The sequence below is a fragment of the Echeneis naucrates genome, chromosome 6 (assembly GCF_900963305.1).
Source record: "Echeneis naucrates chromosome 6, fEcheNa1.1, whole genome shotgun sequence".
Classification (NCBI taxonomy): Eukaryota; Metazoa; Chordata; class Actinopteri; order Carangiformes; family Echeneidae; genus Echeneis; species Echeneis naucrates.
In genome coordinates, this window is record NC_042516.1 from 3,058,643 (window position 1) to 3,161,394 (window position 102,752).

At 41.0% G+C, this 102,752-nt stretch overlaps 7 protein-coding genes across 17 annotated transcripts; 3 read left to right on the forward strand and 4 right to left on the reverse strand.

Annotated features, from left to right (window-relative positions):
• Positions 1-14,102: 14,102 nt before the first annotated feature.
• LOC115044972 (aldehyde dehydrogenase, mitochondrial) lies at positions 14,103-27,478 on the forward strand. 3 transcript variants are annotated; one of them, XM_029504378.1, is made up of 14 exons: positions 14,103-14,176; positions 15,970-16,012; positions 17,260-17,364; positions 17,962-18,102; positions 18,522-18,601; positions 20,371-20,482; positions 21,320-21,448; positions 21,656-21,769; positions 23,729-23,831; positions 24,395-24,579; positions 24,994-25,158; positions 25,324-25,481; positions 26,066-26,180; positions 27,158-27,478. In XM_029504378.1, exons 1-14 carry the CDS (start codon positions 14,103-14,105, stop codon positions 27,188-27,190), a joined length of 1,557 nt encoding a protein of 518 aa, XP_029360238.1. In that variant the 3' UTR covers positions 27,191-27,478. The 3 variants fall into 3 exon arrangements, with proteins under 3 accessions (XP_029360238.1, XP_029360237.1, XP_029360239.1); XM_029504377.1 differs by lacking the exon at positions 14,103-14,176 and having other exon boundaries at positions 15,809-16,012; XM_029504379.1 differs by lacking the exons at positions 14,103-14,176; positions 17,962-18,102 and having other exon boundaries at positions 15,809-16,012.
• A 1,075-nt stretch (positions 27,479-28,553) lies between these two features.
• On the reverse strand, positions 28,554-31,576 carry LOC115045169 (calcium homeostasis modulator protein 5-like). 2 transcript variants are annotated; one of them, XM_029504716.1, is made up of 3 exons: positions 31,531-31,565; positions 30,896-31,458; positions 28,554-30,041 (listed from the first exon to the last, which is right to left on the reverse strand). In XM_029504716.1, the coding sequence occupies exons 2-3, from the start codon at positions 31,436-31,438 to the stop codon at positions 29,652-29,654; spliced, it is 933 nt and encodes a 310-aa protein (XP_029360576.1). In that variant the 5' UTR covers positions 31,439-31,458; positions 31,531-31,565; the 3' UTR covers positions 28,554-29,651. The 2 variants fall into 2 exon arrangements, with proteins under 2 accessions (XP_029360576.1, XP_029360575.1); XM_029504715.1 differs by having other exon boundaries at positions 30,896-31,576.
• Positions 31,577-32,234: 658 nt separating this feature from the next.
• On the reverse strand, positions 32,235-34,969 carry calhm6 (calcium homeostasis modulator family member 6). The gene is made up of 2 exons (XM_029505055.1): positions 34,350-34,969; positions 32,235-33,045 (listed from the first exon to the last, which is right to left on the reverse strand). Exons 1-2 carry the CDS (start codon positions 34,890-34,892, stop codon positions 32,614-32,616), a joined length of 975 nt encoding a protein of 324 aa, XP_029360915.1. The 5' UTR covers positions 34,893-34,969; the 3' UTR covers positions 32,235-32,613.
• Positions 34,970-35,926: 957 nt separating this feature from the next.
• On the forward strand, positions 35,927-44,620 carry cnot10 (CCR4-NOT transcription complex, subunit 10). Of its 2 annotated transcripts, none has more exons than XM_029503680.1 (19): positions 35,927-36,124; positions 36,905-36,996; positions 37,715-37,876; positions 37,976-38,126; positions 38,470-38,609; positions 38,728-38,811; positions 38,887-38,970; positions 39,075-39,192; positions 39,373-39,522; positions 39,932-40,134; positions 40,555-40,676; positions 41,895-42,071; positions 42,452-42,532; positions 42,616-42,729; positions 42,839-42,969; positions 43,049-43,081; positions 43,266-43,393; positions 43,553-43,628; positions 44,240-44,620. In XM_029503680.1, the coding sequence occupies exons 1-19, from the start codon at positions 36,109-36,111 to the stop codon at positions 44,377-44,379; spliced, it is 2,202 nt and encodes a 733-aa protein (XP_029359540.1). In that variant the 5' UTR covers positions 35,927-36,108; the 3' UTR covers positions 44,380-44,620. The 2 variants fall into 2 exon arrangements, with proteins under 2 accessions (XP_029359540.1, XP_029359541.1); XM_029503681.1 differs by having other exon boundaries at positions 38,473-38,609.
• On the reverse strand, positions 43,782-52,335 carry tcaim (T cell activation inhibitor, mitochondrial). 7 transcript variants are annotated; one of them, XR_003840837.1, is made up of 13 exons: positions 52,203-52,335; positions 51,644-51,733; positions 49,793-49,925; positions 49,437-49,587; positions 49,103-49,358; positions 48,830-48,952; positions 48,422-48,519; positions 48,026-48,117; positions 47,855-47,944; positions 47,464-47,606; positions 47,245-47,300; positions 45,951-46,096; positions 43,782-45,620 (listed from the first exon to the last, which is right to left on the reverse strand). XR_003840837.1 is itself a non-coding variant. In XM_029503686.1 (13 exons), the coding sequence occupies exons 2-13, from the start codon at positions 51,676-51,678 to the stop codon at positions 45,571-45,573; spliced, it is 1,449 nt and encodes a 482-aa protein (XP_029359546.1). In that variant the 5' UTR covers positions 51,679-51,733; positions 52,203-52,335; the 3' UTR covers positions 43,782-45,570. The 7 variants fall into 7 exon arrangements, 6 of the variants coding, with proteins under 6 accessions (XP_029359546.1, XP_029359543.1, XP_029359542.1 ...); XM_029503686.1 differs by having other exon boundaries at positions 47,245-47,376; XM_029503683.1 differs by lacking the exon at positions 43,782-45,620 and having other exon boundaries at positions 45,630-46,096; positions 47,245-47,358.
• Positions 52,336-56,528: 4,193 nt separating this feature from the next.
• Positions 56,529-58,472, reverse strand: LOC115044594 (glycerol-3-phosphate dehydrogenase 1-like protein). Its single transcript, XM_029503716.1, has 4 exons — positions 58,429-58,472; positions 57,348-57,510; positions 56,887-57,027; positions 56,529-56,567 (listed from the first exon to the last, which is right to left on the reverse strand). Exons 1-4 carry the CDS (start codon positions 58,470-58,472, stop codon positions 56,529-56,531), a joined length of 387 nt encoding a protein of 128 aa, XP_029359576.1.
• Positions 58,473-59,522: 1,050 nt separating this feature from the next.
• Positions 59,523-81,455, forward strand: LOC115044596 (oxysterol-binding protein-related protein 10-like). Its single transcript, XM_029503717.1, has 12 exons — positions 59,523-59,752; positions 64,233-64,411; positions 65,692-65,771; positions 68,161-68,253; positions 69,249-69,615; positions 70,056-70,183; positions 75,725-75,880; positions 76,948-77,461; positions 79,127-79,313; positions 80,065-80,247; positions 80,836-80,989; positions 81,411-81,455. Exons 1-12 carry the CDS (start codon positions 59,523-59,525, stop codon positions 81,453-81,455), a joined length of 2,316 nt encoding a protein of 771 aa, XP_029359577.1.
• Positions 81,456-102,752: the final 21,297 nt, after the last annotated feature.

Below are 102,752 nucleotides of genomic sequence, written 5' to 3' on the forward strand. Positions count from 1 at the left end.
CACATTTCAACCAAATGCCACTCAAATGATGACATTTCTTTACAAACTTCTAAATATGTGCTTTTCTCTTGTTTTCTTGCTGGAAACTGCTTGATTTACTGTTTTTTCACAGCAGTCCACACATAATTCACCATGTAGAGTGAGTTTTTCACATTTCAACAAAATGCAACTCAATTGCTGACATCTTTTGAAAAACTACTAAATAAATGCTTTTCTGTTGATTTCTTGCTGGAAACTGCTTGATTTACTGTTTTTCACAGCAGTCCACACATAATTCACCATGTAGAGTGAGTTTTTCACATTTCAACAAAATGCAACTCAATTGCTGACATCTTTTGAAAAACTACTAAAATAAATGCTTTTCTGTTGATTTCTTGCTGGAAACTGCTTGATTTACTGTTTTCACAGCAGTCCACACATAATTCACCATGTAGAGTGAGTTTTTCACATTTCAACAAAATGCAACTCAATTGCTGAAACAATGTCAACAACTACTAAATAAATGCTTTTCTGTTGATTTCTTGCTGGAAACTGCTTGATTTACTGTTTTTCACAAAGTCCAGACATAATTCACCATGTAGAGTGAGTTTTTCACATTTCAACAAAATGCCACTCAATTGGTGAAACAATGCAAAAAACTACTAAATAAATGCTTTTCTGTTGATTTCTTGCTGGAAACTGCTTGATTTACTGTTTTTCACAGCAGTCCACACATAATTCACCATGTAGAGTGAGTTTTTCACATTTCAACAAAATGCAACTCAGTTGCTGAAACAATCTAATAAACTACTAAATATGTGCTTTTCTGTTGTTTTCTTGCTGGAAACTGCTTGATTTACTGTTTTTCACAGCAGTCCAGACATAATTCACCATGTAGAGTGACTTTTTCACATTTCAACAAAATGCAACTCAAATGGTGACATTTCTTTACAAACTACTAAATATGTGCTTTTCTGTTGTTTTCTTGCTGGAAACTGCTTGATTTACAGTTTTTCACAGCAGTTCACACATAATTCACCATGTAGAGTGAGTTTTTCACATTTCAACAAAATGCAACTCAATTACTGACATATTTGACAAACTACTAAATAAATGCTTTTCTGTTGATTTCTTGCTGGAAACTGCTTGATTTACTGTTTTTCACAAGCAGTCCACACATAATTCACCATGTAGAGTGAGTTTTTCACATTTCAACAAAATGCAACTCAATTGCTGAAACAATGTCAAAAACTACTAAATAAATGCTTTTCTGTTGATTTCTTGCTGGAAACTGCTTGATTTACTGTTTTTCACAAAGGTCCAGACATAATTCACCATGTAGAGTGAGTTTTTCACATTTCAACAAAATGCAACTCAATTGCTGAAACAATGTCAAAAACTACTAAATAAATGCTTTTCTGTTGATTTCTTGCTGGAAACTGCTTGATTTACTGTTTTTCACAGCAGTCCACACATAATTCACCATGTAGAGTGAGTTTTTCACATTTCAACAAAATGCAACTCAATTGCTGAAACAATGTCAACAACTACTAATAAATGCTTTTCTGTTGATTTCTTGCTGGAAACTGCTTGATTTACTGTTTTTCACAAGCAGTCCACACATAATTCACCATGTAGAGTGAGTTTTTCACATTTCAACAAAATGCAACTCAATTGCTGACATTCTTTACAAACTACTAAATAAATGCTTTTCTGTTGATTTCTTGCTGGAAACTGCTTGATTTACTGTTTTTCACAGCAGTCCACACATAATTCACCATGTAGAGTGAGTTTTTCACATTTCAACAAAATGCAACTCAATTGCTGACATCTTTTGAAAAACTACTAAATAAATGCTTTTCTGTTGATTTCTTGCTGGAAACTGCTTGATTTACTGTTTTTCACAGCAGTCCACACATAATTCACCATGTAGAGTGAGTTTTTCACATTTCAACAAAATGCAACTCAATTGCTGAAACAATTTCAAAAACTACTAAATAAATGCTTTTCTGTTGATTTCTTGCTGGAAACTGCTTGATTTACTGTTTTTCACAGCAGGTCCACACATAATTCACCATGTAGAGTGAGTTTTTCACATTTCAACAAAATGCAACTCAATTGCTGAAACAATGTCAACAACTACTAAATAAATGCTTTTCTGTTGATTTCTTGCTGGAAACTGCTTGATTTACTGTTTTTCACAAAGGTCCAGACATAATTCACCATGTAGAGTGAGTTTTTCACATTTCAACAAAATGCCACTCAAATGGTGACATTTCTTTACAAACTACTAAATATGTGCTTTTCTGTTGTTTTCTTGCTGGAAACTGCTTGATTTACTGTTTTTCACAGCAGTCCACACATAATTCACCATGTAGAGTGAGTTTTTCACATTTCAACAAAATGCAACTCAATTGCTGACATATTTGAAAAACTACTAAATAAATGCTTTTCTGTTGATTTCTTGCTGGAAACTGCTTGATTTACTGTTTTTCACAGCAGTCCACACATAATTCACCATGTAGAGTGAGTTTTTCACATTTCAACAAAATGCAACTCAATTGCTGAAACAATGTAAAAACTACTAAATAAATGCTTTTCTGTTGATTTCTTGCTGGAAACTGCTTGATTTACTGTTTTTCACAGCAGGTCCACACATAATTCACCATGTAGAGTGAGTTTTTCACATTTCAACAAAATGCAACTCAATTGCTGAAACAATGTCAACAACTACTAAATAAATGCTTTTCTGTTGATTTCTTGCTGGAAACTGCTTGATTTACTGTTTTTCACAAAGGTCCAGACATAATTCACCATGTAGAGTGACTTTTTCACATTTCAACAAAATGCCACTCAAATGATGACATTTCTTTACAAACTACTAAATATGTGCTTTTCTGTTGTTTTCTTGCTGGAAACTGCTTGATTTACTGTTTTTCACAGCAGTCCACACATAATTCACCATGTAGAGTGAGTTTTTCACATTTCAACAAAATGCAACTCAATTGCTGACATCTTTTGAAAAACTACTAAATAAATGCTTTTCTGTTGATTTCTTGCTGGAAACTGCTTGATTTACTGTTTTTCACAGCAGTCCACACATAATTCACCATGTAGAGTGAGTTTTTCACATTTCAACAAAATGCAACTCAATTGCTGACATCTTTGAAAAACTACTAAATAAATGCTTTTCTGTTGATTTCTTGCTGGAAACTGCTTGATTTACTGTTTTTCACAGCAGGTCCACACATAATTCACCATGTAGAGTGAGTTTTTCACATTTCAACAAAATGCAACTCAATTGCTGAACAATGTCAACAACTACTAAATAAATGCTTTTCTGTTGATTTCTTGCTGGAAACTGCTTGATTTACTGTTTTTCACAGCAGTCCACACATAATTCACCATGTAGAGTGAGTTTTTCACATTTCAACAAAATGCAACTCAATTGCTGAAACAATGTCAACAACTACTAAATAAATGCTTTTCTGTTGATTTCTTGCTGGAAACTGCTTGATTTACTGTTTTTCACAAAGGTCCACACATAATTCACCATGTAGAGTGAGTTTTTCACATTTCAACAAAATGCAACTCAATTGCTGACATATTTTGACAAACTACTAAATAAATGCTTTTCTGTTGATTTCTTGCTGGAAACTGCTTGATTTACTGTTTTTCACAGCAGTCCACACATAATTCACCATGTAGAGTGAGTTTTTCACATTTCAACAAAATGCAACTCAATTGCTGAAACAATGTCAAAAACTACTAAATAAATGCTTTTCTGTTGATTTCTTGCTGGAAACTGCTTGATTTACTGTTTTTCACAGCAGTCCACACATAATTCACCATGTAGAGTGAGTTTTTCACATTTCAACAAAATGCACTCAATTGCTGAACATATTTCACAACTACGAAATAATGCTTTTCTGTTGATTTCTTGCTGGAAACTGCTTGATTTACTGTTTTTCACAGCAGTCCACACATAATTCACCATGTAGAGTGAGTTTTTCACATTTCAACAAAATGCAACTCAATTGCTGACATCTTTGAAAAACTACTAAATAAATGCTTTTCTGTTGATTTCTTGCTGGAAACTGCTTGATTTACTGTTTTTCACAGCAGTCCACACATAATTCACCATGTAGAGTGAGTTTTTCACATTTCAACAAAATGCAACTCAATTGCTGAACAATTTTGAAAAACTACTAAATAAATGCTTTTCTGTTGATTTCTTGCTGGAAACTGCTTGATTTACTGTTTTTCACAGCAGTCCACACATAATTCACCATGTAGAGTGAGTTTTTCACATTTCAACAAAATGCAACTCAATTGCTGACATATTTTGACAAACTACTAAATAAATGCTTTTCTGTTGATTTCTTGCTGGAAACTGCTTGATTTACTGTTTTTCACAGCAGGTCCACACATAATTCACCATGTAGAGTGAGTTTTTCACATTTCAACAAAATGCAACTCAATTGCTGAAACAATCTAATAAACTACTAAATAAATGCTTTTCTGTTGATTTCTTGCTGGAAACTGCTTGATTTACTATTTTTTCACAGCAGGTCCAGACATAATTCACCATGTAGAGTGAGTTTTTCACATTTCAACAAAATGCAACTCAATTGCTGAAACAATGTCAACAACTACTAAATAAATGCTTTTCTGTTGATTTCTTGCTGGAAACTGCTTGATTTACTGTTTTTCACAGCAGTCCACACATAATTCACCATGTAGAGTGAGTTTTTCACATTTCAACAAAATGCAACTCAATTGCTGAACAATTTCAAAAACTACTAAATAAATGCTTTTCTGTTGATTTCTTGCTGGAAACTGCTTGATTTACTGTTTTTCACAGCAGTCCACACATAATTCACCATGTAGAGTGAGTTTTTCACATTTCAACAAAATGCAACTCAATTGCTGAACATTTCTACAAACTACTAAATAAATGCTTTTCTGTTGATTTCTTGCTGGAAACTGCTTGATTTACTGTTTTTCACAGCAGTCCACACATAATTCACCATGTAGAGTGAGTTTTTCACATTTCAACAAAATGCAACTCAATTGCTGAAACAATGTTCACAAACTACTAAATAAATGCTTTTCTGTTGATTTCTTGCTGGAAACTGCTTGATTTACTGTTTTTCACAAAGGTCCAGACATAATTCACCATGTAGAGTGAGTTTTTCACATTTCAACAAAATGCAACTCAATTGCTGACATATTTTGACAAACTACTAAATAAATGCTTTTCTGTTGATTTCTTGCTGGAAACTGCTTGATTTACTGTTTTTCACAGCAGTCCACACATAATTCACCATGTAGAGTGAGTTTTTCACATTTCAACAAAATGCAACTCAATTGCTGACAATTTTACAAACTACTAAATAATGCTTTTCTGTTGATTTCTTGCTGGAAACTGCTTGATTTACTGTTTTTCACAGCAGTCCACACATAATTCACCATGTAGAGTGAGTTTTTCACATTTCAACAAAATGCAACTCAATTGCTGACATTCTTTACAAACTACTAAATATGCTTTTCTGTTGATTTCTTGCTGGAAACTGCTTGATTTACTGTTTTTCACAGCAGTCCACACATAATTCACCATGTAGAGTGAGTTTTTCACATTTCAACAAAATGCAACTCAATTGCTGACATCTTTTGAAAAACTACTAAATAAATGCTTTTCTGTTGATTTCTTGCTGGAAACTGCTTGATTTACTGTTTTTCACAGCAGTCCACACATAATTCACCATGTAGAGTGAGTTTTTCACATTTCAACAAAATGCAACTCAATTGCTGAAACAATTTCAAAAACTACTAAATAAATGCTTTTCTGTTGATTTCTTGCTGGAAACTGCTTGATTTACTGTTTTTCACAAAGGTCCAGACATAATTCACCATGTAGAGTGAGTTTTTCACATTTCAACAAAATGCCACTCAATTGGTGACATTTCTTTACAAACTACTAAATATGTGCTTTTCTGTTGTTTTCTTGCTGGAAACTGCTTGATTTACTGTTTTTCACAGCAGTCCACACATAATTCACCATGTAGAGTGAGTTTTTCACATTTCAACAAAATGCAACTCAATTACTGACATATTTTGACAAACTACTAAATAAATGCTTTTCTGTTGATTTCTTGCTGGAAACTGCTTGATTTACTGTTTTTCACAAAGGTCCAGACATAATTCACCATGTAGAGTGAGTTTTTCACATTTCAACAAAATGCAACTCAATTGCTGAAACAATTTCAAAAACTACTAAATAAATGCTTTTCTGTTGATTTCTTGCTGGAAACTGCTTGATTTACTGTTTTTCACAGCAGTCCACACATAATTCACCATGTAGAGTGAGTTTTTCACATTTCAACAAAATGCAACTCAATTGCTGAAACAATGTAAAAACTACTAAATAAATGCTTTTCTGTTGATTTCTTGCTGGAAACTGCTTGATTTACTGTTTTTCACAAAGGTCCAGACATAATTCACCATGTAGAGTGAGTTTTTCACATTTCAACAAAATGCAACTCAATTGCTGACATTTCTTTACAAACTACTAAATAAATGCTTTTCTGTTGATTTCTTGCTGGAAACTGCTTGATTTACTGTTTTTCACAGCAGTCCACACATAATTCACCATGTAGAGTGAGTTTTCACATTTCAACAAAATGCAACTCAATTGCTGAAACAATTTCAAAACTACTAAATAAATGCTTTTCCTGTTGATTTCTTGCTGGAAACTGCTTGATTTACTGTTTTTCACAGCAGTCCACACATAATTCACCATGTAGAGTGAGTTTTTCACATTTCAACAAAATGCAACTCAATTGCTGAACAATTCTACAAACTACTAAATAATGCTTTTCTGTTGATTTCTTGCTGGAAACTGCTTGATTTACTGTTTTTCACAGCAGTCCACACATAATTCACCATGTAGAGTGAGTTTTTCACATTTCAACAAAATGCAACTCAGTTGCTGAAACAATCTAATAAACTACTAAATATGTGCTTTTCTGTTGATTTCTTGCTGGAAACTGCTTGATTTACTGTTTTTCACAGCAGTCCACACATAATTCACCATGTAGAGTGAGTTTTTCACATTTCAACAAAATGCAACTCAATTGCTGAAACAATGTCAAAAACTACTAAATAAATGCTTTTCTGTTGATTTCTTGCTGGAAACTGCTTGATTTACTGTTTTTCACAGCAGTCCACACATAATTCACCATGTAGAGTGAGTTTTTCACATTTCAACAAAATGCCACTCAATGGCTGACATTTCTTTACAAACTACTAAATATGTGCTTTTCTGTTGATTTCTTGCTGGAAACTGCTTGATTTACTGTTTTTCACAGCAGTCCACACATAATTCACCATGTAGAGTGAGTTTTTCACATTTCAACAAAATGCAACTCAATTGCTGACATCTTTGAAAAACTACTAAATAAATGCTTTTCTGTTGATTTCTTGCTGGAAACTGCTTGATTTACTGTTTTTCACAGCAGTCCACACATAATTCACCATGTAGAGTGAGTTTTTCACATTTCAACAAAATGCAACTCAATTGCTGAAACAATGTCAACAACTACTAAATAAATGCTTTTCTGTTGATTTCTTGCTGGAAACTGCTTGATTTACTGTTTTTCACAGCAGTCCAGACATAATTCACCATGTAGAGTGAGTTTTTCACATTTCAACAAAATGCAACTCAATTGCTGAACAATTTCTACAAACTACTAAAGAATGCTTTTCTGTTGATTTCTTGCTGGAAACTGCTTGATTTACTGTTTTTCACAGCAGTCCACACATAATTCACCATGTAGAGTGAGTTTTTCACATTTCAACAAAATGCAACTCAATTGCTGAACAATTTTCAAAAACTACTAAATAAATGCTTTTCTGTTGATTTCTTGCTGGAAACTGCTTGATTTACTGTTTTTCACAGCAGTCCACACATAATTCACCATGTAGAGTGAGTTTTTCACATTTCAACAAAATGCAACTCAATTACTGACATATTTTGACAAACTACTAAATAAATGCTTTTCTGTTGATTTCTTGCTGGAAACTGCTTGATTTACTGTTTTTCACAGCAGTCCACACATAATTCACCATGTAGAGTGAGTTTTTCACATTTCAACAAAATGCAACTCAATTGCTGAAACAATGTCAAAAACTACTAAATAAATGCTTTTCTGTTGATTTCTTGCTGGAAACTGCTTGATTTACTGTTTTTCACAAAGGTCCACACATAATTCACCATGTAGAGTGAGTTTTTCACATTTCAACAAAATGCAACTCAATTGCTGAACAATGTCAAAAACTACTAAATAAATGCTTTTCTGTTGATTTCTTGCTGGAAACTGCTTGATTTACTGTTTTTCACAGCAGTCCACACATAATTCACCATGTAGAGTGAGTTTTTCACATTTCAACAAAATGCAACTCAATTGCTGACATATTTTGAAAAACTACTAAATAAATGCTTTTCTGTTGATTTCTTGCTGGAAACTGCTTGATTTACTGTTTTTCACAAAGGTCCAGACATAATTCACCATGTAGAGTGAGTTTTTCACATTTCAACAAAATGCAACTCAATTGCTGAAACAATGTCAAAAACTACTAAATAAATGCTTTTCTGTTGATTTCTTGCTGGAAACTGCTTGATTTACTGTTTTTCACAGCAGTCCACACATAATTCACCATGTAGAGTGAGTTTTTCACATTTCAACAAAATGCAACTCAATTGCTGAAACAATTTCAAAAACTACTAAATAAATGCTTTTCTGTTGATTTCTTGCTGGAAACTGCTTGATTTACTGTTTTTCACAAAGGTCCAGACATAATTCACCATGTAGAGTGAGTTTTTCACATTTCAACAAAATGCCACTCAATTGCTGACATTTCTTACAAACTACTAAATAAATGCTTTTCTGTTGATTTCTTGCTGGAAACTGCTTGATTTACTGTTTTTCACAGCAGTCCAGACATAATTCACCATGTAGAGTGAGTTTTTCACATTTCAACAAAATGCCACTCAATTGCTGACATTTCTTTACAAACTACTAAATATGTGCTTTTCTGTTGATTTCTTGCTGGAAACTGCTTGATTTACTGTTTTTCACAGCAGTCCACACATAATTCACCATGTAGAGTGAGTTTTTCACATTTCAACAAAATGCAACTCAATTGCTGAACATATTTGACAAACTACTAAATAAATGCTTTTCTGTTGATTTCTTGCTGGAAACTGCTTGATTTACTGTTTTTCACAGCAGTCCACACATAATTCACCATGTAGAGTGAGTTTTTCACATTTCAACAAAATGCAACTCAATTGCTGAAACAATGTCAAAAACTACTAAATAAATGCTTTTCTGTTGATTTCTTGCTGGAAACTGCTTGATTTACTGTTTTTCACAAAGGTCCAGACATAATTCACCATGTAGAGTGACTTTTTCACATTTCAACAAAATGCAACTCAATTGCTGAAACAATGTCAACAACTACTAAATAAATGCTTTTCTGTTGATTTCTTGCTGGAAACTGCTTGATTTACTGTTTTTCACAGCAGTCCACACATAATTCACCATGTAGAGTGACTTTTTCACATTTCAACAAAATGCAACTCAATTGCTGAAACAATTTCAAAAACTACTAAATAAATGCTTTTCTGTTGATTTCTTGCTGGAAACTGCTTGATTTACTGTTTTTCACAAAGGTCCAGACATAATTCACCATGTAGAGTGAGTTTTTTCACATTTCAACAAAATGCCACTCAATTGCTGAACATTTCTTTACAAACTACTAAATAAATGCTTTTCTGTTGATTTCTTGCTGGAAACTGCTTGATTTACTGTTTTTCACAGCAGTCCACACATAATTCACCATGTAGAGTGAGTTTTTCACATTTCAACAAAATGCAACTCAATTGCTGACATCTTTTGAAAAACTACTAAATAAATGCTTTTCTGTTGATTTCTTGCTGGAAACTGCTTGATTTACTGTTTTTCACAGCAGTCCACACATAATTCACCATGTAGAGTGAGATTTTCACATTTCAACAAAATGCAACTCAATTGCTGAAACAATTGTAAAAACTACTAAATAAATGCTTTTCTGTTGATTTCTTGCTGGAAACTGCTTGATTTACTGTTTTTCACAAAGGTCCAGACATAATTCACCATGTAGAGTGAGTTTTTCACATTTCAACAAAATGCAACTCAATTGCTGAAACAATGTCAACAACTACTAAATAAATGCTTTTCTGTTGATTTCTTGCTGGAAACTGCTTGATTTACTGTTTTTCACAGCAGTCCACACATAATTCACCATGTAGAGTGAGTTTTTCACATTTCAACAAAATGCAACTCAATTGCTGAAACAATGTCAACAACTACTAAATAAATGCTTTTCTGTTGATTTCTTGCTGGAAACTGCTTGATTTACTGTTTTTCACAAAGGTCCAGACATAATTCACCATGTAGAGTGAGTTTTTCACATTTCAACAAATGCCACTCAATTGGTGAACAATTGTACAAAACTACTAAATAATGCTTTTCTGTTGATTTCTTGCTGGAAACTGCTTGATTTACTGTTTTTCACAGCAGGTCCACACATAATTCACCATGTAGAGTGAGTTTTTCACATTTCAACAAAATGCAACTCAATTGCTGAAACAATGTCAAAAACTACTAAATAAATGCTTTTCTTTTGATTTCTTGCTGGAAACTGCTTGATTTACTGTTTTTCACAGCAGTCCACACATAATTCACCATGTAGAGTGAGTTTTTCACATTTCAACAAAATGCAACTCAATTGCTGAACATCTTTGAAAAACTACGAAATAAATGCTTTTCTGTTGATTTCTTGCTGGAAACTGCTTGATTTACTGTTTTTCACAGCAGTCCACACATAATTCACCATGTAGAGTGAGTTTTTCACATTTCAACAAAATGCAACTCAATTGCTGAAACAATGTCAAAAACTACTAAATAAATGCTTTTCTGTTGATTTCTTGCTGGAAACTGCTTGATTTACTGTTTTTCACAGCAGTCCACACATAATTCACCATGTAGAGTGAGTTTTTCACATTTCAACAAAATGCAACTCAATGGCTGACATTTCTTACAAACTACTAAATAATGTGCTTTTCTGTTGATTTCTTGCTGGAAACTGCTTGATTTACTGTTTTTCATAGCAGTCCACACATAATTCACCATGTAGAGTGAGTTTTTCACATTTCAACAAAATGCAACTCAATTGCTGACATATTTTGACAAACTACTAAATAATGTGCTTTTCTGTTGATTTCTTGCTGGAAACTGCTTGATTTACTGTTTTTCACAAAGGTCCAGACATAATTCACCATGTAGAGTGAGTTTTTCACATTCAACAAACCAACTCAAGTGACTGAAACAATGCCACAAACTACTAAATATATGCTTTTCTGTTGATTTATTCCATGAAACTGCTTAATTTACCGTTTTTCACAGCAGTCCACACACAATTCACCATGTAGAGTGAGTTTTTCATAGTTCAACAAAACGCAACTCAGTAGCTTAAACAATGTCACAAACTAATAAATATGTGCTTTTCTGTTGATTTCTTGCTGGAAACTGCTTGATTTACTGTTTTTCACAGCAGTCCACACATACTCAATCAGCAACTCAATTGCTGACATCTCTTTACACACTACTAAATAAGTGCTTTTCTGATGATTTCTTGCTGGAAACTGCTTAACTTAATATTTTTTCAGCAATGCACAGACAAATCCCCAAGTAGAGTGAGTTTTTCACATTTCAACAAAATGCAACTGAATAGCTGACATATCCTTACAAAATTACTAAATATGTGCATATCTATCGATTTCTTGCTGGAAACTGCTTAATTAATTTTTTTTCCCACAGTATTCCAGAAGCAAATCACCATGTACAGTGAGTTTTTCACATTTCAACAAAATGCAATTCATTTGCTGAAATCATTTCACAAACTACTAAATACATGCTTTCCTGTTGAGTTCTTCCTAGAAATTGATTAATTTACTGATTTTTCCCAATCGTCCACACCTAGTTCAACATGTAGACTGAGTTTCTCATATTTCAACAAAATGCAACTCAATTTCTGAAATCAACCAAAAGGAGGAAAAACCTGACTAAGATAACTAGAGAAAATCACTCATGCTACTAAGCAGAGGATCAAAAGTAAGGAAAGGAAAACGCTACTAGAACTCAAAATCACTCTTAACGAGTAAACACAAAAGCTATGAACATGAATCTACAAACGAAGGTCACTCATGCATACATAATAGGCTATGGAGAAAAGGTCTATCTCAGGTATTGGAATTACAAATCAAAATTCGCTCAACTCAAGGACCAAAAGCTAACACAAGGAATGAGGACTGTGGCATGGACGTAACGCTGGTGTGTGACATGAATCGATCACACACTGGCACAAGACAAGGGGAGGTCAGACTTTGAGCTGTGGGGGAAAATGGGAACCAGGTGGAAACAATGGTAATCAGGGAGACGCATAGGATACATGAGGAAGGGCAAGTGTTCTGAAACGAGAGGAATTTCAAAATAAAACAGGAAATGACAAGACAAAATAAGACCAAGTCGAGACAACCTCACCACGGTGTAACAGATACCATTTGAATTCCTTTTTAATATCATTATTTATGATATTCTTGCATTTTCGTTTTTGTCTGAGCAAGATGAAGTCTCCACTTTGTTTTTTAAAATATTTTATATTTAATAAAAATTATGTGCATAATGAACTGGTTTCAACATGGTGTTCCATATGACGAATGCATTCTTTACAGATTGCAGTTAGATGTTGTAGTAGATAAAGTATTCACTTCAGTGTCCTAGCATGGCTTGATGCACTGTTAATGTTAATGTGGCATACATCTTGTAAGTGAAACTGAATGTTTACCAAAATATTTTGTAAATGCTGTCCATAGATGCACAATACAGAAGTCTGTTGTATATGAGCCTTTCGTGGAAATTGAGACAGAAACTATACTACGAGCGCTCAAAGGAGTAGTCGAAATCAGAGTGGAGCTGCTCGTTAATTTGAGTGAGACAAGCACAAAAAAATAACGAAAGAATAACATTATGCAAATTCATTGATTGATTGACTTTCCTTACTGAGGAGCTGGCAAAACTAATCATTACACGTCTGTCCCAAATATATGGGCTGTCTCTTCTGTGTTTTCGCTTTTCAGACAGGCGCTACAGTTTGCTCACAATTTGCAGTCGAGCGGGACCTGGTCAGAAGCCACTTTCAGGAGACTTTTGGGGAGAGTTTGACCGCTGAACAGAGCAAATTCTCAAATCACCATGGCAACCGCAGGTCCCTTAGCTCAGCTATGTGTGTAGCTGTTGGAAATGGATCAAACGCACCCCTCTTTGGAGCCACACTGCTTTGTCATACTTTGTCACAGAAACACAGTTCAAAGTTTCAACGGGTCACAAGACTTTGAACTCTGTTTGTGACAACAGGCTTTATGACAGCTACTACACTTATTACAAAATCACAGTTTAAAGTGTCATGCTTGTCTCACCTTATTTGTGCTGCAAATTTCAATTTCCCATGTTTGTGTATTGCATGGAATGTTGTTGGCTTAGAGTGGAGGACTCAGTTAGAGTTAGACTCAGTTAGAGTGTGTCAGTGAGCTGATGATTCTCAAAAAAATAATTTATAAATCGCTCTCACAGGCACATAGTTTGAGATACACGTGTCATTTTCTCCAAAGTAGTAGAGATTCTTGTACTCTCTTGAAAAATGTGTTTAATTTAATAGTCAGACAATCCAAATTTGAACTGTGGCCCTCTAAAGGACATGCTCACCCCTTGTCTCTCCTATTTCCCCCCATGTATTTCTCTCAGGCAACAAGGAAGAGCTGGTAAAATTTTCATATGTTTTTAAATCACCTCCGTGTCCACATTTTACACCAAAATACACACATAGCTTCAGACACTTGTTGTGGCACTCAGCATCTGGGGCAATTTGTGACAAAACGGTAACTCCTATCAGAAAACTGAGCAGAGTGAGAGGCTCACCAACAGAAATTAACCTGTCATCTAATGGGCTTTCTGAGAAGGATGATGCAATCCAAGCTACAGCTGCAGTCAATAATGTCATCAGACTCATCTGATATGAGAGCAACTGATCAACTGTGACTACTGACATTTGTGTTAGACTGCAGGAAACACACAGAGACTGATATACAGATGCATACACATACATAGACACAGAGACAAATATACAGACACGCACAGAGACTGAGACAAATAAACAGACTCACTGACACACATAGACAGACGGGCACACAAAAACACAGACAAATATACAGACACATACACACTTACTTAAGAACACGGATGCAAAGACACACAAACTGACACTAATACACAACAAGACAGAACTATATAGCCCTATTCATAAGAACACACATACATACAGAAACACATATACAGACACAAAGAGGCACACACAAACCCAAATAGAGACACAAACACACAGCTGATGTATGGTATGACTATGGCCATCAGTTTGAATGATTTCTTCTCCAACTCTGACAAATCAATGATGTCATTAGACTCCTGATATGAGAGCAGCTGATCAACTGTTACACTGACATTTCTGTTAGACTGCACAACACACAGAGACAGATATCCAGATGGACTCATACACAGCACTTGTCAGTTTTTACAATAGTGTCTCAGGGTGTATATGTAAAATAAATAGACGTGTGTCTAAAGACGTCTGTCTGTGTATATTCTCATTCACACAGGTTATCGTAATATCCGGCCAACAATTGAATCGAAAGCCACTGAACTCAGGACTTCTTTGACAAAACCTCGGTCAGACTAGTCTGGCAGATTTACACGCTTCTGGAATTGCGCCAAGTTGTCGTTCCCGTCCCGGCAGCAGCTCCCCTGAGTCACTCTCGAAATTTCTGCTAAGGAATGTTTTAGTTTTAATAGTTCTTGTTACGGGGGGCCCCAGCAGGAGGCAGCGTCATAGTAATTCCTCCCTGTCTTCTTCACCTTTTGTTTTTGTTTCAGGCACACCTGATGGCAATCCCTATTAACTGACCTACTTAAAGGAGTCTAGGAGCTGTTGACACCTTACACCAAACTGTGTGTGTGCATGCACGGGGGGGGGGGGGGGTTGTGCCCCTATAAAGCTGAAGGCGCCAAGCAACGTCCCCGATCGTCACCTCTGTAAAGCAATGTAACTGGACCGGATTTACGAAACGTTCTTCTGGAGTAATTAACACTGTGCTTGTGGTTTCGATGTCGATTTGTATTCTCCAGCTTATTGCGATGTGTGAAACCTACACGTCAATATGCACAGTCAATTAATGAGTCACAGCACAAACAACTGGTTCATGAGCTTCTGGTCTGTTGACCTAAATCTCAACTTCCCACCCATTCAGCGTGCCAAGCACGTCGGTCCTCAATAACTATTTGTTCATGGCCATGCAAATAGTAACTGGAAACATGAGAAAACTGATCAAAGCAAGTTGATCAATTTGGTATTTTGATACTAATCTGACACAGAGTGATTGATAAAATTGATTCCAGCGCAGTCGTTAAAACTTTGGATTTGGGTACAAATAAGCCTGGTTGTGACCAATAAAGGCGAAAACTGACTGTAGAACTCGCTAACCATATCTGTGTATGGCACGCTTGAGACTATAATGTTTGATAACGTAGTTGCATAGCAACACCGTGGCACACCATTCACAGTCACCACGAAAGGACGACAACATAAGACGGTGGCGTAGTGGGGGTGGGCGGAGTTTGAGGTCTAGCTTCGCTTATTCCTGCAGCTCGTTCAGCCTCGGTCTGAAAAACATACGCTGTGTCTTTGTGCAAGAAGCGATATCATGATCCGGGTCGTGTTCTCTCGGACCCTGCTTGGATTTAACCGACTGTCGGTGTGTCACTACTCTTCTGCCGCCATCCCAGCACCCAACACCCAGCCTGAGGTGCACTACAAGAAGGTACAGCATTAGTTAGACATGTTCCTCTCAAGTGCGCGTCCGGACGTTGGACTTATGCCAATATTTGTGCGGACAGGCTGAGTGACGTAAACTCCAAGCTGAAGACACGGTAAAGGAACACATAGTGTAGTTCCCAGATATTAGGAGCTCCAGCTGCTGAGTCACAGAGCAGCCCGATCCACGTTTCTCTGCTAACTTGGTGGAGGAAACACTACACTCTCAGTGCAGTGGGAACCCGGATTCCTTTTGCGGAATACTCTCAGGAAGAGATCATTTGGACATGGCAGGGCGAGATTATATAATCATTAAAAATTAGTCCTTGTGATTTCAATAGGATAATGAACCAGCCACGGGGCCTTTTCTACAGGCATATGACAAATGAAAGGAGGAATGAGTGGTGAATGCAGAAGTTTCCACACAGGTGAACTGTTTGGTACAGTGGAGTTAATATCCCATCATGCCATGTGACAGCAATAAAATTCTGTGCAGACTCGGCTCATTCAGATTATGTGTCAAGAGATGTGGCATTAAATGAGGCTTGTTGTTTGAGTTTGAGGCTCAGAAATGCTCAGCTGCTGTTTCCACAGTAACAGACTGAAGTGACATCTGCATTTAGGGGACTCTCTGATTTTGAGGTGAAAAGTTGTGCACAAACAAATTTAAATCTAGCACAAAAAGGCCACTTTTGAACTTCATGCACCCTTCGTGCTCAAGTTAATTTTGTTTTCTATATAGTGCCAGATGGCAGTCATTTAAGGTTACCTTGCTAAAGAACATGTCTTTACCTTCAACAGATTAATTAACCTATTGTCATTTATTTATTTTGCTCATCTTTCTATATTTTTTTTTATTACAGTATCACAAAATTTGCAATAATAATGGCTGCATGTTTGTGTGTGTGTGTGTGTGTGTGAGCGCATATATACATGCATATACACACACACATAGTCCATTAAATGAAGTGAAGGTGACTCAGCTCTCTAACAGCACATAAACAGCAGCCCTGAATAGAAGGACAAAAAGATAAACATTGCCCTCTACCTGATGTGGCAACAGGTCAGGTTAGTTACAAAATGCTAAAATTTTAATAAATAAATTTAATATTTTTATAATGTTATGACATTATTTAATCAGTGTTACAATGGCTTATTTTATGAAAATAGCAGGAAGTGTTTCTTCAACTAGGATGTCTCTCTAAGTGTAAATTAAATAATGATCTTTTTTTTTTTAATCCATTTTCATTCCAGCTCTTTATCAACAACGAGTGGCAGGATGCAACAAGCAGGAAAACCTTTCCTGTAATCAACCCAGCAACTGGGGAAGTTATCTGTCAAGTTGCTGAAGCTGATCAGGTGAGATGGTGGAGTGGTAACATTCACTGGAACTAGGGGATAACATTATAACATTAAACTGAAATTGAGCTGGGTCCAGCAGCAGAGGGTGCATCAGACTCAGACGTCAGCTGGCAGTCTCCTTAAAGGCTTAGTTCAGGTTCACATGGAGATGGGTGAGGGGCTGATATAGCACCTCAAATTGACATTGGCTCCCAGTGCGCAGAAGCAGAAGGACAACAGGACAAAGTGGTGAAGACATTCAAAATAAAGCATATGTTTATACAGAGGTTTGCTTTTTTTGTGGCCATTTTCATGCCTTTGCACCATTGTCAGTCAGAGCCATATAACACAGTTTACAGATTAGCACATCATACAGCCCCACTTAAGATAACCTGAACTGAACCTTGGTGTTGATCTTAACCGATGTCTTACAGTGACAGTTATGTGTGCCCTTTCTTGCTTGTTGAATAAACAGACATTTAGAAATCTTCAAGAAAACCAAAATAAGAGATTGAGATAACTGGTGGATTTTGATGCAAATCAACATTACAACTTTGACACTATATATTGCTTTCTGGTGATTAACAGTTACCTGTTGTGTGTTCATGTCTACAGGTAGATGTAGACAAAGCAGTGAAAGCAGCACGCAATGCCTTCAGGCTGGGGTCACCATGGCGACGCATGGATGCCTCTCATCGTGGCCTCCTACTCAACCGGCTGGCAGATGCCATCCAGAGGGACGCTGCCTACCTTGCTGTTAGTCATCATTTAGTCAGAACAACTGATAAGCTCTTAGGTTGATTCATGTTGTTACTTTGATTGTTTATTTTGTTTCAGTTAAAACTTCTGATGTCTAATAAGAAATATTACTGTTTCAAGATCACACAGCGATGGCGCGTCCAAAGCCTTTTGAAGGACAGTTGTTTCTGTCTGAAGAATTGTACAGATTTGTCCTAATCACTTTATAAATATGTGATATATTTTTGTGTGTTACTGGAGTTATGGGAAGTCACTTTTTTCCCCAAAACTATAATCATAAGTTGTAGCTCAGTTGACTTCCTGTCATATAAATCCAACCTCTTACCTTTGAACGTAAACCAAAAATCAACTATATTACAGGGTGTAATAATAGTGGTTCTACTGGTTCTTATGAACAGTCACTGTTGTTGACACAGGAGCTGGAGACCTTGGATAATGGGAAGCCATATGCAGTTGCCTACACTGTGGATCTGCCCAACGTGGTGAAATGCCTCAGGTAATAAACACCTTTTAGATAACATTGTCATGGTATTTTAAAGGTTTATTCCATTTTTATGCCATGTCTGAAGGAAAACAGACTTCTGGAGGTTTCACTGTTCTCTAAGGATACCTGGAGCTGCAGTAGGGCCTTGCTCTCATTTCTGACTAACAATATTGAGTGGTGAACTAGAACTACACTAAATTGGTGGTTTAACTACACTCTTCAGTTACTTGCTGAAACATATACACTGATTCAACTGTTACTCAATGTTCACACAGCTACCACACCCTCATAGAAAAACTTGCATAATCTCAGCCTGGTCTACAAAAGTGTGATAATTCATAGCTATCACTGACTTGGAAGATCACACTGAAATGAGACAGACTGGTCTACAGAGATTTTTCACTTTGCATTCTTCCTGCTTCACTGAAGAGCAAGTCATCAAAACATGTCTTAGTTTTTAAAGTCCCTGGTTTTAACAGTTCACCTTTTAGCTTAGATCAGTAAGTGATTAGTTTCATTCTCTGACTCTCTGTCCATGGTGAGTATTAATGCATTTTTTTTCAGTGTCGGCATGCCATGAATCTCATTGAATATGATACATTTTTAAATGATCCACCTTGGAAGCATCCCTTGTGGTCCAAAAGACACATTTGAAGGAAGAAATAGTGATGTTGCTCAGCTTTGATACATACAATGTTCAAACCTGCATTAAGTGTGTCTTCAGTACAGCTGTTATCAGATATCCCTTCCCTGCTGGTAGAGGTATGTTGGATCAGGATTTTGTTTGAAATCCTTGATCTTTTTTTAATCAGCAGTAGAGTTGTGTGTTGGTTTGCGTGTGACCTGAATTTGTGGCCTGTATCACAAAGATGGATTAAATTGTCTGGGATTTCTTTTTGTTATCTGGCTGCACTCAGAAATCCACAATCCTGATAAGCGCTCTCAGAAAGCTGGTTCAACTCACTAATTGAACCCAGGGTTTTCAATCAGTGCGAAGGGGTGTGGTTTGCTGCATATGACCATTAGGACCATGGAGAGGACACAAAGAGCTGCATATTTCACAATGGAGGAGGAAACTATAATATTCAGAAAAGATTAACATAATAAATAAATAATTCAAGCAAAAAGTAACAGTTGCAGTTGACAGCAAAGAATGCTGGGAAAAACGCTGACTCTGTTAAATCATAAAATACCAGTATTCTAATATTAAATCCCCACTACATCAGCAAAATCCATTGTACGTTTGTGCCATATATTTATGTTTCAGATTTTTTTAAATTGCTTTGTTATTTTAGTTTCAAAGTGGACTTGGGAGCAATCATTTTACCTGGTCGACAAACCGTTTGACTCAATCACAAACTTTTCACTCTCTCTCTTCAGAGCTCCTGTTATTGGAATGGGAAGGGTATTTTGGTCAGTAGGTGGTGTAATTTACTGCTGAGCTCTTAATCCTACATTTAACCTGCTCCAAGGCAAGTTTCACCTAAGACAGAAAATAAACTAACTTCTTGAAATGAAAAACCCAGGGTTAACCCTCAAGTTAACTCACTAAGCTGAACTCCAACTTGGTCATATTGGCCTCTAATCCAGCTCCAGAAGAGTCTTTGGTGTTCCAGAATGAAGGAGCCACTGAGCACCTGATCTTCTGACTATGTCTGTGTTCACCACAGGAGGGAACCAACTACTCCCCAAGTGTGCTCCTCGTAACACAGTCATTGGGTTTGTCAGTGTTAATGAACTGTAGCTATGAACATGTTTTAAAGCACCTGTGTTGTGTTCAGGTACTACGCAGGCTGGGCTGACAAGTGGGAGGGAAAGACTATTCCCATTGACGGAGATTATTTCTGCTACACCAGACATGAGCCCGTCGGAGTGTGTGGACAGATCATACCGGTGAGGAGGGTTGGGGTGGTCTGCAGGGAAAGCCAAGATGATGTACTGGCTCATTGTTGTGTTCACACTGTAGTCTAAAGGAGTGCAAGAGAAGGGGCCATTTAAGGCCATTGCACTCTAAACCAGAGGTTTTTGAAAACCATTCATTTCAAAGATCAGACATCTGAAGCTTTTATTGGTCCCACATTTACTGACCTGATTGAGCGATCTGATCTATTTCTCACCCCAGCTTTTGGTGGAAGATCTTCAACACAACAGTAATCCTTAAAACACATGTTTCGGTCTGAACTGCTAGCTCTAATCCTAATTCAATGTAAAAAGATGAATAGCATTCATTATAACTCCTTCCTTTCTTGTTGTCTTAAAGGAGGAAGCAATCTAAAGAGATCAGACTATAAACATGTTTGTTTCCGCTGTGAAGTCGCATAGTTCAACATTGGATTCTTTGAGGACTGACTGTTGGATCCAGACTGTAGTGGTCTGTCGAGGATCTGGAACACAGCAACATATTTCAAATCACCCATCAGTTTATAATACTCATACTGAGGATATCAGTGTTTGGAGAGTTTATGGTCTGGTACAGTGACAATGTACCAAAAGAAGTAAACAGTCAGATGTCTGATAATGAATCTCCGGGACAGCACAGAGAAACAGGAAATGCTTGGGATATTGTGATACTCAGCATTCAACAGAGAACAGAGAGACAACAGAGAAATAATAATCCTCCTATCTGCTAATTTCTTTTTTTTTTTTTCTTTTTCTTTTTTTTTTCTCTCTCTCTCTCTCTCTTTTTCCACGTAACTTCCCTCCTCTCACTGTCTCTCGCTCTCCCTGCAGTGGAACTTCCCCCTGCTGATGCTGGCCTGGAAGATCAGTCCAGCTCTGGCAACTGGTAACACAATAGTGATGAAGGTTGCTGAGCAGACTCCCCTCACTGCTCTCTATGTGGCTAATCTCATTAAAGAGGTACTTCCTCATCACTTCATCAGCTGCTGTAACCTAACCAGCTAAATAAAAGATCATAATGCAACGTTAAGGAACATTAACATCATATTTATTTTATGAATGCTTTCTAAGAGTAAATGTATTAATTTCATAATTTATTCAGCAATTAATTTGAAACCTCTTAGTAGTGTTTCTTGACTCTCAATAAAGATATGGTTGTGTTTACAGGTTGGTTTCCCTGAAGGTGTTGTCAACATCCTGCCTGGCATGGGACCTACAGCTGGTGCTGCCATTGTGAAGCACATGGACGTGGACAAGGTGGCCTTCACTGGCTCCACAGAGGTAGGACAGTGACAGTGAGACATGATAAACTGTATCACACCGTCAGCTCTGATGTGTTGACATGAAGAGTTCACTCAGTGAAAGCTAATTGCTAGCTACGTTTACACGTGCCATGTTTCTTCAATCTGGTTACCATTTGGTTTAATGTTTACATGGACCCTAGAAAAATTGCTCATCTCATGTTTGAACAAATGACATTGAGGAAGCTATAGAAGAATAAGCTACTTAATTAATAATGTAATAATGCTACTTAATTAATAATGTAAACAAACACAACTTTGTGTCACCCAAAACTTTGCTCACTCAATCCAATACTGGAAATGATATCAAAGTTTTCATTTTATTAGATTAAACTCAAATGGAAAGAGCTGTGTGAAAGATATTACTCTTTTAACGCAATGTTAGGGCTTACTGAGCATTGTACATCTTTTCATTTGTGTTGTTTTCTTCAGCGTTTCATGAACACAGGCCTGTAATGTGAAGAAGCAACCATGATGTAGTCAGACGCTGGATTTCAATTTTCTGCTGCAGCTTTCTGTTGTAAAAAAATGGCTGTTTTTGTTACACGAACAATGGAAGCATGTTTCTAAACATGGTCCTGTTTGTTTTCTGAAATGACTAAAGGCATGTTGTACATATAGTGTATCCTCTAGGATTTTTTTCAGCAGTGGGTGGCAGGCTCTGCTGTGGGCTGTGGCAGCGTAAACAAATGACACTTGACTGCAGATTTAACTTTTACAACCTATTTATTGGCTGGCCAGTTGAAAATGGCTTTTTCCCTTACAAGCACTACAACTTATACATCTCGGCCATATACAATGTCAGATAAAGGCAGAATGTAAAAAGTAAAAAAAAAAAAAGAAAAGAAAGAAAGAAAACTACAATTAAATAAAGCTAGATGAGGCTAGAGACTCAGTGGCAAATTTTGCACCCAGGCTCAGAACACTGAATTTTTCTTGGCTTTTTATAGAAGAGCTCTAAGGTTCTGTTGAAGGGACATTCTGACAGAGGTGGCCCGTTGATGCTTAGCAGCATACATGCTGCAAGGCATTCCCCAATTCATCTGAAAATGCAGTCAGCAGTTAATACATCATGGCGTGTAGATATTAGCTTAATGCTATCAATTAGTTTGCCCACGTTAGCGACACTGAGTTGGTACCGGCCCCAAGTAACTTAAGCTACTGGTATGTTTTGTAACGTTAGCTGGTCATCAATATTTTGGAATGCCTATTTAACTTGTAAAATCTATGAGGAGTTATGTTAAGCTAATAAGTCTACCTTTTCTCCAGTAAGTCACTGCCCTATTTTCCAGAACGACACTCCTCTGATTCTCTGACCTGGTGCCTGGGTGCCTGACATGACGTCACTTTCAAGGCCTTGCTCTTGCGAGTAATTAACATTGTATTAACTCCAAAAGGAGTGGTCCGCCACTCCTATATGAATGTGGAGGAAATGCTGTACATATACAGGGGTTTAACTTCCTTCTGAAATTCAATTCAGCACTGTCAGCACTGTTATAGCTTTCCAGACAGGAAACAATGCACTCAGTTACACACATCCACCAAGCAATGCACTAGTAACCAACTTAACCTCAGCTCTTGAACATGAAAAGTGGGCGGTACCGTGTCAGTCAGTGGGAATGTTGACCCTAACCCTAACCCTAACCCTAGCCATCAGGACTATATATCTTAATATGGAAATCAACATCTCTTAAGAAGTGATTACTAATTAGCAAAGACAACAGAAAAGAGATAATAGATGACTAGAAAAACATCCTGTCATTCAAAGATAGTGTAAATAACATCCAGACTAATTGCAGTCTTCCCTGACACTTCGTTACAGCATAATGTTTCTATAGCTGTTAAGATCAGACTGGATCCTGTAACTTATTTTGCTACCTTATTTTGTGATTATGTAAACATGCCAACACTTCAGTTTGTCTCTGTCTTTGTCTGCCAGGTGGGTCACCTCATCCAACAGGCATCTGGCGCCAGCAACCTGAAGAGGGTCACTCTGGAACTGGGGGGGAAGAGCCCAAACATTATCTTGTCTGATGCCGACAGTATGTCCTTCTGTGTTTGTGTGCTTTTGTTGTTAGACGCATTGTTGGATTATCATCAAGGCAAAGCAGCCCCCTGCTGAAATGGCCCGAAAACTGCTGGCTCCCAGTGCAGCTATTTCTATAGCTGAGTATTAATACAGGGTTTATAAAGTTTATAAAGCGGCCCTTAGTCATCATGAAAATGTATATTGTGTGTGTGTGTGGCGCGGCGCGTACTCTTTTCCACCTGCCTGATTGTTTTGGCAAGGCGCTATTCTCATTATCTTTGGCTGTTTGTGTTGTCTGTCAAAACATGGATGGAATGAGTTCTATTGACTATCTATCTTGTATTTCTATTGAGGAAAAGTTATTTTTGCAATAATTATCGTGATCGTTTTATCGCCTACACCTAACTGTTAATGGTTGACATTGGGCTGCGTTACCTGTGAACGCACCTCAGTCACCAATGTCCTGACTCCAGTTCATCTGGAGATAGGATCAGTCACAGCCTTGCATCACTGACTGAGTGAGTGAGTGTTTAGTGTTGATCAAAACAATAACTGTCTCTGTCCTCCCTCTTTCAGTGGAAGATGCAGTGGAACAATCGCACTTCGCTCTGTTTTTCAACCAGGGTCAGTGCTGCTGTGCCGGCTCTCGGACCTACGTCCAAGCTGACATCTATGATGAGTTTTTGGAGCGCAGTGTGGAGCGAGCCAAGAGACGTGTGGTGGGAAACCCCTTTGACTTAAAGACTGAGCAGGGTCCTCAGGTAAAACACACATGCACTGTCACACACTATCAATACAGTCAATATATATTCCATACTCCATACATACTATCCCATACTAACCCTGTCCTCTGTCTCTTCACTTCCTTCTAATACTGTTTATATCACAGCCTGGAGTCACAGGATCAATGATATGATGTTTTATTAATTTTGCATTTAGAAAGAAGGAAAAACTGTTAAAACCAAGAAAAAAGTATTTATCTGTGTACACACATTTACACACACTAACAAGAAGAAAAAAGCTTCACCAAGATAGAGAAAGTCCTTTATCAACCCTTCACCCATCCTCAATATAAATACTACATAAGTATAATACAATAATAATACAATATAAGTTAAGAGAGGCAAGCCCTTTGATGCTCAGCTGATGCTGTTTCCTGTGGGATGCCTGTCCAGATCGACCAGATGAGTTTCAACAAGATCCTGGGCTACATCAGCAGCGGGAAAAGAGAGGGAGCCAAGTTGATGTGTGGGGGAGAGGTGGCTTCAGACCGAGGATATTTCATCCAGCCCACTGTGTTTGGAGATGTCCAGGATAACATGGCCATTGCCAGGGAGGAGGTAAGGCACCACCAAGGATTTCAAAATAAAACTCTATGAAAAAAGTGTATTCCAAATGATGACATCTTCAATTTATATAGACTGGTCCTTTAAATGTTTCATTCTTGACAAAGTTCATTGTATGTGATCCATATGGGGTTTTTTCTGCTCTGTTCTCTCTTGCAGATCTTTGGTCCTGTGATGCAGATCCTCAAGTTTAAAACAATGGAGGAGGTGGTGACCAGAGCCAATGATAGTAAATATGGTCTGGCAGCTGCTGTATTTACAAAGGACATTGACAAGGCCAACTACATCTCCAATGGGCTGCGAGCAGGCACAGTCTGGTGAGTTTGCCTGTGAGCCTCAGATATTCACCTTGAGATTCCCAGAATTTGGGTTTTGTTCCTGATTCCTATCAGTTATTCTGGTTTGAGTTTTATGTGACAGAGTTTTTAAATTTTCAACTGAAGAGAAGAACTACAAATAAAGATGTTTGTGTGCTCAGCATTGTATTATTTTTCTGTTCTTGTGCTGCAAGATACACACTGTGGAGAAAAATAGTTTCAGGCCTTAAATTTCTAGATCAAGCAACACAGCCACTCTGATCCAGTAACATCAATACCAAAACAAAAGACAACGTATCCAGTGTGTCTCCGACCTTAAACAGATCTTTCTCTGCTTCCTGTAGATTTTTTCGCTCCATTACTCCATTGCTCCGTTTCAGGAAGAAATATCACAGTGTTTCTTTATAGTGCTGTCTCCACCTGTCCCTGTAAATATGCCTGAGATGATGTACAACATGACATTTTTCTTGTTGCAAAGAAAAATAGCAAAATACTGCAGCAGTGATTAAAATGAGGGAGGAGAGACTGATGTTGTGTGGATAAATGATGATGATAAATGATGAGCATGTGTGTTTTTCGTGCAGGATCAACTGTTATGACGTGTTTGGGGCTCAGGCTCCATTTGGAGGCTACAAGGCCTCAGGCAATGGCCGAGAGCTGGGAGAGTATGGTCTGGAGAACTACACAGAGATCAAAACGGTAAGAAGCACAAATGTACAGGTCATTCAGAAAGTTGGTGTGTCACATAGCGTTACGTGTCAGTTAAAGCTCAAGCCATTTAGATTAAATTTCTGTCAGTCTACTAAAAGTACCTCACAATGACAACAGTATTCTAAGAATATTGTATAGACAGAAAAGTTTAGACACTTAATTTAAGGTTCTTCCACTAATGTGTTGTCTGTTGAGGAAAAATAAACGTCTATAATAAACGAGCTATGTCAAAACAACTGTGAGATTTGTTTAAACACTATCAGAATCATAATGATCCCTTTTATACCTGAAATAACTGACACCAGTTTTAAACATCAAAGTTAAATAGCTTGGGGTGATCACAGGTGCAATGTTAGTAGAATGAATTATCAAACGTTGATATTCAGATCAAGTCCCACTTCCATGGTTGCTCTTCTGCAGGCTGCTGGTTGGCTGTTATGCCGTAGATAACAGGGTGTGTGGCATGTGCTTCAGAGCTCCCATGGGCAATGTTCTGCTGTTTTTGACATAAAATGTCATGTAAATTCTTCTGTCTCCACACACTCAGAAAAAATCAGTTGTGACTTTTTGTCTAGATAATGCACTTGCCAGGTGGCTACAAATAGTGGCATGTTATGTGAGAAGAAACACACAGATGGATGTTAAAGGATGAGAGTAGCCACTAGACTGGCTGCACTAGCATAGAAAGTGTCACTTTCTCAGGACTATTTTTATCACCAACAGTCACATTAGATAATAAAATAAAAATTAATAGAATTCATGTATCAGTTCAAGTTTAACCTGAGCCATGACATACAACTGTGACAGTAAGCACATCACACATAGGGCCAGTAGTGTGCAGATGTTAGATGTTGGCATCAGCTCAGTGTTCTGTATCAGCTGATGCGCAGGCTCAGGTATCAGAGTATCAGACAGGAGATTTTCTCTTCTGGTTAAATCCTGTGCCTGTGCTTGTCTGTTGTCAGGTGACCATCAAGGTACCCCAGAAGAACTCTTAGACCTCTGACTCTGAGACCGAGTGAATAAGCTGTGTTGTCAAATCCTCAGGGCAAACCTGCTGCCACAGAGATTCTCCCTGAACATTGCATTCACACTCGGAGTTCAACTTCCATCCTTCTACATCAAAACAAAGAATAAATTCTAAAATACGAAATACCAAATAAATACTAATAAATACAAGTATAGAAAAGTCACATACTCCAACTGATTTCATGTAATCATACACCAATGTTACACTCTATCTGTAACCAGATTTCTTATTTTTCAGAATAAAAGTATCTGAGGCAGTCAGCCTACTGTGTTTTGTACAGCTTAAAAGGAAGAACTAACTTAAATACCTGCTATTTTCTTGTTTCATGTGAAAAATAATAGCTCAAAGTACTATTGTATTTGTGTTCACGTGACATATTCTGTGTCTAGTTTAAAAAAAATAAGTGCAAACTTGTATAAAAAAATATATATATAAAAAAAATAATATATATATATATATGTATTTATTTTTTTTTTTTTTTACAAATTTACTCAATAAAATTCACATGCATACACCTCTGTGCTGATTTTCCTACAGTCAGGTGCAGGGTACTGCAAGCCGCTAGTTTTGTGTCCATTTTCAAAATACAGCCAGAGTCCGCCCATTTCTCTCTCGCAAGCATTGAGTGGCTAATGCTTCCTTTTTTGTTTTATCAGGAAATACTTAATCTCTCAGGAATATGTGAATGTGTCTTCTGTGTTTAATTACAGTGTTTGAATTGGAAAGCTTCATCTTATTCTGGGAAGAGAAACTCAATTAGACAGGACTCCATAGAATAGTCCACCCATTGATCCCATTATGGATGAGTTCAGTCTAATAGAAAGCTGGTATTTGCTTACCCTCTTGGGAAGGTTTTCAATTATTCGCATTAACACTGATCCCATCCAGAACTTTACTCAGTGCTCTTGAGTATTATAACTCAGATCCATTATGTATGATTGCTCTCTTCAATTGCACCCATTGCAAATTCAGATAAGCAAGTGAACGGCTTTCAACTGGAGATGGTTGCTCCACTCAGAGAACCTGGGTCACTTATGCAACCTTTCATTCTCACCCTGTTTAGACTATTTCTCCACCTTACATATTTGATATGGCAGAGACTCTTAAGACACAGTGCAAGGAAACCAAACAGACCCCACTACACCTGTAGAGGCCTGATATGAGTTGAGTTTGAATGGCACATCATGTGTCCATAAAGAATTACTTTTAAGTATACTTAATACTGTTCATCTAGTCTTCCTGGTTGCAAACTAGCTTAGAAAGAAAGACTTGTCACGACAAAACATTGGATGGATGAAAATACCCATAAAATGAAATAATAAAAAAGTAATTGTGCCCATGGTCCCCACACCACAAGATACATTTTTTATTCACACTATACTTTAGTCCACCACTTAAAACCAGTTTTTAGCTATCACAAGTTTTGACACACATTTTTTTCCTGTGGATCAAATCAAGGGGAATGTTGATGGCTGATCTGTCATGGAGGTCACCAACTGTCAGAGGAGGAAGAAATACTTTGTAGTAATAAGTAATGACAATTCTTACAAATAAGTGTTGCAGTATTACACTTTACTGTCTTCATTCACATACATTTTAAAATTTTAGGTTAAATATTAATCAAAAATACAGTAAACAAGGCCGGAGCTAGGATTTAAAAGAATACCAAGGTCCAATACCCACAAAGTGTGTTTTGTGTTTCATTCTTTTATATTTTCTTGGTAAACATATTGATTTTTATTAATTTTATTATTTTACAAACTGTGTAATAGACATTCCTGAAGGTGTGGTGGGCAACAGGGATCAATTTTGTGGGGCTGTGGCACCAAGCCACTTCCTTGAGGTGCTCCACAAATGTTCATCTTTCAAATCCTTTTCCTTTACTTTCTGTGTGATACCTGAGTTCCCCATGAGCTGACCCTGGATAAGCGGATGAAGATTGATTGTTTGCTGGTTTTAATGTTGATAATGACATTGGCATTACCTCGCAAAAGAACTTGAAATCTTTTTTGCTGCTAGCTAGTCCATAGCTCTGTTGTCAGTGTGGGTATGGAATAATGCTAAGGAGGTTAAGTTATTACTTATAAGCTTATAGACTGATTTCTGTAAATAAGTTTACTTTTCCTACTTTCCATTCTATACTTTATTCATTTAGATGCCTGGATGAGTGTTTCAGAGCTGTACTATTCCTTCTAAAGTATACTTTGAAAATGTGTGTAACTTGCCATGATAGGAATTGAATTGAATACATAAAGGTTATGGCCTTTATTGTGCATAAAAGAAGATTGTACCACAGCTGTTGACAGCTATGCTAGAGTCTCCTTGAATAGCCCTTACTAACAGTGATGAATCTCACCACTTTTTGCCTGTCCAGTCAACATATGTTTCATATTCACAATTAAAATAACAAAGAGTACAGAAGTCACCCTCTAGGTCATCTCTATTCCATGCTCCATTTCCATGATAGGTCTCTTCTCTGGTGTGAAGTCCCTGTCGCTCCCCTCCACGTACTGCTGCAGGGTGCTGTAATACTGCTCACTGCTGGAGAAGGAGTAGTATGCAGAGATTTCCTCCCAGGCCTTGTGCTTGGGGAAAGGAAATGGTTCCGGGTTCTTGTCCTCAAAGAAACTCTGCAGGTTCCTGTCAGCCAGCTTGGTGGCATAGTCAACAGCGAAAGTATTAAAGCGCTCATTCTCTTTCTCTGTGTAGCGTTTCCAGAATGTGAGCTGCAGATAACTGACTTTTGAGCGGCAGTTTTTGTAGCACGTACCCAGGAGGCCCACAATGACAGAGATGATGACGATACACCAGCCAAGGATCTGCAGGTGCAAACATGACAGGAAGTTATGCTAACCAAACACTATATTACACATTTGTTGATATAAACACTGATGATAAATATGCTTCGGAGCTGATGTATTAGGTATTTTCATTCTATTATTTGTTAAAATTTGTTATTAAATAGGAAATGCAACTGTTTTATATGTTATCTGTTCTCCTGAGGTATTTGAAATTTGGTATTTTAGGATTTAATGACAAAAAAAAGTCAAATCTTAGTATGTTTTCTCTTTTTCAATGTCTGGGTGGACTTTGATTATTGCAGTTAGACCAAATCCAACCCCAGAATCCAACATTTCAAGTTATTGAAGTCTGTGGAGCCTTGGCCTCTGCGGATTCATTTGTCTCTTGTCATCTGTTTTAGTTTTTCCACTGAAGCATAGATAATGTTTTTGTTTCATCCATACAGCTGTCCTCCCCTTGATTTATACTGCAGTAGAGACTCAGTTCTGAGATGTGGAATGGGATTAAAGATTTTTGTTGTTGTTGGTTTTTGTTTTGTTTTTTAGTGCCTTGTATTGAGACAGAGATTGGCAGAGAGGCTAACAAGAAGCAGGGAGAGAGAGAGGGCGGAACATTCATACCTGTGGCCTCAGGGCCCTCTGCAATAGCTTAGTGTTACAGTTCAGCAGAGTTTTAATAACACCTCATCTACGAGAGGCTGGCCTGTCCTGACTGGTAGGCTAACCCTACTAACCCTACCCTGCCAAAAACAACTGGGTCCTTCATTACTCATAATCCAATTGGACCACAATATTCATTAAACTCCTGTAACCCCCCCCCCTAATAATTTCAACTCCATGACCTTCTATTTGTAGGCTGAGGTGTGTCTCACCTGTGACTGGGCCCTGAACATCATTAGCAGTTCCATGCGCTCGTCATTGGACAGTTTTGATCGGCCACACGGAACCCGGGCAAGCTCCTCCCGACACTTCAGGGTCTTGTTTTTACAGAACAGATCCACTACAATGTTTTCATCAATACCACTGATGGCGCACTCATAAAAGGTCCCATTGAGCAGGGCCACAGAGAGCCACATTATAGGAGCCACACAGGCCCCAAAGAAGATGCTTGTAAAAACCCGGAAGCAGCCGAAACACTTCCCACGGGGGCAAAGCTTCATGGGATCCAGGCAGCAGCCTGTGTAGAGCCTCCACATCCTGGTGCTGAAGAACAGACCCAAGACTAATAACACTACAGCTGGACCCACCAAGAAGGTCAGCCCATATGCAAAGTTCTGATCGTGGTTGCAGGGACACTGGAAAGAGATCATAGAAAAGATTCGCTCCCCACCTATTGTAAGCAGAGCCATGAAACTGTAGCCAATGGTGGCTTTCTGGTTCATGAAGAAACGCAGGACAGTCTGGAAGTTATCCATGGCCTCAATGAGTAAATTCACTATGAAACATTAGAAAGTGAGAAAAACAAAAGGAAAGCAGAGTGTCTATGCAGCCGGCAAAGGTTTCTTACCTGTTGCTGTTCACTGCTGAAGACAAAACACAGCTGCCAAGCCTGTTTCTGCCCCTCCCTTTGAATGCCTCTTCTTTTCAGGCTCCTCCCTCGGTGAGTGTGATGCCTCCTCACTCACCACATCTACTCATCTCAGAGTAAAGACCTTGCTGCTGCGCTGCAGCTGAGAGGAGAGCTGCAGCTTTTTCAGCCTTCTCCATGGTCAAGTTACATCTCAACTTTTTCTCATCACATTTTCTCCATCTTTAACTCCCTCCTTCTCTAACAGTGCTGGAAAAGTACTTCTGGTCTAGTTTTTAGGAAAATTAATACTATTAGTACTTCTGTCTTTATTAGCTGTGATGAAATCTTGGACACGGAGTGAAAATAAAAATGTACAAACACTGTAGGAAGTGAAACAGTGTGACCTTGTTTCTTTGCCTGTATGACAAGAATTGAAAATGAAAAGTTTGATGACTTGATCTGTTATATTTCCAGAAGGCCTGATGCAGTAAACCCTGTAAATGGGGACAGTGATTGTCTCTATTAACATGTTTCTACAGAGACAGACAACTCCTGCAGACAGATAATGAAGTAGAAAAGTAGCCATTTCCTCTTAATGGTTTCCTGTTCCATTCTCACATGTTGTTAGAAAACATTCTCTTCAAATGAAACACATCTTTATCTCTTAACACCATCAGTCAAAATATGTTTCATTTATTTGAATGTAAACATACACATTCCTGTACAGAGTCAAATCAGCTCCAAGGTCATCAGAATCTGATGCTCCAAGAGAGGATAATACATAACTGTGTCCAGTCTACTAATAGCTCAAAAGAAGTATTCTGCTCTTTAAGTTGATGTACAAGTGAAAGATATTTTCTGTTTTACATTTGCTCAGACATGGTAACATCAGAATGACCCTGGATAGAATGATTCGTCTTCATGTTTGACTAATACTTTTGACTGTTACACCAGAATATGAGTTGACATCTTGTATTGGTTCTGCACACATTGAGCACAAGTCTTAATATCTCATCACTGTCTGGTTCTGTGGCTGAACTCCTCAGGGCTAGGGCAGACTGGTCTGACCCTGACATCAGCTCACATTGTTGAACTGGCACCATCTACAAAAGCAAGAACAGGTGGGATATCTGTATCCTCCTGTGATTGGACTGAAGCCATCCTAATCACCCCACTGTCAGTTGTCTGGCAGTTCTCTACGTACTGATGCAGGGTGCTGTAGAACTGCTTCTTTGGACTGAACTTGTAAAGGGAGGAGATATTCTCCCAATCCCTGTTGGAGGGGATGTGGATGGGTTCAGGGAATTTCCTGTCGAAGAAACTCTTCAGGTTCCTCTCAGCTAACTCTTTGGCATGTTTACTTGTGTATGAGTCAATCAGATTATTCTCCTCCTGAGCATACACCTTCCAGAACTTGAGTTGCAGGTAGCTGATGGGGGACATGCACCGACCCAGACAAGTCAACATCAGGTTGCACAACATGATGGAAGCAATGAGCAGCCAGCCAGCAATCTGTGGTCCATGAGCAAAAATAGAAGAGACAGCCAAATTATTTTCAACACAGAGGGCAGGTGTGAAGGTGAGCTTGTTGGAAACCTTAAAAAAAAAAAAAATCTTAAATCAATAAAATGAATGAACCCGGAAATTGAAAGTTGTTGCTGTGTAAATGTTTTGGTTCATTCATTCATTTTTCTTTGTGTCATTTGTCATAGTTGGTGACTGTCCTGGAAGAAAAGACCCCTTAGATTGTCTTTGAGCAAGTTAAGTAAGTTATTATGCCTTCATAGTTAGTGTTTGTTACTATCCGATGTGTACCGTAATTTCCAGACCATTGAGCGCACCTGAATATAAGCGCCACTGGCTAAATTTAAAAAGAAAAACAGTTTTGTATATATATATAGGCCGCACTTGTTTATAAGACGCAGGTGTTGGAAATATGGGAGGAAATGGCATATGGCATGAATTATGTTACACAGAAAGATTTCGCCTCTTCGCCAGATCGACCGACTTTAACTTGAAAGCTGCATCATATGCATTGCTTCGTGTGTTTTCCATGATAAGGTCGTATATTTAAAACCGCAGGGTTCAAAGCGTGTCAAAAAAAGTAGCGGTTTATAATCCGGAAATTACGGTAGTTTTTAGAGTAAACACAAGAAACTTGCGCGACAAAAAAATGGACCAGACTCAGTGTCTACCTCCCTAACAACAAACTTTACTTTAATAATGTCAGGGACAAAAGGAAAAGTGCAGTTATGTAGTTTATACAGCAACAAAGTCCATGTCAGGCGGAGTTGGTTGGACGAATGAGTCAACAAAACCCGGGTCACATGAGAATGGTATACTTAGTACTTAGTACTTATTTTAAACCAGTCGTATTTTTTTCCTCCACCTAGCTAACAACAATGATTATCAGCATGGGAAATTTTTGTAGTAGTCATTTTAAAAGTTGGGACTTGTCCTCCCCCCCCCCTTGTATAATAGTAGTCACACCGTTTACTGCATACAGTAAACTATGTGATCATATGGCCGAACAAAAGTTGATGCTGCCAATTCTTCATACAGTGTTTTTAAATATAGCATACATTATAGTCCACCCAATCCTATATAGACAATGATTAAGGTTTAAGTGAAGCAGGTGTTTTACTGAACATCTGAACATCTGAACATCCACATCAGTGAAGCTTCAGCACAATGAAGCTTTACAGTGTTATATTTATTGTTATGTATAATGTTCATCAACACTTACCACTATGACACATTTTTATTGACTGTGAACTTAAATCATGTGAATGAAGAAGCAACAGACCAGCACTGACCTGAGACATAGCTCTGAGGGAGAGCAGGACCTCATCCCTGTCAGCAGTCGGGATGATGTCTGTAGCACAAGGTAAGCCGTGCAGGTGGTCCGTACACTTGGCCGGAGATGTCACCTTTTCACACAGGTGTTCCTTGATGGCACTGGCATTGATCCCAGTCATCATACACTCAAAGTAATTCCCGTTGAGTAGAGCCACAGCAATCCAGCTGGAGGGGGCCACTAGCGCCATGGTGCTGATCTGGAAGAAGATCACCCAGGTGGTCGCCAGCATCTTCCAGCAGCTCAGCTTAGCTTCACGATGGCACACACCCGTCAGCAGCTTCCAGGTTCTCTTGTTCAGGATGTAACCCAGCAACAGCAGAGCCAGGGCAGGTACCAACATAGACACCAGTCCGTATAGGAAGCTCAGTTCACTGCAGGGGCACCTGAACACCACTGTGGAGAAGATCTGCTCTCCACCAGCTGTGAGCAATGCCACCAACCCACAGCCTAGGTTGGTCTGTTTGTGGGCAATGTTAAGTATAGTCTTAAACTTCTCCATCTCTGCTCTCTGACTAACAGTCTTTTTAACAATTGTACTTTCACTTCTACTCTTATTCTCTCAGTCAGCTCTCAGTTTCCTCCCCTAACCCGCTGCAGGACCAGTAAATGAGGAAGCGCACTCTGGTTTGATTTGTGGGTGTTAAGTTACAACTGACAGCTCAGCCAGACAGGTAGGAAGCAGAGAGACTGTAGTAACAATTCATTTCATTTAAAGTTATGTTTAGAGACACAAACAAACACACACAAAACCAGCATATTTAATAATATTAACAAAATGAAAATAAAAAGGATAAGTTACAAACTTATTCTTGAGAGTTCAACAAGAATGTCTGAACTAACAAGCTGTGTTGTGTTTGTGAGCAAAAGTCAACTAAAAAGGTCACTTTAAAGAAGGGCAGAAGGGCAAAGAGCAGAGGTGTTGGACTGCAGACTGTTTGTAAAAGTGGATAAAGACTCTGAGCCCGCAAAGTGAGGCCAGTGCTGAAGATCCTTAAACTTCCATTCTATCCAATGACCATCAGGGGTGAAATGTTTCCCACATGAGTTTATGATATCAGTCTCTATTTTCTTGGCGCCCACACAACATGGTGTTTATTTGTAAATGATGGTCCCACTTAGAGGAAAATAGACAGGGGATGGAATGGGGTGTGTGTGTGTGAATGTCAGAGCACTGCTATACTTCAAAAATGATTTATGTTGTCCAAATGAAAAACTTCAATCAGAAGTGTGTGTAAATTCAGAGTGATGATTACTTTTGTTTCAACTGAAATAGTCAGCTTATAGGTTGTTGAACTAATTGTAATATGGAGTTTAACCCTATAACTCTGGGTTAAGGAACAACACAAATCAGCAGCAACTTAACAAAATGTACACATTTACCTCAAGTTAACAAGAAAAAATAGTGAAATCCTGGAGAGGTTTCTGTTGATAAAAAATAAGCTGGAGACGCCTCCAAAGCAGAAGGTGGCGGTAATACATTAATAACACTGCAGACGACTGTTGCAGAAGAAGAAGTCAAAAGCCAGCAAAGAAGAATCTGTTTAGAGCGGACCAGACGGCTTTCCGTTGGGTCATTATCAGTTTGGAACATTTGGAATTTCATTTTCATCCATAATTATCCGACGGCTCCTCCGCTTTCCAGCGGGTTTAAAATAAACCTACTTGTGTGTACAAACAAACGGCGGGTCTTGAACTGCCCCACTAAAAGCCCCAAAATGGCAGAAAACGCAGGTGAGTTCCAGCTAATGCTAACTGCGTAGCTTGCTGTGGTCGTTAAAACCTAGCTGGACCACTGGAACAGTTTGTGCTGTTAAATGCAGTGAAGCTCGCACTCTCGCTGTGAGGAGCTCCTGTTTGGCCCGTTTGTCTGCAGCCGACCGCCCGGTGACCCGGTTTAGAAATCGGCTCCAGTCAGCGTTAGCTTAGCCGATATGCGTGTCGCTTGAAGGTACGCTCAGATCAGATAAGACTCCACTCAGAAACGGCATTAAACGACGTGGAGACATCCCTAGACCTCCATCATACTAAATCACCAAATTTAACGTTAACCCCACAGAGAGCGGTCAACAGTTAGTCACAGTGATCCTGCTCTGCGATGGTCTAATTAACAGGGTTCGTTGAAGAGGTTTAAAAGCGTGTATGTAATGATATTATGACAGCTGCACAGTTTGTTTTTTTGTGCGAGACAACTTTGGCTGAGGCTCTCAGATGGAGCCGTCCTCATCACAGGCCCACCTCAGTATGAGCATCCAGTCAGCAAAGCCTGCAGATCCTCATGATAACGATGAAATGTGAAGTGAGTGAACTGCTGCGCTGGGATTTTCACCACAGCAAACACACAGTTGATCATTGAAAGAAGTCAGGAGAATGGACAGATAGGGGTGGGGATAGGGTTGCCCTGTGTAAAGTGACCACATAGTGTCACAACAGCCTTACCACTGCTCATCTCCACTGCATATTAACATTGGGGGGGCACTGTTAGATTGACTGTTTTGTCTCTTTTTGTCTCAGACCAAAACGAGGCAAAACATGACAGCCCATCATCCCCTGGAATGACAGACCAAGAGAAGGAAATGGCAGCAAGTGCATATGAATCATTTTTGGTAAATAATCTCCTTTCTTTTCTTACATTCTCAGACTAAAAACATCTTGCTGTTCTCTGCATTTAAACTCTGATGTTGCTGTAAACTGCTAGAACCAGTGTCTGAGTTTAAGATGAATTCAGGCGGTGAGGATACAAGACAAGACGACAGACGATAGGGACATGCCACCCGCATTCTTCACTGACTTGGATCTCAACAACAAATCCAACATAGGAATGTTTTTGTGTCAGATTGCTCTTAACAATGTTGATCTCAGAGGCCCGTTTTGCACTTTCATCTCTGCTGAATCTTTTTTTTTTTCTTTTTTTCTAATGACTGAAGAAAAATAAGCAGTATCAGATTCAATAGCAACATATTTTATCAACACTGCAAATGTCAGATCAGCCTTATGTCAGCAGTTCATCAGAGACAAGATTTTAAATGACTGGATTTGGGCCCAACAAATAAAATCGCTTTTCAGGATATAATGCTTGCTTTCTAGATTTATGATTATGATGATGACAGTGTCAAGTTTGAATTAAAATGTATATACATATATATAAATACATATAAATCACTTGAGGATAAGTTATTTTATGGCGGGACTGTTAGATGCTCTGTGAGGGGTTATAGGTGTAGAGCTTGTTGTTCGGTGTGAAACAAGTTGATGGTAACATGAGCAGGATCTCATGTCACATGTTGAGGATGGGGTGAAGCAGGTGGTTCTCTTCCTCCCCAGGCTGGCAAGTATGAGGAGTCTTTCAAACACCTGGAAGCCCTGCAGGAGCTCAACAAAGAGGACTACAAGATCACTATGAACAAAGCTATCGTGGAGTTTTATAAAAGTGGTCAGACCACCACGGGGACTCTGAAGCAGACCCTCATGGCAATGAAGAACCAGGTAACGGCTGAAATGTGGGTCACACTTTTGTCATGAAGCACCAGAACTTCTTTTTCATACGGTCCTGGGTTTCATCCAACTTCCTGTCCTTGTCCTCAGGTTCATACATCAGCAGAGGACGTGGATGGGCTGGATGATGTGGAGAACAGCCTGCTGTACTACAATCAAGCCATCATACACTATCATATGCGGCAGTACTCTGAAGCCATCTCCATTGGGGAGAAGCTGTACCAGTTTCTGGAACCATTCGGTATGTTGTGATACTTTACACAGTGTACTGCTGTGACTGATTTGCCATCAATTCCTCAAACTGTGAAAACTGAAATTACAAAGAATACAAAAAATTGCAGACTCCTTGCACCTTTGGGTTTTCTGAGTGTGACTTTAATATAATCTGCCTCTTGAAGACATGAGATCATATTGGGGAGCATCTCATCATTATTGATCGATTTACTAGTAATAAATGTTTGCATTGCCTCACCTAGCATCATCATGGTCTGGTGTGTCTTCAGGGTTCAGACCACAGTAAATTTAAAGACTGTCTATGTGTCAGCCCTGAGTTTGGCATGCAGTCATTTTGTTATTTGTCCTAGAAGAGAAGTTTGCTCAGGCAGTGTGCTTCCTGCTGGTGGATCTGTACCTGTTGACCTTTCAGCCTGAAAAGGCCCTCCACCTGTTGGCTGTGCTGGATAAACTGTCTGTGCAAGGGAGTAACAAGAACGGCAAAGGAGAGGTAAACCAACACACCACATCCTCTTGAAAAAAAGAGAGTCTTGATGTTGAGGTGTCTGGTCACATGTTATAATGATGTTGAGATGTTGATGTTCATTGAATTCTGTGCCTGGTTTCAGAACAACAGTTCAAACAAAGATGGAGCAAATCAAAAAGCAGAGTTCACAGCCATGATTGAAACAGCCAAGTCAAAGATGCACCAGGTCAGAGTTGTAATTTTATCATACTCTGTCTCATCCCCTGTCCTCTTAATTGACTCACTATATTTTGCGTAACAGTACAAAGTGAGAGCCTACATCCAGATGAAATCCTCTAAGGCCTGCAAAAGGGAGATCAAGTCAGTGATGAACACAGCAGGGAACGTGAGTCCTCACCAACATTCAGACGTCATGTACTTGCTAGTCCTGTGGCTGCAGAGCCTTCTCTGGTTTTCAGGCTGATCTGTTTCCTCTGTCTCCTTCCTCAGTCTGCACCCTCGCTCTTCCTCAAGAGTAACTTTGAGTACCTGAGAGGAAACTATAGGAAAGCAGTGAAGCTGTTGAACAGCTCGAACATCGCAGAGCATCCTGGACCCATCAAGACAGGTGATAGCTCCTGTGCCTGTCAGAACTCCCTTCCTCCATTTAACTGTCATGAGTCGCTATTGTAATAACTTGTCCAGACATTGTCGGCATTGAGATGTACAGGCAGGTGCAGGGAGATGAGACAGGTGTTGTCTTTGCAAGCTAATCAAATGTGCTTGTGTCCCGACTTGTCTCATCTAGGTGAATGTGTTCGATGTATGTTCTGGAACAATCTGGGCTGCATTCACTTTGCGATGGGAAAACATAACCTGGGCATTTTCTACTTCAAGAAGGCACTGCAGGAGAACGACCACACCTGTGCACAGCTGGGAGATGGCAACAATGGCCAATGTGGGTCACAATCTGTGGATCACCTGTCTCAGTCTGCTTTCAATCAATTTTATATTTTCAAGTCGTTGTCTGCTAAAGGCTGAAAACTTGTAAAGACTGTAGCCTATTCCTAGAGAGAACAGCTCTGCTAATTTTGAGTCAACAGTCATTACACACTGTAGCTGTAACTGCTACCTTGTAAAACCGAACAATTTTGGAAACATTCATCAAAATATGGTGAATGAACATTTTTGTGTTCTATTAGAACAACGTGCTGTCAACCAATTTTTCTTTTCAGAAACCTCATTTTAAAATATCAACCAACAGAAGAAACTTAAATTATTTAGCCATTAGGCAGTTATTGAAATTACTATTGTCACTTTATTCCTCAATACTAATGCATCCTTGTCTCTACTTCTTTATTCTCCAGCTAAGAAATTCACAGGTATCCCCATGTGTGCTTTGCTAGCCAACAAGCGCTATGAGCTTCTGTATAACTGTGGTATTCAGCTTCTGCACATCGGCCGACCTCTGGCAGCATTTGAGTGTCTGATGGAGGCTGTGCAGGTTTACCACTCTAACCCTCGACTATGGTTACGACTCGCAGAGTGCTGCATCTCTGCCAACAAAGGGGTAACTCTGAACTTATGATTTAAAAAAAAAAAAAAAAAAAAAAAAAGACCACTGCACTGTAAAACCATCTACACATATTGTAACCCTCTCCACACAATTGACTCTAAATGGCTGACTCAGTCTGACCCGCTGTTGTCTCATCCTATGGTGTCCCCCACGGCTCATCACTCATCATAATGTTTTTTGGTCCACTTCTGCAACATCAAACTTCAGACAAAAATGTTAGAGTATTTTTTTTTTTTATCAATTTATCAGTTCCTTCACATGATCACATCATTTTAATATTATTTACATTTCTCATGTGAAGCACTTTTTTATTATGTTGAAAGGATCTATAATTGAAGTGTTATTGTTGTCAATGTAAATGGTTTGAACATGAACAGAATCGTTTAGTTTATATCATGTATCTGATGTTTGCAGGGCTCGGAGCAGGAGAACAAAGGTATACCTTGTAAAAAAGGTATAGTTCAGTCTATTGTTGGGCAGGGCTACCATCGCAAGATCGTTCTGGCCTCTCAGTCGACCCAGAACAGCATCTACAGGTCAGAGTGAATTTTCTCCATCCCTCCGCCCCTAACCCCACATATCATCCTAATGAGACATTAAGTTTTTAGCAGGCAGCAGCCGAGCTGAGTGATGGTGTGAAACAGTGGAATTAAAAAGAGGCCATACAGGTGGATTTTATAGAAATGTTTCAACTTTTTATCAATTGCATTAGAACCAAAAAGTTGGGAGCAATTAACCTACCCTAAAGGCCTAGAGTCAGCTGAAACGGCCAGTCTGACCATCAAGCTATACATTCACTGAACACCATATTAGGAATGCATCTGCTCCTGCTTAATTCTCACCATCATGCGTTGTGTGTCCAAGTGAGGCACTTCAGTTAATTTTAGACATCAGAATCCCAGATACTCTGTGACATGTTTGATGTTGGTCTGAGTTTCTGAAGCTGCTGAGCTCCTGCATTTAAAGTTTTAGCGACAACATAGCCAAAAACAGAAACATCCCATGAGCAGCAGCTGTGTTGATCAAAGAAGTCAGAAGTAAGACTGGTTGGAGCTAACAGAAGATCCCTCTTTTTCACTCTGATGAACAGAGTTTCAGAGTAAACCACACTTCCAACCTTGAGGTTGATGGATCAAAACAGCAGAGACCAGTTTCTACTTCCTTTCAGCAGGTACAGAAACCTGAAACTTTTGGTTTTAATACCAATCGGTCTTGGTCTGGATGCCTCAGTCTATATGAGAATCGCTGCTGACCATGTCCATCCCTTCATGGCCACAGTCCACCATCTTATAATGGAAACATCTTGCAGGATAATGGATTATAAAGTTAAACTGGTTTCATCAAAGTGACCTTTGAGAATTGTTAAACAGGAGATTTGCTGCATGAATGCGATCTGATAGAATCTGGTCGAAATTATGAAGCAGAGAACTAAGGAACTAGGGAGTTATTCCTAAGAAAGTGATCACCAGTGTAGTCTGAAATGATAGAAACTAAACATTCTAAAACTGCACAGTGTACTTATAAATAGCTGTTGTGTTATAAACAGTTTGTGTCTCTGGAGCTGTGTTCTTTGTTATATTTCTGTGGAAAAGTTTGCATTGACATTTCATACATCTTATTCTGTGATTAGAGCACTGACTCTAATGGCATTTTGATCATATTTGCCTAATGCAGTTTGATTAGAGAGTGTGTGTGTCTGTGTGTCTGTGTGTGTGTCTGTGTGTGTGTGTGTGTCTGTGTGTGTCCGTGTACAGTGAAGGCCAGTCAGCAGCTATCCCAGTAGCGAGTATGGAGTTTGCAGCCATCTGCCTAAGGAACGCTCTCCTGCTGCTGCCTGAACATCAGCAGGAAACCAAGACAGAGAATGGGTCAAGGAGCTTCAGCCAGTCAGGAAGCACAGAGAGCGGCAGTGAGAACAGTGACGCCTGCAGGTCAGGTCTCCATGACAGCACGTAGTACCATCCTGAGACATCAATCAGTCTGCTCCTAATCGCACTCAGAACTTTTATTAGATGATCAGTTGCCTGTACAACCTCACAAATGTTGCCAGTCTTCATTACACTCACAGGAAGTGTCTCACCTGAAGGCTGTGGTTAATTCAAGTGTCAAACATCCACTTGCATCAGACCTCCACTGACAGGGAGGTCTCATAATGGAAATTTTACATGCCTTACTTCCCATTACACCTCCCTACCTGGATCTTTTGTTGTGTCTCTGGAGCTGTGTTCTTTTGTTATGTTTCTGTTCAATGTGTTGCTGTGTTGTCTCTGCAGCTGAATTTTTGTGTTGTGGTGCATGCTGTGTTTTGCAGTGGGAAAGGTCAGGAGGCTGATAAGTTCCTGTCTGCAGCTCCATCGTCCCCCCTCAGAAAACAGGAGGTAGAAAATCTCAGGTAATTATTTTTCTCTTCTGAGCTGTTGATCTGGATTATCAGAGACCTCAGCAATGATCAGTTGTCACCTGTCTGATGTGTAGGTGCTCCATCCTGGCCTGTAGTGCATACGTGGCCTTGGCATTGGGAGACAACCTAATGGCTTTGAACCACGCTGAGAAGCTGCTCCATCAAACCAAGGTGTCTGGATCCCTCAGGTGAGTCCTGGACCTGTTTCTCAGACCCATTGTGGATCCTGCTCTCTTCTTCCCCTGCAGCCACAGTGATCATGTTTTGATCGATGTCTCCCTCACCTCCTTCACTCAGGTTCCTTGGTCACCTCTATGCTGCTGAAGCCCTCATCTCATTGGACAGGATCTCTGATGCAATTGCTCACCTTAACCCTGAGAATGTAAGCGATGTGTCAATGGGAGTTCTGAGCAGTGAGCAAGACCAAGGTCTGTGGCTTTTACTCAAGATTAACAAACCAGTCTGCTCCTGTTTCCTGGATCTTTAACAGTCTTCCTGTCTCCACAGGGTCTGACAAAGGAGACGAGCCGGTCGAGCCATGTGGGTCTTTGTTTATTCCTTCGTCATATATAGCTATGATGATCCAGACCTCACATCTCACCTGTTTCTGCAGGAATAATCAACATGACTTCTGATTTCATTAATGATGTCAGAGCAAAAAACAGTTAAGTATTTCAGATTATCCTTCTAATGCTCCTTTCATGTGGGACCTGTCTATTTGCAGCAGGGAAGCAGACTCCTCTGTGTTACCCCAGCAGCGTGACATCGGCTCGAGCCATGATGCTCTTCAACCTGGGCAGTGCCTATTGCTTGAGGAGCGAGTACGACAAAGCCCGCAAATGCCTGCATCAGGTATCAGAAGCTCAGACCAGTATCTGTGAGTTGATCCATATCAGCGACTCAGACCGATATCTGGTGGTCAATCTGTATCAGAGGCTCAGAATGCTATCTGTGGGTTGATCTGTATTTGAATCTGTGATGTCATTTAATGTAATGTGTGTGCTTGACCAGGCTGCATCGATGGTTAATACCAAGGAGATTCCACCTGAAGCCATTCTGTTGGGTGTCTACTTAGAGTTGCAGAACGGTCAGACTCCACAACACTCACTGACACTACATCAGCACTGGGACATACCTCATAGGGGAGAACCACCAGAGCAGGATTTGATGTTGGTGATCTATAGCACTATTTCACTGTTAGAGGGAATAATAGCACATGATAACACAAACAGCTGTAAGCAGCTTGAATTTATTGTTTCATTCTTTATATCTGAAGCTTATTAATTCAACCCTGAAATCACATGGTACAGAAATTGCATTATTCTGGTTCATACTGAAGCTCTGGTAGTAGAGCTGTCCTGAGTGAGTCCTGGTCCTATTGTTCTGAATTGTTTCATTGATAGTTAGGCTCCTTAAGGTATTATCTTTTTTGAATATAGCTGTATTTAATCAGGATCTGGGTAAACACAGTGTAGGGTATGACTCTATATCTGCAGATCCTCAATGAGGAGCTGATTCAGAATTTGGTGCAAAAACAAACTTGGATTTGACCCTCTGGCATCATGTTACACAACTGTGGCCTCTAAAGTCAAACCAGTTGGACTGAAGCCTTTCAGCCTCGGTCCAACTGATGTGACTGGTTTTGGTTAGAGCCTTTCCTTGGTTCAGTCTGTAATGATGGGTGATGTATGTCCTCAGGAAACACCCAGCTTGCTCTGCAGATCATCAAACGAAACCAGCTGCTTCCCACGGTCCAGAGGGTCTCCCCTGACTCCCGTAAGAAACCTGTCCAGCCCTTCCAGCTGCCCTCATCCTTCACACAAGTTCAGCGCAAATGAGCCTCCACAACTCTAACCCTGCATACACTCATACATATAAACCTACCTGCCTGTGAGGGGCCTTGATATTTACAAAAGCGGCCTTCCCTCAGCGTCAGGAGCCGAATAAAAATGCTGCTGACGAGTGAAGAACCTGAGCTGCAGCCATGTCCATGGAATGAGACCAGTGGGCTTTTTATTTCCATTTGACAGAGGAACCTGGTTGTTGTCTGAACAATGAAAATACATTTTATTTACTGTACATTATGTCTGATTCTTGAATACGTGCAGTGGATACAGTCCCAGGTAGTGAGCACAGTGACCAGAAGAAGAAATCTCAGACATGTCTGAAGCCTGAAGTGTCTACCTCTTAATGGAAGCACCTGCTTATGGGAAGATTTCTTAGGTTTTCATATGCTCTACATGTAAAGTACCTTTGATTTGGTCCAACACAAATAAAATTGGATTTGGGGATCTCAACTTAATGTTCCAAAAGGAGGTCAAGAATCACACCAGTACTCAGTTAAGGAGTTGTTTCAAAAACAAAACCACAGTCGCAGTCCACATCTTGGGGGGCATAGTCATAATGGATGACTGACAAAGGATTTAGGTGTTGGTCTAAGAAGACCATGACACTCTAGAAGGTCCTTGTTAATGTTGCTGGATTCTCTGGTTCCCAGTGTCGACAGAAAATAGTTGAATAGTAGCCTGAATAGGGGCAGCAAGGTAGCATAGTGGTCAGCACTGTTGCCCCACAATTTGTAGCGGGTTTGGTTCACAGGCTTGGGCCCTTTTAGGTGAATTGGTGACTACATTGTTTGTAGGTCTGAGTGTGAGTGATTGTTGGTCTCTGTGTGTTGGCCCTGTGATGGACTGGTGACCTGTCCAGGGTGTACCCTGCCCTTGTCCAATGTGAGCTGGGATTGGCTCCAGCACCTACTGCAACCCAGAAATGGATAAGCAGTAGAGGATTAATGAATAACCTGAACAGAAGGATGAATAAATTCCCAAACCTCACTCCACCAGTAAATCTGTGTCTTGTGAGACAAACCATGTCAGTCCCTCTCTGAGCTGATTGGTCCTGTCTGCTGTCAGTCAGTTTTATTTGACATTTAGTTCAGACTCTACTTTTAACAGAACTAAGTATTACTCAGTTCATGTCACACAGCAACAATAAATACTGACATTGTCAGACCATATGTGCAACATATCTCACCATTTAAACAAACGCCAAGAAGCTCCCACATGTCTAGCTTTGATTCCTGTAAGGAAAAAAAAAAAAAAAAAAGATTGTATTAAATCTTCCCTTTCTTTTGCCGTTTTGTTATCACCTCGACGCTGGGAAACTCAGACTTCTGCTAACCCTGATCTGTGATTAGGTGATCACACAGTGGTCAGCTTGCATGCCCCCCTAACAAAGGTTTCCCTTGAGACACGACCCACTGCTGAAGACATCTATCTGAATATTATACTGCAAAAGTTCTGGACTGAGTCAAACCCTGTATCTCTAGCTCAGCTCTTCCAGTCCCAGGGGAGACACAGGTCCCCATCCTGCATGACTGAGTAGAAGTGAGAGATGCAGACGTGAAGACCTTGCATGAGGGGGGAGCGCTGCTCCAGCAGCCTTTTACAGCACTGTATCATTTGACTTGAGCTGACACTGGGCTCCTTGGACAGACTCCTCAGAGAAAGACTTTGGAGACACTGCTGCACTACAACCTCTTCCTCCGCCTGCAGTCTGGGGACACAGAGGTCAGAGTTAGAGACAGCTCATCATTCAGGGCTAGCATCAACTCAATCAAGCTGATGAGAATCAGTGCTCATTAAACTCTTCTCTCACAAACACAGTGGGCTGTAAAATCTAAATTTTAGGATAGTTTCCAACTAAAACATGAGGATTTCTTCCATGAAAACATAATAAAAACATAATATGTGGTTGAAGTTCAACAACAGCGCTGTGTTAGAGCATATTCTGCAAATATTCTGTTAGTAAAAGTTTTTAGCCATCTAAATGTCCAAGAAACACATAGTAACTTTGGTTTTCACTTCCAACAGATAAAACCTTAACACGGAAGACTAAAGGACACTTTGTATTGATGGATGATAGATGAGGTAGATTTATTTATTATCATATAGGTCATTGATCCAACAATTCAGAAATGTTCAGAAACCATGTCAAAGTGTTGACCAACTGACAGTGTTCGGCACTGCCAATGCTGGCCCCAGGATCTATTACAGCAGCACCACTGACACTGGCCCCTACTCTGCAACACCAGGCCTGGTCCTTAGGTTTACATTGCAACGTTGTCTGTGCATCAGTACAATTATGCATGTGCAAATATATTCACAGTCCAAACAAAACAGTCCCACAACAAAGTCTGGTAACCATCAATTAATCAACTTGAGGTTGAGTCTTTTGCTCTTATTACTGTTGTGACCTTGACCAATATATTTTTTTCCCTCCTCGTTTCTTCCTCTTTGAAAACCCATGATGATTCTGGGTAAGGCTGAATTGTGATACACAAAATCATTTTGCAGTATATTGTGATCATTTTGGTATTCTGTCATTTAATTTTTTGAATGAAAGTACATATGGGGTGGACGCAATTTTAGTTGCATCTCATACACCACGTGCATGATTCCTTACATTTGAAGAATATGGTTGGTAGACATGGGCCTCTATAGCACCAGAGGGCTAATGTGTTAAAAATATAAAACACTGTTTTTGCCTGAATGATTTTACCTTCGTTCACCAAAAATAACTCCACTGATTTGGATGTTACACTTGGTCAAAATGTTGTACAACTCCATTTCAAATAGTCCAGTGAGAGCAGGGTTTAGGTATAAGTTCTTTATATCAGGGCTGTATTGGTGTGTTTGACTCACTGGTTTTTGGTATGGGTGCGCTCTCTGGCCTTGTGGGCATGGCTCTGGAGGAAGACCTGCAGTTTGGGAGGATCACAGTTGGTGGGGATAATAAAGTGCCCCATCTCATGAAGCCTGGGGTTAGAGAGGTCACTGTGATTGACATAAACAACAAGTCACATCTTACAGAAATTTCACAACAGCAAGTCAATTCTAAAGAATTCAGGTGTCACTGCTTACTTCTCTAGCAGCATGGTGAGCCCTTGCAGGCTCCTGGGGTGAAGCCGCAGGTGCCAAGACATCAGGTTCTTGTGGAACAAGCTGAGGGTGCTGTAAAGCTCAGTGATTGGCTGAACTGGCCCCAGCCTCTCCATGTGGACTACCTGAATCAAATGAAATCAGATTTATTTGTATAGTGCCAAATCATAACAAAGTTACATCAAGGCACTTTTACATATAGAGCAGGTCTACACCAAACTTTTTTAAAATTATTTAAAGAGACCCAACAGATCCCCCAACGAGCAAGCACTTGGCAAGCGTGGCAAGGAAAAACTTCCTTTAAGAGGCAGAAACCTCAGGCAGAACCAGGCTCACAGGGGGGGAGTTGAGAGTGTGGGGAGGGAGGGGGGACCTGAGTGCCGCCTAAGAGAAGGCTGATCCTCTCCTTTAGCCAGTCTGTCTGTTGCTGCAGGTTGCGATAGCTGGGCAGCTGTTGGAAAAGCTGGAAATAGATACAGACAGTGGTCAGACAACAAAGAGACAGAGGAATCACATGACAGCAGAAGCTCTGCAGCTGCATTACTTTGGTCCACTGATGATGAACGTCCATGGTTCCTAGCATCACGTGCCCTGAGGCATTCATCCCTGACTGGTCAGCAAACACCACAGTGTGTCCTACAGGAGCAGAATAAGGGGCAGGATCACCGCTTTCACACATCTGCTTTAATCTGTAAAGCTGGTGGAACTAGTTGCAATATCCGCATCAAAATTAATTATATATGTGACAATATGAATTCATAATTCTTGAACTCAGCAGTTTTTTCTGAAAAATGTCACAGAAGGACTCAAATATTTCACAAATATTTGTTGTTATGCAAAATTACAGACAAGTGTTCGCACAGAAAGATTTTAGCACAGTCAGGTGTTAGCATAGAAAGTCAGAGCAGTCAGGTGTCATGCCCTCAATGGGGCTTAGTACCTTGCAGGGTGATCAGGGCCTCAGGGCTCTGCTGGGACAGCCGGCTCAGACTCTGCAGCTGGCAGCACCTGTGGGCCACTCCCCAGCTTCGCTGCCAGCTGCACCACACACCATCATGATAATTGGTACATTAAAGTTCAATGCTCACAGTTACAAAAGTTTACTTTTATTGCCACATTTAATATTCTCTCAGTGAGATCAGTCTCTGATCATTTTTATCATTATCAGTCATTCTCTCACTCACTTATTTATCTGTCTCTCCACTGAAAGCCTAAAAACCAACATCAGCTTCTGATAATTTAGGAAAGAACAAGGCAAAGCATGTTCACAATTTAGTCAAACCCACAGGTAGACCACAGTGTTGTAAGCAGTTCCAACACCTCTTACTCACAGTTCGTGGAAACATACCTGATATCAGCCAGATCAAATCTGTTACACAGCTCCTTCTTCAATCGGCTCAGCTCCTCTCTCCGAGGAAGGCTAACACTGTGCTTGGCCGCTGCCTCAGGCTCGTTGTTTCTCAGCCACAAACTAACAAAGAAAATAAATGAGTATGAGTTCACCTGTTTCAAGTAATTGATGCCAACTGTGCCCAGATTTGATAATCTCCCAGTATCACTCACTGTGTGTGCTTCAGCTCTGTCAGCTAAGATGAAGAGCTGAGCTCATTTTGACTCTTACCTAAGTGTAGGCTCCACCCTCCTGGCCTGCTTCAGGTCCTCTTCAGGGTCCCTAAAGCCAGTAAAGGTGTAGTAGCTTTTATCCCATTTAATTGTTCTGTAAAAAGGCACCCCTGCCTCCGATGGCCTTTTAGTGCTCTCTGTTCTTGCCTTCAGTCCCTGCATATGCTCCACAGGCAGGCTGCAGGATTTTAACACATTCATCACTGTGCTAAATACATCGTTTGTGTGCAGGGTGAAACTCACTGACCGGAACCCTAAGAACAAGTCGAGAGATATTAGATGCCTAAAAACCCAACTCAAACTTAATATGAGCAGATGAATGCAGACTATACCTGAGGTGAGCAGGTCGGGCTGCAGGTCACCGCTGTCTTTGGTGTCCCTGACATAAAATGTGAGCTCCATTGGCTTAAGTGAGCTGAAACCAGGCATCTGCAAATTTTCCAAGTAGCCATTTAGCCTCTTCAGTGAGTTCTCATTCACCTCCTGTAACAAATATTGAATGTTACAGCAGGGTGAGGCAGCCTATTCTACAAAATCTTGATTATAGTTAATTGCAACCACACCCACCTCATGTCAGTTTAGCAAGTTACAGTCTGATTTCAAGGCTGATATCAATTAACTATATATATATATAAATAAATAATACTGTAAGAACTACTGAACACTCTGTGACACCAGAGAGACATACCCGCTCTCTGGGATACTGATAGAAGAAGTCAGGATGGACAGCAAAATAAAAAGGCCTGAGAGCGTTGACCGCATCTGCCCCAGACAGAGCTCTGAGCTGGAATAGATAAGTGGCAACATGTTTCTTCTTCAGCCTGCAAAGAGTAAGAAACAAAAAGGTAGACAGATTGGAAAAAGGGAAAAAAATTAAATAAAAATCAATAACTAACAGCTCTTCCCTCTTCCTCCCAATCTCCCTCTACGGGTATACACCTGCTCTACACTCTAGATAGATTTCTAGATTTCTCACTTCCTGTTTCCCACACATTCAAATCCAGCCATTCATGAAATTGCTCTTTAATTTATTGTTTAAATAATAGTTTCAATCTCTTGAGTTCAAGGGGGAAAATAAATACATGTTCAACTAAAAAACTAAAATGTTACATTTAGATTTGAGCCATTACTTCTTAATAAATTACTTAAAAATATTTTAACCCTTATATTTTATACATGAATTCCTTAATAGTGAAATCCATGGACCAAATATTTGGAGTCTGTTGGATGGCTCGGATCAGCGGAAATGTCTCCAGTTCAGTACATGCAAGACAGAGAGATAGGAGAGTGGATTTGTATGATCACGTTATACATCACCCAACCAAGTATAGAAAAGCAGTTAAGTAAAGGGAGAGTAGGGCAACAAGCAGGCTGAAATAGCAGTTAATAGCCAGTTTAATTACCTGTTGACTCCAGCATACTGAAGTTAAATTTGTGCCTCACCATGTTACTCATGCTGGTTGCTGATTTCAGAAGCAGCTCATTAAGTTAATTTCCATTCAACCCAGTTAACATTTATTTTTTCTACTATTAATTCGAACTGCCACCAAGGTTAAACAGAAATGTTATTGTGACACATAAATTAGATCACTTCTTAAACTAGCTCTTTGTTTCCATAACACTTAGTGTAGTGCAGGGAGCATAGAGGGTAATAATATTTTAGTGTTTGGGATGTAGGCAATGGATCCACAGCCTGTGTTGTCACCTAGGTCATAATTCATGTCTCCTAAATGGCAATATCAGGGGCCATTGGTATGTAGTTTTGATTAATAAATATTCCAACCAGTTAGCTGCAATAGCCAAGGAACATCTTTATATTTTAATGAAAAATATTAGGGCATTTAATGTAATTAATTCACTGTATGCTGCCTCCCATTTGTCTGAAAAAAATACTGTGGTGGCGCTATCTAACTATTTCATCCATCTGTCTCAGACTGACCACAAGTGGATAGCTCTCAATTCAGGTGTGAACACACCTAAGATGCACCATGGATACATTTGTGATTTCAGATCCAACCACTTAGAATGCTTGTGATTAGATCCATTGAGACAGATGCCAAAACCAGGTCTGGACAGGGCATTGGTCTCACAGTGTGTGGCACCCCAAGCAGAGGTTAAGTGAAAAGGCTGAGGCCCTTTGGAGATTAGATTAAGGAGTCTACATCAGAGTGGACAGGACCACTGAGTCAGAGTCTGGAAACATGAGAACTGCAGCATTTAAAAAAGTTAAAGTTCTAATTGAACCACATACTTCCTCTTGCTGCTAATTCTCTTCCCTCCGGATTATTTCATTTCCTACAAAAACTTCGGTGTGTCCCTCTTTACTTTATCTGTTATGAACCTTCTAGCTTTATTGTTACCCTTATGGCGACACTGAGTCATCGGGTTATTAGGAATAGTTTTTGTCTGAGCCTGTTGCACCTACAGACCTCCGTGGCATGTGAGCTGATCCTCTGGACTTTCAGGAACAATCACCCCCACCCACGGATGGCACCACGTACTGAGTCCAAGCACACAACATCTGCAGCAGCAGTGTTACCTTACGGTGCATCGCAGGAGAGAGATGACGGACATGTCTGCTGCTGCTTGTCAACTGCTGAGCTTCAAATCATGGCGTCCCTCAGCGGTCCTGTCACAGAGACGCAAAACATTTAGCACAACGTCTCTACAGTCTACAGCTTCAAACCGGCGTCGGGAGGAAATAACTAAGTCTGCTCCACACGGACATTAACTCTTCATTGTCATCATGGCAATCACGCCACCTGCTGAACGTCCAGGATTTCCAGTTTAGCTTGGTTTGTTTTTAACAACTGCGTTAGCATGTAGCTTTTTGGAAGACTAGCCATCAGCTACCCCCACAGCTAGTAAAATAAACAAATATGTCACCTCCTAACAAACATTGATTGAGTCAGGTTAGTTCTGCTTGTTTGCTCAGTTTTTTTCAGCGACAGCAGCGCAAAACGGCTACAGTTAGCTCCTACGGTTAGCATGTCGGGTACCAGCGGACAATGCTCCCGGGCTCCGCAGTCGGTCTCCACATTAGCTCTGCGCTCCGGACGGCTGAAGTTGCGATGGCGGTCAGTCCGGAGTTGACTCACCTTGGAGCCGCTGGGTCAGATCGCTCAGTCCGGTCCGCCTCTCTACTTCTTTGGCTGCTCCCCCATCAGGCCGGACCCTGTGACGTAGCTGGACCGGTGTGTGTGGCGGGTACCAATGGTGGCAGTTTAATATGGGCAGTGTTGGGCAAGTTACTCCTCCCAAAAAGTCACAAAATTAGTTACTCAGTTAGAAATGATAAAAGTAACTACTTACTGCGGAGAGTAACTATTGTGTTACTTTCAAGTAAAAGTTTAAATACTCAAATGCGTCAGAATGTGGAGCGACCACCACCCCTCTTTTACGGAACTTAAGATACATGGGCTTGTTCAATTCTAAGATGCTTGTGTATGTGTTTAATTACTTGACACCGCCGTGGAGAGGCTCTTTTGTCCAGGGCATAATGTGCATTTCACCAGTCCATTCGTTCCTTGCATTTCTTGGAGGGATAAGTAATGGCTATTTAGAGAAAGCTATTTTTGGATTATTTGGGCTGCCGTTCCTGTTTCTCATTGACTGACTCATTTGCGTTGTTCGTTGTATCTCCGACTTCGCGTTCTTTCGAATCTGTACACAACACCCGCCCACCTCAACCTCTGATTGGCTCACCATGAAATTTTACTCAACCTCAGCCAATTGTCATCATTTATGCGATTGTCTTGTGCCCACAAACCAAAGAACACTAATAACAGTCTTTGGCTCTCGGCTCAGAGGTCAGGTTGGTCTGCGCTGCATTTTTTGGCAGTAACGGTAACGATGTTATAAAGATGGAAAGAGTAATCACTGATATGGATGCATAAATTCAGGATGAGATTCAGTAAAGTTTCCCTTTGACCTTTCTCTACAAATTAATCACTTCATTTCTATCCTCTTATAAAAGATTATCAAAGATTAAGATTAGATCATGCAATAGTATGCATTTTTAGGCTCCAGTGAACTTGTCCCTTGACTTCTGACCACCAAAATCAAATCAGTTCATTCTTGAGATTCAAGCTTTGGCTCATTTCTGGGTGAGTATTCTTTGAAGGGTGCAGTCCATGAAGGTCTGGTCCTTCAAAGCCATCACAGACAGTGAAGACTGAACTGAAGTTAGGTGGTCTGGTCTAACAGCTGTCCCTTTAGCTGAGCTGAAAAACAATACGAACATGTAACAGTGTAATTCTCAGGCTTGGGAAGCACAGTGGCATAGTCTGTAACGCCCTAGGTCCTTTCTGTGCAGAGTTTGCATGTTCTCCCTATGTCTGTGTGGGTTTCCTTCCACCATCCAAAGACATGTTGAGGTTAATTGGTGACTCTAAATTGTGTGTGTTGCTGTTGGTCTCTGTCTGTCCCTATGTGTTGGCCCTGTGATGGACTGGCAACCTTTCTAGAGTGTACCCTGCCCTCATCCAAAGTGAGCAAGGATTGACTCCAGCATCCACTACAACCCAGAAACGGATAAGAAGTAGATGAATGAATTAATGATTCTCAAGCTCTTTGTCAGTGGTGTTTGCTGGCATGTTTTCATTAACAGCACACAATGAGTTCTGTATAGGTTAGACTATGGTAAAAGATATATCTGAAGGAGCCTTTGAAACAGAATTGTAGAGCTCAACCAGAATAGGATACCACCCTGGGTCTATGAAAGTGGACATAGACTCTAGGTCTGGAAAGAGAAGGCAGTACTGAAGAATCTTAGATCTGCATTTTATGTAAAGACCACCCGGGGGTGATTTCACAGGTTGCAAAAAGAGGTCAGATTGTATTGAAGTCTATGTGAAAATGGCCCCACTTTTTACTTGATTTATTAGCTCAGTAAAAGTTTTCCTATTGAGTTTATTGTCTCAGTCTCTAGTTTCATGTCTTCTTCAATACTAGTTCTTTATTTTCTAAATCATGGCCCATTTAGAGTAAAATAGGCCATAAAGCAGGTAATGCATTAAGGGGTGTGGCCATTATGTGTTCCATAAATTGTACCACACAATCAGGATAGAGGACAGAGCAGGTCAGATCCAGCCTTCATTCTTCCTCAACTCTACCTCCTCCAACAAATACGTTTTATTATTCTCTAAAAAAAAAAAAAAAAAAGAAACAGATACCAACGATCACAATCAAATTATTACTATCACAATCTTCTTCACTGCACTGTCCTTTGTTAGTGTCCAGTAGGACAATTCACTGGTGTCAACAAGCATAATCCTATTGGATGGTTGTTCTAATTACCTTATGCAATTCAGAGATTACTGCTGCACTGTCACTGTGAGAACACGCAAGTTTCAAATATTTGCTCACCAACCTGGAAATACAGGTCAAGTGAACTGGTGAGGATGCCATCTTTAAACAGAAAGACAGCCAGAAAATGCCACTGCGTTAGTGCTTCTCCACTATTGCGTGATGTTCAGTGATGTAGGACAGACGATGACAAACAAAAACAACACCTTAGAATATCTCACCAAAAATAAATCTAGAAATCAGCTTTCTTATTGTTGCAAATAATAAAATAAATCTATCCAGGGCTATTCATAAAGCATCCATTCTCAATCACAGCAATGTTACTACAGCTGTAACAAGCATGAACCTCTGGGTCTGACACATGAAGCCAACACTGAGTTAGAACCTGCAGATCCTCCCCAGACAACTAGAGTCTAGCACCAACAGTGAGCCCATAGAACTTCATAACTTTATCGAAATAAACATGTTTACAGTCTGGCCCCTAGACAGGGGTGATTTAGGAGGGAAGTTATGATCATTTCAGGTGTGGCCTCTTTGACTGGCAGGTGGGTGAGCATTTCTTATCACAAATCAACATTCACTGAAATTTCAGCTCCACCCATGCTCCACCTCTTTGACCATTTTTAGATTACCTTGGGGTTAGGGGTCAGACTCTGCAGACACCTGTTGGTGATGTGTCAGACGCTAGGTCCAGCTTTATTTACAGTCTGTGGTATGTACACTGTGCCATAGATTTAAAGCTACATTAATATTAGTTAAATATGATTTCCTTATTTCCAGGAATCAGAGCAACTTCAGTTTTGTATTCACAGAAAAACAGGTTGACAGTAAATCAGTAATTATCGCAGAGTAATTAACGCAAACAGTATCAAAACAACAATGTGTCCAGTAACTGTCCCATTCAGTTAGAAGGATGTCCATGGTAGCATCCTCTCACACATACACACAGAGGCCAGGCTTGCATGTAGAACAGCTCTTCCTCTTCCCTGCAGTTACCAGCAGCTGAGAAACCAGATAAAGTAGGTAGTATGTCTTTAATAAGAGGTGTGGCATCTATAAATTGTCCGGACATGGAGCCAATTTATACAATTCTTAGTTTGTTGTCGAAGCACAATGAACTCGAGAAACAATAGCAAAAACTGCATACTGCAAGCGCTTGCTAACAATACCTGTTTGTGCCAGAAACTATAACTCAATCAGTCAATCTCTCTGCTCTATAATCCCAGTCCCAGTCCTGTAGCATCTAAAGCTTGATGTGACATAAATCCCCCCTTCTTTCTTAACATCCATACCTTTTAATCTGCTTTTTTACCTGGATAGAGTTGAGGATTTATCTCTTTCACTGTACATATACACACACAGTGTTGTCAGCACTCTGTCCACCAAACTGCAGTGGGAAAAAAATAGTCCAAACAGTCTGTTCTGTTGCAAAGGAATTATATATTCTGTAAACCATGCTGCAGCAGATTAACCGCATCTGATCTGAAAATCTGTGCAACAGTTAAACAGATATTATAAGAAGATGTGACAGTCAAAAGCTATATAACTTTACTTTCAACGATGTGGCTGTATTACTGCAGGGCCCTGAATTCTTCAGAGAAACAGCACTGAGCCTCCAGTTAAGATATGAGGATGACACATAGGTCAACATTAAAATCCTGGAAGGTGGAGTCTTCACAGAACTCATCACCTTAGTGAAGAGAAGATTTAGTTCACCTGAGAGGATGTAAGGAATAACTGCTCAGCTTATTAAGGACTTTGTTGTACGCACCAAGAGAACCAATCCATACAGACCAGCAGTGGCGCTTCAACTGACACCACTTGCTGGAATTTAAAGCAGGACTCATGAGTACCAAGAAACACTAATATGTGCTGCTATGCCAAGAGTTGTCCAGGTTCAAGAGAGCATACAAAAAGATCCACTTAATGCTATGGATGCACAACTAGACCTTTGCAATATCAGCCTCAAGATCCAGGAAGGACACAATACTATGTTCATCGCAAAAGAACTATTCACGGGGGTTTTGAACAAAGGCTGCATCCTGGGTATTTCAAACCCAGAAACAATATCATCAAAAACTAGTCCACCCAAAATACCACTCACCCACAAAAATTAGCTACTGTATGTGGTCCAGTGCTGTGAGGAAGCCACAGACCTGCACATCAGAGAACAACAGAATAGACTGAGTGGTTTGCCTTCACCTGAAGAATCATAGACAGTATATAGACATCTGTGAACACATTTGAGACAGGAGGTAGTGGCAGGAGCCACGCCCTCATAAAGGTCTATCACACTATTAATTTCCCACCTTCAGGGCTGACATGTCAGAAAGTTTAACACTTGGCCTCAGGTGACTCCAACAACTGTCATTACAAAAGTAGGGCTAACAAACTGCGTGAACTGAATGACCTCAATAATGACCAATAGAGGTTAAACACCAATTACATATTGTGGTTCACTGAAAGCGTTCTAACCTTGATGAGTGTGATTCCTCGAGCTCTAGTAGAGACACAGCCCACCATTTCATCACAGAGCTTCTTGATAAACTGGTGAGGGACCACAAAAATAAGGAAGTCAGCTCCCTCTGCAGCATCACAGAGCTTTGGAATGGCCACCTGTGGACAAATAATGACAAGACATTAGAGCCACAGGTGGTCTGTCAGGTCTCAGTGAGCCCTTATTAGCTGATGCGGCCAATTGTGAAACAAAGGTTATATCCCTTAGCCCTGAATCACACTAAAATACATTTAAAATGTGTAAATTTATATTGAAGCAGTGATATATCCCTTAGCCCTGAATCACACTAAAATACATTTAAAATGTGTAAATTTATATTGAAGCAGTGATAAATGCCAGTGAACATAGCGTCAGAGCCCAAGAATGGGTGTATTCCATTGGAAGAGGATCACATTGGTTCTCTGGTCTCTCATGGCAATTTATATCCAGGCAGGTACTTGATGTTTTCATGCTCCATGTTGATGATGTCAGTCAGCTTCCTGCCATTGACATATTCCTCAAACACCCACATCTTCACTGTACTTGCGAATTGGTGCAATGACCTAGCATTGTTTCCAACGATCCTGGCAATGGCTGAGCCCCTGCAAACAGAGGTCACGGGGTCAATTCATAGAAGTCTAAAGTGCAGCAGTACTGAGAACTGATTGGTCATAGAGGATGTGATTTGCGGTGATTCGGAATTGTAGTTTCTACAGGTGTTCCTATTATTTTGTCCACTGCATTCAAATCAGTCCCTGTAGGCTGAAGAGAAACATTTCTCTGTGTAACCAAATATCTTAGCACTTTGGGGTTGTTGTGGATCCTTTTTTAAACCGGAACTACATTTAGAGGAGGATGTGGACTTGAGGTAGAGCTGAGGTGGATCTGAAGTGCTCGTACGGTATCCATGTCCTAATTCATCTCCTGCTTTATGGTTTGGTTTGAAACTAAAGACTGAGATCATAAAGTCTTTCTCAAAAAATTTACTGAGTTAGTAAATTAAGTGAGAAATAGGGATATTTTCCCGTAGAGTTTATCACAATCTGACTACTTTTGACAACCAGCGGCATCTCCCCTTGATGATCATTAGGAAAGAACGTATGTTCAAGGCTCTTCAGCATGGGTTTCACCTTTAAGATGCTGTGTATGAGTCCATGTCCACTTTTAGATGGACTGTGAATAAGAAAATCCTCCACAGCTGAATCAGCTTCAAAAGTCTGAGGGGACTGTTGGGTGTCAGACAGTTGTTCAACATAAAATTACCCCTGTTTACAGTGCTGCATACTGCATACTCCGTGTCGACCTGGAGACATCGCTAGTTCAAACTGCCCTCCACTGAGATACCACTGGACAAGGCACTTGATGACCGCAGCTCCTGGTGATGACAGCACTCTCTGACCTCTCATCTATCTCTGTGCCGTGATCACAGCCCTTTCAGTCACCCACTGAATGAGCAAGTGGCGCCCAGCAGCAGCTCAGGTCCCCTATCCTGCCTCTCGCCAGTCCGCTGGACGTCTCACCAGTTCCCGGAGCCCACTATGCACACTTTTAGGGGAGAGGCCATGGAGACGCCATGCTGCCGGAAATGTGCTAGCTTCTCCGGGTCCTCTCTACAGGGTTACCGCTGTACGGAGAAACCGTGCTGACTGTTATCCACGTCGTTGGATGATGACGTAACCTGGGATCTCATACGGGCTATTGGTAGTTGTAGTATTAAAAACACATAACGGTGTGTGGTAGTTTATGGGAGGAATAATATAATATAAAGACTGGGTCACATGACAAGACACAGCTATAATGGCAGGTGTAACGGTGCAGGCTCAGTGAGTGTTCACGTCTGATCACACACAAAGACTGTTATCTATACGTTCTCATCCCAATAATACACATAATGCCCACTACTTAGTAAATTAGATAAAAACGTAAAACGTGAAACACGAATAAAAACGTGTTTCAGGACTGCACTTGTCAGATCCTTGTCTGCTAATCTTGGCTATTTGAATTATTGTAATTCCATGTCCCTGCTCCAATGGGAATCCGAACATGAAAGTGTGAAGTGTCGCTGAGAGAGACACACCATATCTAATAATAACAATGAAAACAACAACAACAACAGTGATTTCTATAGGATCTAAGTCTTGCGCTACACTTTCACAAGGGTCAGAGGAAACGAAACCTATGACAGCTAACAGATCTACTGTACAACTAGTAAATTGTAGAAATGTGGGTTGAGGGAACAGGAAAATACGTGTGTCAAATAAAACTGGACAAGTCTGGAGGCAGGTGCGTTTTAATTGTGTCGCTGATCTCTGAATGTAAACAGTGTGGTTCTAAACCTGAAATACTCCGAGTTTTTACTGCAAAATGTATTCCCTGTGGCCGTTGAGGGGGACTATCCACGGTTAGGGGGTGTGACCAAGCCGGGAATGCCAAAATAGCAAACGCAATAACGTCAGAGAGAAGGGGGGTTGGGAGGGGGCAGTGGGGAGACCGCAGTCAGATAGTCGGAATATCCCTCCTGTTTGTGGAGCGGGCTGGTTCCTCCTGTACATCTTACCTCAGGTGGACAAGGAGAGCGAGCAGGCACTATAGCATAGGCCGCAGCAGGAGCAGCATGAGCCGTTCAGCGAGCCAGGAGAGTCCCGTGAGGAGCTTATGCCAGAGGCAGGAGCAGCGAGGCGGCCGCTCTCACGGCCCGGATGCTGCTAAGCACCGACTCATCTCCAGGACCAGGGACAGCGGCGCAAAGTCTTGTCCCGTGTACCACAAAGCAGTTCGCAGCAAGCGACACCTGGAGGGCGTCCTGAAGAAATACACGAACCTGTTCCAGGGCTGGCAGAGCAGGTGGGTACCGGACTGGCAGGCGGAGGCTGTCGGGCAGCTCATGGTCAGGATGTCACTTTGTCAAGTTGTGCCAGGCACTGAGTTTTGTGTTTTTGTGATTTTTTTTCGCCCTGTCGGATTAGGAAAACTGGGTGTGAAAAATGCTACTGAGTAACGTGATAGGCATCTAAACTTGTCCCCCCCTCAAATTCTAAATCGTCTTTGTAAAGGCTCTGAAGCCTTTGTCTTGTTTATGAAGGTGTTGAGTTGCTGTTGAATCCAGCCCCAGTGTGTGTCCTTAGGCAGACGTTATGTAAGAGGTTCCCTTCTTTCTATTCCATTTGAACTTCTGGGTAGATTTTCACAGTATGCCATTTGGCAGACAGTACCTGACTACTGAGGGCAACATACCACAGCACCTGTGGGCAAGGACCAGGTCTACATACCATCAGGTCGCTTCTTCTCTCATCAGAAAGAGCATCTTTCCATTCATGAGAGAGAATGTGTGGGTGGAAGTCCCAGAGAGACTGAATGAGTCATCCAGGTTCAGGAAAGCCCTACACACCTCTCCTGCATCACAGCAACCCCCCCCCCCCCTTTCTCTCTCACACACACACACTCCTCTGTCTTTCACTACTGACATTCTCATTCTCTCTCTCACTGTTCCACTGAATCAATAGGAAAAGCATCCAATTGTGTAATGAGCTCAATGATCACAATTTGACAGTATGTGGTACACTCACTTCCACACACCCTCTCCTTTGCACTCACTCCTTCTCTCACAAACACACACACTTGGCTAACGTGTATGAGTGTTTGAGAAATCCCGTGAGCGAGTGGAGCCTCGAGACTGACGACAGAGTGAAGCAAGAGCATCATGTTTGTGTCAAAACTCTGATTCTTAATTTACAGCTGCTCTCAGTCAGTCTGAGCAGAATCAGCTGTAGTCATATCAATGACAGAAAACACAGCAGAGACTTATGGATCACGCTGAAGAGCCGAAAAGCTGCACTCTATGCATTGACAGTCTGAGACCGTTTCCATTGTTTGTAAAAAGAAGTCAGATTTTGCATTGAAGTCTATGGAAAAATTGCACTATTTGATTTGACTCAGCAAATGTTTCCCTTGTGAATTTGTTGTCGCAGTCTTTAGTTTTAAATTTTCAATATAACATTAAATGACAGTCCCTTTTAGAGAAAGAGAGACCATAAAGCAGGGGATGCTTTAGGGGGTTTGGATACTGTGTGATTGACAGGCTGTACCACCCAATCAGGACAGAGTCTGGAGCAGGTCAGATCCAGCTATCACTTTTCCTCAGGTCCAACTTCTCCTCCAAAAATGGTTTTAAAAACCCATGATGGCTAACAGCAAAATTAGAAACTGGAGACTTGGCAAAGAAAAGCCAAAAAACAACGAGAAGCATCACAGTGGGTGGACATTTGGTCCTTTACTGTCTTGAGTCAACAATTTGAGTCCTTGTCTGGTGGGATTCAGTTCTTGACAGCAGTCCATCCTTTCCAAACCCCAAAGTGTCCTGGATGGCAGTCAAATGCCGTATTTGCCAGCTCAGCTTCGTTGGTGTGTATATGAATGGGTAAATATGACTTGTGTCTACTTAACTCTGGGTACAGCCAATGCCATTGGACAGGAATTTAAAAATAGTTGCAATGGTGGGTGGTGAGTGGGATGAAGATAGATAGAGCAAAATGTGACAGAAAACCTAGAAAGAGACTAATTTGTGTGCAGCAATGAAGAGGCTGGATCCTCACTCACATTAATACATGTGGCAGGTCAGATCCCCATGACTGTTTATTTAGTGCCACGGGCTTCTACGGTGTAGAAGTAGTGGCCTCTGTGCAAAGCACGAGGCACTACTTAATCTTCTCCATACTTATTTAGTGCCACGGGCTTTAGCACAGAGGCCACTACTTCTACACTCCGATTTTTTACAAAGTTATTCCCAAAAAACCAGCCGAAATTTTCCATAGAGAATGAATCGGAGCCGACGAAAAATCGCCTCAAAATTTCACCTATTTTCTCAGTCGCGTCATACGTGCACCTAGAAATGTCATTCAAACTTTAAAACGGAAGAAATCTTGTGCTCTTTCCCAAACATCAACCCGTTTTCCCCTAAACAGTATACTTTTCAAACTACGAGCCCTCAAAGGAGCAGTCCGAATCACTTTTTCCTCAAACTTAAGAGTGGAGCCGTTCGTTAACTAGAGTGAAAGCAGAGTGAAAAAGTAACCGACATTTTCATTTTTAACTCGAGCTCACGGCCAAACCGTACAAAGGAGACAAATAATTTTTTGGCAAAACGTAGACACAGGTCTTGGGATTCATAAAATCTAAGTTTGACAGCTCTGCTCCTCACCTAATTTAAACAGGAAGGCTCAGAGCGGCAACTGTAATGCAAATCAAGGTTTTCCTCAAAACTATTTCACTCTGTCTTCGCACTGTCCGTAACACGCTCATTTTAAGGAGTTTTCAAATCAAATAAAGACTGTTGGAATCTGCAGACTCTTCTGTCTCTCATGGTGTTTTCGCTTTTCGGACCGGAGCTACGGTTTGCTCGCAATTCGCAGTAGAGCGGGACGTGGTCAAAAGCCACTTTTCGGAGAATTTTGGGGAGAGTCTGAGTTCTGACCTAAGCAAATTCTCAAATCACTGTGGCAACCGCAGGTCTCTCAGCTCAGGTCTGTGTGCAGATGTTGCCCCCCCCCCCCTCTTTGGAGCCTCGCTGCTTCGTCATACTTTGTCACAGAAACGCCGTTCAAAGTTTAAACGGGTCACAAGACTTTGACACGTATACACAGACGCACACAGAGACAGATATGGACACGCACTCACTCATATACACATACATAGAGGTCTGTTGGGTCCTTGATGTAACATCAAGTGCCTTGATGTAACTTTGTCATGCTTTGGCGCTAATCAAATCTGATTTGATTTGATTTAATTATTCTGTCTCTCCTATTTTCCTTCCATCATTGGTTGTCGTCTGTGCTCAGAGATGCCGCTCTATATTTCAGATTCCAATGTAAAGTCAGTCAGACTTCAGAAGCAGCATATTAGCTCTGCGGGCAGATGAAATAAGATTTTTCCTTTCTCTTCTAACCAATGGAGCAATGTCACACACGTGATATCACTCCCTCACTGTGTCCCTAAATGTAAAGTTTAATGGGAGAGTTGTTAAGTTTACTTTATTGGGCGTCTCCTCTTTATAGATGTTTTGCACTAGTAGGGGTAATTTGGAGATTGGCATTGGCATTAATATCAATGATTATGAAATTGATTATTGAGATCTGGAATCATTTATTATAAAGTAGTAAACTTCGGGGCACCACCCTGTTACCAGGGACAAAAGTCCAATTCATAAAATCAATATCGAGTCTCAAAAGGGTTAACAGAAGGAGTAAATCACAATTGTCACAATTATAGCGACAATAATCACAAACAACGACGGTTTAACATATAACAGAATTTATTCACAGCAATAATTATTCAAAATAACATCACTGGATAAATGGCTAGTATAGTCTGATTATTCAATAACACATCAACTACTAAACTACAACAGGTAACTAACATGTAATAAGAATGGGTTCTTAACATGGATAGCTTTACTGATATTGATAGCTATAGCGGTACAATAGTAACATCCTATACAGCAACACTGATAAATAGAGACAGCAATGGTAATCACAATAGCACAGCAACCGCACCAGTCTATCTATGGGTATAGTGTAGTGTGTGTAGAATTTAGGGGAAAGAAAAAATAAAGCAAACAGACAAACTGAATTCCAAATAAATAACAGACAAGGTGAAACAAAATGCAATACACGCTATGCTAATTGTCTCTGCCCAGACTTAAAAACTGGTTGCTCCGCCCCTCCAGGATGAGGGAGATAAAGAAAGAGAGGAAGATTCGCGCCGTGTCCGCAACGCGTTCTTCAGCTCGGTCGAGTGGTCTGTCTTATTCTCAGATAACGGCGGTGTGGTGAATCCCTCGGCGGCAGCGGGAAAGATCACTGAAGACGATTGTTCTTTGTTGGCTTCTGGCAACAAAGTTGGCTTGCTGGTCTCCTCAGCACGTGGATCAGCTGATCGCGCGGCGGTCCGAGCTGAGTTTGAGGAGGAAAAAGAGGAAAACAAACAAAAAGAGAAGACAGCAGTCTGTGCTAGTAACGCGAGTTGAAGATTGTGACCCAGGATTTTGTGGTGGTGACACTAAATTCACTGTAGGAATGATTAAGTGTGAGTGTGCGTGTTTGTTGGTCTCTGTCTGTTTCTGTGTGTTGGCCCTGTGATGGACTGGTGACCTGTCCAGGGTGTACCCCGCCCTCACCCAGAGTAAGCTGGGACTCCCCTGTGATGGAAACAGATTAAGCGGTAGATAAATGAGTTTGAATGAGTTAGAATAATGAGTCTCAGTATCCCTTTATTGTTTAATCACGTTCTTTTTCTCAGTTGTTTACATATTTCTCTCTGGATCCTGCAGATACTTTGTACTGGACCCTGAGGTTGGTCAACTCCAGTATTATCTGAATGAGCTGAGTAAAAGCCAGCAACCTCCCAGAGGGTCCCTCCCTCTCCTTGGGGCGATGGTGGTCTCCAGTGAAGAGTTTCCCTTCATGTTCACTGTTCAGTCCACTACGGGGGACTCCTACAAACTCAGAGGTGAGAGGACGTGTGCCCTCGTGTATCATGCCTTTATTTAAATATGAACTAGAAGATGAAATTACTCTGAGATGAACGTATAATAAATGCTGCCTGAAAAGATCTGAAGCCAGACCTAATTAAACATAATTTAACTACCTGTCTGCAAAGGAGGTGTAGTGTGAGTTCACACAGGAGGTGTTCAGCCACCAGTATGCAGAGACCATTTGACAGTTACTTTACTTGCAACTACAATGGAAACAAAGAGAATTCTAAAGCTATGTGTGGGGTCATGACTCTTGTAGGTGTAGAGAACAGCCTGTAAGGACAGTCTGAAATTAAAGGGACGTCAAACTCATTTGAAATATTGGTTTCATTGACGTCTTCTCTATAAATTCAGAGTTAAAAATCGTCCATCCCAAAATCTGCTCATCGTCATCCATCCATCATCCCACCATCATTATATGTTCATCCATTGTCCTCTTCATTACAAATCTGGTAGAACAGAGTCCTGTGGATTGATCCAAATATTTTTCTGATCTCAACATTCAGTGAAACAAAGGGAATGAATGTGTGTGTGTCTGTCTGTCTGTCTGTCTGTGTGTGTGTGTGCGTGCGTGCGCCCAGAGTTATATAATACCCAGTACATTTACATGTACTTAAGTAACTCAGTTACACTCAGTTCTTTCCAGTAAATTAACCTCTTGAATGGTATGTCAAGGAGAAACTCTGGTCTCTGTAATCACAGCTAACAGTGAAGAGGTAACCTGGTTCTTTGTCTGTACAATAGTTAAAAAAGACACGTATCACTGTGCTGCACATTCATCTTTAACTTTGTTGTACTGCTTTTTTAGAGTTGAAATTTTTGCTGTCAACGTGGATTCATTATGAAGGTCTCCAAAAATAAAACATGATACATGTGAACATGTGAAGCTCTGTGAAGCTCTTAGCATACAAGAGGCATAATGGAATGGGTAAGGGGGTGAACCCAGATGACATAGAAAAGTTCACCATCTTCTCCCACTGTCTCTGACATCTCTGTCAGTAGGACAAATGTGTTTCATTCTTTGTTCCTAATGTGGCCCGATTTATTCTTTGTGACAACAGTGTGTATTGATCAGTCACATGGGTTTTTTTCTGGTGGAGATGGTGGAGAAAACGTTAAGGTCCACAAATGATAGTTGTCAGTAAAGTCAAAGCAGCCTGCTCTCTCAACAGCAGCCACTTGGACAGGAGGTGTTATGACCTGGATGACTTGGTGAGACTGTATCTCTTTTTGTCTCTGTTTCTGCTCCTCTTAGCATTGGATGCCAAAGACCAAGAGTTGTGGATGACTCAGCTACAGTTGTGCTCTCGACGCCATTCTGACAGTAACGCTGAGGTACACACAATTGATCAAATGTTCACACCCACACACACACACACCACCAATGCAATGCATTATTCACTCTGTCACAACTGAATACCTAACTCCAGACCTCACACTCACCTTGGCCTAAACAAGACTGAGACCTGAAGAAGTTCACAAATCAGACAGCTCAGTTCACACAGGTTTAAATAATCCAGTTCACTGGCATTCCTTTTAGTAGGGGACTGCTCTGAGTCTGATCCTAACTCCACCACCAACTGTGGTGCCAGTGGTGGTATTTAGCCTCGTGACTCACACCGGCCCAGCATTGTCGCTCAACAGGGCTGGAACTGGTCTCTACCTGATCTGGACATGGACCACTGAGATTTATGGCCTCAATGCAACTTGCAATTTAACTTGCAAAGTCAACATAAACAAGTAAAGTCAACAACCTCTTCCTGCCATTCAGACTCTGCCACAACTTCCAAATGTTTATCTGCAAATGTAATTCTGGTATCTGGTCTCAGTCTTCTGTCAGGCTCACTGAAGCCAGCACGAAGTTTAAATTCCAACACGAATCAAGCCAATAGCGCATTGAATCCTGTCTCCAGTATAAACATATAGACAATTTCAAACAAAAGTCCTACAATAATAGTATTGATTTCTAACAGTTCTGTAATCACATCTTCATACACCACAGCAGATGATATAACATATTATATAATGATGTAAGATCAGACACATGGCATGTTTCACATTGCATCTGTAGAAAATTCACTTTTACTGTGAATTCAACCGGAGATGATAAGTGCAGGGATTGAACTAGAAGTCAAATCTATAGCAGAACTCTATTGATGTGATTAGTCTGTTAATGGACTGTAACACTCAGATTCATTTATCTTTCACAGCCTGAAAAACCACAGACCTGTTAAACCTCCTCATTCAACTTTTCAAATGCAAACATGGACACATTCAGACTTTTATCTGTGTGCTAGCCATATGACGTCATCCATTGGTCTGTGAGCTGCCATTTTGAAACCTTCAGTTTTAAATTGTTGGTGGCCATCTTGCTTTTTTTGCATATTAAAGTGGAGCTGAGGAGTGAGGTGGATCTGACCTACTCTATACCCTGTCCTGGTTGTAGGGTACAGTCGATCAATCACACAGGTTCCACACCCTAATTCTGCCTCTGCCTCATGGTCTATTTTCCTCTAAATGGGACGATAATTTGAAAACTACAGCTAATAAATCAAATTGCATAGTCTTCAATATATTTCTATTATTACTATTATAATTATCATCAAGCCATGTAGGAACACCCCAGAATCCTCTCACAGGAGCTGGTGGAAGTGGGTGAAACCGATAAGTGGATGAAAACAATACAATTACTATCCACCATAATGATTTTCAGTGGGGCTGGAGCCAATGACAAATGGCTGGTTGGGGGGTCCATGCTGGACCTTTCACCAATCTAACGACTGCCTAGTGAGAGACAAACTAGTATTCATTCTCATAGACATACCTAAGGGCAAATTTCAGGTCAGGTCGCATGGGGTAGCAACTTCAGCAGGGAGCCCCAGACTTCCCTTTCCCTGGTCATATCAACCAGCTGTGACTGGGGGATCCCAAGGCATCCCAAGCCAGAGTGGAGATATGATCTCTCCACCTGGTCCTCGGTCAACCACGGGGCCTCATCCCAGCTGGACGTGCTTGGAACACCTCCCAAGGGAGGCGCCCAGGAGGAATCCTGACCAGATGCCCAAACCACCTCACCTGGCTCCTCTCAATGCAAAGGAGCAGCGGCTCTACTCTGAGCTCCTCTTGGTTGACTGAGCTCCTAACCCTATGTCTAAGGGAGAAGCCAGCCACCCTTCTGAGGAAGCTCATTTCGGTCACTTGTCAATTTTGTTCCTTCGACCACGATCCAGTTCTCATGACCGTAGATGAGGGTACGAATGAAGATGGAGCTGAAGATCAAGAGCTTTACCTTCCAGCTCAGCTCTCTTTTCGTCATAGGGCAATTTTAGAGTCATCAATAATCTTAAACATGTATGTCTTTGGGCCATGGAGGGAAGCGGGAGCAAGAAAGGCCCCAGGCGTTTCAACCCAGAACCTTATTCTGTTGGACCACGGCACCACAACGCCTGCCCATTATTATTATTATCATTATTGCTAATACAGTCTATGTTCTTAGGGCTGGTGGTTTGAAGATGTACAGGTCGAATATTGTCACATTAGCCACCTCTGTTTCCTGCGACATGGTCAAACTTCAGCAGTAGATAGAGAAACTACGATAGAGTTGCCTGAGTCAGTAGACCACTCACCAGTTCTTTGTCTGAGATGGTGAGTGGTGAGAGTGATGACAGTGATGCTTGTGATGCTGTGGTTCCCATGGGTAAAGTTTACTACTGTCTGTGTGCAGGTGAGGAACCAGGCTGAGGGGCAGCAGAAGAACACCGTCACCTCTATTGAATCCTCATCCCTGAGAGGTGGATCTCTCTCTTCTCTGGATGAGGTAACATCAGCTATTGTGTGATAGTGAGTCAGTCTGGTGGTGAACAGAGTGTGTGGATTGGATCTTACTCCTCTAAGATCCAATCTATGCTACATTCCAGGCCAATGAAGACTGTGACAGTTACTCTGCTCTCATTACATTTGGGTGAGCTGCTTGTATCATAGCATTAGTGTCTTATCTATCACTTATGAATGTGTAATATCACATAACTGAACACTTTCTTAATGGAAATAATTTTATCATATCTCCTCTCTGTAACCCCTCACAGAAAACAGTTTTTATTTTTCTAACCATGAACAGTTGATTTTAAGGAGGTGAACCATCATCCCCCAAACACAAAAATGAAACAGAACGACTCTCATCCAGAGACATATCCATATTTTCCACATGTGACCTCAGCAGGACTGGCTGTGTTGTAAAGTTTTTTTTTCTCCTCAGTTGGCTGTGCAGAGCAGTAAGTGCAAGAACAGCAGCTGTTCCCAGAGGGCCAGCATAAGCTCTATCTCTGTCACCCTGTGACTGTTTCTGCCAGAACCAGCAGGAAAATTAAATGAATCAATTAAGAATTTTCTTTTAAGGTCTGAAAGTAATGTGCCCCAATTCTTTTTCAATTGCTGCTTTATGATCTGAGGACAAAGGCATGAAAGAAAAACAAATTAATGGACTTCTGGTTATGGTGAATCACGTGCAGTGTTTACTGCCTGACCTTTTTAAGCTTTAAAATATCTACACCCAGACTTTAGGAATTGTTATCCTTATTACTTCTTCTTACCTCCATCCAAATTGTACTGTCTACCATAACATCTTGAATCAGTTTAAACAGCACTTTAAACTTATGACCAATTCAAGATACGAAAGGTTATTTGGAGCATAATTTGTTCCTAAGTTGGCAAATGTGTACATGAATACATGAATAATGAGTGACACTCAGAGGAACATTCTCAGTCTGCCTCGCTGCTCTTCATCCTTCTCCTTACTCTCTTTTTTTGGTGAAGGACCTACTCCTGTTGAAAACCACTTCTGCAGCCACCTCGAGCTGCCTTGGGGAGTGCCTCAGCATTCTGCAGAACAATGTTGTTCAAGCTCTCAACCAGAACCACAACCAGAACCACATCTCTTGTCTCGGCCGCAACCAAACTTCATCTGGACCCAATCAGGCTCCTCCCATAGAAAGAAGAAAGTTGTGGAGTCAGTGCCGCAGCTCTCTTGTGAACCAGGTGGAGCCTAGGGGCCATGGATCCAGGTGTCAGAGCCCAACTCACAGCCTTATTGAAAGCCAGAGTCCCAACAGCAGCTCCAACGGAAGACAGGGAGGTGGCCAAAAACACATCCAGAACCAGAATAGAGGCTGGGTCTATACAGGTGAGCTAAGAGATGGCCAACTCTTCTAGATAAACTAAATATGAACCAAACACACAGTCATCACCAGCACCTGCAAATCATTTCCTTTCCTTTCTTTTCACTTCTTTATCTTCCTTTTCCTTTCCCCTCAGAGGATGAATCTCATGCATGAGGTAAAAACATTGTATACATGTTAAATGCAGTCAGTAATATCCACTATGTATTCTTTCACTCCAGAAGGTGAAACCTTTGCACCTTACTTCTTGTATCTGGCTCCATTCTTTTTGACTCAGTGAGCTCCTCTAGCATAGATCAAAGTTTGCAAATTTGCTCCAGTGCTGAAACTCCCAAATCGGAGTGCGACAGATCTAACACAGGAATCACTGCAGTCTCAGATGCAGTTGTTGGAGGAAGAGTTAAGAACGACACGTTTACCTGTGAGGCTGTTTTTTTATTTTAAGATGGCTCCACTAATTGGACCAGACTTCCATCTCAGAAACAGCTGAAACACCAAACACATCTGTCGTCCTCTGCCTGCCCGCCCACCACTGAGACACACCAGGACCTGGATCTGGATCTCAGCTCAGAGGTAATCCAAACTGTTCAATACACAACAAACTATTTGTCTAGATGATTGTATGTGAAACTCACCACTGAATCATCAGAATCTTTCAAATATCTTCCTTGGGGACTTGGTTTGTGTGTGTGATGCTGTGTTTTGGGGATGTTGTTATTGTCACCATCTTTTTTAGTTTGATCTCTGTGGCTCTGATTTAATCCTGACACACATGATCTTGAATGATTTTTCACTGATGACTAAAACCAACGAAAACAACACAAGCCTCTTTACATATAGAGCAGGTCTAGACCAAACTCTTTATGAAATTAATGATACTGTCGCCAAGTGCTTCCTTAAGCTCCAAAAATGTCCTTAAACTTCCTTTAAGAAGCCGAAAACCTCAGGCAGAACCAGGCTCGGGGGGGCAGCCCACTGCCTCAACCGATTGGGTTGAGAGTGGGGGGGGGATTCAAAACAGGTGTAGGCAGGAACATGATGCTGCATGAAGCACAACAGGGCAATCTTGCCACTGACAAGCTTCTCTGTCACTGGAAGCCACAGTACAGATATCATCATCCGCTCAGACTATGATACAGTTTTATGACAAAACTACTTCCCTCTTCAGTCAGTTCAAACTAAAATATCAGAGTGAGAAAAGTTTTGAGACCCTTTAATGTCTGGGTTCACCTGTTTCCCTTTATTGTCTCTCAGAATCATCTCCATCTTTTTGCAGCAAAGGCCTCTGAGATGTGAAGAACCAGATTTTCTAGTCTTGTCAAACCAGGAGTTTCGTCTCACTTGTAACTTGCAGAAATTATGTGCCACTTATCACCTACCAACACCATCCCAAAGGTGAAGGATGGTGGACGTAGGCTCAGGCTGATAGGGAGTCATCAACCAGACAGTGGTCCTGAGTTCGCAGCCAATATGTAGGAGAGGACTAGAGACTACCCCATACAGTTCACATCAACTTGACAGAGGATTCAAAAAGCCATAAGGAAAGTGTCTGAAAATCTCTGTTAGTGTCCAGCTTCTGTGTGTGTGTGTGTGTGTGCATTTGTACTTACCAGTCTCCATCATACGTGCAGTGTTGTTTTCCAGCATCAGAGGGTGCCACTGTTAAGCCTGTGGAGAGCCTCTGTTCACCTAATAATGCTCCTCTGGTCTTTACATTTTGCTTTAATGTAATCTATTTAATGAAATGAAGTGCTGCTCCTGTTAAATGAAAGGGGCAACAACATAAAGCATCGCACTGATAGAAAGCACACTCAATTAGGAGATAGTTGCACAGTTTTTGTCTGTTTGATTGACAGCAGAAGACAAAGTGTAGTAAGTGAGTAAGTGATGTGATAGCTGAGGACCACAGCACTACACATATGCAAATATATAAGATATATAAGATATATAAGATATATAAGATATGCACATATGTAGACTGCGGTAAGCGTGTTGCGTCATTTCCTGTCACTGGCGGTTGTGCTCTGTCATCACTCTGCTGTGCTCTGTCATCTCATGTGTTGTTTCCACTGTTCTTCTGCTATTATTTCCTAATTTAATCCGACAGGAAATTATTTTCACACCAACACTAGGTTTAGAAGTCAATATCTCCCCTTTCTCCAAAGGTTATAACCGGTTCTGCTCCTCCGCTAATCAAACTACCCGACTAGCAATGTCCTCTAGCTCTCTGTCTCCACTCTCTGTTCCTCCTTCTCCTCCTCCTTCTTTTATTAACTTTTTTACAGACAAAATTGTCATGATCAGAGAAAGAATTTATCAGCTCTTGCCTACGTTAGATAAAAATCCCCTACTGAATACGGCCACTCCTGAATCAGCTGCGACGCCTCTTTTACATCTGGAATCATTCTCACCTCTGAATCTCTCAGAGCTAGCCTCTATAGTTTCATCATCCAGACCGTCAACCTGTCTATTAAACCCAGTACCAACTAGCCTCTTTAAAGAGATCTTTTATTTAATTGAGCCATTCATTCATCATCCAGACCGTTAGCAGCTAACACAGTGTACTCCTGTGTTAGCTGCTCTTCACTGGCTGCCAGTAAAATATAGAGTAGAATTCAAAAATCTTCTTTTAACATATAAAGCTCTTAATGGCCAAGCTCCATCATATCTCAGAGAGCTCATAGTTCCTTACTATCCTAGTAGGCCACTCCGCTCTCTAGATGGAGGTTTACTTGTGGTTCCTAGAGTCTCCAAGAGTAAATCTGGAGGTAGATCGTTCAGTTATCAGGCTCCTCTTCTATGGAACCAACTTCCAGCGTCGGTCCGGGGGGCGGACTCTTTAGTAATTTTCAAGACCAGGCTTAAAACTTTCCTGTATGACAGAGCTTATAGTTAAAAAGTTAAAGTCCTCTACTCTTAAGCTATGCTGCTATAGGCCTAGGCTGCTGGGGGAAGGACTGAGCTTCTCTCTCTCTCTCTCTTGCTGTCTGTCTCTCCCTGTCACCCTCTCTCCCCCTCTCCCTCTTTCTCTTTCCCTCCCTCTCGCTCGCTCTTCTTTCCTCCCCCCTTGCATGGGCTGATAAAAACCATCCTTCTTAAAAAACAAAGTTTCACCCAGTTCTAAGCATTTATACTGCATTTACTAACCATGTTCTGCCAAAGTCTCTGTCTCTCCCAGTTCCTCTCCTCTCTCTCCCTGTCCTCATCCTGCAGGTGGTGACTCATCGTCATCCCATGTTCCTGCAACACCTGCTGGTCCCATATTTCATGAATTCTGTATTACAGCTCAACTCCATGAACTCCATGCAGCAACATGTTCCTGCCTACATCCCCCCCACTCCAATATCTCTCTCTCTCTCTCTCTCTCTCTCTCTCTCCCCCACTCTCAACCCAACCGGTCGAGGCAGATGGCCATCCCCCCTGAGCCTGGTTCTGCTCGAGGTTTCTGCCTCTTAAAGGAAGTTTTTCCTTGCCACTGTTGCCAAGTGCTTGCTCATCGGGGGATCTGTTGGGTCTGTTGGGTCTCTTTAAATAAATAAATAAATTTGCTCTATATGTAAAGTGCCTTGATGTAACGTTGTTATGATTTGGCGCTATACAAATAAATCTGATTTGATGTTTTTCCATAGGTGACTGATATAGAAGCACCCTTGATATAGAGCCATTTTTCATTGTCATATTTTCTGTGGGTGATGTGATTGAAGTCATTTATCTAACTGATGGTATAGCTGAACAGCAAATTCACTTTTTCCCACCTTAGTGAGTGTTTGGTTTCTGCTTGGACAGATTGAGACCACAAAGAAGGTCAGAGAGAGACTGCCCTCATGACAGTGATGATCCAGTAATAAGATGGAGAGTTTTATCACAGTTTAACACCAGGATAATGTTTACATCTATATGATTCATTGCACACAAGCATGATGGGCTGGGAATTTGACATACATGGCAGATCCAGTGTCTCTTTGGTGGGGCGAGAGAGTGAGATGAACAGATCTGATCCTGTCCTTGATACCAATACTGATACTAATGGAGAATATTTTTCCCTGGCATGCTGGTAGCTTTATCATATTAACTTGGCTGTAAGTTCTTAAGAAACTCTCTGACCAAAAGTACAAGAAACCTTTCTTTCTTGGTTCTTCTCTTGCAGAATCTAAAAGGTTCTTGTGGCCCGTAGTGCGGGTATCTGTCGCCTTAGTTAGTAGTTAGTTTTCCTTCAGTGAGGCTGTTGGCCCATCCACACACTATCAGTTTTATATCGCATTGGAGTAAACCTGACTGCTCATGACTAGTATACACGTCCTCCAGTTTTCAGACTGACTGTTTGGTTAATTTACATCTTTGTCATCAAACTTGTCTATTGTGTGTGACTCCAGCACAGTAGCTCAATAATCAAAAAGTGTTGAGACACAGGAGGGTTATCCTGAGTACAATATCTGTTGTTCTATCCACATTAATCATTGAGTCATTCTGTTTGATACTATCTCAACATTTCCCATAACAGGTTCAGAACTTGTCTCGATCCTGATGAAGAAGGATCCTGAGAGTAAATCAGGACTTTACAGTTGGAGTTATAGGGCGTGGTGTGTTTCTCTGAAGAAGAAAGAAGAAATTTTTAAAACTGAATCACATGTATACATTCCTTTCTCTAATTTAATGATTCGTATACATATTTCTGGTTTTGTGTGTTCACATGGATTTAATAAGCTACATAGTTTTATGCATCTGGTACCAGTCTAGGTGACAGGTAAACAGGCTGAAAACAACCAAAAATTCAATTGTTTGCAGGTCTGGAGCCAATCCCACCTCACACTGGGCGAGGGGCAGGTACACCCTGGACAGGTCACCAGTCCATCACAGGGCCGACAGAAACAGACAGAGACCAACAACCACTCACAGGAAATTTAGATTCAACTCTAAACATGGAAGGCAACAGGAATACCCAGGTGAAATGTACACAGGCACAGTTAGGCCCGAACCTGTGACCTTCTTGATGTGAGGCAACAGTGCTAACCTCCATGCTGTTGTGCTGCCACTTTAAAGCTATTCACTTTCTTCTAATCAATCAGAATTGCTGCCAGTCTGAGTTTGTGTACTGATGCAGTGATAGTAAAGTGTCTGTCAGTCTTCAGCCAGGTTGGTCTGCTGATGTAAAAACAACTCAGCTGTTAGGACAAAGTCCTTAAAGGATGTGAACAATTCTGCACTCCAGCCATATCATGAAGATGAACTGTGTGTAGGAAATACGCAGCAGAGCATTAAACTTGAGTACAGAACTTAACTTCTTAAATTACTCTTCGAACACTTTATCTTCTGAGCTGTGACAAGGAATCCTTCCACTTCCATTTTAAATTAAATGTGATTTGAATGATCATCTTCATTTATTTGTTCAATCTGAGGGGTTTGTTCATTCATGTGGAGATCTGAGGACAGAGTCATGTTCTGTTAATGAGGTATGGGTACATCACAGTAAACAGAGGGGAGGAAACAACAGACCTGTCCTTTAACTGACCAGGTGATAACACTGTTGACCTTCAATCCTCCATAGCTCCAGCTGCAGGTCTCAACTCATGACAAGTCTCTGCCAAATGCAGGATTATTGTTGAATGATATCACAGCAGAGGATCATGTGACATAAGAGACTTTCAGCCAGTTCTAGCTAAGATCAACATACATTTGGAATACCAAAGTTTAAAAATGCATTCTATCAAAAGTAAATGAACAATTCTATATTCATCACAGCTACATGTGACTGCTGAAGGTTTCAGAATCATGTGTATCAATCTGCTTCTTCCTCTCTGCTGGGAACTCTTTACTCCTGATTCCCTAACCTGGCCTCAAAAGGTTTCAGAGCTCTGGTCCTGCCAAACTGAGAGCACCATCTCCTTATGGATGCATGTACACAAATACAGGCTCTTAGCTACATGTCTCCCTGTCCCCTAATTTCCTTTGTCTCTACGCTGTCTAATAAATTATATATACATATGCATTTATACACTGTGCCTGGTCTAGACTTTGCTCAGTATCAGTGCTGTTGCACACGGTAATATGTTGTCTGCCATGTTAAACTTTATCATATCTGTTTATTTGGAGAATAAAACATTCTGTCCCTTGCAGCAGGGCCAGACTAGCAACCCAGACTCGTTCGATTCCAACGATGAGACTACAGACTCAGACGACAATGAGGAGGAGGATCTTGGAGTCCTGGATGATCAGCAAAGCATCATCATTCACCTCCTGTCCCAGCTCAAAATAGGCATGGACCTGACTCGGGTGAGACTCTGTTTTGGCTTCATCATTGAAGTTTTTAATAATAGCCACTCATGAAGAGTAAAAGCAACAGCCAAGCATCTTGACACCAGGCTGATAATGGTCCTACATCTAGACCACCATCACTGGTCCTCCACTGGAGAAAGGGATTTTTAGTGAACTGATGTGGTACACACTCTTTATATCAGGGAAGTTAAAGTCCACCAATGAAAATGTAAACTTTTAGCAAAAATAACAGTGTTAATCTTGGTTCTTTAGCCAGCTCTCAGGTGTCTCGTGCTCATGTTACTGTTCAGACCAGTGAGCTCAGGCCAATTACTGATGGACCAGTGCTCTCAATCACAGACTGTGAGCAACAGACGGGGCCACAGACCTTGGATAAATCCACACGTGAGCAGGCTCTAGGCAGATTATGAAGGACTGAGAGCTTTCTTGTGATTCAGCTCTGATAATGTGACAGGCTCTCAGCAGACAAAGAGGTGTAGAAAACTGGACCAACTTTCTTATCAAGGGCCTGGGGGAAATGATGATAATGAAGATAAGGAGCAATGATTTGAATAGGTGTAAGGGAGTGGCCAGATTATCAGGCTCCACCACAATCACTGCAAAGATTCTGGCTCAAGATGATGTCACCAGCAGGGGGTGTCCAGCTTGTGTCATGTTTTAGAGTGGGAGGACAGATAGCAGGTTGAGCAGGCTGCCATAAATCAAAAGAATGCTGGTTTGATACCTAACCCTTCAAATTCACACATCACAATGTCCCCTAACACCCTCTATGTGAGGGGGGTTCAGTGTGAGACAGTGAAAAATCTCCTCTCACACTGACATCATTCTGGAGTTTGCAGACATTTCACATGATGAGCAACATACGGGATCAGGTTTTTTTTGTCTCATCATCCATTTTCCTGTTGAAATCAAAAGTAGCTCTGTTTGTTTGTGGTGTATATACCCACAGTACCTATGGGGCAGAACTTGTAAGTGAAGTTATAAACACAGGAGGAAATGATCATAGTTCAGACAGACAGACTTTCTATTTCCCTGTTGAAACCTTCTTTCGCTCCCTCCCCCAGGTGGTGCTCCCTACCTTTATCCTGGAGACGCGTTCCCTACTAGAGATGTACGCCAACTTCATGGCTCACCCCAACATGTTCCTGTCCATCACGTCAGGCTGCACTCCAGAGGAGCGCATCATTCGCTTCGTGGAATATTACCTAACTGCCTTTCATGAGGGCCGCAAGGGTGCTGTGGCTAAGAAGCCCTATAACCCCATCCTGGGTGAGAATTTCCACTGCTCCTGGTATGTTCCCAGGGACTGGGTTCGGCCTCTCAGGACTACTAGCTGCAGTGGTCCCAGCCCAACCACAGCTACATCAAACGCTCCTAGGTACCCACAGATGGGAGTGGACAGTAGAGGAAACTCAGATGGTTATTGCGTACGCTTCGTGGCAGAACAGGTATCTCACCACCCACCCGTGTCTGGCTTCTACTGTGAGTGCAAGGAGAAGAGGATGTGTGTCAACACTCATGTCTGGACCAAAAGCAAATTCATGGGCATGTCTATCGGAGTCTCCATGGTCGGAGAAGGTAAGATTGAGACAGTGACAGTCTGTCTTGACCTCCAGCAAGTTTGTCATATATGATGAACGAGAATTATGAGGTTTTGTGTGACCTCCAGGTTGAGGTCACCTTCAGCTGTGCCAGTGCACAGTGAGACTTGAAACTGTACCAGAAAATTATTTTGACCCAATCAGGTCACAGGGGTTCATTAATGCTTAAGTGGTCCCAATGCAGAGTCATGTGACACAGTGGACTCAACTCTATTCATTTCCTTTTTCAACTTAGATCTTACAATGAACAATTTTTATCCTGATCCTTAATCTTTAGTACCCTTATATATCTTTGAGATCTTGCCAATATATAGATCTTCTAATGATCATGTGATTAGTATATGGAACTATCATGTGGAGAATGTGTTGGTGTAATTTTACAACGCAAAATATAAATGACTGATAATTAGATACCGGTGTCAGAGTTAATATCCAGCATTAACATGCAATGCCGATAAAAAGTATTCACCCCCCTCAAATGTTTTCTGCTTTTGTTGCTTTAATAAATGCAATCATGGTCAATGTCAGTTGGCTTTTTTCACTCTGACATGAACTCTGAAAACATGAAAACGACTTTCATGTCAGTGAAAACACATTTGAAAATATATAGAATATATATATAAGAAGATAGTGGCCTATGACCTCTCTGAAGGAGTTAAGAGCTTCATTGGCCCAGATGGGAGAGACTGCAGACCTTGGAATCCTTGTAAAAGGTGGCAGGGAACATGAATGCAGAAAAATATTTCCAAATCCTGGTGGATAATATGACTCCATCGCGACAGAAATGGTTTAAGGACAATAAGATGAATGTTCTAGAGTGGCCAAGTCAAATCCCAGATCTCAATCCAACTGTGAGTTTGTAGCTGGATCTGAAAAGAGTTGTTCATGTCCAATTTCTGAGCAAGGAGGAATGGAGAGAAATCATAGTGTCCAGATGTGCCTGTCTGATTGAGAGATATGGTTACAGCCAAAGGTGCATCTACTATGTACAGACCTGAAGGGGTGTATACATATGCAATCATTACTTATCCTTATAAGCTCAATCAATTGAAATGTTTTTTTTTTTTCCCCTCAAAATTCTTGACAAAAATGCTAATTATATTGACCGTGATTTAATTTATGAAAGCATTAAAAGGCTCCAAGATTCAAGGGGGGTGAATACTTTTTTTATGCATTGTATAAAACCCTGAGAGTCTCTGACATGAAATGCATTTTTTATAGCACAGCACAGTTTCAGGGATTCACTGCTAATTGGTGCAAATATTGTTTGACAGCCTGCAGTTGTTCGCTACATGTGTGTGTCTTAGACAAAAGTATGACAGTGTGCTAGGTACAATCATGGGCAATTTTATTTACTACTTTTTGCCTTTTACTGTGGAAGGGAAAGTGTAGTAAGGCCAAGAAAAATAGGGGAGAAGTAGAGGAGCAGAATTTGAATCTGGGCCACTGAAGGAAGGTGTTTGTCTACCAAGGCTAGAGCTGGATGTCTACATGTGAAAACAACCACTCATTCAGAGCTAAACCATGTCTGTTTGTATAGCTGGCCCTCAGCTCTGTACGTGGCCTATATCAGAGAGACATTGCTTCTGTGAGTCCAATAGCAATCCAGAGGTGATTCTTCCCTTGTCTCTCCATCTCCCAGGTGTGCTCTATTTGCTGGAGCACAATGAAGAGTATGTGTTCACACTGCCCTGTGCCTACGCCCGCTCCATCCTGACAGTGCCATGGGTGGAGCTTGGGGGAAAAGTCATCATTAACTGTGCCAAGAGTGGGTACTCTGCGAACGTCACCTTCCACACCAAGCCCTTTTACGGAGGAAAAGTGCATAGGTGGGTGTCTCCTGAAAAACTCCAACTCCACAGTGTTGATGAAACATGCCTCTCCTTGACCCTCAGCACAGACCCAAGGCTGGAGCCAGGAGGAGATGGTGCAAACACAAAAGGAAAAGCACATGTCAAACTGTGTATAACCTGTGATTCTATCTCAGTGCTGCACAGTATATTCAAGCACCAATAAAACAGTGGTTGGTTATGTGACTAATCACACATCACACATGTGGATTCATCAATGAAACACATGAAGCAAACAACTACAATACACAATAAAGTTGTCGCTGTGGAGATGGAGCCGTTTATCCACAGAAGACATCAAAGAACAATATAACACTCAGGGCTCCAACAGCGTAAAACCTTCGGTGCATTTACATATTGATAACTTTTTTTAACTATGAAAAATACGCCGCTCTGTTTAAAGGGTTAAACTTGGTCTCCTGGTGAATCCTGGGAGCATTTGGGTGTATCCACACCAATCAGTCAACTCACAAGTGAGTGTGAACCTTTGCGGACTGATATTATCATAGTTCAGTGTTCCACACAGAATCAGATCATGTTTAAGAGTCCAGTCCTTACCAGCAGGTCTAATTCAGAGCACAGACACCTGAGCAGGTGAAACCTTGAACAACATATTGTGTGTCTCTCAGCTATTGTATTTTTCTGTTGATGCTGAGCTACATGCAGACTTTGTATACTTCTGCTCATCCTCAGTTGTCAGCTATCCCTGTGTGTTGTGTGTTTCTCTCAGAGTGACAGCAGAGGTGAAGCATAACCACACAGGAAATGTTGTGTGTAAGGCCCAGGGAGAGTGGAACGGGGTCCTGGAGTTCACCTATAGTAATGGAGAATCCAAGACAATTGACACGTCCAGGCTGCCTGTCATCAAGAAGAAGATCCGACCCCTTGAGAAACAGGGCCACTACGAGTCACGGTGAGAATGTTACTTCCTGTGGAGCACAAACACCTGAACCTTCTTGGGTTGCTGATGATTTAGCACACTCTAGTCATCATCTTCAACTGAGAAATTAAACGAACCTGAAAATATGTCATAAATATTTTGAGTTTAGGTTTGAATAGGTTACGACACAGACAGATTTATGTAACATCACAGCCATATGACAGCATTTTCTTTTAAAACTGACAACATTGCTGTTCACACCATAACACACCTGAAAACACATGCCCATTCACAGAAGTACACTTTTTAGACTGTCTGACTTCCAGCAGTTATTACAGGTTTAAAGGGAAAAACCATCTGATCCCTAGTTACTAAACCTGTGAAAACAGCTGTGGTCTAAAAAAAAAAAAAAAGTGTAATTACCTCATCGCAATGTCATACAGAGGCTAATCTTTCTGTAACAAGAATCCATCTAACAATAAGTGCTTCAAATACATTATCCTCTACATGTGATGTGAAAATTGTTCACATGAAAGTCAAACTGTCCCTGAATGATAATGCAATGACTCTGTTTCCCAGGTGTGATGATGACAGTTGGTGGTGTGTGTTTCCTGTGTTCAGGCATCTCTGGCAGCATGTGACATCATCCCTGAAGTCAGGGAACATGGACGCAGCCACAGAGCACAAACACTGTCTGGAGGAGAGGCAGCGCAGCGAGGGCAAACAGAGGGCTGCCACCAGGGTCCCCTGGAAACCCAGATACTTTGTCAAAGAGGTGAGGAGGAGGCACACACCTCAGTGTCATCACTGTCAGGGATACCACCATCATCAGTCCCGCAGGGGTCAACGTCACCTGCTTCCCTTTATTGTTTTTTGAAATAAAAACAGTTTCTGATCTCGATCCAGGCTTTGTTCAGCAGGATCACCTTCACTTGTCAATTTTATTACATGTGAAGCCTCAATACAATCAGCAGATGTTTGACTTTAAACTAACAACAACATGATCACATGACTTCACTATCACCAATGCAAAACTTTACCTTGTCGTTCGTTTCAGCTCTGAACTTCCTGAAAGAAGCACATCCTCTGAGACATTTAATCAGTCAGAGGAGCTCTTACAGTGGACTAGTGAGGAGATCAGACAGCCTCTGTTTATGTGTTCTGTTTCTTATGTGTGTGTGCATGTGGGTGTGTAGGGTGAAGGCTGGGTATACCACAACCCTCTGTGGAAAACTCAATGACCTGGAGCCCTGGAAGCAGGTGTCCACTCCCAGATGGCAAGAGAGACAATCAGGACCAGGCACTGACTGGGAGAGGGAGAATCTATGGTGGAACAACAGGCCAACAAGACCAACAAGTGTCAAAGTGGACAATGGGCACACTAACAGTCCTGTCCAATCAGAGACATGATTGTTGAGCAGTGAGAGGATGTCACATGGAAGGTCACAGTATTCAGACACAGTGAGAGAGGGATTTTGTGTCTGACCATAGATACACACTGACCATTGCTAACAACCACTGCCTCTCATTATTCAGCTACACACTGCACTTAACAAGTGCCACAACACATTTGCTCAGTTCATTGTGTAATATATTTGATGAGGCAGAGATGAGACCACTCGCAGATGGAGTGATGGTCTCTGTCAGCAGCTCATAGTCAACCTGGTCCTGAAACAAGACCTTGGTTCTAGCAGCTCTGGAGATAGAGGTTCCTGGTTAGCAATGCTGATGATGTGCTGACAGTCAGCTGATGAGGGACAAACCATGAACTGAAGGGTGTTGGGGATGATTTGAAGTGTCCACAGGATTTATAGGACTTGGATCTGCTGCTGTTGCCAGATTACAGAGACATTTACAGAGGTCTGTGGGGTCCAGACCTTCACAAGCGGGGGACGGGGGGGTTGTGTTGGCTCATCACTGTAGTGTGAGCGCTGTGCATGAGTTTTTGTGTGTGTGTGTGTGAGAGTGAAGTCAGACCGATATCATGTGAAAGTGAAGCTGTGAAATTGTCATTTTCATCCTCAGTTTTTATCTGAGTTCCATCTTCTTTCAAGGAGGCCTCCACACATCTGTCATGTTCAGGTTCAGTCTCAGTGTAAAATAACAATAATAAAAAAAATCCTAACTTGATATCTGACTGGAGCATCTCTTCAGATTCAATTTGATCCTACTGAAGGAATCAGGTTCTAACCGTAAAGGGCCTGTTCACTCAGGTCACTGCAGAGGAGGCATCTATCTGTGCAGACAATAATAATTTTATTATTATCTAGTAGTAGTATTTACAGCAATAATCAGTACTTTCTCCTTACCACAGAGAACCCATCTGTCACTTGCAGGTTATCAGACATGTGCCTCCATTGCTGTTCCTCTGCCTACAGCCCTCTGTTGTCCTATAATCATAAATAAAATATCAGCAATACAGTGAGGTGTTCTACTGAGAACTCTGTAGAGCCTTCAATAGAGAACAGTTCCTGTCTCTATTGAATCACTGGGTTGTTGTTGATTATTCCTGTCCCGTGATCTTCCTCACTGAATTATATTCCAGATTTGTCTGGAGGGATAAGGTACATAGCTAATGATGTGATTATCCTCATGTTACCATTAACTGCAAATGGGAAAATCTATTTATCTAATGTAGCAATTGTATTTATTGCAGCCATGTGAAATGTGTACTCTAAGTAATTATCCAATATAATGGTCCACAAACAGAACACAGTTTAATTTTTTCTTTCTGCTCTAAAATTATTTTTATTGATTAGATGATTAATTGATTTTGATTCAAATGTATAGGGAATGTTCCGATGGTACAGCATTTAACAGTGTCACCTTACAACACAAAGGTTCTGGGTTTGCGACTGTGTGGAGTGCCTATGTTCTCAGTTTTCCTGTGAGTTCCCTCCAAGTTTGGAGGTGCGAGTGTGAGTTTGAATGGTTGTTTGTCTCCCATTTGTTTGCCCAGTGATAGACCAGGAACCTGTCTCGGGTGAACCCCACTATCACCCAACGTCAGCTGTAACTGGCTTTGACCCCCCATGCCATGTAAGGATAAAGTGCAAAGGATGAATGGATTTTCTTGCAAGAAGTGCTGCAATGTCATAATGGAGTTTAGCCCAGACATAGCAGACCACAAATCTATGCAACATTTGACTCTAAATGGTAGTCTCCATGGGGGGCAAGCTCAGTATTTGTTTAAAATAAATGTATATTAAGAAGAAAAAAACCCACTGTCTTTTGGTTTGTTGGGTGCTGTATATTTTATTATTATCTAGTAGTAGTATTTACAGCAATAATCAGTACTTTCTCCTTACCACAGAGAACCCATCTGTCACAATGGTGATGGTGGTGTGGGAATGAGGACCCAAATGCAGGAGCCACGAGAACCAAGAAGGTGTGAGATAGGACTTTAATAGCAAAAGAACCAAAAACTACAAAATAACGGAAAGGCAGGCAGGCAGGCAGACCAAACAGAACAACATACACTAAGGGACCATGAACATAACCAAGAGACAAAATGTGATCAGGGACACAGAGAGACGACATCACCAAGTAAACAAGAGCTAAACAAGACACAGGTGAACCCCATTAAGGCAGGGAAGGCAATCAACAGGCGAGCACAACCAGGAAGTAAAGCAATGGGTGACACAACAGAACTCAGACTTCAAAATAAAACAGGAAGTGACAACACAAACGGAACACACTAGTCAGAACTAAAACCCCGACAATGAAACACAAACCAGACCAAACTCAAAACCTGACCACAGAGAAACTCAAAACATGACACCATCACTTAAACTTCAAATGTATCTGACTGAGTTTACTGAAACTAGTTTACAGCAAAGTCACGATGAGTTTGGCAAGAAGAGAGGGGAACAAAATCTTTTGAGGTTTCACATTGTTGGTAAATCTTGGACCTGTGCCTAAAATCAGTTGCAGCCTCTGCAGCTCTGTCAATGGGTGACAGGAAATGGGAAGTGACAGTGGATAATGATATGCAGCAAATTATATGAGCTGGAACCCAGCTCACATAACATCCTCTTTATGGGGTGAATGCACCACTCACAATGCCACTGGTGATCCAAAAAATGATGGTTTTAATGAAAAGAATAATAAGAACTAAGGAAACAGTCACACATCTCATAAATCTGCAATGAGGATAAATAAAATCCTATAGGAACGAATGAGAAGCTAAAGGTCCGTCAAATATTTGCCCTATAAAATGCATCGAATGAGATAATCATAGAAAAGATCAAATGTTTACTTGAGTCACAGAATTTCTGTTTAGCAAAAATACACTCAATAAACAGTGCAGAGGGAATCCTTCCAAATTTATGCAATAACCAACTGGAGATCATTTAAAAGAGAAAAAGTTGACCACAATAACAATCTTGTGTTTGGTCTCAGACAAGAGAAAGTTGAGCTGGTCTCACTGAAATGATGAAGGAGAGAGCTGGTCACAACAAAAAACAAACAAACATGGTGACTTAGTAAAAGACAAAAAACAAAAACTCTGACCCGATGACCACAGAATGAAGGAGGAGGTTTCAGGCTGAACAAGGTTAGCAATGTAATGAGGAGCTTGTCTATGTAAACATGTAAATGTCAGGACAGGAATTTTAAAACAAATTTGAATATATACTAATAACAAATGAATGTTGAGACAGGAGTGATGTGTGATCTGCTGCTTGAGCAGGTCAGAAGCCTTGCAGCAGAGTTCTGAACCACCTGAGGATGGGCAAGCTCCCTTATATTTAAACAAGTGAACTATTACAATAGCTTAAACAAGATAAGACAAAAGCATGAATTCTCATGTCTAATTCATTCATTCTAATTGATCTATCTACCTTTGCTGCTGCGTGCCAGTGATGAAACAATGAGGCCAAGATGCAAGGGCACAGGAAGTTAGAGCAAAAATAAGGAAAGGGTCTACATCTCACCATGTTGGAAAAGGCATGAAAACCACATATTGAACATAGCAACTCTATAATCTTTTAAAATAATGCTTATTCTGTTATGGGCTGAATACCACTGAGAAAACAGTCAGAATCACTGTATCTGGGGGGTAGTAATCAGAGCAATTCAACACAGCCTCACATTGACAAGACACATATCACGGAGCATTGGAGGGGCAAGCACAGCACAGTCACCACAATTAGATGCCAGACTGTGCCAGTATACAAGCCTTAGCCATGTCAAGCTGCAGCCACCACATGAAAAAGACAAGAAAGGAAAGGCAGAGATGAGGTCACCCACGTGTTTATACTGGGGTGTGCAATGCCACCTAATAATTAGCATGCTAGTTAACATGGCACAGTGTCATGCAGGAGCAGGGAGTGAGGCAATCAGTCACATTATGTTTTTATTTATCAGCATTTACCTTTTGTGTATTCTTTCATCTTTAGAATATGTTTTTTTCCTTAGCATTTGTTTTAACTACATACAGAATATTATAGCGTCTAAAGGAATAATCCTTTCCGCTGTACCAACGCCGGAGTCTGCAAGCTCATGTTTACACTGTGATAACTTGATATCATGTCCACATTTTTTTTTTTTTTTGTAGGAATGGCCACACTGATGCAGACATATGGTTCCTCTTCTGTTCTGTGTCCTTTAAAAACCCCAGAGACCGTCCGGTGGATGAGCAAAACAACTTCAACTGGCTTAAACAGTTAAAAAAAAAAAACATCTCATAGTCTCTTTGTCATGCTTATCTAATTACCCATTCACTCAAAGAATTCTATGTCACAGTTTTTGGTACGTTCCCTTTCTGTTAATATTCTTTCATTTGAATGTCCCTCAACACAAGGGTTAAGCCACCATAATCGTACATTGCAATTTTTTACATATCTTTCAGGAATTACCCATTTTGGAGCACTTTTGCATAGTTCATTCCCCCTTGTAGCTTATTTGATGACTTTTTCAGCTGAATTGGTTTCCACTCACCAAACCACATGTCTTGAGCAAGGCAAAGGATCACTTTAAAGGTCTCCCTCACCCTCACTGTTGCTGCCATACTTTGCTCTCTGATGATCTGGCTGAATAAAGGTGTATGGCTGGCGGGTAGCATGGAGTAGAGGAGGTGTGAGAGGAAAAGCCTGAGATCTCAAGTGAACAATGGAGCAGAGCTGTGGCAGGCAGTACTCGCTCTGTCTGACATCTCTCTCAGGGTCAGCATCTGACATTGTGCAACTATAATCAAACACCTTCATTATCAGAGCTCAGTTATGTTGCTCAGTGCAGCCAGAAAACAATTCAACCAAACCTCACTTTAATATGACTTCTTTAACCAGCTCAGAGGGTTTTTGCCTTACAGCCCCGACCTTCAGACAACTCCGCCACCAGCCAGATGCATTACAAATGATGGCAGACCTGAAGAGCCAGTTCAGGAAGCATGAGTTTGAGTTCCTGGTGAGTCTTGAAAAGGCATCAGCGTACCCTCAGCTGGGACTTCTTGAAGAAGTAGAACTACCACCAGGAGCAGTTCCAGAGTCTTGCAGGCAAACACATAAACTTCCCCATCAACCATCAGGACCTCTGATGTCAGCATGTGGTCAAAGGGGTCTCAAGTTCATTCTACCACTTAAAAAACTGATGTGGACAGATTGTTTGACAAGCTACAGGAAAGTTCTGAAGGAACTGACTGATAAGCTGTTTGACAGTTTAACAGATTTTCTGTAGTTCCAATGGATAGATGTCTCTCTGACTCTGTCAGATAAACAGGAAGATGGACATCAAGGGATCACTGCTTTCTACTGAAGTCATAGATAACAGAGGATACTGTGGAGAAGTTCCTGCAGACTGTGCTGCTATGGATGGAGAGGAAACAAATACCCAGAGAGTAGCAAGCTACAACCTGTCTATTTAAAGTCAGACTTCGGCTGTTTGTGAGGCTTCATCTGCATCCTCCAGTGACAATGGAAAATGGGCAAGGAAAGTGTTGACAGTTGTTGACTGCAAGAGCATCTCCTAACAAAGACTGTGACACTGCACCACCTTCTTATCCTAGTACTAAGCAAGGTCCCGTCAGTCCTGTGTCAGACACAAGAGCTCCTCCTCAACAACCAATGACCTTATGGATGCTCTTCTCCTAAAGATCACTACTGACACTGAAGCAGAATTGGAGACAAGACTGTAGCTGTCAACACCACAACCAAGCAGCTGTCAGACTTGGTACAGGAAGACATCATAATCCTCTTTTTTTCTAAAAATCCAAGGACAACAAAAAGAAAAAAATAGAATGGAATTGTGTAGAATAGAAAGCTGTGAATATTCCCTTGCCACTGTGGGTTAACCACAGTTGCTCTATTTTGTCCCAAATCCATCCATCTTCCATCTCTTTTTCCATTTCTAGGTCACAGGGCTGCTGGAGCCAATCCCAGCTCACATCGGGCAAGGGGCAGGGTACACCCTGGGCAGGTCGCCAGTCCATCACACAAAGGCAAACAAAGATGAACAACCATTCACACCTACAATCAATTTAGAGTCACCAGTTACTTTGACATGCATGTCTTTGGATGGTTGGAGGAAACCGGATGTTTGGCCGGGAGGCAAGGCTCCCAGTTGACTTTTTGTTGGGGAGAGTGCAGGAACCTGTTGGTGGGGCAGTAAATGACTGGGTGCAAGAGCACCAGACCCGGTTGCACTTGGCTTTTGAAGGTGTTCGAGAAAGGTTAAAGGTCGCAGCTGAGCGCCGAAAAAGGAACCATGATCAGGCTGTTCGGTCACAGCCCCTGGTGGAGGGCCAGATGGTGTTGGTGAGAGATTTGGGCAGGAGAGGTCGTTGCAAGATTCAGGATAAGTGGAATTCAGTTGTGCATAGGGTGATTAAGGCTCCCCCTGGAGAAGGTCCTGTGTATACTGTGGCACCATTAGATGACCTCACCAAGGTCAAGCGGGTGCATCGAACGTTGCTTAAGGCCGTGGTTGGGGTCGCTTCTCCGGGTGGCACTTCTGATTCTCTTCCTACTCCCCCGGGCCAGCTGGTGATGCAAGACGAATCATCTGCTGATGATTTGTTGGTTTGGGTGAGGGAAACCCCTCCCCCATCCGCTGGCCAGGTGGCCAGAGAAACCCAAAGAGCGCCTGCATTGGCACTGCCTGCCGTTGCAGTCATACCTGTGCCCCCTCCCCATTCTGCCCCTCTGGCAGCCACTCCCTCAGGGATTAATGAAATTGCCATGCGGGGACAGCCCGATCCACGGCTGGCCATCATCCCAACCCCCATCGTCTTCCCAGGCCTGCCAACAAAATGGCTCAGGGAGGCTTCCACCCGCCCAGTCCAACACTGTGTCTGCTTTCTTCAGACCATGGCATTGACCCTTATATCTTTTCAGTGCACCGTCGGGTCGACGATGAAAAAAGCGGGGGGTGGATGTAGTAGTATGATATGCTGTTGGGGCTGATTGCATTCAAGTCTGCTGCTCTGCACTTTACCTGGCGCCGTAGCCTATCAACGCAGAGGGCGCAGAGCGGAATAAAAGGGGGCCGTATCGCTCTCTCGTCCTCTCGCTTCCCGGCCTTCCGATTCCTCCTTTGTACTCGAGACGGGTAGGTGCACGGCTGCATTGTTTGCAAGTTGTTTCTTTTAGCTCTTATTAGCCTCTGCATTGAACTGTTTAACTTTGTGTGCGTAGTGGCCAATTGTGGTTAAGGGGATGGTGGCGATTCTCCCTGTTTGCCATAGACATTAAAAAGACAAGGTATGGACACCTTAGCATTGATGTTTAGTTCCAACCATAGCTGTTAGCCAAGGTGTTAAACACCTCACCTGTCCATTTTTTATAGCTGATCCCGAACGCATCACCGGAGCACCACAGACGCTCCAGTTAAATACGGAGCGGTGCCGAGGCTCCTCGTCACTATCCTCCTCGGAAGGGTTCCTGCTGTGCGGGACCCGTGGCTAACGGTGGATATAAAGTAAGGTCCAGGAACACTGCTGCTTCGCCGACCCGCAGTTTGTGGTGGCTGGGTGCTGTGGATGGCTCTGTTGCCCCGCTAAATAGACCGTCGGTTGTGCAGCTTTTCTGCTTCGCTTGCTTTTTGCTTCGCTTGCTGCCGCTGCTACTGCCTCTACGGTGACGGTTTTCTGCAGGCTGCTGCTTGCTCCCCCCGGTCGCCGGTGTCTGGCCCCCCTCCTAGGCGCCGGGCTTAGCGAGAGCTGCTCCGTGTGTGTGGTATTTTGTTTGGGTTGTTTGCTAAATTGTTATTAAGTTAATGGTCTAATTCTTGTTTTATCGAGTTTCAGTCCTAGACTGGTAATATTGTTTTGTTTTTGGACAATTGTTAGTCAATATTTTTATAAGGGATTTGTGTTTAGGTATTTCGTTGATTAATTGTGTTTTCCCTTCCCTCCATAGTTGCTGCGAGCCGACGGTGGTGGCGGTGTCCTGGGTGGTGGCTCCTTTTTGTGTGCTGTGGATTTGGATTTGGTTGCTTTGCACTTCACCTTTGTGTGTGTGCCACGTGAGAGTGGGGTGTTTTTTTTTTTTTTTTTTTTTTTTTTTTTTTTTTTTTTTTCTTGTTTTGGACTCTTTCCCCCCACATTGTCCTTCACCGTTGGTAAGCCTCAGCTACTGGAGTAGGGTGTTAGTTATTAGTTTTGTTGTGAACTACCCTTTTTAACGTGTGCGATCAACTTCCAATAAACGTGTTAATTATTTTTGCTACTGTGAACCACGTCTCCTGCCCTTCCTTGTATTACTTACCTGTGTACCTTCCTTTATAGTTAGATTTATTTACAATTCCCTGGGTGCAATCCCCAGGGTGGCGTTGTTGGTTTCTTTGTCCCAAATTTAATAACTGTAGTATATAATCTTGAGCCCTCGCATCGCCACACGGAGTACCCTGAGGAAACCCATGCAGACACAGGGAGACCGGAACGAACGCATGACCTTTTGCGGGGCAACAGCGTTAACCACTACACCACCGTGCTTCCTTTTGTCCCATATGTTAATTTTAAATATTAAAATTCCTTATTACATTTTGATTTTATTTGTGTTGTCTTCTGCTGTCAAGTTTCCGAATGTGAATTGAATTCAGGTTGATTTTTACTCATAGTGTTACATTAAGAGCAGGTTTAATGAGAACATGACACACTCCAGTCCCTCTCTGGGTTTTAAATTTAGATCAAGTGCAACTGTATGTTTTATTGTTTCTGTAAATGTTACACTACACAGTAGAGGTAAACGTGTTGGACATGGACCATATGCCCCATACACTCCACAATTCAGATCTCCAGACCCCAACCCAGATCTTCTACAGGAGGCTATTGATGTTTGTTGACTGCAGGGTTCAATCAGATCCCATTTCAGAGGCAAGACACTCTTTAGATGTGGCATCTCATGATATGATCAGTGTGCAATAATCAGATATCCTTTGATTTCAAATAAAAAAATGTATAAAAAATATTTTTGAGTTTTGAATTATTACTACAAAATAGATCCTTGTATATATTCTTATAGCTCATATCCAATAGGATAATATATGGTGGATGTAGGTGCCAGCAATGTCATGGGCTTGTGGTGTTTATTGAGGATGCATGGGTTTATGAATGACTTGTCACATACGGGGATATGTCACGTGGTGTAGGTGTTACGTCAGCAATACTATTATCAGCTGGTCTTCTCCTGGCGGGTTTTTTGGAATGAGAGGGTGAGGGGGGAAGTTCTACTTTTGCTGACCGCTGTCACACCGCCATCACATCATTTTTCTTTGTTTCATATCGCCTTTTACTTGCTTTGACACTTTGGTGCTCATACAAGATGCTTTGGAAGTGATCGTCCCAATGTTTGTGTTTGAGCAGCAATAAATGTGCAAAAGGTAATATGTCTCGGAGCCGTGATTCCTCACCACCAGCGTGTCTGCCAGGTAATTGCCTTTCCCTTTCTTAGCCTCTCTGCGACTATATTTTTTGGACCCTTCGGATAGTCGCTCAATAGTGGATGTATTCTTTGGACAATTGGAACCTAATGGACTGTCTAATGAACCTTACAATATGAATTTATTAACTTTTCTCCACTGGACAGGTTGAAAGTTTAAAATGTGACATGAAGGCACAGCTATGCTCTGACATGATAAAACTAACAACTTGACAGGAAAAATCTTCAGGTATCTGAAAAATGGTGTACACGGTCCAAAAGCGAAGTACAGGGACACAGCGCTGCACACTGCCTTTGTGGCACCACTGTATATCTGCTGCCATCTGCTGAGCAAAGAAAACAGCACCATCTGAGTCAGGGACCAAAAGATATATACAGTATAGAATTTAACGATTTGTGTTGAAGCTTTGGGTCACATGTGTGGAAGGATTATACAGAAAGAGTCTGTTCTTTATGCTACACAAGACAGAACAGTCAAGCTGATTGTTTATTTTGGTTTTCATGTGTTGTTATTTTCAGTGTTGTACAAGTTACTTTAAAAAGTAATTAGTTAGTTACTTCTCCCAAAAAGTAACTAAAATAGTTACTCACTTACAAATTATAAAACTAGTTACTGAAGAAAGTAACCACTGCGTTACTTTCAAGTAAATGTTTAAATACTCAAATGTGTCAGAATTTGAAGCCACCTCCACCCTTCTTTTACGGAACTTAAAATACATGTGCATGTTCAATTCTAAGATGTTTGAGTAGTTTGAATTACTCGACACCGAAGTGGAGAGGCTTTTTTGTCCAGGACATAATGTGCATTTCATCATTCCATTCGTTCCTTTCATTTCTTGGAGGGAAAACTAATGGCTATTTATGCGATTGCCTCGTGCCCACGAACCAAAGAATAGTAAAAACAGTCTCTGGCTCTTGGCTCACAAGTCAGGTTAGTCTGAGGAAAATATTGCTACAATTACAGTAACGCACCGTAGATTTTGGCAGTAACGGTAATGGCGTTATAAATATGGGAAATTAATAAATTAGATTACGCGTTACCGAAAAAAAGTAACACCGGTATTCCGATTACTGATTACTTTTATACACCGTCTATGTTGTTTCTGATCAGGCACCTGTTTGAATAGCCCACGGTGCACTTCAGGGTCTGAGTGTTATGAATGGGGGTTACTATAGTAACTAACAGCTGTGTTGCCCTGGGTCTACAAAGGAAGTGGCGTTCACAAAGTAAGATATGTCGCAAATATTTTCTTCACTGGTTTCTACTGAGTTGTATTGATTCACTCTCTGTTCAGCTAATTGTGCCATGTGTGCATACGGAATCCTAGTGAAGCTGTTCTATTAGCAGTCTGTTTACATTTGTACATACAACATTTGTGTATATTGAACACTAAAGCTGATATGATTAAATCTAATCAGCATTATTTGTATCCTCCTACTGTGTCACCGTATCTGGAAAAAAAAAAAAAGTTAAAAATTAAAAATGATAATATATATAGATAGAACAATCACATGGTTTAGTGTCTGTTACTCTTTACTTTAATCACTATTATTATTACTTTTTTGGAATACTTTGTTTCCATTTATAAAAGTAATAGCTCACCTTAGTCCATGATATGAACTTATTATGTCACATGCCCCTTATCTGTGAGCGCCTGTCAGAACCTTTGCTTAATTATTGACTTCAATACATCTCCTCTTGTACTAACAGACAGGGTAGTTTGAGTATGTGTGTATGTATTTTTAATACATACAAAATTTACTGAGGAGTTTAAAGGGTAGAGCCAAATTACATGAAAACACTCTACCTGCCCTGTAAACACATGCAAACACCCAAGATAAAAACTAATTCAGAAATATCTTCATCATTTTGAGAACACATGTGCTTCAAATGCTTGAACCAGTTGTCTATGCAGCTATCAGGTGTCCTCTGAAACGCTTTTGTTGAGTTGGGAGTATTCAGAGCTCACATGTTGTCAAACTGATTGTTTTTAGTCGATTTACAGCAGTGCTACTACAGAGTAGTGTATACCCCTGCAGCTGATGCTGCCTGCTTCACATCAAGTGTGCTAGCGTTAAGTTAATAGTAACCTAAATATAAAGATGACTATGAAGTCCTCTTCATGTATAAGCCAGTTTGACTGTGACTGTGAAGTCAGTTGTGAGGTTGTCAGACTGTTTTTTCGTTGTCTTGTCTTCCTGTTTTATTTTGAAAATCTTGTGTTCCATGTTGTTGTTTGCAATTCACTTCCCTTCTTTGTTCTTTTTCCCGCCATGAGTTGACTCCTAATTTGTTTCACCTGTGTTAGTTCCTGTATATTTAAACCCTGCCTCATTCCCCATGTGTCAGGTTTAAGCCACCTAGAACATTATAAAACACACAGGGAAGAAAGACAAAGGACAACAGCGCTCATTTTACTTGCAAGGAGAACAGACAGAGATGTGCTCAGTGACACTCTCTACCCGCTCTGGAGTATCTCTTCTGTTCTCCCCCTTTTTATTTCCTTAGGGTGGTCCCTAGTTACAAAATCTTGCAGCTCTAAAGGTGAGAATACACAGCTGCAAGTAGTGAATGAATAGACGCTTGTTATATGATTTATATTCAAGTTATAAGTCACAAGAAACTCAAACACATTGAGGGTTAGTTTATGAACGAAGTAATCTCGCTTCGACATCCTCCCTTTCTTCATAAATCTTCTTCGAAGGTTGTTGCTTCTTCTTCGGAGGTTTGACCTCTGCTCCTGCTAATAAAACACAGGTTTCTGCATTCTTGCAGGGTCAGTAAAAGTTGGGCAGTACTGTGATAATCACTTTATATACATTTATTCTAACATTTCCCTCCTGTTTATCACATTCTTGCTCAACTTCTCATATCACTCTACTCAGTCACTTCATTAAGATTTTCAACTGCGAGATAATTTTTATGAGCACAAGTAAGTTTACACTTGGAGGTAATGTCTTTAACATTTATAATCTTTTTAACCTGAGAACAAATCCAGTACGTTTTTAATAGGGTCTTCTTCTCCACTACTCTCCTCGTCAGTTTGAGAATTACTATCCAGCAAGGGATACATTTGAGCCACTTTATCTTCCATGGGTGAAATTGCTGTAGTAATTAGACGGTTAATAAGAGAACGCAGGCAGGGTACACAACAACATCCACACAAAGTTAAGATTGCAGCAAACACTGCTATAGAGACCAAAACAGAGGACACTAGAGCTTTATATTTTCCAAAGACATCCATCCAGGAATCCCACATTGAGGTGTCAACCCCAGAGTGTTCTTTCATCTTGCCATTGAGAGCTCGGAGTCCCTCTATGGCCTTAGTAAGGCTGCCATCAGCAGCTGTGTTGTTGGGGATGAACGTGCAACACTGCTCTCTGAACATAGCACACACACCTCCTTTCTCAGCCAACAAAATGTCCAGGGCTATCCTGTTCTGGAATGCCATTAGAGAAGTTGCAGACAACTGTCCATGTACCGCCTCGAAGCCGCTCTTTGTCCAATTACCTAACTTTTGAACATTGTAGTGGATGTAGTTGATCCTGTCTGCATTTTTATTAATTGTACACCACCAACATAAAAATGACTCAAATCCTGCTGCCACCTGATCTACTAATTTGTATTCATCCGGAACACCTCGAGGTACACCAATTGCATCAATGTATGTAGGATCACCGTCTGATAACCAGGCTGCAGATCTTTTCTTGCGGTGCCATTGCTCAGGTAAAACACTAGATAAGTTAACAGTAAATTCTTTAGCAGAGATAGAGTGTATGGACACTGGTAGTAATAGTGTTACTAAAGCACACAATCCTTTCACATCTTTAGGCAATTTGTCAAATAATCTGTCATCACCACACCACCACCAAATGTCCCCTCGAGGCACCGGTTTGAAATGTCCAGTCACAATTATTATCTCAGAGCACCATTCACTGGAGAGATTGCCTAAAAGCTTTCCACCTCCTGTTATGTTTATACAAGTAAAGTTTCCAAATGCAACTCTTTTGGAAAATATAGGTTTCTCTTTTTCTGATATAGTGACTGGAAATACAAAATCCCACTTCGCACAAGTGATATTCGGATTTGTTTTGTTCATTACTTCCACAACACATTTTTTATCAATTGTTGCAGGTATTATTTGTAATACCGGCCTAGGACCCATACACACTACACAATCACCTTTAGTCGTATTTGCAGCTTGTTCTACCATAAGTAACCAGTTGTTGCTTTGTCCTGTAATACCTGTTATAACTTGGAACCATTCATCAACTTTTATCTCACCATCATGGTTAACAATTTGTATGTTAACAGCACCTTTGGGGCCAGTTGTGAGGCCTCCTATGATGTCATTTTTCTGTTCCGGTTGTCCTGCTTCAGCAGGGCTGGTCATATTAGGGCAGAGACTCAAATGTACACAGGGGTCCTTTGCAGACTGTCTATATACACAAAGGCTTAAAACATGACATGGGGCCTGTGTAGCATGATCTTCACTATTATCTTGTAAAGGAACTGCGGTGGTATTAAACTTCAAAATTATCTGATCATTATCTACACCAAGTTGTAATCGTTTAGTCCAGTTCTGTGCACGTGGATGGTACCCGTATGAACCATGTGACCATCCACTTCCACTATATGCAAACACTTGGCCCCATCTGTTCCCTCCAACATGCTGGTAAGCTCTATCTATTTTCTCATTTTTATCTTGTTGTGAGTCTAGGTAAAATATATATCCTTTCCACTGATCTGCTGCATATCCCCCCAGTTTAAATGAATTTCGGGGTATGTATACAGCGCTAACAAACTTACTTGCATTGTAACAGACATTCAGTTGTGGTTTTTTCTCCCTTATGGGGACTGTTACATGGATTGTATGGCAGATTAGGCCATCGTCTTTGAACTGATCTTGAACTACGTCTAATTTCTTCTTTCATCTGATTTAACGTTTGTACTGTATCTGTTCCATCCCCTCGGGGTGGCTTCCACAAATGCCATATTAGCAGAAAGGTTATTATAAGGAATATAGTCACCAACCATCCTCTGATGGCCCGTGATAACCACTTAGGAGTCATTTTAGTCGAAAATCAATCTCCTCTACTTGGTTTGGTGTCTTGTAAAAACTTCACTGACTTTCAGGTCTATCCAGCCTCTAAACGTCTGGATCTACCCTATTATCAGTCTTTGGCTCACCTCCCCTATCGGAGCTTTCAACTGAAATGACCTTTTTACAGTGCGTTAAATGAATCCATGTTGATCTTTCTGCTATTTTTACGGCTGTAGGTGTGGTCAGCAGTACCTGATATGGCCCTTCCCACTTGGGTGAATACCAGTACTTCTTCTTAATACTTCGTACCAGCACCCAATCTCCTGGTAGTACTAATTGGGCCTCCTGCTGAAAAACAGAAGGATTATTATCAACAGATGCCTGTTTTTGCTTTTCTAACATTTTCCTCATATAATCTGCCAAATTAGCTTCATCATCAGATTCCCATTGATTTTTGAATTGCGGTAATCTATAAGGTCTTCCAAATAGCATTTCATACGGAGTTAGACCTATTGAGCTTGTAATGTTGATATACAGTTTCACTAGATCAAGACACTGTGTCCATGGTCTTCCTGTTTCTTCAATACATTTCTTTAATCTATTTTTTATAGTTCCATTCATTCTTTCTACCAGGCCTGCACTTTGAGGATGATAAGCACAATGATTCTTTAGATCAATATGGAACATTATTCCAATCTTTTTCACTATCTGATTTACAAAATGTGTACCGTTATCACTATATATTTTCTCAGGAATTCCATATCTTGGTATTATGTCTTTACACAGTGCCTTAGCTACTGTTATTGCATCTGGATGTTTCGTTGGAAAAAGCTCTATCCATTTTGAAAAAGCGTCTATTATGACTAAACAGTATTTCTTTCCTTCACTTTGATTTAGCTCTATAAAGTCCATATGGATACTTTGGAATGGATATTGAGGTGTAGGGAATCGCCCTCTACGTGGCCTTAAATTCCCTTGAGGATTGTGTCTTGCACATGTTAAACATGATCTACAAAAATTTTTTGAATAAGAGTTAAATCCATAAGTGGTATAATGCTGATGTATCTGTCCTACCATCCCTCCTGTTGAGACATGTGTCACACCATGGCTCAATATTGCCGCCCACTTATATAAATTTTTTGGTAGGATAGGTTTGCCGTTTGGTCATACATACATGTCGTTTTGTAACTTCGCTCCATTTTTTAACCATATATCTTTTTCAGATTGAGGACTTTGTTGTTGCATATCTTTTAGTGTAGTGTCCTCTAAAGTTGTACATTCTTCCACAGTCAGCACTTGAACCTGTCCTGCTGCCGCTGCTTTTGCTATTTTATCTGCAAATGCATTTCCTAGAGAAACTTCATCTGTGCCTGTCATATGAGCTGCACATTTACATATTGCAACGGCTTTTGGTAGCTGCACTGCTTGCAGCAGGCCTGATAACAATTCTGCATGAGTTACTGGTTTACCTGTAGAGGTAACCATACCTCTGTTTTTCCAATATTGTGCAAAAGTGTGTACTGTAGCGAAAGCATACTGGCTGTCTGTATAAATTGTTGTTTCCTTATTCTTCATCAATTTACATGCTTCTGTTAATGCCACTAACTCTGCAGCTTGCGCTGAGTAGTGGGAGGGTAATTGTTCTGCTTTTAACACTGTGTTTTGTGTAACTACTGCATAGCCTGTCTGGGTTTTCCCTTGTTCATTCTTTTTTGAGGAACCATCTACAAATAACACTTCTCCTCTTTCTAGTGGTTGATCTTTAAGATCTGCTCTACTTTTAGCTGTTTGTTCAGCTAATTCTTGACAATCGTGTTTCATTCCATCATCAGGTACTGGCAACAATGTTGCCGGGTTTAAAGCCGTGCATCTCTCTATTGTTAAATGAGGTTGGGATAAGAGAATAGACATACATGACAAGTGTCTGGCTGGTGATAGAAAAGTCATATTAGTTTGTAATAATAGCGCTGAGACTGCATGTGGTACTTTTAGTACAAGTGGATGAAACAATACTATGGCTGCACTCGCTTCTACTGCCATAGATGCTGCTATGACTGCTCTGACACAGTGTGGTAGCGCACAGGCCACACTATCTAGTTTTGACGAGAAATATGCAATTGGCTTCATTTTAGCACCATGCTGTTGCACCAGTACGGAAGTCATGAAGTGGCCTTTACAGTCCACCATTTGAATAAAAAGTTTACTATAGTCTGGTAATGCTAGCGCTGTACTGGACACCAACATTTGTTTTATCTTACAGAATGCTTCTTCTGACTCTCTGGTCCAGCATAAGGGCGAAGTCATCTTTAAATCTTCTTCATACATTAACTTATTTAAAGGTGCGGTTATGTCTGCATAGTTTGGTACCCAGTTTCTGCAGTAATTTGTTAGGCCCAAAAATGACATCATTTGCCTTTTTGTTAATGGTTTAGGAGCTTGGAGGATAGCGGTTTTTCTGTCTTCCAGTATTGTTCTTCCTCCAGCACTCAAATTGTGTCCTAAATATTTCACTTGCATCTTACATATTTGGAGTTTATTTTTATTTACTTTATGCCCTTCTTCTGCTAAATGTTTTAACAGGGCTAGTGTGTCTATTCTACATGTTTCCATATTAGGAGATGCCAACAAAACATCATCCACATAAATTAAAATTTGACTATTTTGTGGAGTTTGAAACTTAGCCATACTAGCGCTCATTACCTGAGAGTAGATAGTAGGACTCTCACAATAACCTTGAGGTAATCTCGTATATGTGTATCTTTGACTGTCAAAAGTGAATGCAAACCAAAATTGACTATCTTTATCCACTGGTACTGAAAAGAATGCATTACTTATATCAACTACGGTAAATACCTTAGCGTCTGGCCTTAGTGTGCTTAATAGAGTATATGGATCTGGAACACATGGAGCTCTTTGTATTACAGCATTATTTACAGCTTGCAAATCTTGTACCATGCGCCATCCTACTGATGGTGCTTGTTTCCTTACGGGGAATATTGGTGTGTTACATGGAAAGTCTTCACATTTTATAATTACACCTGCTACTATTAAGTCATCAATTACTGGTTTTATTCCTTCATGTGCATCTTGCTTTAGTGGATACTGTTTCACACATGGTCTATATTCTGTCTTTGGTCTGATTTGTACGGGTAAGGCTCCTTTAACCAACCCAACATCAGTGGGTCCTTTAGACCATAGTTTTTCTGGTACACTTTTTAACATTTCTTCCTCATCTTCAGTGAGTATCATTATGTTTCATGTGCTTTCTGAGTGCAGGTGTATTCCCTCTTGCACTGAGAATTGCCAGAACAAAGTCTTCCTAGTGAGGCCAGTGGATGCACTGGTCCACATTCCTGTTGAGGTCTCTTTCCAGTCTGATGCTCTCTCTCCTCTATACACTATTTCTCCCAAATCTTTCCACTGCTGATTTTTACTTTTGTACAAAGAAACATGAGGCGGTGACCACAATTTTAACAGCTTCTTTAAATCTGGTGTCAACGTTATGCCTAAAACAGCAGTGCTTTCCCCGTCTGAATATATGTAATTTCCTGTGATTCTAGCTGGTGTTGCTTTTGCTAACCTCTTCTCATATTCCTTATCTGGTCCAGGTGTCTGCTTGTACCAGAGAGTTATGTGTAAGCTGTCTTTAGTCATTTGGTCCTGTAATCGCGATACAATTTTTTTGCCTTCTTTCATCAATGCTGTAGCCGTTTCATGTGGAGGTCTATTTGGAACGTCAAGTGAGTAATAGTAATGTGGCTGGCCTGATCCCTGAATTACATAGAGATCCCCTTTTTCTATTTCCTCTCGTCTTTTTACTGCAATGTGTCCGTGAGGAGTGGGTATTAGTGCTAATCCTAACAATAACAACCCATCACGCCCTAAAAGATTTACTGGGCACTCCGGGAACAACAAAATAGACAGCTGACATGTCTGTCCTTGGGGGTCTCTCAACCACAATGGTTCTGACTCAGCTACTTTAGTTAACTTTCCACTAGCAGATCGCACAGTTACACTTTGATCACTGAGCTTAGCGTTTGGTATTATTTCTTTGCATGTTGTTCTACATGCCCCTGTATCACACAGGAAAACAATGCTTTTGCCATTCACATATAAAGTTACCTCTGGTTTTACTGTGTCTAATACTAGTAGGTCTTGGAGATTTAAAATCTCCTCTGCTCCTAACGAGTCCTCCTCAAATTTTTTTATCTGATTTGCCTAGTCATTTAAATTTATCTAATCTTTGTGGACAGTTTCTGGCCATATGTCCCTCTTTTCCACAATACCAACACTCTCTAGAGTTTTGTTGATATCCTCCTCTGTATTTTCCTCCTCGGCCTCTGCCTCTAAAACCTCCTCTTCCTCTGTATCCACCACATCCTTGGCCTCTGCTGCTATCCTGGTAGAACACCTCTCCCTCTTTTTCCTCTTCTCTCTCCTGATAAAACACTCCCCCTGTCTTTCCACTTTTCTTTTCCTTAATTACTTTTTCTGCATGGAGGGCATGGTTAACATAGTCCTCCATGGTTCCTGTAGCAAATCCTATGTAATGTTTATTAACCCAGTAACGTATTCCATCTCTTGATCCTGCATGGAGAGCATTTTTTAATTGTTGCTGGAATGCTCCATTTACATTCCCATCATCTTGCAATCCACTGTGGATTTTGAATTTAGTTGTCATTCTTATCTTATATTCTTCAAAGGTTTCATCCTCCTTTTGTTTTACTCTACCTATCTCAGTGTAATTAGCTCTATGTCTAAACCGTAGAGTAACTCCGTCATTTAGATTTCGTATGCGGTTACTCAACTCTGGATCATCATGAGCCAGGGGACGGCCATTTACGCCTAAAGGATTCCATTGGTCCCTGATATAGTGCCAGTCTGGTCCTAGTGCCTGCATCCAAACCTGTTGTACTTCTTGTCCGTTCAGGTGACAAGAACGTCGCAAATTTTCCATATCCTGAACGAACTGTGTGACATCCTCCTTATGGGAGGTTACTCCTTCTATGGCTTTCTTTACATCGTCTATAGTCCATGTCCTATAGACTAGAATGACAGGATCATTTAACTCATCAACATTTGGATTTGCTACCTCAATCATTGGATAAGTCCCTACCTCATCCTGTTGTATTACTGGCGGGGATTTCTCTCCCGGGGAAAAAAGTTTTCCCATCATTTTGGACCAGTCTCCTACTCTTCCCCTAGATCGAGTATTTCTAAAGGTTTCTGTTGGTTCATCATATGGTGGTAATTCAATTAAGTCTGGGTAAAGTCCTCGTCCTGGTCCTGAGGGAGCTGTTCCTGCAGCCCCCCCTTCTGCCCCTTGGCCTAAATCTCGGTCGTCTCTAGGTCGTCTGTTAGGTCCTGTCTCATCATCTTCTTTTCTCTGATACATTAAGTCTTTTTCACAGTCTTTGTCTTTATTTTTTTGTCTGCATTCCTGCTCTTTCTGTTTTTTCTTTTTCTCTCCTCTTTCTCTCTGTTCTGCTATTTTCATCCAGTACTCTGTTTCTTCATAACCTTCCTGCTTCATTTTTTTTTTATTTTTCTTAGTTTTTCTTATAATACTTTCTTGCAATACACTTATCTTTTGTGTATTTAATTTTCCTTCAAAATTATGTTTTACAATCCATCTGTCTAATTTTTTATTTTTACATGGATCCTGTTGTTCTATAAATTTCCAATCTTGACACTGCAATTTATCTCTTGGTTTTTCTTTGCTCGACCCCTTTCCCATTTTATTAATTTGACTCGACCTTTGCAACACTTAGGGTATTCTAGAGGTCGATTTTTCATCAGTGGGGTAGTCTCTCAAATTCCTGTTGTGGTAATTCTCACTTCAACTCTTTCGAGTGGAGAATTCTTGCCTTTGCATCCACACCAGTTGACTACTTACAAATCCCACTGTTTTATATGAGATGAAATACCTAGTGGTATGTCAATCTCCTTTCACACTCACATTCACTCTCCTACTCGGACATTAAGGGTGCACACCAGGACTCCGGCATCCTCTACTGAGACTCCCTTGGTCTCTTTCTCTGGGACTCCCTTGGTCCCCTGAGACTCCCTTGGTCTCCTCTATGGGACTCCCTTGGTCCCCTGAGACTCCCTTGGTCTCCTCTATGGGACTCCCTTGGTCCCCTGAGACTCCCTTGGTCTCTCTTATTCTTAACCTGCCAGTGTCTAGAATATTCAGGGCTTGTTCATGCGCAATGACCCCTAGTCATTCGCCGTGGCCACTCACTCTTTTTAAGTCAAGACTCAACTCACCTCCGTTGTCTTTCCCCTCTCGGAATCCCGTCAACCTTTGGATCCCAGCTGGCGGGCCGATACTCAGTCCCGAAAAGGGTTAATTTCCGGACTCACTGTTTTAGGAGTCCGCCGTGGCCACGGTTTTCCTGGAATCCACCCGCCCGCTGGAATCCTCCGGTCTGTTGGTATCCGGCTCGAAGGACCAAATTAATGTCAGGTTTAAGCCACCTAGAACATTATAAAACACACAGGGAAGAAAGACAAAGGACAACAGCGCTCATTTTACTTGCAAGGAGAACAGACAGAGATGTGCTCAGTGACACTCTCTACCCGCTCTTCTGTTCTCCCCCTTTTTATTTCCTTAGGG

What these genes read in the sequence shown, in the direction of transcription:
- LOC115044972 (XM_029504378.1), top strand. Translation starts at nt 14,103, where the DNA reads ATGATGCAATCCAAGCTACAGCTGCAGTCAATAATGTCATCAGACTCA. An exon ending in TGGCTAATCTCATTAAAGAG is followed by an intron (nt 21,449 to 21,655) that starts GTACTTCCTCAT and finishes TTGTGTTTACAG; the next exon opens with GTTGGTTTCCCTGAAGGTGT. An exon ending in TATCTTGTCTGATGCCGACA is followed by an intron (nt 23,832 to 24,394) that starts GTATGTCCTTCT and finishes TCCCTCTTTCAG; the next exon opens with TGGAAGATGCAGTGGAACAA.
- LOC115045169 (XM_029504715.1), bottom strand. Translation starts at nt 31,438, where the DNA reads ATGGATAACTTCCAGACTGTCCTGCGTTTCTTCATGAACCAGAAAGCC. An exon ending in TGTTCAGGGCCCAGTCACAG is followed by an intron (nt 30,042 to 30,895) that starts GTGAGACACACC and finishes TTGCACCTGCAG; the next exon opens with ATCCTTGGCTGGTGTATCGT.
- calhm6 (XM_029505055.1), bottom strand. Translation starts at nt 34,892, where the DNA reads ATGGAGAAGTTTAAGACTATACTTAACATTGCCCACAAACAGACCAAC. An exon ending in CCCTCAGAGCTATGTCTCAG is followed by an intron (nt 33,046 to 34,349) that starts GTCAGTGCTGGT and finishes CATGGACCACAG; the next exon opens with ATTGCTGGCTGGCTGCTCAT.
- cnot10 (XM_029503680.1), top strand. An exon ending in CCAGTTTCTGGAACCATTCG is followed by an intron (nt 38,127 to 38,469) that starts GTATGTTGTGAT and finishes TATTTGTCCTAG; the next exon opens with AAGAGAAGTTTGCTCAGGCA. An exon ending in ACCCAGAACAGCATCTACAG is followed by an intron (nt 40,677 to 41,894) that starts GTCAGAGTGAAT and finishes GTCCGTGTACAG; the next exon opens with TGAAGGCCAGTCAGCAGCTA.
- tcaim (XM_029503682.1), bottom strand. Translation starts at nt 51,678, where the DNA reads ATGTCCGTCATCTCTCTCCTGCGATGCACCGTAAG. An exon ending in CTCACCATGCTGCTAGAGAA is followed by an intron (nt 47,377 to 47,463) that starts GTAAGCAGTGAC and finishes TGTCAATCACAG; the next exon opens with TGACCTCTCTAACCCCAGGC. An exon ending in CGCACCCATACCAAAAACCA is followed by an intron (nt 46,097 to 47,244) that starts GTGAGTCAAACA and finishes CTGTGTCCCCAG; the next exon opens with ACTGCAGGCGGAGGAAGAGG.
- LOC115044594 (XM_029503716.1), bottom strand. Translation starts at nt 58,472, where the DNA reads ATGGCCTCTCCCCTAAAAGTGTGCATAGTGGGCTCCGGGAACTG. An exon ending in AGTACCTGCCTGGATATAAA is followed by an intron (nt 57,028 to 57,347) that starts TTGCCATGAGAG and finishes ATTTGTCCACAG; the next exon opens with GTGGCCATTCCAAAGCTCTG. An exon ending in GAGGAATCACACTCATCAAG is followed by an intron (nt 56,568 to 56,886) that starts GTTAGAACGCTT and finishes TCTGATGTGCAG; the next exon opens with GTCTGTGGCTTCCTCACAGC.
- LOC115044596 (XM_029503717.1), top strand. Translation starts at nt 59,523, where the DNA reads ATGAGCCGTTCAGCGAGCCAGGAGAGTCCCGTGAGGAGCTTATGCCAG. An exon ending in TTCCAGGGCTGGCAGAGCAG is followed by an intron (nt 59,753 to 64,232) that starts GTGGGTACCGGA and finishes TGGATCCTGCAG; the next exon opens with ATACTTTGTACTGGACCCTG. An exon ending in GGACTCCTACAAACTCAGAG is followed by an intron (nt 64,412 to 65,691) that starts GTGAGAGGACGT and finishes TGCTCCTCTTAG; the next exon opens with CATTGGATGCCAAAGACCAA.